At 45.8% G+C, this 144,179-nt stretch overlaps 1 protein-coding gene across 3 annotated transcripts; it reads left to right on the forward strand.

Annotated features, from left to right (window-relative positions):
* The first annotated feature begins 23,074 nt into the window (after positions 1-23,074).
* On the forward strand, positions 23,075-121,027 carry gabrg2 (gamma-aminobutyric acid type A receptor subunit gamma2). 3 transcript variants are annotated; one of them, XM_055643308.1, is made up of 11 exons: positions 23,075-23,291; positions 23,512-23,738; positions 29,338-29,486; positions 29,602-29,669; positions 44,097-44,317; positions 48,279-48,361; positions 50,804-50,941; positions 99,723-99,875; positions 107,868-108,073; positions 111,939-111,962; positions 119,618-121,027. In XM_055643308.1, exons 2-11 carry the CDS (start codon positions 23,632-23,634, stop codon positions 119,891-119,893), a joined length of 1,425 nt encoding a protein of 474 aa, XP_055499283.1. In that variant the 5' UTR covers positions 23,075-23,291; positions 23,512-23,631; the 3' UTR covers positions 119,894-121,027. The 3 variants fall into 3 exon arrangements, with proteins under 3 accessions (XP_055499283.1, XP_055499282.1, XP_055499284.1); XM_055643307.1 differs by lacking the exon at positions 23,075-23,291 and having other exon boundaries at positions 23,410-23,738; XM_055643309.1 differs by lacking the exons at positions 23,075-23,291; positions 111,939-111,962 and having other exon boundaries at positions 23,413-23,738.
* Positions 121,028-144,179: the final 23,152 nt, after the last annotated feature.

Consider the following 144,179-nt stretch of genomic DNA (forward strand, 5'->3'; position numbering starts at 1 on the left):
GGTCCCGACATCGCACGGGGCTCCGAAAAACTGACCGTGATCAAAAATTCCGCGTGGCAACGGCCTGCCGGCCCGCAGCCACATTGCGGCCATACGATCCACCTCGATGGGCGTGCACAGCGTCTCAAAGCCGTACGCAGCGTCTTGACGCCGTACGTCACGCGCAAACTTCCCGCGGACTTCGCCCGAACTTCACGTCACTCACTCGACCTCTGCGCGGCCCCCACTTCCGGTTTGGTTGCGCTTACCGCATGCAGGAGCATGCTCGTGGGACAGGCCCTTTAGCCTGCACAGCGTTCTATGGCAGAGAATTCCAGAGATTCACCACCCTCTGACTAAACACATTTCTCCTCATCTCCTTCCTAAAAGAGCGTCCTTTAATTCAGAGGCTGTGACCTCTAGTCCTAGACTCTCCCACTAGTGGAAACATCTTCTCCACATCCACTCTATCCAAGCCTTTTACTATTCTGCATGTTTCAACTAGGTCCCCCCTCATTCTTCTAAATTCCAGCGAGTACAGGCCCAGTGCCGACAAACGCTCCACATAGGTTAACCTAGTATGTCCTGACCTGAAATGTCGCCCTACAATGTTCTTGCATTTATTTGGAGAGGACTAAAATATAAATACAGGGATGTAATGCTCAGGCTCTATAAGGCACTGCTCAGACCATATTTGGAGTATTGTGAGCAGTTGTGGGCCCCATATCTGAGGATGGATGTACTGGCATTGGAGAGGGGCCAGAGGAGGGTTATAAGACTGATCCCAGGAATGAGTGGGTTAACATATTTTCCTGTCGATTCCAAAGCACCATAGTTATAGGACAATGTAATCGGCTCACAGGTGACACAGCTGGCTACCCATCAACCTAAATCTTCAAGTAATGTACTGCAAATCTTATCCTCCCACAGATAGCGTTTAAAAAGATGTTAAGAAGTGAATTATTCATAATTTTCTCTTCCGACACAATAAAGGATTATGATTCGTTTTAATGGGGCGGTGTGATGAAGGTCAATGATGCTATGGATCGCTGTGCAGAATTTACAACCCAAGTCTGCAGTTGTGGCAAATAGTTCCAAAGAACCTTATGATAGCTCAGTGTAAGGATATGCCACTCTGAATAAGGGTCACGACCCAACACGTCAGCTATTCCTTTTCTCCAGAGATGCTGACTGACCCTTTGAGTTACTCCAGCTTTTTGTGTCTATCTTCGGTTTAAACCAGCTTCCTCGTAGTTTCCTTTTGACACATTTTGGCCACTCATTTTATATCATCATCATCATATGGCCTCTGTAACAGATTCCACAGCCTTTGTTAATTCAATCAGACACCCTGTTCCATTTTGAAAGCTACAACTGCAGTTTCACCTAACATAATTTATGGAAAAACATTCCATGATGTAACAAATAAAGTCTTAAGATATTTGCCTGTATGTTAAATGTTATTTATGGATTCCTTTGCTTATATAACTTAGAAACATCAGAGAATGCAATAGCATTTAGATCTTTGAACTTAGAAAATAACGTAGCCAGTTCTCATTTAAATGAATAATATTTTATTGAACGTTAAATTAAGAATACTACTGGATCAACGTATAGTATAGTTACAGTTAGTTTAGTCTATTGTCATGTGTACCGAGGTACAGTGAAAAGCTTTTGTTGTGTGCTATCCAGTCAGTGGAAAGACAATACATGATTACAATCGAGCCATCCACAGTGTACAGATACATGATAAGGGAATAACGTTTAGTGCAAAGTAAAGCCAGCAAAGTCTGATCAAGGATAGTCCGAGGGTCACCAATGAGTTAGATAGCAGTTCACGTCTGCTCTCCGGTTGTGGTAGGATGATTCATTTGCCTGATAACAGCTGGGAAGAAACAGTCCCTGAATCTGGAGGTGTGCATTTTCACACTTCTATACCTTTTGCCTGATGGAAGGGGAGAGAAGAGGGAGAGGCCAGGGTGCGACTCGTCCTTGATTATGCTGCTGGCCTTGCCGGGGAAGCATGAGGTGTCAATGAAGTCGAAGGAAGGGCGGCAGGCACAAAAAGCTGGAGTAACTCAGCGGGACAGGCAGCATCTCTGGAGAGAAGGAATGGGTGACGTTTCGGGTCGACAGACTGGAAGGAAGGTTGGTTTGTGTGATGGTCTGGGCTGCGTCCACAATTCAATGCAATTTCTTGCGGGCACTGAGTATAATGTATACTCTGGAGAACACTGGAGTATATAGAGTAGAATTTGTTAAGTTATATATCTTGGCGCTGGTTTGGACACAACATTACAGAGACTGGAATATGCTTCCAAAAAAATACTTTGAAGTTGACTTTCCAATGATTGCCATGCGAAAATGCACTTGGTTATCTCTACAGTAGAAAGATATAGTATATAGATCATATATTCTATATATATATATAGTATACTCTGTATATAGATAGATATAGTATATATATATTACAATATATAATAGGTGCAGGATTAGGCCATCCGGCCCTTTAAGCCAGCACCGCCATTCGATGTGATCATGGCTGATCATTCACAATGTAAAATGCATGTACTATAACATAGGATAGTGTTATGTTAGAGTAATATAACATTGTAACATATAATATATTTTATTGGTCACATGCACCTAGGTGTAGTGAAATGCTTCTTGCCATGCAGCACAGAAAGAAAGAATACAAACATAACAGTAATAAAGAAATTTAAACATAAAAACATCCCCCCCACAATGGTTCCCATTATGAGGGAAGGCACAATGTCCAGTCCCCATCCCATGTCCACCCATAGTCGGGCCTATTGAGGCCTCCGCAGTTGCCTTGACGGAGGCCCGATGTTCCAGGCCGTTCTCGCCGGGTGATGGCGCTCCGGCGTCGGGAAAATCCTCTCAGCGGCTTGGGAACCCTGGAACGGCCACTTCCCTTACCGGAGACCGCGGCTTCCGAAGCCAACAAGGCCGCGCCGGATGGAGCTCCACCACTGGCGATCTCATCGAGAGATCCCAGGCTCCCGATGTTAAAGACAGACACACAAGAGACACACAGAGACACACTGACACACACACTTTGTACACTGGCTTTTTACCAGTATAAATTTTATTCACTAACCCTTTGATACTATTCTTTGCGGGTTTTTTTTAATGTATTAAGAAAGCTAACGACATTGTCTATTGTGTACAAAATCCAAGAAGCAGCAAAATGGAAATCTATCCCCATGGTTGAATGAAGGTTTAGGATAATCCAAAATCAGCTCAGAGAGACATACTGAAGCTCTGGGGTAAAAATAGAAACTCTAATCCTGTACGCTGCTCAATATAAACTGACAAGTGTCCACAATGCAAAGCTACATTTTATCAAGGAATATATTTTCTGGGAAAAAAATGTTAAATCCCTGCATTTGGGCATAATCTGTGGAGGCCAAGTCAATAGATATTTTTAAAAGCGGAGATTGACACATTTTTGATTAGTACGGGTGTCAGGGGTTATGGGGAAAAGGCAGGAGAATGGGGTTGGGAGGGAAAGATAGATCAGCCATGATTGAATGGCGGAGTATAAATGATGGGCTGAATGGCCTTATTCTGCTCCTCGAACCTATGAATGTATAAGATATTTCATATAACAGCCCTGTCCCATGGTACGAGTTCATTCAAGAGCCCTCCCGAGTTTTAAAAAAATCAAACACGTGGTAAGCACAGAGAATGAACGTAGCGGGTACATCGGAGCTCGGGGACGTCTCTTAGCGGCTCGTAACGTTAACGGCAGGTACTCGGGAAGACTCGCTAACGGCAGGTAAGCACGGGAAGACTCGTGAAGATTTTTCAACACGTTGAAAAATGTCCACGAGAGCCCCGAGTACCGACGAGTGGCCATTACCGTAAATCAGGGCAAACTCGGGAGAGCTCTTAGAATGAACTCATACCTTGGGACAGGGCTATATTGTATTGTATTGTATTGTATATCTTTATTGTCATTTCCTGAGTATTCGCATACCCAGAGGAAACAAAAAAACGTTGCTCAACCAGTGTCCATTCAGTGTGCATGAAAAATAAATAGAAATAAAAAAAAATACATGTATCATGAACAAATTTAACACTCTACTAAACATTCAACAGGCGTTCCGACCGGCAGCGGCACAACAGTGGCTCTGCTGCAGTGTGGGGGTTTGTGCGCGATACTTGGCAGGGGGCAAAGTCCATTTATCAGTCTTATAGCCTGTGGGAAGAAGCTGAGGAGCATCCTGCTGGTTTTGCAGCTAATGCTCCTGTACCTCTTCCCAGATGGCAGGATGGAGAAAATGTCATGCGATGGGTGGTAGGGGTCTTTGATGATGGAGATGGCTCTGCTGATACATCTCTTCCTGTATATGTCCAGCAGGAAGGGGAGTGGAGCACCAATAATCCTGCTGGCGGTCTTCACTATCCTGTCTAGTTGGTGCCGTTCGTACGCCTTGCAGCTCCCGAACCAGGAAGTGATGCCATAGGTCAATGTGCTCTCGACAGTCCCCCTATAAAAAGTCCGTAGGTGTGTAGTGGGGAGGCCTGCTTTACGTAGTCTTCGGAGAGGGTGAAGTCGCTGCTGGGCTCTCTTGACCAGAGCTGTGGTGTTGGCCGTGGACGTCAGGTCATCAGACAGATGTAGTCCTAGGAACTTCATGCTGCTGACCCTTTCCACATCAGCTCCGTCGATGTGCAGAGGTCTACATGCAACCTATAAAGGTTGCATGTAGACAGAAAAAAACATCTGAATGTATTTTAAGTTGTTGGTGGGAATTTGGTAAGCAGATGCAAAAATTGTAGCATTGATACATTTTCACCTTTAATAAAGCAAATATTTCATACAATTTAAAAAGACACAGAGTGTTGGAGTAACTCAGTGGGCTCGGCAGCATCTCTGGAGAACATGGCTAGACGATGTTTCGGGTCAAGACCCTTCTTCAGACTGTATGATCATTTAGTTACATTTATAGTTCTTTCCAGTTTTTGAATTTTTAATACATTTATTTTGTAAAATATTTTGTACATCAAACGTCCAAAACACTTAATTGTAAATTAAATTTATTTCTATTAAAGAAAAATAAATAATTGTGAATTCTAAGATTCTGATAACGTATCTTATTGAAGTCTTTTTAAGTGACATTTTGGATCGGGGACCCTTCTTCAGACATTACCCGCCTTGGTTTATCAACTCCAACACTCTTGACCTACTAGTCACACAGCGTGGAGACAGGCCCTTCGGCCCGACTTGCCCACACCCCGACCAACATGCCCCATCTATACTAGTCCCACCCAGGGTGGCACGGTGGCGCAGCGGTCGAGTTGCTGCCTTACAGTGCCAGAGACACGAGTCCTGGGTTCGATCCTGACTATGGGCGCTGGTCTCTACGGCGTTTGTGTGTAAGTTGTACGTTTTCTCTGAGACCTTTGGTTTCCCATCACACCCCAAAGGCGTTCAGGTTAATAGGCCTGGTAAAAATGTCAATTGTCCCCAGTGTGTATGTATGATAGTGTTATTGTGCAGGGATCGCTGGTCAGTGGGGACTCAGTGGGCCGAAGGGCCTGTTTCCATCCTCTATCTCTAAACTAAACTAAACTAATCTTAGGCCTATATCCCCCTAAGCCTCTCCGATCCATGTACCTGTCTAAATGTGTCCTGAACATTGTGATAGTACCTGCCTCAACTACCTCCTCTGGCAGCTCGTTCCATACATTCACCACACTTTGTGTAAAAAATGTGACCTCTAAAGTGCCTGTCCCACAAGCATGCGACTGCATGCGGCGAGCACGACCAAACCGGAAGCGGGGGCCGCGCGGGGTCGCTCGGAGGTCGAGTGACCCCCGTACAGGGCCGGTCCACTAGCATGCGACCGCATGCGGCGAGCGCGACCAAACAGGAAGCGCGGGCCGCGCGGAGGTCGAGTGAGTGACGTGAAGTTCGGGCGAAGTACGCGGGAAGTTCGCGCGTGACGTACGGCATCAAGACGCTGTGTCCGGCGTCGAGACGCTGCGCACGCCCGTCGAGGTGGTGCGTATGGCGTTGAGGCAGCTGCGGGCCGGCAGGCCGTTGTCGGTTTTTCGGAGCCCCGCGCGATGTCGGGACCAGCTCCGCACAACTGCATACGGCTCCGGCGAGTGAAGTGGGACCGGCCCACGTTAGGTCGCGCTTGCCGCATGCTCATGGGACAGGCCCTTTAGGTTCCGATTAAATCTTTCCCCCCCCCCACCTTAAACCCATGTCCCCGGGTTCTAGATTCCCCAACTCTTGGTAAGATATACATGCTTTGTAATTTATGCAATTGTGCTAACATAACATCCATTGACATTTAATGGTGGGATATCAATCCAGCAATAAACTGTAATTATACTGTTGGATTCTCAATAGCTGACAGCTGTGAGTGAAGTCACACTGTAGGAGGGGGAGCAATGACTCATAAGTTAAATTCATATGTGTTTCAAGGAGAATCTTCCACACATTAAAAAGGTGAGACTATATTTCGGTGCCATAAAGTATAGGAAGTTTGAAGTTTAGACAAAAATGCGGGAGAAACTCAGCGGGTGAGGCAGCATCTATGGAGAGAAGGAATCGGCGACGTTTTGTCGCCCCCGATTCCTTCACACCATAGATGCTGCCTCGCCCGCTGAGTTTCTCCAGCATTTTTGTCTACCTCCAATTTTTCCAGCATCTGCAGTTCTTTCTTAAACATCAGTAGTTCAGTTTATTTTAGTGTAGAGATACAGTGCGGAAACAGGCCCTTTGGCCCACCGAGCATGCACCGACCAGCGATCCCAGCACACTAACACTATCCTAACACTAGGGACAATTTACACATACACCAAGCCAATTCACCAACCCTACTAACCCGTGCGTCTTTGGTGTGTGGGAGGAAACCGAAGATCTCGGAGAAAACCCACGCAGGTCACGGGGAGAACATACGAACACCATACAGACAGCACCCCTCACCACCTCTGGAATTCTCTGCCACAGAAGGCAGTTGAGGCCAATTCATTGGCTATATTTAAGAGGGAGTTAGATGTGGCCCTTGTGGCTAAAGGGATCAGGGGGTATGGAGAGAAGGCAGGTACAGGAAAGTGAGTTGGATGATCAGCCATGATCATATTGAATGGCGGTGCAGGCTCGAAGGGCTGAATAGCCTACTCCTGCACCTATTTTCTATGTTTCTATGCAAGTCAAGGATTATTATGTTACAAGTAGAAAAAGTCAGAGTGTCTTCCCTTCCAGAACACGATCAGAATTAATTTACTTATTGTCAAACTGGAGGAGAAAAAATCGTCTTAAATACTTGGAGAAAAATATATTGCTTCTCTTTAATAATTGACATGCACGTTGATTGGGGACTTCTGCTATTTTAGTAATACATACCTTCGTTTTGGTTTGCAAATCTTGGTGGAAATTGTGGCATGAGATATCACACTGTATGTCTGTGACTCTTGTACCAATCTTGACACAACAATAGCAAAGTCGTTAACACATGTTCATTCCATCCAAGTTTGTGAGATCAGTGCATTTCTTCAATTTGCACTGGATTTGGTGTGGGGTTTCAAAAACCAAGCAGCCCGAAATTCATAACTCTGGGGGAAAGAAAATGGAAAAGAAACGACAGAACATGCTGGAGTAACTCAGCGAGTCAGGCAGCATCTCTGGAAGACATGGATAGGTGATGTTGTGGTCGGGGCCCTTCTTCAGTGGGGGTGGAGGGGGGGGGGGGGGGGTGAAATCTAGAGGAGAGGTGGGAGTGGGACAAGGCCTGACAAGTGATAGGTGGATACAGGTGAGGGGGAGGGGGTTTGTTGGTCAGCAGATGAGTAGACATGAAAAGACTGCAAGGTAAGGAAAGAGGATGAAATGTGAAGCCGGAGGAAAGGAATACGGGTGGATGGGGATGGAGGAAAGGGGAATAGCTGAATAGCTTTTGTTTGCTCATGTTCATAGGAGCAAATGACCCTTCCTTTCTTGTTGTCTGTGCGTGTTAAATGTATGTTTTAAGTGTTCTTTAGCTTGTTTTATGTGGGAGGTGGTGGGGGGGGGGGGGGAGTTGGAGGAAAAAACCTTTTTCTAATCTCTTACCTCGACGGAGATGCGATTTTTTTTCAGCATCGTATCTGCGTCCGGACCGCGGCCTAACATCGAGGAGTTGGCGGCCTTTGCCGGAGACCGACTTCGGGAGCTCCACCGCGGGAGCCTGCAGGACTTAGCTTCACGGAGCTCACGATCCCTGTCGGGGATCGACCTCTAAGCTTCAACCGCGGGAGCCTGCGGACTTTAACATCACGGAGCTTGCGTTCTCTGATTAGAGACCGACTTCGGGAACTCCAAGCCGCAGGAACTTCGACCGCCCCCCGACGCGGGTACTTCGACCACCGGCTGTAAGTGCTTTGTTGTGGGCCTGACTGCGGATGGTTCATTTGCCCGGAGAATAAAATAAAAAGATTGGCCTTCCATCACAGTGAGGAACATGGGGAATCCACTGTGGTGGATGTTTATGTTAACTTTTATGTAGTTGTATGACTTGTTGCTTTTCTTTTAGTATGGCTGTATGCTAATTCGAATTTCACTGTACATTAATTGGTACATGTGACAATATACTGACCTTGAATACTCTCAAAGTAACATTAGCAAATTTGCAGATGACACAAGCTGGGTGGCAGTGTGAACTGTGAGGAGGATGCTATGAGAATGCAGGGTGACTTGGACAGGTTGGGGGAATGGGCAGATGCATGGCAGATGAAGTTTAATGCGAATAAATGTGAGGTTATCCACTTTGGTAGCAAAAACAGGAAGGCAGATTACCATCTAAATGGCGTAGTTGGGAAAAGGGGAGCACTATGGGATCTGGGGGTCCTTGTACATCAGTCTATGAAAGTAAGCATGCAGGTACAGCAGGCAGTGAAGAAAGCGAATGGCATGTTGGCCTTTATAACAAGAGGAATCGAATATAGGAGCAAAGAGGTCCTTCTGCAGTTGTACAGAGCCCTAGTGAGACCACACCTGGAGTATTGTGTGCAGTTTTAGTCCCCTAATTTGAGGAAGGACATTCTTGCTATTGAGGGAGTGCAGCGTAGGTTTACAAGGTTAATTCACGGGATGGTGGGACTGTCATATGCTGAGAGAATGGAGTAGCTGGGCTTGTACACTCTGGAGTTTAGAAGTATGAGAGGGGATCTCATTGAAACATATAAGATTGTTAAAGGCTTGGAAACGCCAGAGGCAGGAAACATGTTCCTGATGTTGGGGGAGTCCAGAACCAGGGGCCACAGATTAAGAATAAGGAGTAAGACATTTAGAGGAAACACCATTACTCACAGAGAGTGGTGAGTCTGTGGAATTCTCTGCCTCAGAGGGCGGTGGAGGCCAGTTCTCTGGAAGCTTTCAAGAGAGAGCTAGATAGGGCTCTTAAAAATAGCAGTCAGGGGATATGGGGAGAAGGCAGGAACGGGGTACTGATTGGGGATGATCAGCCATGATCACATTGAATGGACGGTTCTGGCACGAAGGGCCGAATGGCCTACTCCTGCACCTATTGTCTATGGTCTATTGTCTATTGACCCATCAAATCTACTCCGCCATTCAATCATGGCTGATCTCTCTTTCCCTCTCAACCTCATTCTCATGCACTTCTCCCCATAACCTTTGCCGCCCGGTACTAATCAAGAACCAGTCAATCTCCGCTGTGAAAATACCCAAGGACTTGACCTCCACAGTCGTCTGTGGAAATTAATTCCACAGATTCACCCACCAACCAGCACCTGCAGTTCCTTGTGTCTAATGGGAAATAGAGGTCCGTTTCCTGTGGTTAATCGCATGTGAATAATGACTGTGCAGCATCTGAAAACTTTGAAAGACATGTTTACTTTGGATGTTAGTCATTTGACATGGGGGATAAAAATAGATACAGCATCAGAATGGCTTTTGAGATATTTATAGCGTCCGTAACAGCTGAAAGGCGAGAATAGCATGTCTGTTCACGTTTATCTCTTTGTTCCAACCCAGTTTCAAAGGAGCCACCGTCAAAAGGCATAAGGCCCCTTATTGACATGGCTGTACAGTAAATGCCTGCTAGGTGAAGTATTAGCACTTGGATATTGTTCAGCTCAACATGACGTCAATTCTTCTTTGTAACCTTTTGTGAAATTGCAGCAGTAAAAATAATAAACGGGGGTATTATCTTGTTTTATTTAAAAATAAGGGGTCGGCATAGAAATGTTGCTGCCTTAAGGGCCTGACCCACCTGTATGCGACTGCATGCGGCAAGCGCAACCCAACCGGAAGCGGGGGCCGCGCGGAGGTCGAGTGATCCCGTACGAGTTGACGTGAAGTTCGAGCGAAGTCCGCGGGAAGTTCGCGCTAGGCGTACGCCGTCAAGACGCTGCGTATGCCCATTGGGGCGGGCGCGTACGGCCTTAATGTGGCTTTGGGCCGGAAGACCGTTGCCACGCGGAATTTTTGAACAGTGTCAGTTTTTCGGAGCCCCGCGCGATGTCGGGACCAGCCCCGCACAACTCCATACGGCTCCGACGATCAAAGTGGGACCGGCCCCGCGAGGACGTATGGCTCAAACGACCACGTTAGGTCGCGCTTGCCCGCATGCAGGCCCATGCTCATGGGACAGGCCCTTTACAACGACAGAGATCCAGATTCAATCCTGACTACGGGCGCTGTCTGTAGAGTTTGTACGTTCTTCCCATGACTGCGTGGGTTTTCCCGGGTGCGCCGGTTTCCCACCATGCTCCAAAGACGGGCAGTTTTGTATCTTAATCGGCTCAGGTAAAATTGTAAATTGTCCCTAGTGTGTACAGGATAGTGCTAGTGTGCGGGGATCGCTGTCTGGCACAGACTCGCTGGGCCGAAGGGACTGTTTCCGCGCTGTATCTCTAAACTAAACTAAACAAAACTACCGTGAAAATAATGCATTAGTGGAGTTTCTCCCTAACTCAAAATATTCAGCAATGTAAAATGATTCCAGATGCCACTCTATCAAACTGAAGTGAATTACTTCTCATGTCATTCATAAACTATGTTGTAAACCTATTGTATGACACCTGAAATGATATTGATTTAAGGGTTTCCTCCACCAGGAGATGTTATAACGACAGACAGATTTTTAGCGGCTGATGCATTTTGACTAGATGTTCATAGATACATAGACAACAGGTGCAGGAGTCGGCCATTTGGCCCTTTGAGCCAGCAATCAGTAGCCCGTTCCTGCCTTCTCCCCAAACCCCTTGATTCCGCTAGCCCTAAGAGTATCTAACTCTCTTGTGAATGCATCCCGTGAATCGGCCTCCACTGCCTTCTGTGGCAGAGAATTCCACAGATTCACAACTCTCTGTGTGAAAAAGTTTGACCTCACCTCGGGTCTAAATGGCCTTATTCTGCAAATGCGATGACCATCTGCAAATCTGATGAGGTACAAGCTGTGTTTACATTGTATCTCGTGCACAGATTGTACTCCAGAAGGCATTTTAATGGGGATGCGTCACAGCAAGGAATTGCACAGAGTTGTGGACGCAGCCCAGACCATCCCACAAACTAACCTCCCTCCCATTGACTCCATCTATACTTCACGCTCTCAGCAAGGCCAGCAGCATCATAATCAAGGACCAGGCTCACTCCCTTGGGGGTGTGGGGGGGGGGGGGGGGGGGGGGGGGAGGTGGGAATGTTAGGCAGATGGTTGAATAAAGGCAATAGACAATAGGTGCAGAAATAGACCATTCGGCCCTTCGAGCCAGCACTACCATTCACTGTGATCATCCACAATCAGTACCCCGTTCCTGCCTTCTCCCCATATCCCTTAACTCCGCTGTCTTTAAGAGCTCTATCTAACTATCTCTTGAAAGCATCCAGAGAATTGGCCTCCACTGCCTTCTGAGCCAGAGAATTCCACAGACTCACCACTCTCTGGGTGAAAAAGTATTTCCTCGTCTCCGTTCTGAATGGCCTACCCCTTGTTCTTAAACTGTGGCCCCTGGCTCTGGACTCCCCCAACATCGGGAACATGTTTCCTGCCTCCAGCGTGTCCAATCCCTTAAATAATCAGATGTTTCAATAAGGTATCCTTTCATCCTTCTAAACTCCAGAGTGTACAAGCCCAGCCGCTCCATTCTTTCAACATATGACAGAATGGGCGATTGCAGGCCAGCGAGGATTTGGTGGGCCAAAGGGCTTGTTTCCAAACTAGATCTCAAAACTAAGCTGAACGAAACAATCTGAAAGTAGACATATCTTCACTGAACATCTTTGCTCACCCTGTCCGGATCTATCTGATCTCCCATTTGCCAAACACTTTAATTCTCCTTCCCATTCCCACACAGACCTTTCTGTTCTAGCTCTCCTCCATTGTCAGAGTGAGGCTAAACGCAAATTAGAGGAACAGCATCTCATATTTTGCTTGGGCAGCTTACAACTCAGTATGAATATTGATTTCTCTAAGTTCAAGTAACCCCTGCGTCCCCTCTCTCTCCATCCCTCCCCCACCCAAGTCGCACCAGCTTCTCGTTATCACCTAGCAAACAGCCTGATTCCTTTATCATTGTTACCTTTTTGCATTTTTTCTTCCATTCATTTGTTCTATATCTCTCTCCATCACACTCCGTGTCTCTCGTTTTTCCCTTTCCCCCAACTCACGGTCTGAAGAAAGGTCTCGACCCGAAACGTCGCCCTTCTTTCCATCCTTCTCTCCAGAGGTGCTGCCTGTCCCGCTGAGTTACGTCAGCATTTTGTGTCCGTGAACAGCCTGAAAGGACTGGGAACTGAAGCTGGAGACCATCTTGCTGTTGGCAGCCTGCACTGTGTGATTCACTAACATCCACGCTCAAGGCTTGTGTGAAATCCTGCCTGAATTCTTCACCACCTCTGCACCCAATGTCTCCCACGTCTCAGTAACTGGTTTGTCTCTCAAGCCTGATTGCTGCGTGCCTTGGGGGCCGCTTTTCCCCTCCGAGATTCATGCGATGCGTGAATCCTATTCATTACGGCAAGATTAAAGACTTAATCTTTCACGTGAGAAGTGTGGTTTTGAATCCGTATCATACTTTAAGTGTCTTTAATTGCCCATTAATTAACTCTCCAATTAAATTACCTAATTAGTCACACCACTCTCAGGTCAATGTATTCTGACTCTTTCCACATTGTCCCCGTTAAGGATCAACATCTGAACAGCTTTTGTTTTGATCCATATTGGACACAAAATCATTTAAAGTGCGACAACTTTGAACTTTAGGATGGCACTATAGCGCAGCGGTAGAGTTGCTGCCTTACAGCGCCAGAGGCCCGGGTTTGATCCTGACTACGGGTGCTGTCTGCACGTACGTTCTGATTCCTGGGATGTACAGGCTGATTCCTGGGATGTCAGGACTTTCACATGAAGAAAGGCTGGATAGACTCGGCTTGTACTCGCTAGAATTTAGAAGATTGAGGGGGGATCTTATGGAAACTTACAAAACTCTTAAGGGGGTTGGACAGGCTAGATGCAGGAAGATTATTCCCGATGTTGGGGAAGTCCAGAACAAGGGTCACAGTTTACAGGATAAGGGGGAAGTCTTTTAGGACCGAGATGAGAAAACCATTCTTCACACAGAGAGTGGTGAATCTCTGGAATTTTACTTCGGAGTCACGTGAGTGACTACGTGAAGAAGCCCGCCACGACGCATGCGTGTCATATCGCTTTCACGCTTGCGAAACGACAGGCGGGGTGGAGCGTTCCCCCGCAGCGGTAAGTTTGAAACCGCGACCTGCAGGTAAGTGATTTAGTCTGCGGTAGTTTTTGTCCCCGCGCTGTTTTACACAGGGGGGGGGAAGCTGGACAAAATAGTGCCCACAACTGCTACGAGTGAAGCTGGCTGGGGAGGACCGCAAAGTTGCGGGAGCCAGCAGCAGCTGAAGGCACAAGCCCCGTAAGGGATCAGCTGTGCCGAATTCTGATCCCGCGCCGGCCAGAACACCACGGCCGGGCGGGAGACTATTCAGAATGGGGCCGTCGACTTTTGACAAGTCGAAATCGGCAGGAGGCGGGGTGGAACGACGTTCCCCCGTAGCGACAATTTAAACCAGGACCTGCAGGTAAGAACTGCGGTCTTTTTGTGTTTTCCCATGCTGATTACAGGTGGAGAAACCAACGGGAAACAGAGAAGACAAGGTCTGCGACAAAGCTGGTGAGGGAGGACCACGGAGCAGCGGGCAGCCAGCAGCAGCCAGCGGCACTCGGATCACCGATAGTGGGATCAGCTGTGCCCGATGTCGCCTCCGCACCGGCCAGATACACGCGGCCGGGCGGTAAAGCTAGACACAAAAACAAACAAGTTCGTGGAATCAGAGGAGTCCGACTTTGAACAACCACGGGCGGCCAGCGACCGAGAGTGCTGGAGCCGGATGGAGCGGTGTGTGGAGCATTTGCTCCAACGTGACAGACTCTGGGAGATGGAGTCGGGTCACTGTGGGCCCTATGATAAACCCACAGCAGTACCTCTTGAAGGGCTGCACAGTGCTTCTACCTCATCAGAGGGGAGCACTGTGGGTCAGTTCTGGGCTGACCTGGAAGAGGGGTCCGCAGAAGGAAAGACAAGTGTGCAAGGGGTGCAGGAACGAGAGAACCTACTGGACTAATAAAAGGGACTCCAACAAAAACCCACTACAGCCAAAGACAGCACCCCTACGCACCCACCAGCAGAACTGGTGAAAGCTCGAAGGCCCGGTACTCAAAACATGAGTCTTTTTTAGGCCATGGCCCAGGCCGGCCTTCTTGGAAGATGCGGGGACCTCCAACGCCAACCAAACCGAAAATCCAGACACCAGCGCAACAACAGCAGCGAAGAACCTACAAAAAGAAGTAAACCTGCCACTGGTAACTATGGAGGTAGGTGGGTCTGGTTCCCTACAAAATACAGGGAGCATGGAGGTTGGGGGGAGATTACACTCTTTTCTGAATGCATGGAGCATGTTAACAACCGATACTTACATCTTAAGCAGTATCCAGGGATATACAATAGAGTTTATACACAAGTACAGCCCTCCAGTTCAACATATACCGAACCGAATGTTCGTGCTTTCTGATAAAGAAAAATCAAAAGCCCAAGCTGAGCTGGAGCGGCTTTACGTAAAAGGTGTAATTGAGAAAACTGAACACGAACAATTAGAATTTGTGTCCAATATATTTACCAAAAACAAAAAAGATGGTGGTTGTCGCATCATCATAGATCTGACAAAAATGAATACATTTGTACAATATATTCACTTCAAAATGGAAACCTTTGTTACTGCTAAACAATTAATTTCCAAAGGTTACTTCATGGCCAGCATCGATTTAAAAGATGCTTACTATTCAATGCCTATAAGAGGTGACCACAGATTTTACTTAAAATTCAACTGGATGGGACAACCATGGAAGTCTAAAGCACTGCCAAATGGGTTATCATCAGCCCCAGGCTGTTCACAAAAATTTTGAAACCAGCCCTAGCATTTCTACAGAAACATAAACACATGGTCATGGCATATTTAGATTACATACTCATTGTGGGCAAAACTTTGGAAGTGACCAAACAAACTGTAACAGCCACAAAACAGTTATTTGAAAAACTGGGATTTATTATCCATCCAGTTAAATCTAAACTAACGCCTTCCACTACTATGGGCTATTTGGGGTTCACCATTGACTCAGTTCACATGTCGGTGACTCTGCCTAAGGGAAAGGCTAGAGATTTAATAGAGGCTTGCAATAACCTAATTGACATCAGCAAACCATCTATCAGATTGGTAGCAAAAGTAATTGGCAAAATGGTGGCTGCCTTTCCAGCCACACAATTTGGACCTCCACATTACCAAAACGTACAGAGAGCAAAAATACAAGCACTCTAAATTAATGAAGGTCACTTTGACAGACCTATGAAACTACCAATCAAAGCTAAAATGGAACTAAAATGGTGGATAGATAACATCTGGCTTTGTTCCAATCCAATCATTGTCAGTAACCCTTCCATGGTACTACAAACTGATGCCAGTGCATTTGGGTGGGGAGCCATCAATACCAACACCAGCTGTGGAGGTAGATGGACTGCTCAGGAGGCATCATTATTACTCACACTGGGCATAAACTACCTGGAAATGTTGGGTGCATTCCATGGCCTAAAATCATATTGTACTGGATCATATCACCAGCATAGACTACAGATAGACTACAGACTACAGATAGACAATACCACAGTGGTAGCATACATTAACCACATGGGTGGAAACAAATCAACATCATGTGACAATCTGGCTAATACAATTTGGCAATGGTGTATCCAGAGAGATATTTGGATATCAGCCACTACCTACCAGCAAGACTAAATTTAGTGGCAGACACCAGGTCACGCAAATTTAATGAAAACACCGAATGGATGTTGAATAAAAAGGTATTTGCTGATATTACAGCAAAATATGGAACACCAGATATCGATCTATTCGCATCCAGACTTAACCACCAGTTATTAAATTATGTTTCATGGGAACCCAGACCCTGGGGCAGCGGCGACAGATGCATTTTCGTTTGGGGGAAATTGTTTATTTACGCATTCCCTCCTTTCTGCCTCATCAGTCGGGTATTAAGGAAAATACAACAAGACTCTGCATCTGGTATTTTGGTAGTACCCGATTGGCCTACTCAACCATGGTTCCCAGTGGTATTAAACATGGTATTAGAACCATGTATCACCATCCCACATAGACCAGATTTATTGCTACATCCCGTAACAAGGGTAGCCACCCATGCCATAAACATTTGAACTTATTAATTTGTAGAGTTTAAAAACACCTCTACTACAACTGGCAAATTGGCAAAATGGTGGCTGCCTTTCCAGCCACACAATTTGGACCTCCACATTACCAAAACTTACAGAGAGCAAAAATACAAGCACTCTAAATTAATCCTCAGTCTGAAGAAGGGTTTCGGCCCGAAACGTTGCCTATTTCCTTCGCTCCATAGATGCTGCTGCACCCGCTGAGTTTCTCCAGCTTTTCTGTGTAACCCTCTACTACAACTGGGACTGACGGACCGAACAGTGAACATGATCTCGGCGGCCCAAAGACAGTCAACCAAAAAATAAAACAAAAACAAAAAAACAAAAAAAAACAGTATCTGGCCTATATGAGGAAGTGGGAGATGTACTGCCATAAAAACAACATCACCTACAGAGACATGAACATCCCGTCTGTTCTGGAATATCTGGCAGGCCTCCAATATGATGAGGGGCTCAGTTACAATGCCATCAACTGCGCCAGAAGTGCCCTATCGACTTACCTATGGCAGGGGACAGAGCGTTACACTGTTGGGACTCACCCACTGGTAACAAAACTTATGAGGGGAATTTTTAATACTAATCCCCAAGAACCAGGTATTCCCAAATATGGGATGTAAGTGTTGTCCTGAAGATGCTCAGGAATTGGTCTCCAGCAACAGCTCTGTCCCTACACAGACTGACATTAAAAACAGTCATGCTAATGGCATTGGTCACGGCACAGAGGGTACAGTCACTGCATAAACTAAGACTGGACAACATGACTTCCTCAACAGAAAATATCACGTTTCATATCTATGAATTAGTAAAGCAGAACAGACAGGGATCAGCAGGCTTCAATATACAATTTAGGTCATGCCCAACAGATGACCGTCTGTGTATAGTAAGACATCTGTCGTTATACATGGAGAAAACAAAAATCCTAAGAGGCAATGAGAAGGCACTTTTTGGTCAGCCACTAGCAACCACACAAAAGAGTGACTGTCCAGACCATCTCAAGATGGCTGAAACAGGTGCTAACACAGGCTGAGGTGGATACTAATATTTTTAAATATCATTCCACAAGGGCTGCAGCTACATCGGCAGTGATACAGTTGGATGTACCAATGGACCAAATCCTCAAGGCAGCAGGATGGTCTGGGGAAAAAACATTCCAATTATTTTACAACAAACCAGTAATGAAACCTGGAACGTTTGCAGAAACAATTTTAAGTTCTGTTAATTAATTTAAACCCATAAAAAGGGGTTATAATTTTGTGTTAATACATTTTATGATTTCAATGTCGAATTCATGTCCAAATTATGTTAACACAATTCCTCCTACAGTCATCAAGGCAGACGTGATGCATGGAATCGTTTCCACGGAATGAAATCACAGAGCTTTAAAATCTTCACGTAGTCACTCACGAGAACTTACCAGTTTGAAGTTTGATCTGTATTTTATGAGGAGTTACGATGAGGGATTTTCGTGCCCTCTGCTCCCACCCTTGATCATATACTTAACTGGTATCTCTTCTCTAATCTTACTATGTTTAGTCATTACAGTTATCTGTGATTTCACACCGCTGCTTTGAAGAATGACACGCATGCGTCCTGGCGGGCTTCTTCACGTAATCCCTCATCGTAACTCCTCATAAAATACAGATCAAACTTCAAACTGGTAAGTTCTCGTTTAATCTTACTATTCTCTGCCACAGAAGGTAGTCGAGGCCAGTTCATTGGCTATATTTAAGAGGGAGTTAGATGTGGCCCTTGTGGCTAAAGGGATCAGGGGGGTATGGAGAGAAGGCAGGTACAGGATACTGAGTTGGATGATCAGCCATGATCATATTGAATGGTGGTGCAGGCTCGAAGGGCCGAATGGCCTACTCCTGCACGTATTTTCTATGTTTCTCCCTGTGACCTGCGTGGGTTTTCCCTGGGACCTCTGGTTTGCTCCCACACTCCAAAGACGTACAGATTTGTAGGCTAATTGGCTTGGATGAATTGTCCGTGGTGTGTGTAGGATAGTGTAAGTGTGCGGGGATTGCTGGTTGGCGCGGACCTGGGGGGCCAAGGGACCTGTTTCCGTGCTGTATCTCTGAACTAAACTAAACTAAACAGGAAATAGGAATGAATGGATGATAGACACAACATGCTGGAGTAACTTAGCGGGACAGGCAGCATCTCTGGGTAGAAGGAATGGGTGATGTTTCGGATCGAGACCCTTCTTCAGACTGAGAGTCAGGGGACAGGGAAACTCGAGGTATTGGAGGGTACAAAGAACATGTAAGGTGTGCAAAGGACAGATCAAAGCAGACGATGATCAGGAAATGTAGGATGAAATGTCTGAAGAAGGGTCTCGACCCAAAACGCCACCCATTCCTTCGCTCCATAGATGCTGCCTCACCCGCTGAGTTTCTCCAGCATTTTTGTCTACCTTCGATTATTCCAGCATCTGCAGTTCCTTCTTAAACAGAAAATGTAGGATAGTTCTTCTGCAGTTGTATAGGGTTTTTCTGCAGTTGTATAGGGCTCTGGTGAGACCACATCTGGAGTATTGTGTGCAGTTTTGGTCTCCTAATTTGAGGAAGGACATCCTCGTGATTGAAGCAGTGCAGCGTAGATTCACGAGATTGATCCCTGGGACTGTCATATGAGGAAAGATTGAAAAGACTAGGCTTGTATTCACTGGCGTTTAGAAGGATGAAGGTGGATCTTATAGAAACATATAAAATTATAAAAGGACTGGACAAGTTAGATGCAGGAAAAATGTTCCCAATGTTGGATGAGTCCAGAACCAGGGGACAGTCTTAGAATAAAAGGGAGGTAATTTAAGTCTGAGGTGAGAAAAAACTTTTTCAGCCAGAGAGTTGTGAATTTATGGAATTCCCTGCCACAGAGGGCAGTGGAGGCCAAGTCACTGGATGGATTTAAGAGAGAGTTAGATAGAGCTCTAGGGGCTAGTGGAGTCAAGGGATATGGGGAGAAGGCAGGCACGGGTTATTGATGAGGGACGATCAACCATGATCACAATGGAGCGGTGCTGGCTCGAAGGGCCGAATGGCCTCCTCCTGCACCTATTTTCTATGTTTCTAGTTCTTTGTTAGTTGAGGGGAAGGTGACAAACAGGCATACAAAGAGTGACATTCATCAGGAGAACAGTGACATTAGTGGAACTGAGGAGGTGGGACAGAGAGAGAGAGGGGGAAAGCAGGGGTTACTTGAAGTTAGAGAAATCAAAAAATCATACTGCTGGGTTGTAAGCTGCCCAAGCGAACTAGGAATAAATGGATCGGTTTCAGGTTGGCTTCCAGCGATCTCTGTGGTTTATAAGTGACTGCCAGTATCCTGTTTACTTCACAGTATTGCACTGCAGGTATCTATTATCTACTACATTGGCCATCATGACCGATAGAACATAGAATTGTATAGGACAGGAACAGGCCCTTCGGTCCACAATGTTTGTGCTGGCCAATTTAGTCAAGATGAACTGATCTTGGCTTCATGTTGTGAATCGAATGAACAATGATATAAATGATCTCATCTGTCTACACATGATCCATATCCCACTATACCCTGCACTTCAGACGTCTATCCAAAAGCCTCTTAAACGCCACTATCATTAAACAAGGAATAACTCTCAGTGAACTCTCAGGGGTGGGAGATTGCAACCTTCACGTGGTCCACCCTGTTTTGACAAATGCAATCAACCTGAACACAAACATAGAGATAAAATAGAACAAGTTGACCGACAACTTTAGGCTGTGCACGCCATACGCAAGAAGAAGTGAACTGAAATAACTCTTAGAAGATTGTGCAGTGTGGAATTCATTTGATTGCTTCAATAGGGAAGATAATCTTGGTCAGAAGGGGAAAGTTATTCAAAAATAGACGACATTCGGGTTAAAAAAAATGAGCATTTCCAGGATTTTTACTTACAGATGTGAATGTATGTTCAATGGTCGGCATGGACTCAGTGGGCCGAAGGGCCTTCTTCCAAACTGTATCTTTCAGTTCAAAAATAAACTCACTCATTCTGATCTTGCCTATCAATGTGAAATAGACCACGGTAATCGTTCTATTGGAATCAATGGCAATTGTCTTGAAGTATGTTCAATGGTTCTTTAGTACCACATGTATCATGGGGCAGTGATATTCTTTTTGTTTTTGCATACAGGTCAGTAAGATTTTAAGGATAGAATAGAATATGTTTATTGTCATTGCACAAAACTGAGCAACGAAATTCCATTTGCTTCTCCTCCGTTAAAAGAAATACAACACGACACCAATGCACATATGTACAGTTAATAGTAGAATATAAATACATTTTTAAAAGAGATTAAAAGAATTTAGCGGTATTCCTCGAAGTTACTTCTTGCTTCCCAGTGTTCACTGTTGGAGTTAAGCTCTTTTATCGCACAATGGTAGCCAATATTGAAAGCCAATATTAGGTTCTTAAAGGCTCTGTCCCACTTAGGCGAATTTTTGGGCGACTACAGGCGACTAGGCTGTTGCCACATGGTCGCGGGGTGACGCCTGTATGATCGTGAGTCGCCTCCTCAAGTCGGCTGAAGAGTTGTAACGTTTTTCTGGTCGCCGCTGGATTTTGAAATGTTCAAAACTTTTCTGCGACTGAAGGCTTGACGTAGCTTGTCTTGTCCTGTAGTAGGCGCTGTTGTAGGTTGTCGCCAGGTGACGTTGGTTGTCACCAGGTGCTGACTTCGGTGAATTCCATTGGCGACTACCTACGTCAACCGGCGACTGAATTGTCTTCAGTTGTCGCCGACAGGGTCGTAGCGTGTCGTAGCTTTTCGCGGGTGGATGTAAGTTGACTTTGGTGTGGTCGTAGGTGGATATCCTAATGGGACACCGGTTGTCGATAACTTGCCCTAGCTTGACGTCGACTAGGTGGTAGGATGTTGTAGCTTGTCGTAGACATTGTCGTGGGGGGGGGTCAAGTCGCCGCTTTTTCGGTGATCTGCCACTACTGTGACAGCTGCCGGCAGTCGCCAAAAAAATCGCCTAAGTGGGACAGGCCTTTAGACCACTCACACACACAATGCAACTTCTTGTAACCACAGAGGACGAATATCACGGTGACTATGTTTGGTAACTGCGAGTTTTACATGTGCCACCGCAACAAATTCCTTCTTACTGGCGCTCCGTCAGATGGGAATGAACCATTACATGCAAGCGAGCATCAGCAGTTACGGGGAGAAGGCAGGAGAATGGGGTTGGGAGGGAGAGATAGATCAGCCATGATTGAATGGCGGAGTAGACTTGATGGATGGAATGTCCTATCACTTACGACCTTGTGAGGGCGACACAGTGGCGCAGCGGTAGAGCTGTTGCCTTACAGCAGCAGAGACCCAGGTTCGATCCTGACTACGGGTTCCGTCTATACAGAGTTTGTACGTTCTCTGCTTGGGATTTCTCCGAGATCTTCCATTTCCTCCCACACTCCAGAGCCGAACAGGTTTGTAGGTTAATTGGCTTAATATAAATTTAACAAATTGTCCCTGATGTTTGTGGGATAGTGTTAGTGGGATCGCTGGTCGGTGCGGACTCGGTGGGCCAAAGGGCCTGTTTCCATGCTGTTTCTCTAAACCAAACTAAACTAAAATGGTTCCCAACCCAAGCCACTATTTGCATGCTAACCACAGAAGCAGATTTACAATCACATGTTACAATCACTCCTAAATCTCTACTCTTACAGCAACATATCTTGCCTTGCACTAAAGCTTATTCCATAAACAATACACAATAGACAATAGGTGCAGGAGTTGGCCATTCGGTCCTTCGAGCCAGCACCGCCATTCAATGTGATCATGGCTGATCATGCCCAATCAGTACCCCGTTCCTGCCTTCTCCCCATATCCCCTGACTCTGCTACCTTTAAGAGCTCTATCCAACTCTCTCTTGAAAGCATCCAGAGAATTGGGCCTCAGAGGCAGAGAATTTCACAGACTCACAACTCTCTGGGTGAAAAAGTTTTTCCTCATCTCCGTTCTAAATTGCTTACTCCTTATTTCTTAAACTGTGGCCCCTGGTTCGGGACTCCCCCAACATCGTGAACTTATAAAGGAATGATTCATTCATCATGTATCTCTACACTGTAAATGGCTCGAGTGTAATCATGTATTGCCTTTCCGCTGACCGGTTTGACAACAAAAGCTTTTCACTGTACCTCGGTACACCTGACAATAAACTGAACTGAATTGAATCTGAATCTGGTGAAGGTTTGACTCTGATCGTGTATTTAAACTTGGACGACAAGACGATGCTATGACATGATTCGCCCTCTAACCTGCTCGCTCTACCTCTCCCTTGCTCAGAGGCAGAAATACATCCATTCCCCATTGAGCAGCCCCGTGCAAAACCAAGCTGGAAAAAAAATACAGGCAAATCAGCAGAATCCCCAACCACACTGACTGTGGCGATAGATTTATCACAAGATCTATCTTGGGTTTTGCCGGAGAGCTGTATTTCACATCCAGAATATACCACCAGCTCGAACCAAATCGAATATAAGGTAATTGTAATCATGTCATAAGGACACACCATCCCCTAAAGCCCAATAAAAAAAATGCAGCACCTCCTCCAACGCCATGGAAAGATGCTGATGATATATTGTGTTCGTTTGCCCTTAAAGAATAAACTTCTGCATACACTTGCCCCTATTGCAACTGTGTCACTGTTTGCCTGCGAGACAGTGGGATTGCCTGATCTGACGTTTAAATTGTCTTCCTCAGAGTGCTGGTCGCAGGCTACAAGCGAGGAACAAATGCACTCGGCTTTGCGCTATGTATCTGGCTGAATCTTCGCCGTGAGAGGACGGGCCAGCAGCAGCGAGGGGGAGACAGACGAGAGAGATGGCTTCAAGCACAACATGGCTCAAAAGTCCCACCGCGTCCATTGCAGCCCCGTCGCCTCGGAAGGTAATCTTCTGGACGTTCCTCGTCGCCTGTTTCACACCCTGGTAAGTCCCTGCAGTTTGTTGCTTTGGCGTGTGTTCATATCTTGGCAAAAATATATAATCGGGAGTCTTTTACCCCCATTGTGACCGGTGAACGAGAGGCGAATCGTGGCTAGGTATTCAGAATCCCATCAGGTGCAGAGGAGACTCCCGTTATTATGGATAATAATCTGGCCTGTGTGCATTTAAACTTGGCTCACTGATATCTGTGCGTTTTATATATGTGTGTGTGTGTGTGTGCACAGATATATTTGTGCGTATATATTTATATATATGTGGGTATATATATATATATGTGTTTTTTTGTGTGTGTGTATATACATATATATATATATATATATGTGCGTATGTATACATGTGTGTATGTGCAGATGTATATAGTGTGCATGTGTGTTTATATAATATATATACATATATATATGTGTGTGTGTGTGTACATATATGTAATATCGTGCGTGTGTGTGTGTAGATATATATAGTGTATAATTGTGTGTGTGTATAATATATATATGTACATTTATATATGTTATTGTCTGTGTGTGTGTATATATATATATGTGTGTGTGTGTATATATAATAGATATATATTTATGTGCATATATATATATATATATTATTGTGCGTATATGTGTGTGTACATATATATATATATACACACATATACGCATAATACTATATATAGTGTATATATATATGTGTGTGTGTATGTGTGTATATATATATATACGTATGATCGAGCGTCGGATATATATTTATATATTTCATTATGTATTTATAAGTATATATCCGACCGTGGATTTTGCACGTCGCCCGCTTGGGTTACATTCTCGGATTCCTTTGTTCGTGTATTATTGGCGCTGGGAAACGGATCATAGGATTTAACTGCCTGCCTGCCTCCTCTCCTTGATTAAAAATCAGGAGCCACATGCCCGGGTGATGGTGTGGGGACAATAATATGCGCTCACGGCCGCCTCGCTTTACCTTCAAATGCTTTCTGATGTCAGTGTTCCTGCTTGTATCTCTTGTATCTCTTGCCTCCCCCCCCCCCCCCCCATCGCCGGTGGGTTTTCATACATGCTGTAGATCCTGGCCGTCCTACATACCTGCACACGCACCGTTGACAATTGCTCCGTTCATTTTTCACACGGTGCTTAGACGAGTAGCCAGGGCTGGGAGCAGGCGTGCACGCGTGTGTTTTTATTTTGTCATCTTTGCAACACATAAAACTTGCATTTGTAGTTTAGTCATTGACGTTAACGACGGGGCTGCAGATGCAGATAAATCTAGGTTAGATATCCAGCTTGGTGCAAATCGCTGCTGGCTCTTAAAGTGGTACAGAGTTAAAAAAAACATAACAACAGAAAATGGCCTAAAAAACGGATTGCAGGCCACACACAGTTCTATTGAGAATCCATCCGCCCTCGCGTTCGGGATTTCCAAGTTCTCTGATGACATAGGTTATATTTGCAAAGGGAATTGAAGCCCCCGAGATACCCAGGGCAGGGGGATAGAGCAGAGGGACACAGAATGCTGGAGACACATTGAATGGGCACAAAATGCTGGGGTAACTCAGCGGGACCGGCAGCATCTCTGGAGAGAAGGAATGGGTGACGTTTTGGGTCGAGACCCTTCTTTAGACTGTGAGTCGGGGGAGAGGGAAACTAGAGATGTGTGGACAAGGGTAAGGTGTGAAAACGGCAGATCAAAGCAGATGGTGACAATGGGAGTGTAGAATGGTTCTTGACTGGCTGAGGGGGAGATGACAAGGAGGGATCCAATCAGCACACGTAGAAGCATAGTAAAATAGGTGCAGGATTAGGCCATTTGGCCCTTCGAGCCAGCACCGCCATTCAATATGATCATGGCTGATCATCCAAAATCAGTACCCCGTTCCTGCTTTTCCCCCACATCCCTTGATTCCTTTAGCTCTAAGATTTAAATCTAACTCTCAATTGAAAAATGTGGCCCTCACTGCCTTCTGTGGTAGAGAATTCCACAGATTCACAACTCTCTGGGTGAAGCAGTTTTTCCTCATCGCAGTCATCAATGGCCTACCCCTTATTCTTAAACCGTGACCCCTGGTTCTGGACTCCCCCAAAATCGGGAACATTTTTCCTGCATCTAGCCTGTCCAATCCTTTAAGAATGTTATATGTTTCTACAAGAAACCCTCTCATCCTTCTAAATTCCAGCGAATGCAAGGCCAGTCGACCCATTCCTTCATCACAAAATTAATCAGGAGGACAGTGAGACTAGTCGGAGAACTAGGGTGGGGGAGGGAGGGAGAGAGAGGGAAGGGTAACTTGAGGTTGTACCACTGGAGCATAAGATGCCCAAGCGAAATATGAGGTGCTGTTCCTCCAATTTTGACTGGGCCTCACTCTGACAGTGGAAGAGGCCCAGGACAGAAGGGACCTGAGTGGATGCCTCATCTCACATAGGAAATGCATTGGGGTATTAATTGTACAGGGGTGGGCATTTCAACTTGCATTCATAAGGTCAGAAGTTAAAAGAGCAGAATTGGGCCATTCAGCCCATCAAGTCCACTCCGCCATTCAATCAAAGCTGATCAGTCTGAAGAAGGGTTTCGGCCCGAAACGTTGCCTATTTCCGTCGCTCCATAGATGCTGCTGCACCCGCTGAGTTTCTCCAGCACTTTTGTCTACCTTTGAATTTGCAGCATCTGCAGTCCTTTCTTAAACAAAAATCATAGCTGATATATCTCTCCCTCCTAACCCCATTCTCCTGCCTTCTCCCCATAACCCCTGACGCCCATACCAATCAAGAATCTATCTATCTCTGCCTAAAAACATTCACTGACTTGGCCTCCACAGCCATCTGTGGCAATGGATTCCACAGATTCGCCACATTCTGAAGAAATCCCTCCTCATCTCCTTTCTGAGGGTACATCCTTTTAGTCTGAGGCTGCGGTCTCTAGTCCTAGACTCTCCCACTAGTGGAAACATCCTCTCCATTCATTAAACCAATCTGATGCCACCTTTGTTGAAAGCAGGTTTAAGTTTAGAGATAACCATATAACCATATAACAATTACAGCACGGAAACAGGCCATCTCGGCCCTTCTAGTCCGTGCCGAACACATAATCTCCCCTAGTCCCATATACATGCGCTCAGACCATAACCCTCCATTCCCTTCCCATCCATATAACTATCCAATTTATTTTTAAATGATAAAAACGAACCTGCCTCCACCACCTTCACTGGAAGCTCATTCCACACAGCTACCTCTCTGAGTAAAGAAGTTCCCCCTCATGTTACCCCTAAACTTCAGTCCCTTAATTCTCAAGTCATGTCCCCTTGTTTGAATCTTCCCTACTCTCAGTGGGAAAAGCTTTTCCACGTCAACTCTGTCCCTCATCATTTTAAAAACCTCTATCAAGTCCCCCCTTAACCTTCTGCACTCCAAAGACTAAAGCCCTAACTTGTTCAACCTTTCTCTGTAACATACAGCGCTTTGCCCAGCCGAGTCCGCACCGACCAGCGATCCCTGCACATCAACACCATCCTACACAGACTAGGAACAATTTACAATTTTAGTGAAGCCAATTAGCGTACAACCCTGTATGTCTTTGGTGTGTGGGGTGAAACTAGTGCACCTGGAGAAGACTCACATGGTCATGGGTAGAACGTGCAAACTCCACATCATCTTTAAGTGTAGTTGGGCCATGTTGGTATGCATAGGCAAGTTTGGCTGAAGGCCTTGTTTCCACACTGTATGAATCTATGACTCTGTGTGGTGGGTGGTGGGAGATAGGGCTGGTGGTGGGGATGGTAGTAGAGTTACTGCCTTACAGTGCCAGTGACCCAGGTTCGATCCTGACTACAGTGCCCATGGAAGCACGTTCTAGGCACCCATGGCCTTTTGCGTGGTAAACATGCCCCGCACATCTCGTTTAAGCTTTTCCCTCTCAGCTTAACGGGCGGCCGGGTGGCACAGCGTATAGAGTTGCTGCCTTACAGCGCCAGAGACGCGGGTTCAATCCTGACCATGGGTACCGTCTGTACAGAGTTTGTACGTTCCCCCGTCACCTGCGTGGGTTTTCTCCAGGATCTTCGGTTTCCTCCCACACTCCAAAGACGTACAGGTTTGTAGGTTAACTGGCTTGGTATCAATGTAAATTGTCCCTAATGTGTCATAAGGTCACGAGATCATAAGTGATAGGACCAGAAGTAGGCCATTCGGCCCATCAAGTCTACTCTGCCATTCAATCATGGCTGATCTATCTCTCCCTCCTAACCCCATTCTCCTGCCTTCTCCGTAACCTCAGACATCCATATTAATAAATAATCTATCTATCTCTGCCTTAAAAATATCCACTGACTTGGCCTCAACAGCCTTCTGTGGCAATGAGTTCCACAGACTCACCACCCTTTGTGTAGGATAGTTTTAAAGTGCGGTGATCGCTGGCCGGCGTGGACTCGGTGGGCCGAAGGGCCTGTTTATGCGCTGTATCTTAAAACTAAACTTAACTGAAGCTTAAAGGAATGATTTACGTTTGGCCACCTTACATCATCAACCTTACTTCTCCTGTCATCATTATAAATATATTATTTTCTTGTTGCTATCTACATATTGCATGAAGTAATATTTCCTTCCCAACTGTGTTCTCACCAACTTCAATCTCTCTCCAATTTGGCACATTCCTATTTATACTCACGCTCACTGTAGCCTCGATACATGAAAGAGCAGATGCAATGAGAAAAGTGTGGGAGGAAAACTTTATTGCAACTGGATGCAGGAGGAAGTCGACTGAAAGTATATACTTTTAATATTCTTTCATATCACAATAGACAATAGGTGCAGGAGTAGGCCATTCAGCCCTTCGAGCCTGCACCGCTATTCAATGTAATCATGGCTGATCATCCACTATCAGTATCCCGTTCCTGCCTTCTCCCCATATCCCCTGCCTCCGCTATCTTTAAGAGCTCTATCCAACTCTCTCTTAAAAGTATCCAGAGACTAGGTGGCCTCCGCTGCCTTCTGAGGCAGAGAATTCCACAGATTCACAACTCTCTGGGTGAAAAAGTTTTTCCTCATCTCCGTTCTAAATTGCTTGCCCCTTATTTCTTAAACTGTGACCCCTGGTTCTGGACTCCCCCAACATCGGGACCTTATAAAGGAGTGTAAGAGCTTATTTATGTGTATAGAGAACTGAACTGTTCTGTATTTTTGTTTACAATATTCTGTTGTGCTGCAGCAAGCAAGAATGTCATTGTCCTATCTGGGACACATGACAATAAACTCTCTTGATTTAACTTGACGAGCTCTGTCTAACTCTCTCTTGAAAGCATCCAGAAAATCGGCCTCCATTGCCTTCTGAGGCAGAGAATTCCGCAGATCCACAACCCTCTGCGTGAAAAGGTTTTCCCCCCATCTCCGTTCTAAATGGCCGACCCCTTATTCTTAAACTGTGGCCCCTGGTTCTGGACTCCCCCAACATCGGGAACATGTTTCCTGCCTCTAGCGTGTCCAATCTCTTAATAATCTTATATGTTTCAATAAGATTCCCTCTCATCCTTCTAAATTCCAGCGTATACGAGCCCATCACTTCACTGATTGGCGACATTTACTCATTTTCCCAGCTCCAGCAAAAACGAAGATGAAGACTATGAAGACTTGACGCTTAATAAAACATGGGTCCTGACTCCGAAGATTTATGAAAGCGACGTCACTCTTATTTTGAACAATTTATTGAAAGGCTATGATAACAAACTCAGGCCCGATATAGGGGGTGAGTACACTTGTTCATTCCTTTCCTCTAAGTGTATCCAGCGAGAAATAAAGTATTTAAGTGTCTCAGAATAAGGCGGAGATGATCCTCAATAACTTGCCATGTTTTGTTGCAGTGAAGCCTACCATTATTGACACCGACATGTATATAAACAGCATTGGACCAGTGAATGCGATCAAAATGGTAAGTAATGCGAATATCAATCTTCTGTGCTTTGAGATCTTTAATGTTAAAATTCTCAATGACTATGAACTGACAGGAAGAAAATCATCACCAGTACAGAGGCACCTCTGTTTTTGGTTTAGTTTAGCGATACAGCGCGGGAACAGGTCCTCCCAGTCTGCACCGTCCAATGATCCCCGCACATTAACACTACCCTATACACACGAGGGACAATTTGCACTCTTACCAAACCAATTAACCTACAAACCTGTACGTCTTTGGAGTGTGGGAGGAAACCGAAGATCTCGGAGAAAATCCACGCAGGTCACGGGGAGAACGTACAAACTCCGCACAGACAGCACCGGTAGTCGGGATCCAACCCTGATTGAGCTGCTGCCTCCCAGCGCCAGAGACTTGGGTTCAATCCTGACGCCGTGTGTTGTCTATGGAGTTTGTGTTTCAGTTCAGTTTCTTATTGACACGTCTACAAGTTCACAGGTTATAGGAGTTGAATTAGGCCATTCGGCCCTTCGAGTCCACTCCGCCGTTCCACCAGTGGTGGATCTCTGCCTCCTACTCCCATTTTCCTGCCTTCTCCCCATAACCCTTGACACCCGTTCTAATCAAAAATCTGCCTTAAAAATATCCATTGACTTGGCCTCCACAGCCCTCTGTGGCAATGAGTAACTACCCTCCTCCTCTTCACCTCCTTTCTAAAAGAGCGCCCTTTAATTCTGAGGCTATGACTCTCCCACCAGTGGAAACATCCTTTCCACATCCACTCTATCTATGCCTTTCATTATTCTGTAAGTTTCAATGAGGTCCCCCCTCAATCTTCTAAACTCCAGTGCGTAGAAACCCAACGCTATCAAACGCTGTCATTGTACAGAGGTATAGTGAAAAGCTTTTTGGTATGCGCTATCCATCTCAAAAACCCAATGCCTTTGCCACCTCAGCCATCTTTGAAAACATTTGGATACTACATGGATTGGTAAGATTTAGAGGGATATGGGCCAAACACAAGCAAGTAGGAACAGTGTAGATGGGGCATCTTCATAACAAGAGGATTTCAGTACAGGAGTAGAGAGGTTCTTCTGCAGTTGTATAGGGCTCTGGTGAGACCACATCTGGACTATTGCGTACAGTTTTGGTCTCCTAATTTGAGGAAGGACATCCTTGCGATTGAGGCAGTGCAGTGTAGGTTCACGAGATTGATTCCTGGGATGGCTGGACTGTCATATGAGGAAAGATTGAAAAGACTAGGCTTGAATTCTCTGGAGTTTAGAGGGATGAGGGGAGATCTTATAGAAACATATAAAATTATAAAAGGATTGGACAAGCTAGATGCAGTAAAAATGTTCCCAATGTTGGGCGAGTCCAGAACCAGGGGCCACAGTTCCCGATGTTGGGGGAGTCCAGATCCAGGGGTCACTGTTTAAGAATAAGAGGTTGGCCATTTAGGACTGAGATGAAGAAAAACATTTTCACCCAGAGAGTTGTGAATCTGTGGAATTCTCTGCCACAGAAGGCAGTGGAGGCCGATTCATTGGATGTTTTCAAGAGAGAATTATGGGCCTGTCCCACTTAGGTGATTTTTTTAGGCAACTACAGGCGACTAGTTTGCCGCCACATGTTCGCCGGGAGTTAGTCTCCTCAGTCGCGCAAAAAGTCTTTATGATCGCAGCTAAATTTTCAACATGTTGAAAGATTTTCGACGACAGTGGGTTTGACGCCAATGAGCGTAGCTTAACTTCTCCTGACGTAGGTGTTGTCGCCAGGATGACGTAGGTTGTCGCCGGTTTTTCGGCGACCCGCTACGACTATGACAGTCACCGGCAGTTGCCTAAAAAGTCGCCAAGTGGGACAGGCCCGTTAGATTTAGCTCTTGGGGCTAAAGGAGTCAAGGGATTTAGGAAAAAAGCAGGAACGGGGTACTGATATTAGCTGATCAGCCATGATATATAGAATGACTGATCATCAAAAGCTGCACCTATTTTTCTATGTTTCTATGTTCATTGCTAGCTTTTAATATTCTTTTCATTGTACACAATTGGATTTGGATCATTGCTCATAATTTAAGCAGATAATTAAATGCAGTCGAACTGGATAGACTCGGCTTGTACTCGCTAGAATTTAGAAGATTGAGGGGGGATCTTATAGAAACTTACAACATTCTTAAGGGGTTGGACAGGCTAGATGCAGGAAGATTGTTCCCGTGGTGGGGAAGTCCAGAACAAGGGGTCACAGTTTAAGGATAAGGGAGGAAACCTTTTAGGACCGAGATGAGAAAAATATTTTTCACACAGAGAGTGGTGAATCTCTGGAATTCTCTGCCACAGAAGGTAGTTGAGGCCAGTTCATTGGCTATATTTAAGAGGGAGTTAGATGTGGCCCTTGTGGCTAAAGGGATCAGTGGGTATGGAGAGAAGGCAGGTACAGGATACTGAGTTGGATGATCAGCCATGATCATATTGAATGACGGTGCAGGCTCGAAGGGCCGAATGGCCTACTCCTGCACCTATTTTCTATTTTTCTATGTTTCTAATCTTCAATCAACACTCAAATTGGAAATGCAAAATGCTAACTTTGAAAAAAACAACTAAATTCATGTGTTAACTCATGTCCAGGACAAGGGGTCACAGCTTAAGGATAAGGGGGAAATCCTTTAAAACCGAGATGAGAAGAACTTTTTTCACACAGAGAGTGGTGAATCTCTGGAACTCTCTGCCACAGAGGGTAGTTGAGGCCAGTTCATTGGCTATATTTAAGAGGGAGTTAGATGTGGCCCTTGTGGCTAAGAGGGTATGAGAGGGTATGGAGAGAAGGCAGGTACGGGATACTGAGTTGGATGATCAGCCATGATCATATTGAATGGCGGTGCAGGCTCGAAGGGCCGAATGGCCTACTCCTGGACCTAATTTCTATGTTTCTATGTTTCTATGTTTCTATGTTTCGACAATGCATCGATTTCAATTTGCTAAAATATTTAACATGGAGCGACATGGTGGTGTAACGGTAGAGTTGCTGCCTTTACCCCATAACAAGTTCCCTGCTTTTCCTTTTTGTCAACATCATCATTGAACACTGGTTCAAGGACCCTGCTTCAGTCCTCTCATATAGGGTGGCACGGTGGCGCAGTGGTAGAGTTGCTGCCTTACAGGGCTTACAGCGCCAGAGACCCGGGTTTGACCCTGAATACGGGTGCTGTCTGTACAGAGTTTGTGTGGTCTCCCTGTGGATTTTCTCCGAGAATTTTGGTTTCTTCCCACACTCCAAAGACCGACAGGTTTGTAGGTTAATTGGCTTGGTGTAAATGTAAAAAAAAATGTCCCTAGTGTGTGTTAGGACAGTGTTAATGTGCTGGGATCAATGGTCGGTGCGGACTCGGTGGGCCGAAGGGCCTGTTTCCGTGCTGTATCTCTAAACTAAACTAAACTAAACTAAAATGTAAATGTCGTGGAAAATAAATATATAGCTTTGTCTATATATTCAAACATTTTGCATGCCGGTCTAAATTGGAGACATTTTGGAAAAGCAATGTCAGCATTAAAGGTCTAATGTTTGCAACTTTCAATTGGAAAGCTGTCAAATAGCCCGGAACGAAAACTGACTCAGGTTTATTAAAAAAAACACTGCCTTTTATCTAAGTAATTTATGTTGTTAATTTTGTATCATTGCCATTAAATTGCTGGAGTTATTCCCCCATTGCCAACTCATGTAAAGTCAGTGCTGGATAGTCACAGAAAATGAGGAAAATGTTACGCAGTGAGGCGGCATGTTTACTGCTCGACTCTGAACTGCACTTCCCTTCACTTTACTTGTTGGCACTGGCATTTGGCCCAAGAGTCTTGTAGAAACAAGCAACTGCAGACGCTGGGCTCCAAAGAAGGACACAAAGTGCTGGAGTAACTCAGCTGGTCAGGCAGCATCTCTGGATCACTGCGGGGGGACAGTGAGAGAGGGTCTCGCACAACTCCTGGCGGAGAGAGGAGGAGAACTTCTCCAAAGTAGGCATAACTTGAGGAGATTTCACAGTTGAGGGTGTGAAGACACGCCCCGACACGGTACGTGAGTTTGAAGTACAAAACTTACAAAATTCTTAAGGGGTTGGACAGGCTAGATGCAGGAAGATTGTTCCCGATGTTGGGGAAGTCCAGGACAAGGGGTTACAGCTTAAGGATAAGGGGGGAATCCTTTAAAACCGAGATGAGAAGAACTTTTTTCACACAGAGAGTGGTGAATCTCTGGAACTCTCTGCCACAGAGGGTAGTTGAGGCCACAGTTCATTGGCTATATTTAAGAGGGAGTTAGATGTGGCCCTTGTGGCTAAGGGGATCAGGGGGTATGGAGAGAAGGCAGGTACGGGATACTGAGTTGGATGATCAGCCATGATCATATTGAATGGCGGTGCAGGCTCGAAGGGCCGAATGGCCTACTCCTGCACCTAATTTCTATGTTTCTATGTTTCTATGTCTTGACCCGAAACGTCAACTATCCATATTCTGCAGAGATGCTGCCGGTCCCGTTGAGTTACTCCAGCACTTTTGTACCCTTTTGACTCAAAAGTATTGACTAGGTCACCCTTAGAATTATGATGTACTTGTAGATTGTTTATAGTAGATAGACACATAAACCTGGAGTAACTCAGCGGGACAGGCAGCATCTCTGGAGAAAGAGGAATGGGTGACGTTTCAGGTCGAGACCCTTCTTCAGACTGGGAGCCAGGGGAAAGGGAAACGAGAGATATCGAAGGCATTTAGATCAAAGGAATGAAAGATATGCAAAAAGCAACAATAAACGGGCGGTCACGGTGGCGCAACGGTAGAGTTGCTGCCTTACAACAAATGCAGCGCCGAAGACCAGGGTTCGAGCCCGACTACGGGCGCTGTCTGTACAGAGTTTGTACGTTCTCCCTGTGTCCTGCGTGGGTTTTCTCCGAGATCTTCAGTTTCCCCCCGCACTCCAAAGGCGTACAGGTTTGTAGGTTAATTGGCTTGGTGAATGAAAAAATTGTCCCTAGTGGGTATAGGATATTGTTAATATGCGGGGGCCGTTGGTTGGCGCGGACCCGGTGGGCCGAAGGGCCTGTTTCCGCGCTCTATGTCTAAACTCTAAACTTTAAAAATAGTAGTTTGGATGGTCTCTGAAAGATTTCTCGATGTATCACAGGCACAACCTTTATTATTATCTGAATGGTTTCAAGATTGGGAAAAGGGGAAGGTGCAACGAGACCTGGGTGACCTTGTACATCTGGCACTGAAAGTAAGCAGGCAGGTACAGCAGGCAGTGAAGAAAGCTAATGGCATGTTGGTCTTCAGAGCGAGAGGATTTGAGTTTAGGAGCAAGGAGGTCCTACTGCAGTTGTACGGGGCCCTGGTGAGACCGCTCCTGGAGTATTGTGCGCAGTTCAGGTCTTCTAATTTGAGGAAGGACATTATTGCTATTGAGGGAGTGCAGTCTATGACCATCAGGTTAGTTCCCGGGATGGTGGGACTGACATATGATGAAAGAATGAGTCGACTGGGCTTGTTTCTCTGGAAAAAGAAGGATTAGAGGGGATCTTATGGAAGCATGTAAAATTCATAAGGGATTGGACATGCTAGATGCAGGAAAAATGGTCCCCATGTTGGGGGAATCCAGAACCAGGGATCACAGTTTATGAATAAGGGGTAGGCATTTAGGACTGAGATGAGGAAAAAACACCCTCATGTGTCACCCAGAGAGTTGTGAATCTGTGGAATTCTTTGCCACAGAAGGCAGTGGAGGCCAATTCACTGGGTGTTTTCAAGAGGGAGTTACAGTAGATTTAGATCTTAGAGCTAAAAGGATCAAGGGATATGGGGAAAAGCAGGAACGGGGTACTGATTTTAGCTGATCATATTGAATGGCAGTACTGGCTCGAAGGGCCGAATGGCCTACTCCTGCACCTATTTTCTATGTTTCTATGCCATGTTCTGCCTCAACTACCTTCTCTGGCAATTCATTCCATTCACCCACCACCCTTCGTGTAAAATAGTTACCCCTCGGGTACCTATTAAATCTTTCCCCCCTCACTTTAAACCTATGTCCTCCACGTCTCGATTCTCAAACACAGGGCAAGACTGTGCGTTTGTTAAAATTTAGTTTAGTTTATTGTCATGCATACAGTAGAAAACGTTTGTTGTGTGCTAACCAGTCAGTGGAAGGACATTACATGATCACAATCGTGCCATTTACAGTGTATACATACCTCCATGTATTGTCACCTTGTCGTGGTGGAGAAGCTTGTGTGGTCCTGAGATCCTGAGAGCGATGCCGTCTGGAGCTATGCTCCTAGTAGGGCCACCCATGGCGGTATAGCGGTGAGGGGGAGGTCCCTGACAAAGAGCAATCCAACCAAGACCTCAACGGTGGAACAGGCGGAAGACGATGGCTGACCTTAGTGGAGCTAACGTCACAACGGCTGGGAAGGCGGATGAAGGCTGCGGCAGAAAAGGGTCTCCGGTCGTCTTGGACTCCACGCCACTGGATCCTGACCCAGATCTGTCAATGATCTATCAAATTTAGAAGATTGAGGGGGGATCTTATAGAAACTTACAAAATTCTTAAGGGGTTGGACAGGCTAGATGCAGGAAGATTGTTCCCGATGTTCGGGAAGTCCAGAACAAGGGGTCACAGTTTAAGGATAAGGGGGAAATCCTTCAGGACCGAGATGAGAAAAACATTTTTTACACAAAGAGTGGTGAATCTATGGAATTCTCTGTCACAGAATGTAGTTGAGGCCAGTTCATTGGCTATATTTAAAAGGGGGTTAGATGTGGCCCTTGTGGCTAAAGGGATCAGGGGGTATGGAGAGAAGGCAGGTACAGGATACTGAGTTGGATGATCAGCCATGATCATATTGAATGGCGGTGCAGGCTCAAAGGGCCGAATGGCCTACTCCTGCACCTATTTTCTATGTTTCTATGATTCTATGAGAGGACAGTCATACTTGTTTTGAATGGCCGCCGATGATGATGATACATACATGACAAGGGAATATTGTTTATTGTGAGTTAAACCCTGTAAATTCCGATCAAAGATAGTCCAAGGGTCTCCAATGAGCTAGACAGTTGTTCTGGACTGCCCTCTAGATGTTGGTACGATGATTCAGTTGCCTGATAACAGCTGGAAATCTGGAGGTGTGCGTTTTCACATTTCTAGACCTTTTGCCTGATGGGAGAGGGGAGAAGAGGTGGTGGCCGGGTCCTTGATGATGCTGCTGGCCTTGCTGAGGCAGCGTGAGACATACACGGAATGGAATGGAAGGGAGGTTGGTTTGTGTGGTAGTGGCAAGGTATTCACCCTATGTTTGCTTTCAATGGAGAGGCTGAAATTGGTCCTTACTTTCTGAGAAAATGTGATGTAAAATCAATGACCTGTAATCTGATTTATTGCATTATAGATGTGACAAGCTGCATCATCCATGTCCCTGAAGAACCAAATGTTAGTGTTCAATAAAACAGCCCTTTAAAAATTCCATTTAGCAGCAGCTGTGTAGGTTCAAGCCAGTAAATAACACTGCCATGTTTCCAATTTTAAGAAGCAGAATATATTAATTTTCATTGACTTGCGTAAAACCGACCACAGGTTTCCTGTTTAAGAAGGAACTGCAGATGCTGGAAAAAATCGAAGGTAGATAAAAATGCTGGAGAAACTCAGCGGGTGAGGCAGCATCTATGGAACGAAGGAATAGGTGACGTTTCGGATTGTTACCCTTCAGGGTCTCGACCTGAAACGTCACCTATTCCTTCCCTGAAGGGTCTCGACCAGAAACGTCACCTATTCCTTTCCTGAAAGGTCTCGACCTGAAACGTCACCTATTCCTTTCCTGAAGGGTCTCGACCAGAAACGTCACCTATTCCTTCCCTGAAGGGTCTCGACCAGAAACGTCACCTATTCCTTCGCTCCATAGATGGTGCCTCACCCGCTGAGCCTCTCCAGCATTTTTATCTGTCACATGTTCCCTGTTGATAGTATTTCTCGCCATTTTATTACTGATAGCATTATTGTGAGACCATGCATATTTTGGCAGATGGTTCGACAGCCCTGACCGCAGGAGAATAAAAGAGGAAGAGGCTTGGACTTTAATGCTTTCCATCACAGTGGGGAACGTGGGAAACCCGCTGTGGTGGATGTTTATGTTAACTTTTATGTAGTTGTATGCCTTGTTGCTTCTCGTTTAGTATGGCTGTATGCTAATTCTAATTTCACCGTAGCTTAATTGGTACATGCGACAATGAAGTAACCTTGAAATCTTGAAACCTTGACCTTGTTACTGAGATGCTGACTAATGCATGCGTGATGCCTTCTGAGGAACGATGTGCTGGCTCTGGAGAGGGTCCGGAGGAGGCTTACGAGAATGATCCCAGTATGAGAATGATCGTTTGACGGCACTGGGCCTGTAGTCGCTGGAGTTTAGAAGGATGAGGGGAGACCACATTGAAACTTACCTAAGCGGAAGGCTTGCATCGAGTGGATGTGGAGAGGTTGTTTCTAGTGGGAGAGTCTAGGACCAGAAGCTTGGACTCAGAATAAAAGGATGTACCTTTAGAAAGGAGATGAGAAGGAATTTCTTTAGTCAGAGGGCTGTGAATCTGTGGAATTCATTGCCACAGACGGCTGTGGAGGCCAAGTCAATGGATATTTTTATGGTGTACATTGACAGATTCTTGATTAGTACGGGTGTCGGGGGTTATAGGGAGAAGGCAGGAGAATGGGGTTGAGAGGGAAAGATAGATCAGCCATAGGAGTAGACTTGAAGGGCCGAATGGCCTAATTCATCTCCTAGAACGTATGAACTTACAGTCTGAACTTATGAACGTCTCTCAGTTCTAATGAATAAATTATCACCTTTATTTTTCAATGACTGGTTTTAATTAATTAAAAAAAAATGATATATATACATTTCTCCATGGGTAAACATCACGTGAATGAAGCCAATAAACTTTCACCCTCATCATTGATATATTTCACAATTAGACTTCCTTTCTTGCCCGTCTTTGTGAAGGCAGATGAAATGTACATTATGATCTGATAAGTTTCATGAAGGATACTACAGGTTTGGAGGGTAGTTAATTTGTTGCCTCATACTATTTTGAATGGACAGCAAGTTTTCAGCGGAGGCGTCTGGCAATCTATCTTTTGGAAATAGCTTATGCAGAAATGATTCCGTTCTCAGCCACGGCGCTGATATATTAGTCGCTATGTATATAAATCATAAACAAAGAAGTTCCCCATAAATCAATATGATGACATAAGGACATTTTCTATGGTAAGTCACCGCTGTTTGTTATATATATAAACTGGAAAGCCTTCCTGTTTCATTTCTCTTCAACAGGATAATCAAAGATAAGTTGGAGTAACTCAGCGGGCCAGGCAGCATCTCTGGATAAAAGGAATGGGTCAATACCCTTCTTCAGATTGGGAGTCAAGGGTGAGGAAAAAGAAAGATATGGAAGGGCAAGGTGTGAAAACGAGAGATCAAAGGGGATGGGGATCAAGGAAGGTGTAGAATAGACCATTGTTAGCTAGGGGGGAAGCTGACAACGAGGCATACCACGTAAAAGTTAATCAGGAGGACAGTCAGACTGGTCGGAGAACTAGGATGGGGGAGTGGGGGAGGTATGGAGAGAGAGGGAAAGCAAGGGCTACTTGAAGTTAGAGAAGTCAATATTAGAGAAGTCAATAATTAGTGAGGCCAATTCTGGAGTATGGTGTACAATTTTGGTCGCCTAATTATAGGAAGGATGTCAACAAAATAGAGAGAGTACAGAGGAGATTTACTAGAATGTTGCCTGGGTTTCAGCAACTAAGTTACAGAGAAAGGTTGAACAAGTTAGGGCTTTATTCTTTGGAGCGCAGAAGGTTAAGGGGGGACTTGATAGAGGTTTTTTAAATGATGAGAGGGATAGACAGAGTTGACGTGGAAAAGCTTTTCCCACTGAGAGTAGGGAAGATTCAAACAAGGGGACATGACATGAGAATTAAGCCGACTGAAGTTTAGGGGTAACATGAGGGGGAACTTCTTTACTCAGAGAGTGGTAGCTGTGTGGAATGAGCTTCCAGTGAAGGTGGTGGAGGCAGGTGCGTTTTTATCATTTAAAAATAAATTGGATAGTTATATGGATGGGGAGGGAATGGAGGGTTATGGTCTGAGCGCAGGTATATGGGACTAGGGGAGATTATGTGTTCGGCACGGACTAGAAGGGTCGAGATGGCTTGTTTCCGTGCTGTAATTGTTATATGGTTATATGGTTATTCAATATAAGAAGCCCAAGCGAAATATGAGGTGCTGTTCCTCCAATTTGCATAGGGCTTCACTCTGACAATGGAGGAGGCCCAAGACAGAAAGGTTCTTATGGGAATGGGAGGGGGAGTTTAAGTGTTTAGGAACCGGGAGATCGCATAGGCCAAGGCGGACTGAGTGGAGGTGTTCAGCGAAATGATCGCAGAGCCGGCGCTTGGTCTCGCAATATAGGAGTCCACACCTGGTTCACCATTTATTCTACTGGTGCCCCAGCCTCACAGATTGAATCACATCAGTGAAGAAATGCACCTAACACGTATCTCTTACTGGCTTGGACATTATTGGTTTAGTGAGACATATGTTAGAACTGAACTACAGATGGAAATACAAAACGTTGCATTCATATAATATTAACCTGCTTCAGAAGTATATTTTTTCCAATATTATTTAGTTATATTACATCCCAGCGGTATGAATATTGATCTCTAACTTACAGTAACCCTTGTATTCCCATCTCTCTCCATCCCTCCCCCACCCTAGTCGGCTGAGGAAGGGTCTCGACCCAAAACGTCACCTATTCCTTTTCTCCAGAGATGGTGTTTGACTCTCTGAGTTACTCCAGCTTTTTGTGTCTACGCTCATCTTCCTGCTAGTTTCACTGTCGTCCTGCTTAGTTTCACTTGTTATCACCCACCCCACAGCCAACAATGGACCATTGTGGGCTCCACCGTTCTTTGATCATCGTTGCTGGCCTTGATTTGTCCTTTTGCATACCTTTCATTCATTTGCACTTTGTATAGCAATGTTACAAAATTTTGAGATTTTAAAAATCAAGTCTGTAATTTATCCCATCAGATAAAGCATAAAAATAAGTTTAATTTGACACCTAATTCACTTTCATATCTCAAGTATTTAAAAAGTTATGGCCATTTTCATACACGGAAATTAGCATCTTGTTCCCTATTGATTTTCTTTGGACATATAAAAAAGCTGTGATCGAGGACAGTCAAAAGCCCATAATTTTCTTAAAAATTAAGAGAACTGAAAGAAAATATCAGTTATCATAGATTGAAGCATTCTGAAACAAATATAAACTAATCTTACTTGGATGACCTGAAATTAAAGCATATAATTAGTTAGTTACCCAATTGTAGCTAATTTCAGACTTCAATTACTAGATCTAAACATCTATCCATTTCTTAATAAATGATTAACATTTTTAAATAGCCTAAGTGTCCAAATAATATTCACAAATAATTCACAATAAAACATGATTTAATGTCTCATTTACATTCATTTATAGGCCAAATGGAAGGAATTTAGTGTTCAATTGCTGTAAATTAAAGTCCATTTAAATCAGCTTTCTAGTGGGATCCTGTGAACGGGCTGGTTTAGAACGTTCACATTGCGGTTGATTTGTGCCCCCAAATGCCCTGAAAAATACTGCGGGATATAATGGGCCCAAAATGAGCTACTCGCAACTTTAAACTTTGTATAAAGGGATCTTAAGAAAACCCTTTTTAACGTAAAAATAAACAGCCTGTCTTCCGTTTTCCCCTGTATGAGATCCGGCCGGCGGTCGGGGGTTTAGAGGTTAATTTTTAATCTACTATAACAAGTATAGAAAGCCCTTAAAACTAAAAATAGCTCCAGCTACGGAATCTTCCAGCGATTTTTCGTTAATGATTAACTAGGCTGAAAAACCTCGATTTGAACAGCCTAGTGAAAAATCGCGTTTTAAACCCGCCCCCCTCTAAATGGCGCCAAAATCGCGCACACGGGCTGGGACAGATTTTCAGCGACGCTTCAGGTAGGCTTTGCAACATACCTACTTTGTACCTCTTCATATCTCTTGTTTTCCTCCCCCAAGACTCTTAGTCTGAAGGAGGGTCTCGACCGGAAACGTCACCTATTCCCTTTTCTCCAGAGATGTTGCCTGACCCGCTGAGTTACTCCAGCACTTTGTGTCCATGTTACCACAAAGGTACACAAAAATGCTGGAGAAACTCAGCGGGTGCAGCAGCATCTACGGAGCGAAGGAGATAGGCAACGTTTCGGGCCGAAACCCTTCTGCAGTCTGGTTTCTTCAGAAACGTTGCCTATCTCCTTCGCTCCATAGATGCTGCTGCACCCGCTGAGTTTCTCCAGCATTTTTGTCTACCTTCGAATTTCCAGCATCTGCAGTTCCTTCTTAAACAACATGTTACCACAAATATTGACTGTAAAACTGGATTTGTATTTTGCTCTAATGCCAATAATTTTCCATGTAAATATCCGTATGCATTATAAATCATAAATGTCAAGCATGTTATTATGTCAACTGGCAGCAATATTAGCAAAACTGATTAGTCACCTTTTATAGAAAATGCTCAATATTAATTTCAATAGTTGGAAAAATAAAAAATGATGGCAACAGCATGTAATGGACAACTTTAGACCAGTGCATTAAGCATTGAGACTTGCCTCCAATTGTGTGATTGTAAGTGTCAGGAGAAGGCTCAAGAAGGCTGTAGAGGCCAGGGCAATGGACATTTTTAAGGTGGAGATTGAGGTTCCCGGAGGTTTTTGTCAGTCTCCCTACCTTCTTCCACTACCTGCAACCTCCGGCAACCACCTGCAACCTCCGGGAACCGCACGGAAACCTTGGGTGGGGCTCAAAGTCTCCAGAGGTCTCCGTTCAGGTTTACTAAATGGGACAGGGGCATTGGTGTGTCAGGAGTTATGGGGAGAAGGCAGGAGAATGGGCTTGAGAGGGAAAGTTAAATACTTGGAATAGTCTCAATGGGCCAAATGGCCAAATGGCCCAATTCAGCTCCTATTACTTATGAGTATTAAAATCAAAAGGTGTCCTTTTAGGCAACTCAAATCCCATGTGCACATACATGGATAGGCTATTCATTGTCACAGAGTCTTGTAGACCGGAGACATTCTTGTGTACAAACTGGGAACTGCAGATGCTGGTTTATGCCAAAGATAGACAAAAAGTGCTGGAGTAACTCAGCGGGTCAGGCAGTATCTCGGGGGGAAAAAGGATAGGTGACGTTTCGGGTCAGGACACTTCTTCAGACTGAGAATAGGGGGTGGGGGGAGGTGAAGAGCTGGAGGCGACAGGAACAAGCAAGGTCAGCTATAAATGAACTCTGGCAGGGCGGTGTGTGCAGGAAGGGACTGCAGATGCTGGTTTAGACCAAAGATAGACTCTAAATGCTGGAGTAACTCAGCAGGACAGGCAGCATCTCCGGAGAGAAGGAATGGGTGACGTTTCGGGTCGAGACCCTTCTTCAGACAGAACGTCACGGGAAAGGGAAACAAGAGATATAGACGATGTCGTAGAGAGATATAGGACAAAGGAATGAACGATATGCCAAAAAGTAACGATGACAAAGGAAACAGGCCATTGTAAGCTGTTTGCTAGGTGAGAACAAAAAGCTGGTGTGACTTGGGTGGGGGAGGGATGAAGAGAGAAGGAATGCAGGGGTTACTTGGAGTTAGAGATATCAATATTTTTACCCCTGGGCTGTAAGCTGCCCAAGCGAAATATGAGGCGCTGTTGGTGTTGCATGGTTGGCCCATTGTTGGCTAGGTAAGGAGGGAAACAATATGGAGACCTGTGGAACTGGTTCAACGACTAGGCTGGAGGAAGGGGGCAATGGGGGAGCGGGGAGACGAGGGGGCTGTAAGTCGAAGTTACTTAAAATTAGAAGAATTCAGTGCTCATACCGCTGGGCTGTAAGCTACCCAAGCAAAATATGAGATGCCGTTCCTCCAATTTGCGTGTGGCTTTAAGCTACCCAAGCAAAATATGAGATGCTGTTCCTCCAGCGGTAGAGTTGCTGCCTCACAGCGCCAGAGACCCGTGTTCCATCCTGACTACAGTTGCTGTCCGCACGTTCTCCCCGTGACCACGTGGGTTTCCTCCGGGTGCTCCGGTTTCCACCTACTCTCCAAAGATGTGTAGGTTTGCAGGTTAATTGGCTTCAGTAAAAATTGTAAAATGTCCCTACTCTGTGTGTAGGCTCGTGCTGATGTACGGGGATGATCGCTGGTCTGCGCGGATTCGGTGGGTCAAAGGACCTGTTTCCGCGCCGTATCTCTGAAGTCTAAACAATTCATGCATGCTATTGAAATTCTCTCTGTTAATAAGATTATTGATTGCATGATATCCTGGATCTATTCAACAGGAATATACCATTGACATCTTTTTCGCCCAAACGTGGTACGATCGGCGCCTGAAATTTAATGGCACGATGAAAGTTCTTGGCCTCAACAGCAACATGGTAGGGAAAATCTGGATACCTGACACATTCTTCAGAAATTCAAAGAAGGCAGATGCCCACTGGATCACTACCCCAAATCGAATGCTTAGGATTTGGAACGATGGGAGAATATTATACACACTAAGGTAACCCTAGTTTACATGGTATCATCTTGACAATATACGAGGACATTTTAACTCTAACTGTACCATAAATGAGTCCGCGGGTTGAAACGAGGAACTGTGTACATGTTGGCTAACACACAAAAGGACACAAAGTAGGTCAGGCAACATCTTTACATTTTAGAGATACAGCTATGGAAACAGGACCTATATGGGCGCCCACTCGTTTCATTCTACACACAATTTACAGAGGCCAATTAACCTACAAACCCGCACGTCTTTGGAATGTGGAAGGAAACTGGGTCTCTGGCGCTGGAAGGCAACAAATCTCCCACTGTGCTGCCCATTTTGGGTCAAAACCGTCACCGATCCCCCAGATCACCCAGAGATGCTGCCAGGCCTGCTGAGTTACTCCAGCACTTGTTTGTAGCTAAGTAACATAGTTAACTTTGTTATTGTTAAATGTCATTACATCTTCGAGTTATGAGTTCCGATTATCCAGACTGACAATGGGGAACTATTTGCTTGAACATTTCCTGTGAAATTGGGATTATTTCGCTGAGTGCACTTCTAACTACAGATCTGCTTGCTATTAAATGGCTCAGTAGGATTGTCAAGTGTGTGGCAGATACCTAAAGGTCAGAGATTTTGAAGATTGAATCAAGAGTCATTCAGGAACATAGTCCAAATGGCAATAGGTAGAACAGTAATTGGTCTTAGACATCCTGGGTTGGGGATAGGAAGACATCAACCAGGATAGACACAAAATGCTGGTCTGAAGAAGGGTCTTAACCCGAAACATCACCCATCCCTTCTCTCCAGAGATGCTGCCTGGCCCGCTGAGCTACTCCAGCACTTTGTGTCTATCTGTGGTGTAAATTGCCCTTAATGTGTAAGATAGAATTTGCAGCATCTGCAGGCAGTGAAGAAAGCAAATGGCATGTTGGCCCTCATAGCAAGAGGATTTGAGTATAGGAGCAAGGAGGTCCTACTGCAGTTCTACTGGGTCATGGTTAGACCACACCTGGAGTATTGTGGTAAGGTGGACTAAATTGATGGAAAAACTCAGCGGGTGAGGCAGCATCTATGGAGCGAAGGAATAGGTGACGTTTCAGGTCGAGACCCTTCTTCAGTCTGAAGAAGGGTCTCGACCCGAAATGCCACCTATTCCTTCGCTCCATAGATGCTGCCTCACCCGCTGAGTTTTTCCAGCATTTTTGTCTTCCTTCGATTTTTCCAGCATCTGCAGTTCTTTCTTAAACACCTGGAGTATTGTGTGCAGTTTTGGTCTCCTACTTTGAGGAAGGACATTCTCGCTATTGAGGGAGTGCAGCGTAGGTTCACCAGGTTAATTCCCGGGATGGCTGGACTGACATATGATGAAAGAATGGATAGACTGGGCTTATATTCACTGGAATTTAGATGGTTGAGAGGGGATCTTATAGAAACATATAAAATTCTTGAGGGACTCGACAGGTTGGATGCAAGAAAAATGTTCCCGATATTGGGGGAGTCCAGAACCAGGGGCTACATTTTAAGAATAAAGGGAACGCCATTTAGAACTGAGATAAGGAAATACTTTTTCACCCAGAGGGTTGTGAATCTGTGGAATTCTCTGCCACAGAAGGTAGTGGAGACCATTTCACTCGATGTTTTCAAGGGAGAGTTTGATGTACGTAGCTCTTAGGCCTAATGGAATCAAGGGATATGGGGAGAAAGCAGGAACGGGGTACTGATTTTGGATGATCAGCCATGATCATAGAACATTGAATGGCAGTGCTGGCTCAAAGGAGCGAATGGCCTACTCCTGCATCTATTTTCTATGTTTCTATGTTTCTATCTGAACAAGTGTCGCGGGTCGGCGCAAACTCATTGGGCTGTAGGCTGTTTCCATGCTGAATCTAAAAATTTAATAAAACGGATAAGGATCAGACTGAATTGATCAGTCTATGTACAGAAACGGGTCCTGGTTCAGGAAAGTAAGATTGCAATTAGAGACACAGAAAGGGAGTAAGAAGAGAAATAGCTTTACATTTTTGAAGCTCAAAATCTCTATGTTGAATCGCTGGCACTTAGTAGATGAAATAGTTCCCATTCTAGGCCAGAGAAGTTAATTGGGATTGCAATAAAAATAATCACATCATTAAAAGCATACTGATGTGGTTAAAGAGGCTTAATGAGATTAACTTAAGTTGAAGTTTCCAAATGCTGCAAATTCTTAAAAGCATATTGGAGCTTCAGGGAGAGCTGGTGTTTCTGCAAGGCTAAGAGTGATGTGCTTGCAATTTGTGGCATTTCACGATATGTGGAATATCTTGTCCTAGCCACAAGGTGCCTGATGGCTCACTAGAAAAAGGTGAGTATCATTCTACCCATGGTTATTATAGCAATGGAATCCGTTCTCTCTTACTTAGCGGCTCAAAGCACCACTCAATAATCATGTCATAATGGGTCACATTTTAGCTCCAATTTCCTCCCGCATTCATAGAAACATAGAAAATAGGTGCAGGAGTAGGCCATTCGGCCCTTCGAGCCTGCACCGCCATTCAATATGATCATGGCTGATCATCCAACTCTGTATCCCGTACCTGCCTTCTCTCCATACCCCCTGATCCCTTTAGCCACAAGGGCCACATCTAACTCCCTCTTAAATATACCCAATGAACTGGCCTCAACTACCTTCTGTGGCAGAGAATTCCAGAGATTCACCACACTCTCTGTGCAATGACAAAAAATCTTAAAATATTTTTCTCATCTCGGTCCTAAAGGACTTACCCTTTATCCTTAAACTGTGACCCCTTGTTCTGGACTTAAACTTCCCCAACATCGGGAACAATCTTCCTGCATCTAGCCTGTCCAACCCCTTAAGAATTTTGTAAGTTTCTATAAGATCCCCCCTCAGTCTTCTAAATTCTAGCGAGTACAAGCCGAGTCTATCCAGTCTTTCTTCATATGAAAGTCCTGACATCCCAGGAATCAGTCTGGTGAACCGTCTCTGTACTCCCTCTATGGCAAGAATGTCTTTCCTCAGATTTGGAGATCAAAACTGTACACAATACTCCAGGTGTGGTCTCACCAAGACCCTGTACAACTGCAGTAGAACCTCCCTGCTCCTATACTCAAATCCTTTTGCTATGAATGCTAACATACCATTCGCTTTCTTCACTGCCTGCTGCACCTGCATGCCTACTTTCAATGACTGGTGTACCATGACACCCAGGTCTCGTTGCATCTCCTTTTTCCAAAGACATGCGGGCTTTCTGGTTAATTAGCTTCTGTCAATTGTCCCTGGAGTGCAGGATAGGGCTAATGAACAGATGATTGCGGGTTGGTGCGGACTCGGTGGGCTGAATGGCCTGTTTTCACGCTGTATCTCCAAACTAGTGGGAAAGTCTAGGACCAGAGGTCACAGCCTCAGAATTAAAGGACATTCCTTTAGGAAGGAGATGAGGAGGAATTTATTTAGTCAGAGGGTGGAATTCATTGCCACAGATGGCTGTGGAGGCCAGGTCAAGTCAAGTCAATTTTATTCGTCACATACACATACGAGATATGCAGTGAAATGAAAAGTGGCAAATGCTCGTGGACTTTGTGCAAAAAGACAAACAAACAAACAACCAAACAAACTACCAACAGAATGGAACAGAACCACATTTTTGTCAATAGATATTTTTAAGGCAGAGATAGATAGATGCTGGATTAGTACGGGTGTCAAGGGTTATGGGGAGAAGGCAGGAGAACGGGGTTGAGAGGGAAAGATAGATCAGCCATGAGTGAATGGCGGAGTAGACTAGATGGGGCGAATTCCCCAATTCTGTCCTATAACTTATGATCTAAACTAAACTAAGCTAATAAAATAAAATAAACATGTAATTAATTCCAGTGCTTTTTCATATAAATGTACAGCTGCTATAATAAGAATATTCATGGCAAAAATAGAATTTCTCTCCCAAATGTTTCACTGTTGCCACTTCACTGTTATTAGGTTGACGATTGATGCAGAATGCCAGCTTCAACTGCATAACTTCCCAATGGATGAGCACTCCTGTTCACTGGCGTTCTCAAGCTGTAAGTATTAGTTCACGACCCGTACGTTTTTGTGAATGAATGCATTGATACTTTTTTATCACATGTGACATGTCACAGTGAGATTCTTTGTTTTGCACACCATACACAAGGTATACAAAGAGCCACCACGTAAAGGGCGATGACAAAATTTTAAAGCATTCCATTTAGTCCCCAATAGTCCCCCATTGTTCACAGTGGCCCCCCCCCCCCCCCCCCCTACACTGCCGGGTACCTCTTTGTTGTCACAAGGTCACAAGATCATAAGTGATAGGAGTAGAATTAGGCCATTCGACCTATCAAGTCTACTCCACCATTCAATCATGTCTGATCTATCTCTTCCTCCAAACTCCATCCCACTGCCTTCTCCCCATAACCCCTGACACCCGTACTAATCAAACATCTATCTCTGCCTTAAAAATATCCACCAACGTGGCTTCTACAGCCTTCTGTGGCAAAGAACTCCAGAGATTCACCACCCTCTGACTAAATAAGTTGTCTCCTCATTTCCTTCCTAAAAGATCGTCCTTTAATTCTGAGGCTGTGACCTCCAGTCATAGACTCTCCCACTAGTGGAAGCATCCTCTCCACATCCACTCTATCCAAGCCTTTCAATATTCTGTATGTTTCAGTGAGCCCCCCGCACCTCATTCTTCTAAACTCCAGCAAATATATTGACTAAAACTGAATTTGTAATTTGCCCTAAAGCCAATAATCTTCAATATAAAAATCCGTATGCATTAATTCATAAATGTCAAGCATGTAATTATGTCAACTGGCAGCAATATTAGCAAAACTGATTAGTCACCTTTTATAGAAAATGCTCAATATTAATTATTTCTATTGTTGGGAAAATAAAAAATGAGTGCATTTAGCAGTTGGACACCTCCTTTTGTGTGATTATAGGAAGGATCAGGGAGGCTGTGGAGGCCAAGGCAATGGATATTTTTTAGGCGGAGATTAATAGATTATTAATAAGGATAGATAGACACAAAAGGGTCGGAGTAACTCAGTGGGGCAGACAGCTTCTCTGGAGAGAAGGAATGGGTGACGTTTTGGGGTGGCAGGGAAGAAGGCAGGAGAATGGGGTTGAGAGGAAACAGATAGATCAGCCATGATTGAATGGTAGAGTAGACCTGATGGGCCGAATGGCCTAATTCTACTCCTCAAACTTACAAACTTGTGAATGCCAAATGCCTAATATCAAAATCAAAATGAGTCTTATAAGGCAACTCGTATTCCATCTTGCATGTAGGATACATGGATAGGCTATTATTTGTCACAGATCTTGAAGAGCAGAAACATTCAAACACGTTATACTATTACCAAAGCCAATTAACCTGCAAACCTGTGCTTTGTGGGAGGAAACCAGGGCACTCGGAGAAAACCCACGGGGTCACAGGGAGAATGTACAGGCAGCACCCAAAGTCAGGATTGAACCTGGGTCTCTGGCGCTGTAAGGCAGCAACTCGACCGCTGCGCCACAATGCTGCTCTGGGGGGAAACATTAAAAAAAAAAAATGTTTGTAGGATATATGGTACGAGCTGTCAGAGGAGGTAGTTGAGGCAGATACAATCACATTTAAAAATAAAATGGACAAGTACAAGGATAGGGAAGGTTTGGAGGGATATGGGCCAAATGCAGGCAGGTGAGACTAATGTTTAAGAAGGAACTGCAGATGCTGGAAAATCGAAGGTAGACAAATATGCTGGAGAAACTCAGTGGGTGCAGCAGCATCTATGGAGCGAAGGATTGGAATGGAGCGGACGTTGCCTATTTCCTTCGCTCCATAGATGCTGCCGCACCCGCTGAGTTTCTCCAGCAGTTGAGATTAATGCAGTGTTGGAAATTGGCAAGTATCACCCAGGCCGTATATACAATATGATACGATACTATACGATACGAAGGTTAAGGAGGGACTTGATAGAGGTCTTTAAAATGATGAGAGGGATAGACAGAGTTGACGTGGATAAGCTTTTCCCATTGAGAGTAGGGAAGATTCAAACAAGAGGACATGATTTGAGAATTAAGGGACAGAAGTTTAGGGGTAACATGAGGGGGGAACTTCTTTACTCAGAGATTGGTAGCGGTGTGGAATGAGCTTCCAGTGGAAGTGGTGGAGGCAGGTTCGATTTTATCATTTAACAATAAATTGGATAGGTATATGGACGGGAAAGGAATGGAGGGTTATGGCCTGAGTGCAGGTGGATGGGGCTAGGGGAGAATAAGTGTTCGGCACGGACTAGAAGGTCCGAGTTGGCCTGTTTCCGTGCCGTAATTGTTATATGGTTTTATGATAAAACTTTATTCATCCCTGGAAGGAAATTGGTCTGCCAACAGTCATAACACACAACAAGGTACACGAAAGGTTTAAATTAGCATTAAAGTTTTTGAAATGAACTTTAAAGACTAACATTGTGAACTTGTTTGCCTCTCCATTCCAGACGGCTATCCGAAAGATGAAATAATATACCAGTGGAAGCAAAGTTCAGTTGAGATTGGCGACACTCGCTCTTGGAGACTGTACCAGTTTACTTTCATTGGATTGAGAAACACCACAGAGTTTGTGAAGACCACTTCAGGTAAATCAGCTTTACTTAAAACATGCAGTGAACTTGCAAAATATTTTGTGTACCATCAAGGGAGAGCATCAATTGAGAAATGTGTAAGCAAGCGATTGTTTATATGGAAGGTAGACACAAAATGCTTGAGTAATGCCCCCGTCCCACTTAGGAAACCTGAACGGAAACCTCTGGAGACTTTGCGCCCCACCCAAGTTTTCCGTGCGGTTCCCGGAGGTTGCAGGTGGTTGCCGGAGGTTGCAGGTAGTGGAAGCAAGCAAGGAGACTGACAAAAACCTCCGGGAACCTCGCGGAAACCTTGGGTGGGGCGCAAAGTCGCCAGAGGTTTCTGTTCAGGTTTTCTAAGTGGGACAGGGGCATTACTCAGCGGGACAGGCACCGCCTCTGGAGAGAAGGAACGGGTGATGTTTCGGGTCGAGACCCTACTGTTTATATGGAACAGTTGCATCTTATAATTTTTAGAAAACTGCACTGGTCACAATGATTTAATGATCCTTAAAATTAAAATGGCAAGATTGTGGGCGGTACATTTTGTTAACTGGAAGCTTCAAGCCGATGATTTTGGTCTGTGTGCTGTTGATAAAACTGTGACATCAATATTTAGAGGAATTTTGTTTTGTGATTCATGATGGTGTGTTTTGTTCTGCCCAATCTCCCTGTCTCCTGACAATGGAAATAAGATGAATAGGTGCAGAGGTGATTATGGAGGAATTCATTGCTATGTGGAGGCCAAGACACTGGCTATTTTTAAGGCGGAGATTGACAGATTTCTGATTAGTAATGGCCCCTGTCCCACTTAGGAAACCTGAACGGAAACCTCTGGAGACTTTGTGCCCCACCCAAGGTTGCAGGTGGTTGCCGGAGGTTGCAGGGAGTGGAAGCAGGTCGGGAGACTGACAAAAACCTCAGGGAACCGCACGGAAACCTTGGGTGGAGCGCAAAGTCTCCAGAGTTTTCCGTTCAGGTTTCCTAAGTGGGACAGGGGCATTAGGGTGTCAGAGATAACAGGGTGAAGGCTGTTGTCAAGAGCCAAGTCAAGAGTGTTTAATTGTCATGTGTCCCAGATAGAACAATGAAATTCTTATTTGCAGCAGCACATAGTACACTGTAAACAATATAATAAACAAGAAAAAAAGTTAATTGTGTGCACATATACACATGCTCACACACACACATATATACATGCAAACATACATACAAAAAATGATAATATACAATAATAACAATGATAGTCCCCATTCTCCATTAAGGGCCTGTCCTACTTTCCAAAGTTACTCACAAACTCTCCCGAGTTTTCCTCTTGCTTCGAACTCGGGGAATGTCGGGTAATGTCGGTAGCGAGCCCGTAGGAGCCCGATGGAGTTCGTAGATGTTTCGTAGCGGCTCGTAATGCCAGCGTAGGAACTCGGTGCATCATGTAAGTCGGGACGTTTTTTCAACGTGTTGAAAAATGGCCACGAGTAAAAAAAATAGCCCCGTGTACCTACGAACGGCTATTACCGTAATTCTCCGAGTTCGAATCAAGTGGAAAACTCGGGAGAGTTCGTGAGTAACCCGGGAAAGTGGGACAGGGCCTTTATGGAGAATGGGGTGAGCGGGAGAGATAGATCCACCCATGATTGAATGGCAGAGTCGACTTGATGGGCTGAATGGCCTTATTCTGCTCCTAGAACATATAAATTTCCAAACTTATAATAATAATGGATGGGATTTATATAGCGCCTTTCTAGATACTCAAGGCACTTTACATTGCATTATTCATTCACTCCTCAGTCACACTCGGTGGCGGTGAGCTACTTCTGTAGCCACAGCTGCCCTGGGGCAGACTGACGGAAGCGTGGCTGCTAATCTGCGCCTACGGCCCCTCCGACCACCACCAATCACTCACACACATTCACACGCAGGCAAAGGTGGGTGAAGTGTCTTGCCCCAAGGACACAACGACAGTATGCACTCCAAGCGGGATTCGAACCGGCTACCTTCCGGTCGCCAGCCGAACACTTAGCCCATTGCGCCATCTGTCGTCCCATGACAGGTGCCTCTTTCTTCATTGGTTGCATTTGACCAACTCACTCAGATGCTTTACCGATAAACAGGCCCAAATCCCATTCATGAACGCCCCTTGTCTTAACTTTCCTCTGGGTATGTGAATACTCAGGAAATGACAATAAAGATTTACAATTACAATAAAAGGCCACAAAGTGCTGGAGTAACTCAGCAGGTCCTGCAACTTCCCTGGAGAATATGAACAGACTGTTACAAAAGTGGGTGGTTTTGCAGATAGTGAAGATGGTTGTGAAAAATTGCAGCAGGCTCTTGATCAATTGGCCAGGTGGGCTGAGGAATGGTTGATGGGATTTAATACAGAGAAATGTGATGTGTTGCATTTTGGGATGTCTAACAAAGGCAGGACCTACACAATGAATGGTAGAGATCTGGGGACTGTTGTCGAGCAGAGGGATCTAGGAGTGCAGGTGCATGGTTCCTTGAAGGTGGAGTCGCAAGCTTTTGGTGCATTGACCTTCATCACTCAACGTATTGAGTATAGAAGTTGGGAAGTCATGTTGCAGTTGTATAAGATGCTGGTGAGACCACATTTAGAGTATTGTGTTCAGTTCTGGGCACCATTTTCTGTTGTGTCAAGCTGGAAAGGGCACAGAGAAGATTTATGAGGATGTTGCCAGGACTAGAGGGTCTGAGCTATAGGGAGAGGTTGAGTAGGTTGGGACTCTATTACTTAGAGCACAGGAGGATGAGGGTTGATCTTATAGAGGTGTATAAAATCATGAGAGGAATACATCGGGTAGATCCATAGAGTCTCTTGCCCAGTGTAGGGGAATCGAGGACCAGAGGGCATAGGTTTAAGGTGAAGAGGAAAAGATTTAATGGGAATCTGAGGGGTAACTTTTTCATACAAGGGATGGTGGGTGTACGGAACAAGCTGCCAGAGGAGGTGGTTGAGGCTGGGACTATCCCGATATTTAAGAAAAAGTTAGACAGGTACATGGGTCGGAAGGTTTGGAGGGATATGGACCAAACGCAGGCAGGTGGGACCAGTGTAGTGGGACATGTTGGCCGGTGTGGGCAAGTCGGGCCGAAGGGCCTGTTTCCACGTTGTATCACTCTATGACTCAATGACTCTGACGACATCTCAGGTTGAAACTCTTCTTCAGACTTCTTAACTTTCATCTCCTGTTGGTCACTGTAGCTTTGACTTTGTTCGATCAAAGTTAGAAACCACGCCATGCCAAACACACAGACAAATGTCAACTAATCGTTGTTCATGTGGGAGCTGTGGGAAGAACTGAGTTGTATTTTAACACGGGCAGCGCTTCACTCTGTGGGAATCGAACTTTACTCCAGTGAATCGCTAAACAGGCCTGGTGCAGATGTGGCCCATTCCTTAATAGAGTCAAACATTCGCTTAATGAAAAGAAGAGCCTATGAACTCAAGGCTACACTGAGACTCCCAAATCTTCCCATATAGACAAAGAAGCCTGTTTCTCAGTGTAAAGTCACTGAATGCTGGATCGCGATAGTGTATGTGACTACCCTTGCTTCCATGCTATCAAAAATTATATAAAAATACTGCATGCTTAGTATCGTGAGGACAGTCTCTTATAACCATATAACCATATAACAATTACAGCACGGAAACAGGCCATCTCGGCCCTTCAAGTCCGTGCTGAACACTTATTTTCCCCTAGTCCCATCTACCTGCACTCAGACCATAACCCTCCATTCCTTTCCCATCCATATACCTATCCAATTCATTTTTAAATGATAAAATCGAACCTGCCTCCACCACTTCCACTGGAAGCTCATTCCACACAGCGACCACTCTCTGAGTAAAGAAGTTCCCCCTCATGTTACCCCTAAACTTCTGTCTCTTGCTTGTCTGTTCTCCTTGTCTAACAAGTTATTGCTAATAAAGCAGCTACAGTACAATAGTCACTGGCGTCTAATGTTAATTATTCCAACATTCACCATTCTTCCCTCTCTGTTTTAGTTTAGTTTGGCCTGTGCCAGTGCACCTAGGCCTTTTGCATTGTGCCCTGGAAGATATATTTGAGCTTATGTTGACCTGTACAATTGCCTTATCAACGAGAAGCCAAGCTACCTCCATGCGCATAGTTAGTTAGTTCTCAAAGTTTCTTCATGTTGAATATTTGTTGGGGGAAAGATGTCGCCAAGCTTAAAACGGCTCAGAGAAGATTTACCAGGACGTTGCCAGGACTCGAGGGACTGAGCTACAGGGAGAGGTTGAGCAGGCAAGGGCTTTATTCATTGGAGTGCAGGAGGATGAGGGGTGATCTGACAGAGGTGTCCAAAATCATGAGAGGAATAGATCAGGTAGATGCACAGTCTCTTGTCCAGAATAGGGGAATCAGAGAACATAGGTTTAAGATGAGGGTGGAGAAATGTAATGGGAACCTGAGGAGTAGCTTTTTTCACACAAAGGGTGGTGGGTGCAGTGAACATGCTGCCGGAGGTGGTAGTTGAGGCAGGTACCATCACGACATTTAAGAGGTATTTAGGCAAAACAAAGATGACAGGTTTAGACGAATATATGTGCTAATCAGGCAGGTTGGACTAGTGTAGATGGGACATGTTGGTCGCTGCGGGCAAGTTGGGCCGAAGGGCCTGTTTCCATGCTCTGTGACTCTATAATGGTTTAATTTGACTTGAACCTTACAATTGCCATATCAAAGAGAAGCCAAACTCTGTAGAATGGTTATTTGTCAATTCCTTAATGTTGTAACAATGGCCAATGGCATCATATTGTTGGACTGCATTGCAGCAAATATCAGTTTGACCAATCTTCCACGTATAGTTACTATTTTAATTGTTTTACTTTAAGGTTGAGTTTGTCTGAATTTTAACTTGAAAATGTATTTTTAATGAAAGTATCTATTGAGAGCCACTGTTTGGCGAAGGACACACACAGAGGAGGAATATAACTGTAATTTATAAGCAGCAGATGTTGGATCTTAACGAGATATCCATTTTAAGCCATTCAATGGCCACTGACGTTATCTTGATTCATTTTGAGACCTGGGTTCAATCTGAACCTTGGGTGCTGTCTGTGTGGAGTTTGCACGTTCTCCATGTAACTGCCAGGTTTCCTCTAGGTGCACCGGTTTCCTTCCACACTCCAAAGACTTATAGGTTAATTGGCTTCTGTAAATTGTCCCTAGTGTGTCAGAAAGATCCAGTGTATGGTGATCGTTGGTCGGCATGGACTCGGTGGGCCGAAGGGCCTGTTTCCAGTGTAACCTAAACTAACAGGACTAGTGCAGATGGCATGTGGACTGCAACAGCTGATCTGACGGTCTAAATTTAGGTGCAATTGGAAACACTGATTAATGCATCTTATAATTTTAGCGGACTGCACCATTCACAAATTCATTTAATGAGCCTTAAAATTAAAACTGAGAGATTGTGGGTGGTACATTTGTTAACCTTGAGAACGTGCAGAGAGGTCATAACACACGATTAACCTGATGCTATCGATGACAGGGTAGCTGGAACGCCAATCCCATGCTGGCTGCTTATTGAAGAAATTCACTGTTCATTACCTTCATTGTGTGTTAGCTCCGTACATCAGGATAAGATCCAACCTCATTAATTGCTAAAGACATCATGCACTCCTTACAGAGTGGACACAAGATGCTGGTGTACAAATAAAGGCACAAAAGAATGCTTGGTTTAGTTTAGTTTAGCTTTGAGATACGGTACGGAAACAGGTCCTTACGGCCCACCGAGTCCGTGCCGGCCAGCGATCTCCGCACATTAACACTATCCGACACAGACTAGGGACAAGTTACCTTTTTTTTTAACTCTTTTACTCCTTGGAGTGTGGGAGGAAACCGGAGCACCCGTAGAAAAGCCACACAGGTCACGGGGAGAACGTACAAACTCCGTACAGACAGCACCCGTAGTCAGGATCTGGAGCTGTAAAGGGCCTGTCACACGTGAGCGACCTGATCCACGAGTTCTGGCGAGTTTGGCCTCGACTCGTACTCGCAGCATGGTCGACACGAGGTCGTAGGAGGTCTTTGTAACTCTCCTTCATGCTCGAGAGTAGTCCCCGTGTACTCGAGGCCTCAGCTAGGTCGCGGCGTGTTTTTCAATGTTGAAAAATGCCCGTGAGTAAAAAAAGGTCGCCATGGAAAAAAATCGATACTTTTTTTACTCGTAGGTTTAATCAAAGTAGTACGTCGTAGTAGGTCGGCATGTTAGTCGTAGGTAGTCGAAGGTAGTCGAAGGTAGTCGTAGCTAGTCTTCATCATGGTCGAAGGAGATCGATGGAGGTCACCTTCACTCTCCACTATTCGGTGTCCAATTTTTCCAAAGTTAGTCGTAGCTAGTTGTAGCTGTTCTTCAACAGTGATACAACTGAAGGAGGTCTTCAACATGACATTTTTTCAAACTCTCCTAAACTCTTCTAAACTCGCCAATTAGGTCGCCCAAGTGGGACAGCCCCTTAAGGCAGGAACTCTACCGCTGCACCATCCTAAAAATTACACCTGTGTCAAGCGATCCACTCTCCAATGGATGGTTAGGATTACAGGAACGTAACTCTAGGGGGAATGAATTGGCTTCCACCGGTTAGGGTAATGGTATTTGTACTGCCAGCTCTCCTATGTTGCCGCTGCCTGAGCTGTTATAGTCATAGAGCACAGAAACAGACCCTTCAGCCCAACTGCTCCATGCCAACCAAGATGCCCCGTCTATGCTAGTCCCACCTGCCTGCGTTTGGTCCATATCCCTCTAAACCTTTTCTATCAAGTACCTGTTTAAATGTCATTTAAATGTTGTTCTCGTACCTGCCTCAACTACCTCATCTGGCAGTTCATTCTAAAAACCCACCACCCTCTATGCGAGAAAAGATCTCTCCTCGGGTTCCTACTTAAACCTTTCTCCTTTCACAAACATGCATTTGGTTGACGTTTGGACCCAGGCACGGCCTATTCTGCACTGACTACGGGCGCTGTCTGTACGGAGTTTGTCCGTTCTCCCCGTGACCTGCGTGTGTTTTCTACGAGATCTTTGGTTTCCTCCCACACTCCAAAGACGTGTAGGTTTGTAGGTTAATTGGCTTGGTATAAAAGTAAAGTAAATTGTCCCTCGTGTATGTAGGGTAGCGGACTCGGTGGGCCGAAAGGCCTGTTTCTGCGCTGTATCTCGAAATTAAACTGGACTAAGTTCAAGTGAATCTTCTGAATGTCTTTCCTTGTGGAAATGGGGTAATTTGATGCAATGATCACCAGATGCCAGTTGCATTGTATTTAATGCTGAACAAACATTTCTCTTCATCAGTATCTTCCCCTTAGTTACGCTCGGATATGACACTCATTCTTGTACAGATTATGAGTGTCCTTAAGTTCCCCATCCTCCTGGGGTGGCTGCAAGCCATTGCTATTCTCCTAATTGACACTTTCATTGAGCGCTGTCTGAAGTTTTAGTTAGCTGTTATCATGTTACATCCTCGGGCCTGGTGCCAGCACAGTGATGAATTCTACGAGTTACATGCCTTCTGGTGATGAGCAGTCTTTCAGTGAAAATTTAACACAGGGGCGGCACGGTGGCGCAGCGGTAGAGTTGCTGCCTTGCAGCACCAGAGACCGGGGTTCGATCCTGACTACGGGTGCTGTCTGTATGGAGTTTGTACGTTCTCCCCGTGACCGTGTGGGTTTTCCCCGGGTGCTCAGGTTTCCTCCCGCACCCCAAAGACGTACAAGTTTGTAGGTTACTTGGCTTCAGTGAAAATTGTAATGTCCCCTAGAGTGGAGGATAGTGTTATTGTACAGGGATCGCTGGTCGGCACAGACTCGATGGGCCGAAGGGCCTGTTTCCACGCTGTAGCTAAACTAAACCAGTCTGCTTATCCAAATCTATACAGGTTAAATTCTCTAGTTATAATCAATCTACACTTTCCGCTTGTTTGACCATCATTTCATAAGGTCATAAGAGATAGGAGAAGAATTAGGCCATTCAGCCCATCAAGTCTACTCCACCATTCAATCATGGCTGATCTATCTCTCCCTCCTAACCACATTCTCCTGCCTTCTCCCCATAACTGCAGTTGTACAGGATCTTGGTGAGACCACACCTGGAATATTGCGTACAGTTTTGGTCTCCTAATCTGAGGAAATACATTCTTGCCATAGAGGGAGCACAGAGAAGGTTCACCAGACTGATTCCTGGGATGTCAGGACTTTCATATGAAGAAAGACTGGATAGACTTGGCTTGTACTTGCTAGAATATAGAAGATTGAGGGGGGATCTTATAGAAACTCTATAGAAATTCTTACGGTGTTGGACAGGCTAGATGCAGGAAGATTGTTCCCGATGTTGGGGAAGTCCAGAACAAGGGGTCACAGTTTAAGGAAGAGGGGGAAATCTTTTAGGACCGAGATGAGAAAAACATTTTTCACACAGAGTGGTGAATCTGTGGAATTCTCTGCCACAGAAGGTAGTTGAGGCCAGTTCATTGGCTATATATAAGAGGGAGTTAGATGTGGCCCTTGTGGCTAAAGGTATCAGGGGGTATGGAGAGAAGGCAGGTACAGTTCAAGTTCAAGTGATTTTATTGTCATGTGTCCCTGTATAGGACAATGAAATTCTTGCTTTGCTTAAGCACATAGAACATAATAGGCATTTACTACAAAACAGATAAAAGTGTCCATATACCATAATATAAATATATATACACATGAATAAATAAACTGATAAAGTGCAAATAACAGAAAGTGGTTATTAATAATCAGAGTTTTGTCCGAGCCAGGTTTAATAGCCTGATGGCTGTGGGGAAGCAGCTATTCCTGAACCTGGTTGTTGCAGTTTTCAGACTCCTGTACCTTCTACCTGAAGGTAGCAGGGAGATGAGCGTGTGGCCAGGATGGTGTGGGTCTTTGATGATACTGCCAGCCTTTTTGAGGCAGCGACTGCGATAAATCCCCTCGATGGAAGGAAGGTCAGAGCCGATGATGGACTGGGCCGTGTTTACTACTTTTTGTAGTCTTTTCCTCTCCACGGCGCTCTCAAATTGCCGAACCAAGCCATGATGCAACCGGTCAGAATGCTCTCTACTGTGCACCTGTAGAAGTTAGAGAGAGTCTTCCTTGACAAACCAACTCTCCGTAATCTTCTCAGGAAGTAGAGGCGCTGATGTGCTTTCTTGTTAATTGCGTTAGTGTTCTCGGACCAGGAAAGATCTTCAGAGATGTGGACGCCCAGGAATTTGAAGTTCTTGACCCTTTCAACCATCGACCCGTTGATATAAATGGGGCTGTGGGTCCCCCTCCAACTCCTTCCAAAGTCCACAATCAGTTCCTTGGTTTTGCTGGTGTTGAGGGCCAGGTTATTGCGCTGGCACCATATGGACAGTTGCTCGATCTTCCTTCTATATTCTGACTCATCCCCATCAGTGATACGTCCCACAACAGTGGTGTCGTCAGCGAACTTGATGTTGGAGTTCGCACTGTGGTTGGCTACGCAGTCATGGGTATAGAATGAGTACAGTAGGGGGCTGAGCACGCAGCCTTGAGGTGCTCCCATGCTGATTGTTATCGAGGCTGACACATTTCCACCAATACGAACAGACTGTGGTCTGTGGATGAGGAAGTCGAGGATCCAATTGCAGAAGGATGCGCAGAGACCCAGTTATGCGAGTTTTGTAACCAGCTTGGAGCGGATGATTGTGTTAAATGCCGAGCTGTAATCGATGAATAGCAGCCTGACATATGAGTTTTTGTTGTCCAAGTGGTCCAGTGCGGAGTGGAGGGCCAGCGAGATCGCATCCACCGTTGATCTGTTGTGGCGGTAAGCGAACTGCAGTGGGTCCAGGTGTTTGTCGAGGTAGGAGTTGATTTGCTCCATGATCAGCCTCTCAAAGCACTTCATCACCAACGGCGTTAGTGCCACTGGTCGATAGTCATTGAGGCACGTCACCTTGCTCTTCTTGGGCACCGGTATAATTGATGCCCTTTTAAAGCAGGTGGGGACCTCAGACCTCAGACGTGAGAGGTTGAAAATGTCCGTAAAAACTCCCGCCAGTTGGTCCGCACAGGTTTTTAGAACACGACTGGGTATGCCATCAGGTCCAGGTGCTTTTCGGGGGTTCACCCCTCTGAAGGATTGCCTGACGTCGGCCTCTGTGACTGAGACTGAAATGCCATCACAGCGAATGGGGGCTCGGGAAGGCACATCAGTATTCTCCCTATCAAAGCGTGCGTAAAACGCATTGATCTCGTCAGGGAGTGATGGTTCGCTGACATTCGAGCTGCCTCCTGGTTTCGCCTTGTAGGAGGTGATTGCATTCAGGTCCCGCCACAGCTGCTGAACATCTGTCTCTTCCTCCAGTTTGGAGCAGAAGTCCCTTTTGGCTTTTTTGATACTGGAGTTGGATGATCAGCCATGATCATATTGAATGGTGGTGCAGGCTCGAAGGGCCGAATGGCCTACACCTGCACCTATTTTCTATGTTTCTATCTAACCTCTGACACCCGTACTAATCAGTCTGAAGAAGGGTTTCGGCCCGAAACGTCGCCTATTTCCTTCGCTCCATAGATGCTGCTGCACCCGCTGAGTTTCTCCAGCATTTTTGTGTACCTATGAATCTATCTATCTCTGCCTTAAATATATCCACTGACTTGGCCTCCACAGCCTTCTGTGGCAAAGACCATTTTTGCTTCTATGCATCGTGCCATTTACCAGTTGCTATCTGTGTGTCTGCATGAAATGACCTCAGCTTTGCATCCTTTTCTATTTTTGACTTCTGTGCATAAATTTGTGCTGCCGCTTTATGCCTCATTGTGCACCTTCTCATGCACAATAACTACTGTAAGCCTGTTCCTCCCCGCCTTCCCCTATAGACTTCACAATTGAGCCCACTTACTCCCCAGTCCTGCTTGCTGCCGTTTAACCATGTCAACAGAACGTCATGGTGAGAATCCCAGGTGCTGTAAGTTGAATTCATTCAATATGTTCTTTTTAATTTTTGTACATTTTATACAGAACAGTTATTAGGCCACGCGCTAATCGCTCCTGCTGCTCTGACAATTTACGCGTGGATTTTTTTTTTTTTTTTCCCCCGCTGATTTCATTCATTCGCATATTTTATTTTTCCATTTCACCTCAGAACCAAAAATAGAATCATTTTTTGCTTTCTTCCTCTCCTTCATTTTACAATCATGTTCCCCCTGAGTTTTATTCTACATTCAGTTTAAATTCGTTATGGCCGGCTTATCTATCCTTTCTGTTAAGGCGCGCGGCACAGTGGTTGCAGCTGCTAGCTGCTGCCTTACATCGCCAGTGACCCGGGTTCGATCCTGACTACGGGTGCCGTCTGTACGGAGTTTGCACGTTCTCCCCTGTGTCCGTGTGGGTTTTCTCCGGGTGCTCCAGTTTCCTCCCTCACTCCAAAGACGGGCAGGTTTGTAGGTTCATTGGCTTCTGGTATGTTGTAAAATTGTCCCACAAGTGTGATGGCTGGTGATCGCTGGTCGGCATGGACATGGGCTGAAGGGCCAGTTTCTACACTGTGCCTCTAACATCTAAAGTCCAAAATCTCTATTCATTGTTTTTCCCCCTTCACCGATGTCCTCTAGTTCTTGGTTCCCCTACTCTGGCTAAAAGACTTTGTGCATTTACACCATCTAACCCTCGTATGATCTTATACATGCGGGGGTGACACCTGTATGGTCGTGAGCAGTTGCCCAAATAGTCGTGCCTTTTTCTGGTCACCGCTTTATTTTCAACCTGGCGACCTGCTGCGACTATGACGGGTGCTGACAAGTCGCTGAAAAACATCGCGTACGTGGGGCAGGCCCTTTAAGCTACGAATTGAGTTTTGAATTGATGGACACTTCTCCCTGCTAAATTCTTTATTTCTTTTGGGATAAATTTATTCTTTGGGAATAATTGTTTGATCAGCAACATTCCAACTTTCTGGCTCATTATGACTGTAAATAAAAGTGAAATATTCTGCTTCGATAACGCGATGTCACCACAGTGGATTAATGTGCATTAAGAAAACAAGTTGTGCATCAGATAAGTTACTGTCCAGGGAAGCATTGGTGTTATATTTATGATATAAGGTGGGTGGATAATGGACCCAGTGTGATCACGGCTGCTAGCATTATGATGTAGGACCATGCAACTGCATGTAGCTGAAATTCTTACAAAAATAAAATTGTCAGTTCATCTGTTGGGTTTGGTTGCTTGAAAGATGTAGTGTGGAAATAGGCCCTTCGGCCCATCGAGTCCATGCTGACCATCAGTCACACATTCACACCAGTTCTGTTAAAAAGACACAAAGTGCTTGGTTTAGTTTTGTGTAGAGATACAGCGCGGAAACAGGCCCTCCGGCTCTCCACCGCACAGACCACATATCCTGCACACACTAGGGACAATTTACACTTATACCAAGCCAATTAACCTACAAACCTGATTGTCTTTGGAGTGTGGGAGGAAACCAAAGATCTCGGAGAAAACCCACGCAGGTCACGGGGAGAAGGTACAAACTTCATACGGACAGCACCCGTGGTCGGGATCGAACCTGGGTCTCTGGTATTGCAAACGCTGTAAGGTAACAACTCTACCGCTGCTCCACCGTGCTGCCCCAGTGCCGAAGTCACTCAGCGGGCCAGACAGCATCTCTGGAGAACATGGATAGGTGATGTTTCGGGTCGGGACCCTTCTTCAGACTATCCCGATCCCAACATGAAACATCACCTATCCATGTTCTCCAGAGACGCTGCCTGACCTGTTGAGTCACTCCAGCACTTTGAGTCTTTTTTTTGTAAATGAGCATCTGCAGTTCCTTTTTTTAGACACTCGTTCTATCTTATCCCATGTGTATCCACTCCCTACTCACTAGGGGCTATTTACAGAGGGCCAATGAACCTGCAAACCTACACGTCTTTGGGATGTGGGAGGAAACCCATGCGTTCACAGGGAGAACGTGCAAACTCCTCTCAGACAGCACCCAAGGTCATGATTGAACTTGGATCTCTTGCACTGTGAGGCAAGTATAGACACAAGGAACTGAAGATGCTGGTTTAACAAGAAAGCCCCAAAGTGGCTCTGTGGATCAAGACGCATCTCTGGAGAACATGGATAGGTGACATTCCCGACCCAAATCATAACCTATCCATCTTCTCCAGAGATCCTGCCTGACCTGCTAAGTTACTCCAGCTACTAGGAACTGCAGTTGCTGGTTTACACAACATGGCACAAAGCACTGGAGTTACTCAGCAGGTCGGGCAACATCACTGGATGACATGGGGAGGTGTCATTTCGGGTCGAGACCCTTTTGTACAAATCTCTTGTGAGGAATTCATGAATTGTCATTCCCAAATTCAAATCGGGAAATTAGGGATTGAGCAGCAGTTTGAGCATTCCAAACCCGATGAATTTTTGCAATTTTTTAAAAAAAGAAAGTGGAATATCTTGAGATTAACGCTGCACAAACTGAAATATTCCAAAAGATTGGGCTGCTGTAATATCAGAAATAGGATTGCTGGTTGTGCTCCTTAATCCTTGTCCACCTTTTAATTAGCTTGTAGCCGTCAGCTTGTCAGCCCGGTTTTGGCTTGTCTCTAATCCAGGGCATCCTGGTCAAATCAAATCTCTCAATGGCACCTTTCATTGAATCCGTATCGCAACATTTGTCACGCAAAATGAATCAATATTCTGCCTTCGTTCCCGATGGCCTGTCTCTATTTTTAAGATTATACCCTCTTGATCTCGATTGCATAGAGCTAATATGTCTTCGCCACTGCACTGCGATCTTTCATCAGTTTAATCACCTTAATTAGGTCAATTTCCTTTACTTAATTGAATTCTAAGGGCAACACAAGCACAATCTTTCCTCTATTCAAGCCTTTAACACCTAGAAATTTGTAAATCCCTCTCGAAGGATAGTATTATTAAGGTTTGAAGAACGTTTCTCCCTTTGCTATTCTACGCACAAGCGATAAAGGCGAACATCTATTAGTCTTTTGATTGCATTTCTGTTCCTCCGCTCGGGCTCCCAGTGATTTGTGTGCAAGGACATCTTAATCTTTCTGCTCCTACACACTTCCGAGCCTTTCACTGGTAAGAACATCCTCTGATGTGTCTTGCTGGGTCGAAAGTAAATGCACTCCTGATTGCATGCATGGCGGATGAGGGGTGATCTTATAGAGGTGTATAAAATCATAAGAGGAATAGATCGCGTAGACGCACAGAGTCTCTTGCCCAGAGTAGGGGAATCGAGAACCACCAGACATAGGTTTAAGGTGGGGGAGGAGGAGGGGGGAGATTTAATAGTAACTAGACCAAGTGGGACCCTTTGGGCCCCGTTCCCCCAACGCAAGAATCCACCACTCACCCATTCCCCCAACGCAACCCATTTCCACCACTCACCCGTTCCCCCAACGTAACCCGTTCCCCCAACGTAACCTGTTCCGCCAACGCAAGAATCCACCACTCACCCATTCCCCCAACGTAACCTATTCCCCCATTGCAATATTCCACCACTCACACATAGCCCAGACGGGAGGCCTGGTCCCCCATAAGAGGAATAGATCGGGTAGACACACAGAGTCTCTTGCCCAGAGTAGGGGAATCGAGAACCACCAGACATGGGTTTAAGGTAAGGGGGAAAGATTTGATACTAATAGAAACATGGAAACTAGGGGCAGGAGTAGGTCATTCGGCCCTTCGAGCCAGCACCGCCATTCAACATGATCATGGCTGATCATCATAAATCAATACCCCGTTCCTGCTTTCTCCCCATATCCCTTGATTCCCATTGGATATGTTGGCCATAAGAGCTATATCTAACACTCTCTTGAAAACATCCAGTAAGTTGGCCTCCACTGCCTTCTGTGGCAGAGAATTCCTCAGATACACAACTCTCTGGGTTAAAAGGTATTTCCTCATCTCATGCCTAAATGCCCTACCCCTTATTCTTAAACTGTGACCCCTGGTTCTGGACTCCCCTCCCAAGATCGGGAACGTTTTTCCTTCAGGAGTCAGGAAATCTGAGGGGCAACTTTTTAACTCAAAGGGCGGTGAATGCATGGAACGAGCTGCCAGAGGCGATAGTTGAGTCAGGGTCTACCGCAAACTTAAAGAAACATTTAGACAGGTACATAGATAGGACAGGTTTAGAGGGATAAGGGCCAAACTCTGGCAAGTGGGAATAGTGTAGATGGGGCATGATGGATGCTGTTTAGCCGAAGGGCCTGTTTCCACGCTGTATGGCTATGGCTCTCTAATTCCATTTTTAAATCATTCATTGAACCTGTCCACATATCTCTGCAGTTTTATTTCCCAGCCTACGCTGCACACTTCACCTCCCAAGTTGATATCATTTTACAAGCTTGTTTATGTGGGAGGAGAAAGGACCGAGAATAATAAATGTCATGAAGCAGATAAAGAAAATACAGCAAAGTTTAAAATAATAGGAAGTGTCAGATTACAAGATTCACCGAACTGTGGTTAAATGGAAGGCAGATCACAATGCTGGAGGAACTCAGCGGGTGAGGCAGCATCTATGGAGCGAAGGAATAGGTGACCTTTCGTGTCGAGACCCTTCTTCAGACTGATGTGGGGGTGGGTGGGGCGGGAAGAAGAAAGGAAGAGGCGGAGACCGTGGGCTGTGGGAGAGCTGGGAAGGGGAGGGGAAGGAGGGAGAAAGCAAGGACTACCTGAAATTGGAGAAGTCAATGTTCATACCGCTGGGGTGTAAACTACCCAAGCGGAATATGAGGTGCTGCTCCTCCAATTTGGGGTGGGACTCACTCTGGCCATGGAGGAGGCCCAGGACAGAAAGGTCGGATTCGGAATGGGAGGGGGAGTTGAAGTGCTGAGCCACCGGGAGGTCAGGTTGGTTATTGCGGACTGAACGGAGGTGTTGGGCGAAGCGATCGCCAAGCCTACACTTGGTCTCACCGATGTAGAGCAGCTGACACCTAGAGCAGCGGATGCAATAGATGAGGTTGGAGGAGGTGCAGGTGATCCTCTGCCGCATGTAAATGTAAAGCCACAGCAAATTCTTTCAGCAACACAGAAGAAAAAATTGAATACAAAGAAAGGTATATGTTAATAAAACGGATAATCAAGGAACTGCAGATGCCGGTTTACAAAAAAAAAAGATACAAAGTGCTGGAGTAACTTAGCTGGTCAGGCAGCATCTCTGGAGATCATGGATTTGTGACATTTTGGGTGGGGTCCCTTCTGACTGATTGTGGTGGAGGGGGCAGTGAGTGATAGGTAGACAGGTTGAGTGATGAGGAAACAGGTTGTCTATAGAAAACATTGGATCGTGCCGCATCACAGCATGGTTTGGGAACAGCTCCATCCAAGACCGCGAGAAATTGCATAGAATAATGGACACGGCCCAGACCATCGCACAAACCAACCTCCCTTCCATTGACTTCCATTTATACCTCACACTGCCTCAGCAAGGCCACCAGCATAATCAAGGACCAGTCTCACCCTGGTCACTCCCTCTTCTCCCTTCTCCCATCAGGCAGGAGATACAGAAGTTAGTAAAAACATACCTCCAGATTCAGGGACAGTATTTTCCAGGCTATTACCAGACAACTGAACTGTCCTCTCACAGGCTAGAGAGCAGTACCGACCTCCCATCTACCTCATTGGAGACCTTTGGACTATCTTTAATCAGACTTCGGACTCCAATGTTATATCCTGTACTGAATGTTGTGCCCTACATTAGAGCTGGATAGGGCTCTTAAAAATAGCAGAGTCAGGGGATATGGGGAGAAGGCAGGAACGGGGTACTGATTGGGGATGATCAGCCATGATTGCATTGAATGGCGGTGCTGGCTCGAAGGGCCAAATGGCCTACTCCTGCACCTATTGTCTAATGTCTATTGTTTTTAACCGTTACCTGTGCACTATAGATGGCTTGATTGGATTCATGTACAGTATTTGACTGGACCAGGCACACACATAGAAACATAGTAACATAGAAATTAGGTGCAGGAGTAGGCCATTCGGCCCTTCGAGCCTGCACCGCCATTCAATATGATCATGGCTGATCATCCAACTCAGTATCCCGTACCTGCCTCTCTCTCCATACCCCCTGATCCCTTTAGCCACAAGGGCCACATCTAACTCCCTCTTAAATATAGCCAATGAACTGGCCTCAACTACCCTCTGTGGCAGAGAGTTCCAGAGATTCACCACTCTCTGTGTGAAAAAAGTTCTTCTCATCTCGGTTTTAAAGGATTTCCCCCTTATCCTTAAGCTGTGACCCCTTGTCCTGGACTTCCCCAACATCGGGAACAATCTTTTTACACAAAGCTCTTTACTGTACCTCGGTACATGTGATGATAATAAACTAGTCTAAACAGGTGAGGGGGGGGGGGGGGGGGGGGGGGGGGGTTCGGGGGGCAGAAAGGCAGAACATGGTCGTAGTTCAGGAGAGCAGCAGGGACCACAGATGCGGCACGGTGGCGCAGCGGTAGAGTTGCTGCCTTACAGCGCCAGAGACCCGGGTTCAATCCTGACTGTGGGTGCTGTCTGCACGGAGTTTGTACGTTCTCCCCGTGACCTGCGCGGGTTTTCTCCGGAATCGGAATGTCTGGTTTCCTCCCACACTCCAAAGACGTGCATGTTTGTAGGATAATTGGATCGGTATAATTGTAAATTACCCCAAGTGTGTATAGTAAGTAAGTTTTATAGTAAGTAAGTTTATTGACCAAGTATTCACATACAAGGAATTTGCCTTGGTGCTCTGCCCACAAGTAACAACATGACATACAGTGACAGTTACGAATGACTCAGAAAACACTAAACATTAATAATAATAGTAAAACATTAATAATAAAACATTAATGATAAAATATAGGTTAGCATTAGTGTGCGGGGATCGCTGGCCGGCGCGGACTCAGTGGGCCGAAGGGCCTGTTTCCGCACTGTATCTCTAAACTAAACTAAACTAAACTAAACGGCGTGGGGTTGAGTAAGGGTCTCACAGACCCCTCGTCGTAAGTTCCTGGAAATAAATCAAGAACCTGCAGGCTTATGAGTTTTACACAGAGCACTTTATATTATCCGAACGCCCAAGTAGAAATAATATGGACATTGTAATGCTTTTAATAATGATTCAAGATTCAAGATTCAAGAGAGTTTATTGTCATGTGTCCCAGATAGGACAATTAAATTCTTGCTTTGCTTCAGCACAACACAATATAGTAGGCATCTATAAATACAGAACAGTACAGAATGGGAAATTTTATCACAAAGATATTACATTTCAATTAAGTGGAAGACTGATTCAATTTAGATTCAAACATCTGATTTCACGGAGAATGACGCTAATGAGTTTATAAAATTATTGACTATCAAGGTAAAAGTTCATATAGATTATTAAAGCAAATGAGAATCTTGACGCTGGGAAATAACTGGCTGCTAACTCTATCTGATTTTTAATTACTTGGAGCATGTAAAACAATGTACATTTTACAGGAGGAGGGGGGAATAAGTCGCTAAAGCTGGTAAAATGATGGCACTAAAACGATACATCAGGGAAATGTTTATCTGTTCATTAAACTGAGCGGGAGGATGATTGGACTTCGGGAAGCAGCAGAACTCCATTTATTGTGGTAGATATACTAGGTCTGAAGACGTGTCTCGACCCGAAACGTCACTAATTCCTTCTTTCCAGAGATGCTGCCTGGCCCGCTGGGAGTACTCCAGCATTTTGTGTCTATCTTCGTTTTAAACCAGCATCTGCAGTTCCTTCTGGAGTAAAGGGCCGGTCCCACTTTCACGACCTAATTCACAAACCTATTTTACTCGTGGACATTTTTCGTCATGTTGAAAAAATGCCCCGACCTACTTGATGCCACAAGTACCTACGACGAGCATCGCGGCCTGCTACGACCTCGTGACGACCATGCTGCGAGTATGAGTCAAGGGCAAAGTCGGCAGAGGTCGTGAATTAGGTCGTGAAAGTGGGGAAAGCCCTTTACTCAGCGGGTCAGGCAACATCTCTGGAGGAAAGGAAAAGGTGACGTTTCAGGTCTTGACCCTTTCTTCAGACACCAGGGTCAGTACAAGGGTTTCGACCCGAAATGTCACCTTTTCCTTTCCTCCAGAGATGCTGCCTGTCCCGTTGAGTTACTCCAGCACTTTGTCTCTATCTTCGGTGTAAACCTTTTCCTTTCCTCCAGAGATGCTGCCTGTCCCGCTGAGTTACTCCAGCACTTCGTCTCTATCTTCGGTGTAAACCAGCATCTGCAGTTCCTTCCTACAGAATACAATTAGAGTTTGTTTTCATTAATGAAGAGGTGCTATTAGACCAACGTCAGTTGCTCATCTCTGTCTGGCTTAGAATTGATAGAAGATAGAATATGGACCAGTGCAGCACAGGAACAGACCCTTCAGCCCACAATGTCCATGCTGAACATGCTGTAAACAGTCTGCTTCTTCTTGCGTATGGCATGCACAGGCTAAAGTTGTAAGGCAACTTGTTCTGTTTGATCTTCTGTTTGTGCACGCCTGGGTTGATTGCATTCGTCGAAACAGGGTGGACCACGTGAAGGTTGCAATCTCCCACCCCATATAAATAGTTGAAACAAGGAACTGCAGTTGGTGACTTGCAAACAAAAAAGGACACAAAGTGTTGGAGTAACTCAAGGGGTCATGCAGCATCTCCAGAGAACATGGATAGATGTTGTTTCGGGTCGGGACCCTTCTTTGGAGTGATCACTACTACATGTCTGTTGCGTAAGGTGGTTCTTAAAAAATAAAATACGACTTTTCATAAAATGCATCTTTAAAAAGTCGGCAGTCAAGCTAAGCATAGTATTGAACTTTCAATATTAACAATGCTGGAAATACTCAGCTGGTCGGTCAACATCTGTGAAGAGAGAAAGAAAGTATCAACCTGCTGTAAATAGAGTCATAGAGTGATACAGCATGGAAACAGGCCCTTCGGCCCAACTTGCCCACACCGGCCAACATGTCCCAGCTACCACTAGTTTGGCCCATATCCCTCCAAACTTGTCCTATCCATGTACCTGTCTAACTGTTTCTTAAATGTTGAGCCTCAACTACCTCCCCTGGCAGCTTGTTCCATACACCCACCACCCTTTGTGTGTGAAAAAGTTACCCCTCATATTCCTATTAAATCTTTTCCCCTTCACCTTGAACCTATGTCCTCTGGTCCTCGATTCCCCTAACTCTGGGCAAGAGATTCTTTGCATCTACCTGATCTATTCCTCTCATGATTTTATACACCTCTATAAGATCACCCCCTCATCCTCCTGCACTCCAAGGAATAGAGACCCAGCCTACTCACCCTCTCCCCATAGCTCACACCCTCTAGTCCTGGCAACATCCTCGTAAATCTTCTCTGAACCCGTTCAAGCTTGACAATATCTTTCCTGTAACTTGGTGCCCAGAACTGAACACAATACTCCAAATGAGGTCTCACCAACGCCTTACGCAATTGCAACATGACCTCCCAACTTCTACACTCAATACTCTGACTGGTGGATGTTAACTCTGTTTCTCTCTGTTCAGGCGCTGGGTGAATCGTTGGCTATTTATTTAAGAAAGAACTGCAGATGCTGGAAAAATCGAAGGTAGACAAAAATGCTGGAGAAACTCTGGATGCTGCCTCACCCGCTGAGTTTCTCCAGCATTTTTGTCTATGTTGGATATTTATGGCATTCTTGTTTTTTTTTAAATTCTGATTTTGAAACAGCCCGCAGTTCTTTGCTTTCTGAGTACATTTGCGTAACTGAGTGTTTCATCTGACAGCTTTGATGCAGACTCTAGTGTGGGGTTATAATGGATGTATGCAAAGAGGCCGTAAGCGTGGACGACGGTGGCAACTTATAGCAGCGAGTTAAAGTTTGTAAGTCATGCTATTACCACAGCTTGTTTCTGGAGAGTACTTTGAAATCCGTCAAACTTCATGACAAGTTTATTTTTGACAGGCAATGCCTTATAATTGTATAAAGAAGGCAATTTTCCTAAAATTATCAAACAGTTCTAGCTCTGAGTCACAAAAGAAAAACAAGCAGAGATTTATTTCCATAAGAGAAAATTATTTGGCAGTGTTTCTTGAATCCAGATTTATCACTCCAAAACAGAGATATTGATTGAAGATTTTTATCATTCACTGTCACCAACAAGTGCGGTTTGAGTAGGTGTTGACTGATATGCTTTACTGCAGAGATATTTTACTTGATACGATACAGAAGGATATCGTTCAGTCTCGTGTCTCTGCACAACAGAACAATGCTAAAGGGCCTGTCCCACGAGCACGCGACTCCGTGCGGCAAGCGCGACCTAACGTGGTCGCTTAAGCCGTACGGCCTTGCGGGGCCGGTCCCACTTCGATCGCCGGAGCCGTATGGAGTTGTGCGGAGTTGGTCCCGACATCGCGCGGGGCTCCGAAAAACTGACACTGTCCAAAAATTCCGCGCGGCAACGGCCTGTCGGCCCGCAGCCGCATTGAAGCCGTACGCACCGCCTCGACGTGCGTGCGCAGCGTCTCGATGCCATACGCAGCATCTTGACGCCTAGCGCGAACTTCCCACGGACTTTGCTCGAACTTCATGTCAACTCGTACGGGATCACTCGACTTCCGCACGGTCCCCGCTTCCGGGACACCTGGGACAATTTATAATTTCACTGAAGCCAATTTACCATCAAGCCTGTATGCCTTTGGAGTTTGGGAGGAAACCGGAGCTCCCGGAGAAAACCTACGCGGTCACGGGGAGAAGGACCAAACAGCATCTGTAGTCGGTAACGAACCCGGGTCTCTGGTGCTGTAAGCACTGTAAGGCGGCAGCTCTACCGCTGCACCACTGTGCCGCCCCAAGAGAGCATTTCTCCGGAGATACGGGTTGACCCTTTGAGTTACTCCAGCACTTTGTGTCTATCTTGGCTATAACAGCATCTGCAGTCCTAGATAGAGAGATAGAGTCATAGAGTGATACAGTGTGTATACAGGCCCTTCGGCCCAACTTGCCCACACCAGCCAACATGTCCCAGTTACACAAGTCTCACCTGCCTGCATTTGGTCGATGTCCTTCCAAACCTGTCCTATTCATGTACCTGTCTAACTGTTTCTTAAACGTTGGGATAGTCCCGGCCGCAACTACCTCCTCTGGCAGCTTGTTCCATACACCCACCACCCTCTGTGTGAAAAAGTTACCCCTCAGATTCCTATTAAATCTCTTCCCCTTCACCTTGAACCTACGTCCTCTGGTCCTCGATTCCCCGAAAAAGACCCTGCCCTGCACACTCCTTTGAGCTTTGCCCCCCTCACCTTTGATTTTTCCACCCTGGAAAAATAAGGTACATCTGTCTTGTCTATCAATGCCTCTCATAGTTTTATGAACTTCTAGTAGGTCCCCCCCGCAAACCTCTGACGGACAGAGAAAACCTCTCCCTGTCGCTAATACTCCAATCCAGGCAACGTTATTCTAACCCTTGTTTAAGAAAGAACTGCAAATGCTGGAAAAATCGAAGGTAGACAAAAATGCTGGAGAAACTCAGCGGGTGAGGCAGCATCTATGGAGCGAAGGAATAGGTGACGTTTTGGGTTGAGACCCTTCTTCAGAAGTCGTCCTTCTTCTAACCCTCCTTCTTCTAACCCTATCACTGAGTTGTCATGCATGACATCTCTCACTGTGATATAAGAGGTCGGGTCACCAATGGACACCTTGCTCTCTTGCGCGATTTATATAGATGATGAATATTTTTATCGAGTGTCCTTGATTATTCTTGTGGGGCACCGTGGTAAATTACACCTTCAGACACTCTCCAAGTCTTTAATTCTCAATTATAAATTCAGCAGAGTATAATCAGACTCAAATTGCAGTGATGATTAGAATACTGGCTAAATTATCAGTGATTATTTTTATTAATTGTCCGTGCATGCTGATTTTTGCAGATGCTGCTCAGACACGGCTGTTTGCTCCCATTTTTGTTAAATATTTTTTCTGCTGGTTTTTCATCCACATATTCTCTCTCGTTGGCCCCATCTCCAAAGGTCACCCAAGCACTGAAGTGGAATTTGCGGAAAGCACAGATTGGTACTTTTGATGGAGACTCCAGATTCCCTCCCTGTAAATAATTCATCAAATTTACTGGCAATCGATATACTAATAACACACGTCAGAATTAATTGTTTCCTCAGAATACCAATTCAGGTCAAAACTCATTGACAATAGACAGTAGACAATAGGTGCAGGAGTAGGCCATTCGGCCCTTCGAGCCAGCACCGCCATTCAATGTGATCATGGCTGATCATCCTCAATCGGTACCCCGTTCCTGTCTTCTCCCCATATCCCCTGACTTCACTATTTTTAAGAGCCCTATCTAGCTCTCTCTTGAAAGCATCCAGAGAACCTGCCTCCACCACCCTCTGAGACAGAGAATTCTACAGACTCACCACCCTCTGTGAGAAAAAGTATTTCCTCGTCTCCGTTCTAAATGGCCTCATTCTTAAACTGTGGCCCCTGGTTCTGGACTCCCCCAACATTGGGAACATGTTTCCTGCCTCTAGAGTGTCCAAACCCATAACAATCTTATATGTCTCAATGAGATATCCTCTCATCCTTCTAAACTCCAGAGTGTACAAGCCCAGCTGCTCCATTCTCTCAGCATATGACAGTCCCGCCATCCCGGGAATTAACCTTGTAAACCTACACTGCACTCCCTCAATAACAAGAATGTCCTGTCTCATTGGTCATCATAACTCTGCAGGATTCACATCACGATCGGGAAATGCGGAACTCGTCGTTGCTATCGATGGGTGGTACGGTAGCGCAGCGGTAGAGTTACTGCTTTATAGCGCCAGGGACCCGGGTTCGATCCTGACTACGGGTGTTGTCTATACAGAGTTTGTACGTTCTCCCCGTGACCCACCTGGGTTTTCCCCGTGATCTTCCGTTTCCTCCCACACTCCAAAGACGTGCGGGTTTGTAGGTTAATTGGCTTGGTATGAATGTGAAACAGTCCCCAGTGTGTAGGCTGGTGTGGGGATCGCTGGTCAGTGCAGACTCGGTGGGCCGAAGGGCCTGTTTCCACTCTGTATCTCTTAACTAAACTAAATTTTACAGGCACACAAAAATGCTGGAGAAACTCAGCGGGTGAGGCAGCATCTATGGAGCGAAGGAATAGGTGACGTTTCGGGTCGAGACCCGAAACGTCACCTATTCCTTCGCTCCATAGATGCTGCCTCACCCGCTGAGTTTCTCCAGCATTTTTGTCTACCTTTGCTTCAATGACCTCCTCTGGCAGCTTGTTCTATATACATACCACCCTCATGGGAAAAAGTTGTCCCTCAAGATCCTATTAAATCATTCTCCTCGCTGGTTCTTCTTAAATATTTAGAACATAGAACAGGAACAGATTTCAGAGGACAGTTTAGTTTACAATACAATACAGTTTTATTCATCACATTTCACGTAAAGTGCAGTGAAATTAATTTGCCAGCAGCGATACAATGGTATAGAACACACAAAAACACAATAAAAATTTAACACAAACATCCACCACAGCATTCATCACTGTGGCGGAAGGCACAAAGTTTGGCCAGTCCTCCTCCATTTTCCCCCGTGGTCGGGACCTCAACCTTCTGCAGCCATCGCTGCGGGCGTCCAGATGTGCAGACTGGTAAAAGTCCAGGTAAGTCCAGAGTCGGCTCTTCCCCACCGGAGACCGCGGCTTTGGTTGGTGTGGGCCGCAGGCGGGCGGTCGAAGATTTAAAGTCGCCGCCGCGCCGCAGCCAGTTTAGAGATACAGCGCGGAAACAGGCCCTTCGGCCCACCGGATCCGTGCCGACCAGCGATCCCCGCACATTCACACTACCCTACACCCACTAGGGACGATTTTCACATTTACCAAAGCCAATTAACCTACAAACCTGTACGTCTTTGGAATCACCTGTGTCTGCAGAAACAAGGAACTGCAAACGCTGGTTTATACCAGCATCTGTGGAGAAGCGTGATGAATGATTACGGGTTGGGACTCTGCTTCAGGCTGTTGTTACTTGTGGATCACACTGTGCATGGATGGCAGATTTTCTTTCTCAAAGGCCATTAGTAGACAAGACGGCCTTTTACAATAATCAGTCATTTCATTGTTAACGTTACTGACACTAGCTATTTATTGCAAATTGTTTCAATTTATTTTAATTGCTTGCTGGGATTGAAATTTGTATCTCTGTGTTAATAGATCAGGTCTCTGTGCAGAGAATTAACCATTAATGTATCTGACTGAATACAACCACAAACAAAACACAAAGTGCTGGAGTAACTTGAGTATGTCAGCAGGTGAAGCTGCATCTTTAGGTTAGAGATTCAGCGCTGAAACAGGCCCTTCGGCCCACCGACTCTGCGCTGACCAGCAGCGATCCCCGCACATTAACACAATCCAACGCTAGGGACAATTATTACATTTTTTTAATGAACCAAACCAATTAACCTAAAAAACCTGTACATCTTTGGAATGTGGGAGAAAACAGAAGTTCTCGGACGCAGGTCACGGGGAGAACGTACAAACTCCATCCAGACAACACCCGTAGTAAGGATCGAACCCGGGTCTCTCGCACTGTAATGGGTCTGTCCCACTTAGGCTATTTTTACGTGACTGTCGTCGGAGCATGTCGCTGAAAAACCGGCGACTGGATCCCCCCCTATGACATAAAATTTGAAATAGAATCATTATAGCCCTGTCCCACGATGCAAGTTCATTCCAAGAGCTCTCTCCCGAGTTTGCCCTGATTCGAACTCGGAGATTTACGGTAATGGCCGCTCGTCGGTACTCGGGGCTCTCGTGGACATTTTTCAACCTGTTGAAAAATCTTCACCAGTCTTCCCGTGCTTACCTGCCGTTAGCGAGTCTTCCCGAGTACCTGCCGTTAGCGTTACGAGCAGATAAGAGACGTCCCCAGAGCTCCGACGTACCCGCTACGTTCATTCTCCGTGCTTACCACGAGTTTGATTTCTTTTAAACTCAGGAGAGCTCTTGGAATGAACTCGCACCTGTGGGACAGGGCTATTACTTTAACAACAACAAAAATGAAGTCAGCTCCGGCGACAACCTACGTTAACCTGGCGACAACTATGACAGCACCTACTTCAGGAGAAGTCACGCTACGCTCATGGGCGTCAAGCCAACTGTCGTCGAAAAGTTTTGAAATTTTCAAAATCCAGCGGCGACCAGAACAGATCCCAATAATACCACAGTTGATTACATTATACTCAAAACGGACTTCGAGATGAAGTACATGGAAACATTTACCCTGATTACAATTATCAACTTAGCAAACGGACTACACAAAAAAGCTGGAGAAACTCAGCGGGTGCAGCAGCACATGGAGCGAAGGATTTCCTTCGCTCCACAATGGCTCACCCGCTGAGTTTCTCCAGCTTTTTTGTGTAACCTTCCAATCCAGCATCTGCAGTTCCCTCTTAAACACTTAGCAAAGCCAGACTCTGCAACTTTATCTACAAGCTATTTACAAGGTGTATGTCTGGTTTGCAGCCATCCAATCCATTCTATGCATTTAGCACCAGATTGACAGGGTTTGCAAGGCTTCCCATTCTTTGCTTGCAAATTGTATCTAAGCTCCAGACTCTCTGGCATCTCTTCGCAACCTGTCCCAGCTCTTCAGAGAGTAATTCCAATTTGACCAAATCTCCCAGCAAACCATGAAACCTAACCCCATTTCGAAGTCCTAGCTGGTCCAATTTAGCCAGGATTAACAATGATAACAGTAATAATCTATCTAATTCAGAGGTTATTTTGAGGTTTTAGTGTGTAATAGCCTGATGGCTGCAGGGATGAAGCTGGATGTGACAGTTTTCAGGCTCCTGTAGCTTCTTCCCGATGGCAGGGGTGAAATGAGTGTGTGGCCAGGGTGGTGTGGGTCTCTGATGATGCTGGCTGATTTTTTGGGGCAGCGACTGGTAAATCTCTTCGATGGTGGGGAGGTCGGAGTGGGTGATGGACTGGGCAGTGTTCACGACTTTTTGCAGTCTTCTTCTCTCCTGAGCGTTCAAGTTGCCGAACCAGGCCGTAATGCAACCAGTCAATGTGCTCTCCGACTGTACACCTGTAGACGTTCAAGAGAATCCTCTCTGACATACCGAATCTCCGTAATCTTCTTAGGAAGTAGAGGCGTTGATGTGCTTTCTTTAATATTGCATCAGTGTGCTGGGTCCAGGAAAAGATCTTCAGAATTATGCATGCCCAGGAATTGGAAGCTTTTGACTCTCTCCACCATTGTCCCATTGACATAGACGGGTTTGTGGGTCCTCATCCTTCCTCTCCCATAGTCCACAATCAGTTCCTTGGTCTTACTGACATTGAGAGCCAGGTTGTTCTTGCCATTCTTGCCATAGAGGGAGTACAGAGAAGGTTCACCAGACTGATTTCTGGGATGGTCAGGACTTTTATATGAAGAAAGACTGGATAGACTCGGTTTGTGCTCGCTAGAATTTAGAAGATTGAGGAGGGATCTTATAGAAACTTACAAAATTCTTAAGGGGTTGGACAGGCTAGATGCAGGAAGATTGTTCCCGATGTTGGGGAAGTCCAGAACTAGGGGTCACAGTTTAAGGATAAGAGGGAAGTCTTTTAGGACCGAGATGAGAAGATCATTTTTTACACAGAGAGTGGTGAATCTGTGGAATTCTCTGCCACAGAAGGTAGTTGAGGCCAGTTCATTGGCTATATTTAAGAGGGAGTTAGATGTGGTCCTTGTGGCTAAAGGGATCAGGGGGTATGGAGAGAAGGCAGGTACAGGATACTGAGTTGGATGATCAGCCATGATCATATTGAATGACGGTGCAGGCTCGAAGGGCCGAATGGCCTACTCCTGCACCTATTTTCTATGTTTCCATGTTTCTATGTTGTGCTGGCACCATTTGGTCAGCCAATCGATCTCACTTCTATGCTCTGACCACCTCTAATTCGTCCAACAACCGTGGTGTGGTCGGCAAACATGAAGATGGAGTTTGCACTGTGTCCGGCTACACAGTCATGAGCATAGAGTGCGTGAGCTGAGCACGCAGCATCGAGGTGCTCCCGTACCAATTGTTATTGAAGAAGGGTCTCAACGCCGAAACGCCACCTATTCCTTCGCTCCATAGATGCTGCCTCACCCGCTGAGTTTCTCCAGCATTTTTGTCTACCTTCGATTTTTCCAGCATCTGCAGTTCCTTCTTGAACGCTATTGAGGAAGAAGTGTTCTTGGCAATTCGAACAGAGTGTGGTCTGTTGATGAGGAAGAATAGAAGCATTAATTTGAATGTTCAGCTTCTTTCGCAGATCATCTTAAAAGTAAACTTGCCACCATTCATGTTGCCACCAGCGATTGCATCAACCACTTGTTCTCCGTGAGTGTACTTGATTGGTTTGCGCTGGATATTTTCCACAATCTAAAGGATTTATTTCTAGTCCTTTTGGCAACAAGATGAAGTTCTGTCTCCTGTCCTGGGCACTGCCGTCTCGAGTGCTGCCAAGGCAAATCATTTCGGCGACACCAACTGGGCTAATAAACAGCTTGAAAGGGAACAATTTATGAGTACAAACCATTTGGAAGTGCATCTTAAAGGCTGTATTCTTTCCTGCCCCATGTCTCTGGAGGTCAGAAAGTGCTTGTCTTGACTGGGAACTTTTGAGTAGATTTTTTTTCTCTTGATTGCTTTGCTTTAGAGTTTTGAGATACAGCGCGGAAGCGGGCCCCTAGAGGCCACCGAGTCCGTGCCGGCCAGCGATCACCTCTACGCCAGCACTAATCTGCACATTAGGCCAAATTTACAATTTCTACCGAAGCCAATTAACCTACAAACCAGCACGTCTTTGGAGTGTGGGAGGAAACCGGAGCACCTGGAGAAAACCCACGCAGGTCTCAGGGATAACGCACAAACTCCGTACGGACAGCACCCGTAGTCAGGATGGAATCTGGGCCACTGGCGCTGTGAGGCAGCAACACTACCGCTGCACCACCGTGCCGACCCACTTGTTCAACACTTGTTGCAGGCTGATTGTGAAACACCTTCAGAGCAGCACGGCTGTGCAGCGGTCGAGTTGCTGCCTTACAAAGCCAGAGATGCGGCTTCCATCCTGATTACGGGTGCTGCCTGTGGGGAGTTTGCACGTTCTCCCCATGACCACGCGGGTGCTCCGGTTTCCTCCCATACTCCGAAGACGTGCAGGTTTGCAGGTGAATTGGTTTCTGTAAATTGTCCCTAGTGTGCAGGATAGAACTACTGTGCGGGTGATTCTAAGAGGTGGTCTTGGTATTGTGATCAGCACAGATATTGTGGGCCAAAGTGCCCCAAATTATGCTGTTTGGTCTATGTTCCATCAGGAGAGAAGAGGAGAAATAAATTGTGAAGCCCAAGGGAGAGATAGAGTCTTATGCCCCTGTCCCACTTAGGAAACCTGAACGGAAACCTCTGGAGACTTTGCGCCCCACCCAAGGTTTCCGTGCGGTTCCCGGAGGTTTTTGTCAGTCTCCCTACCCGCTTCCACTACCTGCAACCTCCGGCAACCACCTGCAACCTCCGGGGACCGCACGGAAACCTTGGGTGGGGCGCAAAGTCTCCAGAGGTTTCCGTTCAGGTTTCCTAAGTGGGACAGGGGCATCTGAGTCATAAATATAGGCCATAGAGTCATACAGCGTGGAAACAGCCCCTTCACCCCAACTTGTCCACACAAACCAACGTGTCCCATCTACAGTGGTCCCACCTGCCTGCGTTTGCCCTGTATCCCATTAAACCTGTCCTATCCATATACCAGTCCAAATGTTTCTTAAACATTGCGATGCTACCTGCCTCCACTACCACCTCCGGCAGCCCGTTCCATACACCCACCACCCTCTGTATAAAAAAGTTACCCCTCAGGTTCCTATTAAATAGGAATAGGATATATCTTTTCATAACTTCATCAGTTCTAGGAGATAGAATTAGGCCATTCGGCCCATCAAGTCTGCTCTGCGATTCAATCATGGCGGATCAATCTAACCCCATTCTCCTGCCTTCTCCCCATAACCCCTGACACCCGCACTAATCAACAATCTATCTATCTCTGCCTTAAAAATATCCATTGACATGGCCACCACAGCCCTCTGTGGCAATGAGTTCCACGCAAAGTACCTAATGGGTGAATGCGACAATATTGTTGGGAGTTTCCTTGGAGCCCTTTGCAGGAATGGCTGGAGAATTGGCTACATTTCCAAACATGGGAAGCTTGCTGGTAATTTTCAAGCAAATAAAAAGGATCATTGATTTTCTGTCAGCGTTGTGTCCCAATTCTCCTTTGGCTTTTCACATTCGCTGATGCCCTGCGGTTTCCCTGACCGTTTGATGTCGCAGAAGAAGCAAATGATTTCTTACCGGCAACTTAGCACAGCAGGGAGCTGAGCTCCAGCAGTGACAGAGGGGGCCCCATCTCGAGTGTTGATGTGCAGGAGGGAACTGCAGATGCTGGTTTACACCGAAGATAGACACACAACATGATGGAGTAATTCAGCGGGACGGGCAGCATCTCTGGAGAGAAGGAATGGGTGATTTTTCGGATCGAGACCCTTCTTCAGACTGAGACAATAGGCAATAGGTGCAGGATTAGGCCATTCGGCCCTTCGAGCCAGCACCGCCATTCGATGTGATCATGGCTGATCATCCACAATCAATACCCCGTTCCTGCCTTCTCTCCATATCCCTTGTATCTTTAAGAGCCCTACCTAGCTCTCTCTTGATAGTATCCAGAGAACCGGCCTCCACCACCCTCTGAGGCAGAGAATTCCACAGACTCACCACTCTCTGTGAGAAAAAGTGTTCCCTTGTCTCCGTTCTAAATGGCTTACTCCTTATTCTTAAACTGTGGCCTCTAGTTCTGGACTCCCCCAACATCAGGAACATGTTTCCTGCCTCTAACGCATCCAAACCCTTAATAATCTTATATGTTTCAATACGATCACCTCTCATACTTCTAAATTCCAGAGTATACAAGCCCAGCTGCTCCATTGTCTCAGCATATGACATTCCCGCCATCCTGGGAATTAACCTTGTGAACCTACGCTGCACTCCCTCAATAGCAAGTCAGGGGAGAGAGGGAGACGCAGAGAAATGGTAAATGGTAAGGTGTGAAAACGAGAGGTCAAAGGGGACTAAGATCAAGGAAAATGTATCATTGTTAGTCTATCATGGATTTAAACTGCCGACTGTAGTTCCTTCCTATAAATTTTGTCTGCTCCACTGCAAAATCTCTTCAACGTTTGTCTACTTTGAAGATGTTCTCCTCCTCTCTCCGACGAGGGTTCTGCAACACCCTCTGTCTCTGTGATTCTTCCTGCTCTGCAAGCACGTTTTACCCCAGCCTCGCCTTCCCCATGCTAACAATGACAGATTCTACATTTTCACACAAGTTCACCATTTTTTGGAGTAGAATTAGGCCATTCGGCCCATCGAGTCTGCTACACCATTCAATCATGGCTGATCTCTGCCTCCTAATCCCATTTTCCCTCCTTCCCGCCTCGACACTCGTTTTAATCAAGAACGTGTCCATCTCTGCCTTAGAAATATCCTCCGACTTGACCTCCCCAGCCCTCTGTGGCAATGAGTGTGATGTTTGCCGTATGTCCCTGTTGTGGCTAGCACAATGAAGACACGTCCGACACCAACGACATCTTGTAAGAAGAGTTTATTTCCAACACCAACAGAAACTTCTAGAAGGTCACTTGACCTCAATCACAAGGCACTGGCCAGCTCGCCTCTTGTACTGCTGGCTTCAAGGGGGCGCTGGCATTTACATTGCATTACATCTCCCCCTTCAACTCTGGGGGGTCACCATTTTTTCAATACTAATAAAATTAACCTTGAATCAATTTATTGTGGATAACAAACTATTTTCAATATTAATATTGATGACAAATACAAACGTTACATCCCCCCCCTCCCCCCCCCATCCCCCCCCTTCAACTTTGGGCTTTAATTTACATGGACATCCACGGCATATAAATGACAATACAGTATTATTAAAGCCATTTAGAGTTGGCTTCATTTATTCAGCAGAACATTTGTACATTTCCCATATATTTTCCTTCAATACTCTTTTGCATTTGATTTAAAGTCTGCTTATGGACTTAAATCCACATAAATCTTTACATTAGAATCAATAAAGTACGCTGCTGTTTAATTCTGCTTATGATCTTTAATATACACATAAAGTTTTACATTAGAATCAATAAAGACTGCTGCTGGTTTACACTTTAACCTCAAAACCTAGAAACTCAAGCGTTCTGTTTTGTTGCCTCTCGCTGTGTCTGGGAGACTGGCTCCTCCATCTAGGTTTCTCGCCATGTCTGGCTACAGGTGGCATATCCCCGGCTACAAGGGGACTATCCTGGGCTACAGGGCTCTATTTGGGCTAAAGGCTCTATCCTGGGCCACAGGGGGCTATCCTGGGCTGTCTCTCTCTGCCTCGGCTCGAGAGACTTGCTCCATCTGGGAGGTGGACTCCCCCTTCAAAATAAACTTTTGTTGCTCTTTTGATTTCTGTTGCTGGCACGTATTTCATCCAACTTAACTTTCAAAGCAATGCTTTTACTCTTTTGTTTCCTGCATAATAACTCAGCTCCTGCAGAAACTTCGGCAAATGATCTGTACTTCTTGGCTTCTTAACTTTCACTTCTTAGCGTTTTTAAAACTGCTGCTCAGGCCGTGCTGCGCGCTCCGCTTGGCTCCTTGAAGTTCTCGAACATGGCGGCAGCGGCAGTCGTTATCTGCACGTGGGCGCGGGTGATGGTTCGGGGCAGTGTGGTGGGAAGGTGGCCATGGCGGCCATTACTCCCTCCGGGAGAGGCCGTCTATGGAAACCTGCGATTCCTCCGTCGATCGCGGGGATTCGGGGAATCGTGACGTCTTTTCCTCGCCGGTGATCCCGATCCCACCTGGCGATCTCTGGCTGTAACGGGGGGGGCGACCTCCTCGCCGTCTCCCCCGCCCGATCGTCTGTCATGCGGGAGGGTGGGCTTCCCCTTGTGGAAGCCACGATCGGCTGGCCCTCCGCTGGTTTTGACCGACCGGCCTCAGATCACTCCGAACTTTCTTCTTCTTTTTAGTCTTTTTCGGCCCTCAGTCACTCATACTTCTTCTTCTTGGATGGAGAGTGGTCCTGGTGGCTTGAGTCCCTCCATTTTATACTCTGACACCATGTTATGTTTGCCGTATGTCCCTGTTGTGGCTAGCACAATGAAACGCCCGACACCAACGACATCTTGTAAGAAGCGTTTATTTCCAACACTAACAGAAACTTCTAGAAGGTCACGACCTCAATCACGAGGCACTGGCCAACTCGCCAGCTTGTACACCTGGCCTCAAGGGGCGCTGACATTTACATTGCATTACAATGACTTCCACAGAATAACTACCCTCTGACTAAAGAAGAATCCTTTCCTTGAACTTCGGCCCCTTTGATCTTTCGTTTTCACACCTCAACCCCCCATATCTCTGTGTCTCCCTCTCCCCTGACCCTCGGTCGGAAGAAGGGTCTCGACCCAAAACGTCACCCATTCCTTCTCTCCAGAGATGCTGCCTGTCCCGTTGAGTTACTCCGGCATTTTGTGTCTACCGTGAGTATTGATCATTGCTTGCAAGTTCCTGCAAAAAAAAGCTCGTCAAATTACGGCCCTTTCCCTGATTCAGGAAACTACGATGGGACTGTTTTCTGTTTGCGAAAGTTGATATTGGACTGTCAAACCTCATTGAAGAATGAATAGATTAAGACATAAATGATAGGTGACTTGCCAGAAGGAAACTGCTTCATTCATTTATTTTGCTTCATGCTAAGAATTACGCACGTTCCCAACCAAGTTGGTATATTGAGTGGACACTGGTAAACCTCAGTGTGGTTTAGCTCATTCACGACTGAACGGATTTCTGAGTAGATTTTTCAGCGACGCAGTTCAAATTAAAACTACTTTCAGAGAGAAGGTGTGTTATAGACGAGGTTTTGAGGAAGATGATGACGGGACTGATCATTTTCAGAAATAGCATGCCCCGAATAGCAATCTGAGGGGTAACCTTTTCACACAAAGGGTGGTGGGTGTATGGAACAAGCTGCCAGAGGAGGTTCAGTAGTTGAGGCTGGGACTATCCCAACGTTTAAGAAACAGTTAGACAGGTACATGGATAGGACAGGTCTGGAGGGATATGAGCCAAAGGGGAGGTGGGACTAGCATAGCTGGGACAAGCTGGCCAGTGTGACCATGATGACTTTATGAGTTTTTAGTTTAGTTTAATTTTGAGATCCAGCACGGAAACAGGCCCTTCGGCCCACCAGGTCCGCACCGACCAGCGATCCCCGCACATGAGCGCTAACCTACACACACTAGGGAAAATGTACATTCTTTACCGTAGCCTACAAACCTACAAACCTACGTCTTTGGAGTGTGGGAGGAAACAGGAGATCCCGGAGAAAGCCCGCATGGTCACGGGGAGAACGTATAAACGCTGTACAGGCAGCACCCGTAGTCAGGATCGAGCCCGGGTCTCTGGCGTCGAGAGGCAGCAACTCTGGGATGTCAGGACTTTCTTAGGATGAAAGACTGGATAGTCTCGGCTTGTACTCGCTCGAATTTAGGAGATTGAGGGGGAATCTCCATATAACCATATAACCATATAACAATTACAGCACGGAAACAGGCCATCTCGGCCCTACAAGTCCATGCCGAACAAATTTTTTTCCCCTTAGTCCCACCTGCCTGCACTCGTACCATAACCCTCCATTCCCTTCTCATCCATATGCCTATCCAATTTATTTTTAAATGATACCAATGAACCTGCCTCCACCACTTCCACTGGGAGCTCATTCCACACCGCCACCACTCTCTGAGTAAAGAAGTTCCCCCTCATGTTACCCCTAAACTTCTGTCCCTTAATTCTGAAGTCATGTCCTCTTGTTTGAATCTTCCCTATTCTCAAAGGGAAAAGCTTGTCCACATCAACTCTGTCTATCCCTCTCATCATTTTAAAGACCTCTATCAGGTCCCCCCTTAACCTTCTGCGCTCCAGAGAATAAAGACCTAACTTATTCAACCTATCTCTGTAACTTAATTGTTGAAACCCAGGCAACATTCTAGTAAATCTCCTCTGTACTCTCTCTATTTCTATCTCATAGAAACTTACAAAATTCTTAAGGGATTGGACAGGCTAGATGCAGGAAGATTGTTCCCGATGTTGGGGAAGACCAGGACAAGGGGTCACAGTTTAAGGATGAAGGGGAAATCCTTTAGAACCGAGATGAGAAGAACATTTTTCATTTAGTTTAGTTTAGATTAGTTTAGTTGAGAGATACGGCCCAGAAACAGGCCTTTTCGGCCCACCAGGTCCGCGCCGACCAGCGATCCCCGCACATTAATAATATCCTACACCCACTGGGGACAATTTTTACATTTACACCAAGACAATTAACCTACAAACCTGTACGTCTTTGGAGTGTGGGAGGAAACCGAAGATATCTTTTAGGACCGAGATGAGAAAATCATTTTTTACACAGAGAGTGGTGAATCTGTGGAATTCTCTGCCACAGAAGGTAGTTGCGGCCAGTTCATTGGCTAGATTTAAGAGGGTTAGATGTGGCCCTTGTGTCTAAAGGGATCAGGGGGTATGGAGAGAAGGCAGGTACAGGATACTGAGTTAGATGATCACCCATGATCATATTGAATGGAAGTGCAGGCTCAAAGGGCCGAATGGCCTCTACTCCTGCACCTATTTTCTATGTTTCTATATCGGAGAAAACCCACACAGGTCACGGGAAGAATGTACAAACTCCGTACAGACAGCACCCGTAGTCAGGATCGAACCCGGATATCCAGTGCTGCGTTCGCTGTAAGGCAGCAACTCTACCGCTGTGCCACCGTGACTGCCCCTATACACTTGTACTGTATCTGAGATGCTTATCTAAGATGTATCTAAGTGCTTATGTATAGTGATACATGCTGAACTTGTGTACAAAAATGAATTTCACTATACCTCGGCGCATGCAAGAAATAAAATACCACCATAAGGAGATAGGAACCATTCTATAACCCAAGATCAACATTTTTTTAAAGCTATCTTTATCTGCAAAAACCTGGCTCAATGTCTATGCCTCTCCTAGCACACTGTCATTGATGCTCTGCCTTCAGCGATGACGTGTGTCCCTCGAGAACTTCCGTCTCCCAGACAGCTCTGTGACGGTGAAGCTTTTCACCAAGTTGCATCTCCACGCTCCCGGATCCTTGCAGCCTACCCCAGCTGACGTTTGTCAGTTCGAGCTGTCTCCTAGGCAATGATGTGCCAAGCACCTTCTCTGCCAGATGAAAACATTTTGTTCCAGATCCCTCAGGGATGATGCCAGCAGTTGGTATCATGACAGGTGTTTCAAAGATTGTAGAATCTTGTTGGTAGGTCGTACAAGGGCCACTACCACTGCTCACAGTTGGATTTTGGCCGGAAATTAGAGAAAGTACAACAGAAGAGAGAGATAGTGATAGAGATAAAGAGAAGGGTAAGAGGGAGAGAGGGGGAAGAGAGAGAGAGAGGGAGAGGGGGAAGAGAGAGAGAGAGTGTGAGTAGGAAGGAACTGCAGATGCTGGTATACACCGATGATAGACACAAAATGCTGGAGTAACTCAGCGGGACAGGTCGCACTTGGATAGAGTGGATGTGGAGAGGATGTTTCCACTTGTGAGAGAGTCTAGGACCAGAGGTCATAGCCTCAGAATTAAAGGACGTTCTTTTATGAAGGAGATGAGGAGGAATTTCTTTCGTCAGAGGGTGGTGAATCTGTGGGATTGATTGCCACAGAAGACTGTGGAGGCCAAGTCAGTGGATATTTTTAAGGCAGAGATGGATAGATTCTTGATTAGTACGGGTGTCAGGGGTTATGGGGAGAAGGCAGGAGAATGGGGTTTGGAGGGAGAGATAGATCAGCCTTGATTGAATGGCGGAGTTGACTTGATGGGCCGAATGGCCTAATTCTGCTCCTTTGACTTATGACCATCTCTGGAGAGAAAGAATAGGTGACTTTTCGTGTCGAGACCCTTTATCAGACAGATTCAGGGGAGAGGAAATCTAGAGATAAGGAAGGGTGAGGTGTGAAAGCGACAGATCAATGCAGATGGCGATAAGGAAATGTAGAAGGGTTCATAGTCAGCTGAGGGGAAGGTGACAACGAGGCAAACAATTAGTAATATTTAATCAGGAGGACAGTGAAACGAGTGACTTCATCTATCCACGTGCTGGCAAGAGTAGCATAAAACCCATGTCCCATGGTACGAGTTCATTCCAAGATCTCTCCCGAGTTTGCCCTGATTCGAACTCGGAGATTTACGGTAATGGCCACTCGTCGGTACTCGGGGCTCTCGTGGACATTTTTCATCGTGTTGAAAACTCTTCACGAGTCTTCCCGTGCTTACCTGCCGTTAGCGAGTCTCCCCGAGTACCTGCCGTTAGCGTTACGAGCCGCTGAGTGATGTCCCCGAGCTCCAACGTACCCGCTACGTTCATTCTCCGTGCTTACCACGAGTTTGATTTTTTTTTAAACTCGGGGGCGAGCCCTTGGAATGAACTCGCAACGTGGGACAGGGCCATTAGGTTGAGGTGCCAAGTTCAAGAAGGTGGCACAGTGGCACAAGTGGCGGTAGAGTTGCTGCCTCACAGCGCCGGAGTCCCGGGTTCGATCCTGACTACGGCTGCTGCCTGCACGTTCTTCCCGTGAGCGCGTGGGTTTTCTCCGGGCGCTGCTAGTGTGTGGGGAGTGGAGGTGAAAGTGGGATAACATGGAACTAGTGTGAACAGATGGATGATGGGCCGAAGGACCTGTTTCCATGCTGCCTCTTCCCATCAATCATATATAATTCCCTTGAAAAGGAAATCAGGAGGAGATAATTAACATTGGACAGCTTGCAACATGGCATGATCTCGGTGAAATCATTCAGATCACACTGTGAGCCAATGGTATTTGCAAGTACAGAGTAATTAGATTTCATCAACAGTTTTTTTTGTGGGAATACAGTATGCAAAACTGTGAATTAAAGTATGTTTTCCAGATAAACGACAATGAGTTTGTGTCTGTCCCACTTCTCAATTTGAAGTATTTCTATTGAGATTTTAATGGATTAAACTGCAGAAAAAAAAGCCGTTATTTTATAGTCGAAATATGCAGCAGTTTCCTTCAAATTACTGTATTGGCAGACTTTGGCCTCTCATTAAGTCGCTGTTTGTAAATGATCCACGACAACACACATAGTGAAAGATTCATCTCTGTTCCATAAGTAATCCGGAACATTTAAACTACCGGCCATTCATATCCAGCTGGGCGCGACTTGTGAGAGCCGGTTGACCATGTTAGTGTGAAGATGTGTAGTACTGCAATACCATGTAATGGGGGGCTTGCATATATGTGTAGTGGAGATTATAAATGGCATGGATTCATCTACAGTCGCCAAGTCTGGGGTCGTTTACTTGCATCGATGGTTGAACTTTGCCATTCACATGCAGAACAAAATGTGACTTTGAAAGAAAGATCAGGTCGGGGGGAGTTCCCACCGCCACGGGTACCATGTCATACCGTGCTCCATGGTCGGATAGTCGGCTACTATACCGTCTCCCCCGCCTGGTTTGCCAGGTGAAACCCCTGTCCCACGGTACTAGTTCATTCCAGGAGTTCTCCTGAGTTTGCCCTGATTCGAACTCGGAGATTTACGGTAATGGCCACTCGTCGGTACTCGGAGCTCTCGTGGACATTTTTCAACGTGTTCAAAAATCTTCACGAGTCTTCCCGTGCTTACCTGCCGTTAGCGAGTCTTCCCGAGTACCTGCCGTTAGCGCTAAGAGACGTCCCCGAGCTCCGACGTACCCGCTACGTTCATTCTCCGTGCTTACCACGAGTTTGATTTTTTTTTAAACTCGGAGGAGCTCTTGGAATGAACTCGCACCGTGGGACAGGGCTATTAGGAGGGGGCTGTGGACCCCCAGCAGGACCAAGAACAAGACCTGTCAAAGGGCGGATGAGCTCCTCGCGAGCCAATGGCCATCCACACTTCAGTTGCGACCATTGTCGTACACAGCATTCTAAGGCACCGTGCCCGTTGATGTTTTCCACAAAGATGATTGAAAGAAATATATCTGCATATATTCATCTTAAAAATTCCGAACTTTCTTGCAAACTTTCATGACTTCAGAAAAATTTCCAGCATGTGAACTTACAAGAGCGCACTTGAAATCCCTTCCCAGAGGTTCACCCCCCACTTCGAAAATGTCCCTCATCGGGACCTCTATGGCCTGGGCTCTGGAACTGGCAGATGGAGCTGGCAGATCCGTTCCCACAGCCGACTTCCGAGGCCGACTTTGCCGGTTGGTATCATTCCGGTACTGCTGGACTCCTCTCGAAGATAGACTTGAGTCTGAAGAAGAGTCTCGACCCATTCCTTCTCCACCAGAGATGCTGCCTGTCCCGCTGAGTTACTCCAGCATGCTTTGTCTATCTTCGATTTAAACCAGCATCCGCAGTTCTTTCCTACACAGTTGGACTCCTCTCGGAACCCGTGACCTCTGTTTGTCCGGCAAAACGGAGAATCCACAGAAAAGCTCTGGAACCAAGGGCGCTAGAAAATCGGTGGTGGATCTGTATTTGTAGCCATGGTTAGTAGTGCCCTCATTTTAAGATGCTGCAAACCTTCACTGTCCTCAACAATATCTTATTCCCCACCTAAGTTTAGAAACATAGAAAATAGGTGCAGGAGTAGAGGCCATTCAGCCCTTCGAGCCTGTACCACCATTCAATATGATCATGGCTGATCATCCAACTCAGTATCCCATCCCTGCCTTCTCTCCATAACCCCTGATCCCTTTAGCCACAAGGGCCACATCTAACTCCCTCTTAAATATTGAAACATAGACATAGAAACATAGAAATTAGGTGCAGGAGTAGGCCATTCGGCCCTTCGAGCCTGCACCACCATTCAATATGATCATGGCTGATCCAACTCAGTATCCCGTACCTGCCTTCTCTCCATACCCCCTGATCCGCTTAGCCACAAGGGCCACATCTAACTCCCTCTTAAATATAGCCAATGAACTGGCCTCAACTACCTTCTGTGGCAGAGAATTCCACAGATTCACCACTCTCTGTAGTAAAAAATGATTTTCTCATCTCGGCCCTAAAAGACTTCCCTCTTATCCTTAAACTGTGACCCCTAATTCTGGATTTCCCCAACATCGGGAATAATTTTCCTGCATCTAGCCTGTCCAACCCCTTACGAATTTTATAAGTTTCTATAAGATCCCCCCTCAATCTTCTAAATTCTAGCGAGTACAAGCCGAGTCTATCCAGTCTTTCTTCATATGAAAGACCTGACATCCCAGGAATCAGTCTGGTGAACCTTCTCTGTGCTCCCTCTATGGCAAGAATGTCTTTCCTCAGATTAGGAGACCAAAACTGTACGCAATACTCCAGGTGTGGTCTCACCAAGACCCTGTACAACTGCAGTATGTTTCTAAGGACAGGTCAAATGGCTGGATTGTCAATTTCCAATAATGAGGTTGAATCCGGATTCAACTATTTGACCCCGTGAACGTCTGAAACAATCGTTGTCAAATGCAGGCGGGAAAAATGACCATATGTTGATGTTTAGGTTCAGATTCAGATTCAATTTTAATTGTCATTGTCAGTGTACAGTACAGAGACAACGAAAAGCATTTCGTTTAGTTTGTTTTAGAGGTACGGAGGGTGGGGGAAACAGGCCCTTCGGCCCATCGAGTCAATGCCGACCATCGATCACCTGCACACTAGTTCTAGCCTACACACTAGGGGCAATTTACAGAAGCCAATTGAACCTACAAACCTGTACGTCTTTGGAATATGGGAGGAAACCGGAGAACCCGGAGAAAACCCACGCGGAGTCACACGGAGAACGTGCAAACTCTGTACAGACAGCACCCGTGGTCAGGATCGAACCCGGGTCTCTGGAATTGTGACGCAGCAACTCTACCACACCACCACCGTGGCGCCCCATTGCTGCGGGTAAACAAAGTACCTTGCTGCGTTTGGGCTTATTCCCTGAAACCTCTTCTCACTTTATGATGATGATGATTTCTGCGGCTGAATCATCCTCATCTAATGAATGTAGCGATGGGTCTGTGTACAACAAGCAATGGGAGGACAGATGGTGGATAAGTTGCTGTTCAAAGTCTAGTTCATCCCAAATTACCCAGATTATGATCTAAATATTTAGAAAATTGGCATCGTTGCCAGAAAAAGGTTGTAATTCGATATCGCTGCTGAATCTTAACCATTAGCGTATGGACCTATTTCAATTCTTTGAGTGGGAGGCCATTTAATGTTATAGATTAAGGTACACTGAGACCTTATTGCCCCTATACATGTGGGACTGAGAGGATACTGTTTGTTGATGTACTGATCAGATGGGAGAACATGGGGGTGAAGAGATGATTTTCCCCCCCATTTTTTTTAGTTTAGAGATACAGCGCGGAAACAGGCCATTCGGCCCACCATGGCCCCGTCGACCTGCGATTTCCACGCATTAACACTATCCCACACACGCAAGGGACATTTTTACATTTTATACCAAGCCAATTAACCTACAAACCTGCACGTCTTTGGAGTGTGGGAGGAAACCGAAGGTCTCGGAGAAAACCCACGCGGGTCACGGGGAGAAGGTACAAACTCCATACAGGCAGCGCCCGTAGTCCGCATCGAACCCGGGTCTGTAAGGCAGGAGCTCTACCACTGCGCCACTGTTCTGCCCTTGATCTTCAGACGGTGGAATGTCCGTAGTGGAGAATTGAGAGAGATGATCATGAAAGGGTTGGGGATCGGGAAGGAAAGGTCAACGGGAAAACCAAGAGCCCATGACGTTATTAGTAGGATGGAGACTAGGTGAGGAAAAGGATAATCTATCTTAGTTTAGAGATACAGCGTGAGTCCCCACCAACCAACAATCGCCCTACACTAGTTCTATCTAACACACTAAGGCCACATTACAGAAGCCAATTAACCTATAAACCTGCATGACTTTGGAATTTGGCAGGAAACCAGTGCACCCGGTGAAAACCCATGCGGAGAAAACCCGCAGGGAGAACGTGCAAACTCCAGCCAGATAGCACATCAGGATTGAAAGCGGGAATCTGGTGCTGTAAAGGCAGCAACTCCTCCCACTACTCCACTGCGCCACTCAATCTTAATGTCGGACTTTGGGAGTCTCCCAGAGAGGGCTTCCAAGGCGAAGAGTTCAGGCCCGGGAGGTATTGCAGAGCAGAGGATTCTAGGTGTACAAGTACGTCGTTCCATGAGAGTGGCATCACAGGTAGATAGGGTGGTGAGGAAGGAAGGCACTTGGCATGTTGGCCATCATCAGTGATGAGTATAGAAGTCAGGACATGACGTTAAAGCTGTATAATCCGTTAGTGAAGCTACACATGGAAAATCATGTCCCCAATGTTGGGCGAGTCCAGACCCAGGGGCCACAGTCTTAGAATAAAGGGGAGGCCATTTAAGACAGAAGTGAGAAAACACCTTTTCACCCAGAGAGTTGTGAATTTGTGGAATTCCCTGCCGCAGAGGGCAGTGGAGGCCAAATCACTGGATGAATTTAAGAGAGAGTTTAGGGGTAATATGAGGGGGAACTTCTTTACTCAGAGAGTGGTAGCGGTTGGAATGAGCTTCCAGTGGAAGTGGTGGAGGCAGGTTCATTGGTATCATTTAAAAATAAATTGGATAGGCATATGGATGAGAAGGGAATGGAGGGTTATGGTATGAGTGCAGGCAGGTGGGACTAAGGGAAAAAAAGTTGTTCGGCACGAACTTGTAGGGCCGAGATGGCCTGTTTCCGTGCTGTAATTGTTATATGGTTATATGGTTAGTTTAGATAGAGCTCTAGGGGCTAGTGGAATCAAGGGATGTGGGGAGAAGGCAGGCGCGGGTTATTGATTAGGGACGATCAGCCATGATCGCAATGAATGGCGGTGCTGGCTCGAAGGGCCGAATGGCCTCCTCCTGCACCTTTTTTGTATGTTTCTATGTTTCTATGTTTTTGGGCACCCTGCCTCAAGCAGAGAAGAAATACGAGGACTTATCCAATTTGGTTTATGGAATTATATAACAAGAATTTGTGTGGCTGTGAAATATTACATTTGAACACTTCATCATTGTAGTTTCATATCAGTTGAGATGAATAGAAAAGGCAAGCTGTTTCAGATTCCACGTTTCCAATACTAAATACAGCATTTTCCTAAATTAGTTGTTAAATCATTATATTTTGTAATAAAGTATACCTTTGACTGATTCATCATTTAATATCCAAGATAGAGAAATAAATGTATGAAAGGCAGATGGAGTAGGTGCATGCAAAACCATCAGTTTAGCCACTCCACTACTGCACTGCCATTACCATCTGATACTGGCTATAATTGGAAACTTGTCCACATCGAGAAATCCAGCACATCTACAAAAATAACTCGGATGTTCTGTCAGAAGGTTCAGATCCAGAGCCAGCAACATTATGGGGGACCCCTACCACCCCAGCAACGGACTGCTCCAGCTGCAACGGTCAGGCAAACGCCTCCGCTGTCATGCTGTGAAAACAGAGAGGATGAGATGGTGTTTCTTCCCACGGGCCATGGGAAGCTCTTGTCTCACCAGGGACTCATTTACTGTTTGTGCGGTGTCTTTTTAAAATTGCTGTTTTTTTTCCCTAATATGTAAATACTGATTCTGTTCTGTAGTTTGTTGCACAATCCGCAGGCCTTGCCTCTTTCGTTTCACTGCACATCTTGTATGTGAATGTGACAAATAAACTTGACTTGACTTGATGGAGATGGATGAACATTAATTCTTAAGTTGAGAGATGCAGCGTGGAAACGGGTACTTCGACCCACTGTCCTCCCCGACCTGCAATCACCCCGTACACTAGCACTATCCTACACACACTAGGGACAATTCACACTCTTTACCGAAGCCAATTAACCTGTATGCCCTTGCAGTGTGGGATGAAACTGAAGGTCTCGGAGAAATCCCATGTGGTCACGGGGAGAACGTACAAACTCCGTACAGACAGCACCCGTAGTCAGGATCGAACCTGGGTCTCTGGCGCTGTAAGGCAGCAACTCTACCGCTGCGCCACAGTGCCCGCCCCGGGAATTTGTGCCATATTTTGTATGGTGGATATATATTTTTTTTTACCCTTTCAATTTGGCCAAGCATTTAAATAAATATTTAATTGTGTAACAATCTGAAACCTTTCTATACAGGCTCCAGTTCTCCAATGATTCCACTGTTGGCGGCCGGATCGACAGCAATTTAGTTTAGTTTAGAGATATAGCGCGGTAACAGGCACTTTGGCCCACTGAGTCCGCGCCGACCAGTGATCCCAGCACACTAACACAATCCTACACACACTAGGGACAATTTTACATTTATGCCAAGCCAATTAACCTGCAAACCTGCACGTCTTTGGAGTGTGGGAAGAAACCGAAGATCTCGAAGGAAACCCATGCAGGTCGAGGGGAGAACGTACAAACTCCGTACAGACAGCTCCCGTAGTCAGGATCGAACCTGGGTCTCTGGCGCTGTGAGGCAGCAACTCTACCGCTGCGCCACCGTGCTGCCCGTGATGGTGATGAGACAAAGTGCAGGAAAGTGATCAAGAACCTCGAGTCACGGAGTGAGGCCAATAACCTGGCCCTTAATGTCCCCGCGGTGAAAGAGTTGGTTGGCTGGGTTTGGTTTATGGGAAAGGGGGAGGTTAGGGGAGGGTGGTGAAAGCACGACAAGCGTGAGGGTTGCGGGTCAGAGGGGGACGGGAGAACGGACGGAGGTTTAGTCGAGTTACTGTAGGGGAGATGATCAAAACGGTTATTGCACACGGAATCAAAGACAGAGCTTGCCAGAGTAAATTTCTGGAGGAACTCAGCGGGTCAGGCAGCATCCATGGAGGGAATGGACAGATTACCTTACGGGCTAGGACCCTTCTTCAGACTGATTGGGTGACCCGTTGAGTTCCTCCAGCACTTTGTGTTCAGTTCAAGATTCTATTTTCAGCTTCAACAGATAATAGACAATAGGTGCAGGAGTAGGTCATTTGGCCCTTCGAGCCAGCACCGCCATTCAATGTGATCATGGCTGATCATCCCCCATCAGTACCCCGTTCCTGCCTTCTCCCCATATCCCGTGACTCCGCTATCTTTAAGAGCCCTATCTAGCTCTCTCTTGAAAGCATCCAGAGAACCCGCCTCCACCGCCCTCTGAGGCAGAGAATTCCACAGACTCACCACTCTCTGTGAGAAAAAGCGTTTCCTCGTCTCCGTTCTAAATGGCTTACTCCTTATTCTTAAACTGTGGCCTCTGGTTCTGGACTCCCCCAACATCGGGAACATGTTTCCTACCTCTAGCTTGTCCAAGCCCTTAACAACCAAGCTTCGTTCCACTTCTAGCTTGGCATAAAACACAGAGTGCTGGAGTAACTCAGCGGGTCAGGCAGCATCTCTGGAGGACATGGATAGGTGACGTTTCAGATTGTGACCTTTCTTCAGACTCTGAAGGGATTCAGCCTGAATTTGCGCCTATCCATGTCCTCAGCCTGACCCAGTGAATTACTCCAGCATTTAGTGTTTTGCTCAAATTTCCAGCTTCTTCACATTAAGTTTAAGAATAAGGGGCAAGCCATTTAGAACAGAGACGAGGAAAAACTTTTTCACACAGAGAGTTCCGAGTCTGTGGAATTCTCTGCCTCAGAAGGCAGTTCTCTGGATGCTTTCAAGAGAGAGTTAGATAGAGCTCGTTTGCCCCCGTCCCACTTAGGAAACCTGAACGGAAACCTCTGGAGACTTTGCGCCCCATCCAAGGTTCCCGTGCGGTTCCCGGAGGTTCCCGGAGGTTTTTGTCAGTCTCCCTACCTGCTTCCACTACCTGCAACCTCCGCAACCACCTGCAACCTCCGTGAACCGCACGGAAACCTTGGGTGGGGCACAAAGTCTCCAGAGGTTTCCGTTCAGGTTTCCTAAGTGGGACAGGGGTATAAAGATAGCGGAGTCAGGGGACATGGGGAGAAGGCAGGAACGGGGTACTGATTGTGGATGATCAGCCATGATCACAGTGAATGGCGGTGCTGGCTCGAAGGGCCGAATGGCCTCCTCCTGCACCTATTGTCTATTGTTTATTGCCTATTATTATGACTTCAGTGTGCACAAGAGGTACACTCGAGAAACAATGCAGAAAAGATCAACAGAGGTTGGTTTATTTTGGAGTAAGTGAGTAATTAATGGTCTTAATTACCACTATACCATCCCTTTGACATTGATAAATTGTTTTTTATGTGTGTGTGTGGAATTTCATTCCTTGAGATTTTAATTGCTAATAGAGGTATATAAAATATATTATTTTAATTTTTTGTCTTCTGCATCTCCTATTTCCCATTCCCCGCTCTATTCATTCAACTTGTTTTACGAGTGTAAACATTGGGTTGAATACTTGCACTTCCTGGTTTAGGTGTATATTTCAGTAAAGTTTGACTGGTTTTAGAGATACAATATTTGAATGATACTTTACTTCACTGTCACAAGTGACAAGTCAAGGGGGGCTGTCCCACTGTACGAGCTAATTCAAGAGTTCTCCCGAGTTTCCCCTGATTCGAACTCAGAGAATTACGGTAATAGCCGCTCATAGGTATTCGGGGCTCTGGTGGACTATTTTCAACATGCTGAGTTTCTCCAGCTTTTTTTGTGTACCTACCTCCTCTGGCAGCTTGTTCCATACACTCACCTTGTTCCATACACCCAACATCTTGAAAAATCCTCACGAGTCTTCACGAGATTACCGCGTTTCCCGAGTACCTGCCGTTAGCGTCACAAGCCGCTAAGAGACGTCCCGAGCTCCGACGTACCCGCTACGTACATTCTACATGCCTACCACGAGTTTGATTTTTTTTTAAAACTCGGGAGAGCTCTTGAATTACCTCGTACAGTGGGACAGGGCCTTCAAAGTGATATTCTTTGTTTTGTACAACCAATGTATGCAGAGTCACCACATAAAGGGCGCCGACAGAGTCTGAAGAAGGTGTAGGAGCCATTGAGCTTAAGTCAGTATATTATAGCCATGCCTAACATTTTTTATATTTTAGTCTTTATCTCTCTGTATTTTTGTAGGTGGGATTTGATACGTAGTAGCGGTGTGTTCTTTTGTTAGAGGAGTCTCGCACAGAATCGCAGATTAGAAGCTTTTAGTTTCGTGTCGGAGCATGAGGGGAAATAGTTTTCTACCATGATCACGACACGCATGTTACGAGACGACATAACTCCATAAGCAGAAGCCTTTATCTGATTTATATGAAGTGAATGGAACAGCGATTAAAAGCGGAAAGTTATGAGTTATTTCTTTGTTTTGTATTACTTTCATAAACGACTAATTAATCAAGAAACGACGTCTGGAAGATTCATCTTTGCTGCCTTATGTGTGTTGTGAGTGCGCTAGGCTATACCTTCAAATCATCTCCGATTATTAATGGCCATCGAAATTGGATTTTGAGAAAGTCGTAAAAAACACAATTATAGAAGGGCCTCAAACCGAAACTTCAGTGGAATTCTCTGTGGAATTCTCTGCCTCAGAGGGCGGTGGAGGCCCATTCTCTGGATGCTTTCGAGAGAGAGCTAGATAGGGCTCTTAAAGATAGCGGAGTCAGGGGATATGGGGAGAAGGCAGGAACGGGGTGCTGATTGGGGATGATCAGCCATGATCACATTGAATGCTGGTGCTGGCTCGAAGGGCCGAATGGCCTACTCCTGCACCCATTGTCTATTGTCTATTGTCTCACTTATTCCTTCTCTCCAGAGATGCTGCCTGTCCCGCTGAGTTACTCCAGCATTTTGTGTCTACCTTAAGTTGCAGAAGCATTCCATTTCACACAAACCGGGAGGGCTCCGGAATTCACAGAGTGGTTTGTTTTTAATTGCCGTAAACTGCCATTGAAAAGCCCTGTAATATAAGTGGTGGTGGTGGTGGGTGTATGGAACAAGCTGCCAGAGGAGGTAGGTACACAAAAAAGCTGTAGAAACTCAGCGGGTGCAGCAGCATCTATGAAGCGAAGGAAATATGCAGGGTGCAGACTCCCCAAGCAGAATATGAGGTGCTGTTCCTCCAATTTCTGGTGTTGCTCACTCTGGCCATGGAGTAGACCCAGGACAGCGAGGTCGGATGGGGAATGGGAGGGGAAGTTGAAGTGCTGAGCCACCGGGAGGTCAGGTTTGGTTATTGCGGACCCAGTGGAGGTGTTCGGCGAAACGATCGACCAGCCTCCGCTTGATCTCACCGATGTAGATCAGCTGACATCCGGAGCAGCGGATGCAATAGATGAGGTTGGAGGAGATGCAGGTGAAACTCTGTCGCACCTGGAATAACTGCATGGGTCCTTGAATGGAGTTGAGGGGGGAGGTAAAGGGACAAGTGTTGGCAGAGGAGGTAGTTGAGGCTGGGACTATCCCATCGTTTAAGACATAGTTAGACAGGTCGGGTTTGGAGGGATATGGACCAAGCACAGGCAAGTGGGACTAGTGTTGCTGGGACAGTGTTGGCGAGTAGGGCCGAAGGGCCTGTTTCCACACTGTTATCACTCTATGACTCTGTGGACAGCTGCAAGCACCTTAAATATGTTACTGTCTGCTTTGATTTAGTTTTCTTCATAAGTGAAGGACTAATTTGATGTTTTCATTTTTTTCCTCTACAGGAGATTACGTTGTAATGGCAGTGTATTTCGACCTGAGCAGAAGAATGGGGTACTTCACCATTCAGACCTATATCCCTTGCACATTGACCGTGGTTTTATCCTGGGTCTCATTCTGGATCAATAAGGATGCAGTACCTGCAAGAACGTCTTTAGGTAACAAATTGCTGGCACCAATAACTATTAGTTTTATGTGCCGAACATACGTATCTAAATTATCCTCTCACGAAAAGACATTGTAATTCTTATAACAACACATTGTAATTCAATTGCTGGCTTCCCCAGTCTATTTGATCTTCTGTTGTTGCCCAGAAAAGACTATGAGATTATTAAATCTCTCACGCCTTTCACAAGCGATAGGAGAACAATTAGGCCATTCGGCCCGTCTAGTCCACTCTGCCATTCAATCATGGCTGATCTTTCCCTCGCAACCCCATTCTCCTGCCTCCCCCCCATAACCCCTGACACCCACACTAATCAAGAATCTATCTCTCTCTGCCTTAAAAATATCCATTGGCTTGGCCTCCACAGCCTTCTGTGGCAATGAATTCCACAGATTCGCCACCCTCTGTCTAAAGAAATTCCTCCCCATCACCTTCCTAAAGGAATGTCTGTTAATTCCTTGGATATCTTTAATTTCCTTGGACACTTTTCAATATGGGAGTAAAAACTCTGCTTTTAAAAAAAATATATGTATATAAAAGATTGAATTGAAATATCGCAGATATAGGTTTAGTTTAGTTTAGTTTATTGTCATATGTACTGTGAAAGTCTTTGTTGTGTGCTAACCAGTCAGCAGAAAGCCCCCACAGTGTACATGTATGATAAAGGGAATAACGTTTAGTGCAAGGTTAAGTCTAGCATAGTCTGATTAAAGATAGTCTGATAGTCTCCACTTAAGTAGCTGGTAGCTCATGAGTGCTCTCTAATACTGGGTGATACTTCTAGATGCAGTTCCTAAATACTGTTAGATGCAGGAAGATTGTTCCCGATGTTGGGGAAGTCCAGAACAAGGGGTCACAGTTTAAGGATGAGGGGGAAATCTTTTAGGACCGAGATGAGAAAAACATTTTTCACACAGAGAGTGGTGAATCTCTGGAATTCTCTGCCACAGAAGGTAGTTGATTGGCTATATTTAAGAGGGAGTTGGATGTGGTCCTTGTGGCTAAAGGTATCGGGGGGTATGGAGAGAAGGCAGGTACAGGATACTGAGTTGGATGATGAGCCATGATCATATTGAATGGCGTTGCAGGCTCGAAGGGCTGAATGGCCTACTCCTGCACCTATTTTCTATATTTCTATGTTTCTATGATGGGTATATGGAACAAGCTGCCAGAGGAGGTAGTTGAGGCAGGAACTATTGTAATGTTTAAGAAACATTTAGATGGGTACATGGATAGGACGGGTTTAGAGGGATATGGCTAAACGCAGGCAGGTGGGAATAGTGTAGATGGGACATGTTGGTTAGTGCGTGCAAGTTGGGCCGAAGGGCCTGTTTCCACGCTGTGAGACTCTATGACATGGTGTGAAATAAGTAGTCAGCAAGTAATTGGCGTGAAACAGTCTCAATGTTAGATTCAACAATGGTAAGAACTTCAGTCAGAAGTTTAATATTCAGTTTTGTCAGTCGTGGCAATAGAGTTTAGACAAGATATTATGCCTTCAAGATATAGCTTGGTGCTTTAGTCGTCTAAGCAGTAGCCTATATGAACTACTTTCAAACAACAAGAAATAACCTGAAAATACCTTCAACTTGAAATTATAAATTGGATATCATAAAAGAAAATACATTTTTCAACATTAAATTCAATAGTAAAATTTAAGAATGCTGCAATTAAAAATATGTAATAGTTGGGTTAATTTGCTTGGGTTCTTGAAACTGTGCCGTCAAATCAGTTTAATACAAACCATAATTGAACCTCAGGCATAAATTAGACTGCTGGAAGTACCCAGTGAAGTGAGCAGCATCTGTAGAGGTGAAGAGATGGTCGATGTTTTGGGCTGAGAGCCTGTTTCCAGGGAGAGTGCTTACAATAGACAATAGGTGCAGGATTAGGCCATTCAATGTGATCATGGCTGATCATACCCAATCAGTACCCCGTTCCTGCCTTCTCCCCATATCCCCTGACTCTGCTATTTTTAAGAGCCCTATCTAGCTCTCTCTTGAAAGCATCCAGAGAACCTGCCTCCACCGCCCCCTGAGGCAGAGAATTCCACACTCACCACTCTCTGTGAGAAAAAGTGTTTCCTCGTCTCCGTTCTAAATGGCTTACTCCTTATTCATAAACTGTGGCCCCTGGTTCTGGACTCCCCCAACATCGGGAACATGTTTCCTGCCGCTAGCGTGTCCAAGCCCTTAACAATCTTATATGCTGCGGAGGGGAGAGAGCTGGTGTAAAGGGGGGAGAGGGAGGGGTGAGACCAGGGCAGGTTGGTGATGGGAGGAGCCAGGTGAGGTGGGGTTGATGAGCAGATAGGGCTAGGTGGGAGAGGAGGGGGAGGGGGGGGGGGGGGGGGGGGGGGGGTGTGGACATCTAAGGTACAGGCTGATGAGCTATGGCTGGAATGGAATAAGGATAACAGGAGCAATGAAGACAGGTAAAAATTGCCATCAATTCTGCTTTAGAAAATCATAGGAAACGTAACACGAGAATTATTTATTTCAAGAGGACTAGAATACAAAAACAGCGATGTAATGCTGAGGTTCTATCAGGAGCTGGTCAGGCTGCAGTTGGAATATTGCGAGGTGTTTTAGGCCCAATATCTAAGGAAGGATGCGGTGGCTCTGGAGAGGGTCCAGTGGAGGTTTACAAGAATGATCCCAGGAATGAGTGGGTTAACATGCGATGAGCTTTCGCTGGCACTGGGCCTGTAGTCACTGCAGTTCAGTAGGATGAAGGGGACCTGCTTGAAACTTACTGACTAGTGAAAGGCTCAGATAGAGTGGATGTGGAGAGGATGTTTCCACTAGTGGGAGAGTCTTGGACCAGAGGCCACAGCCTCAGAATTAAAGGGCGTTCTTTTAGGAAGGAGATGAGGAGGAATTTATATAGTCAGAGGGTGGTGAATCTGTGGAATTTAGTGGATTAGCAAAGTCAGTGGACTAATTTAAGGCGGAGATAGATAGAATCTTGATTAGTACGGGGGCCAGGGGTCATGGGGAGAAGGCAGGAGAATGGGGTTTGGCGGGAGAGATACAGTAGATCAGCTATGATTGAATGGTGGAGTAGACTTGATCAGCTGAAGGGCCTGATTCTGCTCCTATCACTGATGAACGCATGAATCCACAAAGCACGGGCTCGGTGGGCTGAAGGGCCTGTGTCCGTGCTGTATCTCTAAACTAAACTAAACTAAACTAACCAGAGTTCATGAGATTAAGATCAGTTCCAAGCCACCCTCCAGTAGTTTCATTTTTAGTTTAGTTTAGAGACACAGCGCGGAAACAGGCCCTTCGGCCCACCAAGTCCGTGCCGACCAGCGATCCCTGCACATTAACACTATCCTACACCCACTAGGAACAATGTTTACATTTACCCAGCTAAATAACCTACAAACCTGCATGTCTTTGGACAATAGACAATAGACAATATGTGCAGGAGTAGGCCATTTGGCCCTTCGAGCCAGCACTGCCATTCAATGTGATCACGGCTGATCATCCCCAATCTGTACCCCGCTCCTGCCTTCTCCCCATATCCCCTGACTCCACTATTTTTAAGAGCCCTATCTAGCTCTCTCTTGAAAGCATCCAGAGAACCTGCCTCCACCACCCTCTGAGGCAGCGTGGGAGGAAACTGGAGCACCCAGAGAAAACCCACGCGGGTCACGGGGAGAACGCACAAACTCCGTACAGACAGCGCCCGTAGTCGGGATCGAACCCGAGTCTCCGGCGCTGCATTCGCCATGAGGCAGTAACTCTACCGCTGCACCACAGTGACCAACGCGACAGTACACATCCTTTATCTAAAAGCTTTGAGGACATTGTTGTCAGTGATGAACCGTGAGCAAGTACATCCCAAAATGAGATCAGTTTCATCCTGTGGGATCTTTTACAGATGGATTTTTAGCTTTCACAGTGAGGTCCAAATGGGTAGTTACATTTCCCTGTGCTGCTAAAACATTGACAGATATTTAAGCTCATTGATTGCGTTTGAACATGCAGCCAAAAAGCAACACACTTTACACAAGTCAATCAAAGAATATGCATGTCATCATTGCAAGATGCAACTTCAAATTCCAGTCTGCACTCTTCTTGTGTTTAGTTTAGTCTGGAGATACAGCGCGGAAACAGGCCTTTCGGCACACCGAGTCCTCACAGACTAGCAATCCCCGCACATTGACACTATCCTACACACACGAGGGTCAATTTGCATTTATACCAAGCCAATTAATATCCAAACCTGTACGTATTTGGAGTGTGGGAGGAAAGCGAAGATCTCAGAGAAAATCCACGTGGTCACGTGGAGAACGTACAAACTCCGTACAGACGGCACCCGCAGTCGGGATCGATTCCAGATCTCTGGCGCTGTGAGGCAGCAAATCCACCGCTCTGCCACCATGCCGCCATGTGAATTGACAGCAATAATCTGTAAAATACTAGGAAAAATCCTTAGCAGCCAAACAAATAATATTAAAAATAATAGGTACAGTATATAATGCATCATCTGTTGTTCATCTGTAGTTGAAATAATTTGACAATAATATTTAAGATGAGAAATCAGTTCTTTTATGGGAAGGCTTTCTACAGTCTGATAGGAACTAAGGGAGGTCTGCACCTGGACTAAAACCACGCAGTCACAGGGAAAACATGCAAACTCTGTTCGGACATAGAAAAATAGACATAGAAACATAGACAATAGGTGCAGGAGTAGGCCATTCGGCCCTTCGAGCCATTCAATATGATGATGGCATCATGACCATGGCATCAAGAAGCACCCTTAAGGCCCTGTCCCACTTTCACGACCTAATTCATGACCTCTGCCGAGTTTGCCCTTGGCTCATACTCGCAGCATGGTCGTCACGATGTCGTAGGTAGGTCGTAGGTAGGTCGTAGGTACTCGTAGCATCAAGTAGGTCGGGCCCTTTTTTCTAGCATGATGAAAAATGTCCACGAGTAAAAAAGGTTGTGAATTAGGTGGTGAAAGTGGGACGGGCCCTTAACTCAGAATCGAACCTGGGTCTCTGGCGCTGTAAGGCAGCAACTCTACCGCTGCGCCAACTGTGCCACCAGAGTTCTATGTTCTTCCACTTTTTCATCCACTCCCTATACACTGTGGGCAATTTACATAGGGCCAATTAGCCTGCAAACCCACACGTGTTCAGGATGGGGGAGAAAACTGGAACACCCAGAAGAAACGCACACGTACAAACTATCCCCACGCAGATGGCATCTGAGGTTCGGATGTAAACTGGGTCTCCCCCACTGTGAGGTGGCAGCTCTAGTTTAGTTTAGTGAAGTTTACAGCACCAAAGCAGATCCTTTGGCACACCGAGTCCGCACCAAACAACAGACCCCCCACACTAACACTATCCAACACACCCCAGGGACAATTTACAATTTTGCCTCAGTCAATGAAACTACAAACCTGTACGTCTTTGTAAGAAAGCGAATGGTATGTTGGCTTTCATAGCAAAAGGATTTGAGTATAGGAGCAGGGAGGTTCTACTGCAGTTGTACAGGGTATTGGTGAGACCACACCTGGAGTATTGCGTACAGTTTTGGTCTCCAAATCTGAGGAAGGACATTATTGCCATAGAGGGAGTGCAGAGAAGGTTCACTAGACTGATTCCTGGGATGTCAGGACTGTCTTATGAAGAAAGACTGGATAGACTTGGATTATAGGACACCTAGAATTTAGGAGATTGAGAGGGGATCTTATAGAAACTTACAAAATTCTTAAGGGGTTGGACAGGCTAGATGCAGGAAGATTGCTCCCGATGTTGGGGAAGTCCAGGACAAGGGGTCACAGCTTAAGGATAAGGGGGAAATCCTTTAAAACCGAGATGAGAAGAACTTTTTTCACACAGAGAGTGGTGAATCTCTGGAGCTCTCTGCCACAGAGGGTAGTCGAGGCCACAGTTCATTGGCTATATTTAAGAGGGAGTTAGATGTGGCCCTTGTGGCTAAGGGGATCAGAGGGTATGGGGAGAAGGCAGGTACGGGATACTGAGTTGGATGATCAGCCATGATCATATTGAATGGCGGTGCAGGCTCGAAGGGCCGAATGGCCTACTCCTGCACCTAATTTCTATGTTTCTATGTTTCTATGTTTCTGTGTAATGTGGGAGGAAAGCAGAGCACCTGGTAAAAACCCACGCAGGTCACGGGGCGAACGTACAAACTCTGTACAGACAGCACCCGTGGTCAGGTTCAAACCTGGGTCTCTGGCGCTGTAAGGCAGCAACTCTACTGCTGCGCCACCGTGCCGCCCCGTATAGTTGCAGAAACCAGTTTGCCCTAAATATCAGTCTGTGGAATTCTCTGCCTCACAGGGCAGTGGAGGCAGGTTCACTGGATGCTTTCAAGAGAGAGCTAGATAGGGCTCTTAAAAATAGCGGACTCAAGGGATATGGGGAGAAGGCAGGAACGGGGTACTGATTGGGGATGATCAGCCATGATCACATTGAATGGCGGTTCAGGCTCGAAGGGCCAAATGGCCTACTCCTACACCTATTGTCTATTGTCTATAAAATAAATATTTGTGTGTAATTCTTTCACATATTTTAACACCTAAAGCTCTTAAAGGATCTCATTTGTTGTTACAAGTTAAGGAAACACCATTCTTGTACACAACAGCTGATTCTCTATTTGAGGTGTTTCATGAGAGGGGAAATATTTCCTTGCAATGTTCCTTCCTGAAGTATAAAATACCATGGTGTATTCCTGCACTAAAGTGTTATTTGTTTAGAATCATTCTAACTTTCAGTTTAAGGCAAAGTGAGAAAATGTGTGAAAACTTTATTTTCGAATCTTCTGTAGCAAATTAGAGTTTCAAGTCGTGGATAAGAATAGGAATCTGAGGGGTAACATTTTCACCAAGGGTGGTGGTGGGTGTATTGAACGAGCTGCCAGAGGAGGTGGTTGAGGCAGGGACTATTGCAACATTTGAGACACATTTGGACAGGTGCATGGATAGGACAGGTATGGAGGGACATGGGCCAAACGCAGGTAGGTGGGACTGGCGTATATTTTAGTTTAGCTTAGTCAGTGATACAACAGGGACACAGACCCTTTGGCCCACACCGACCAGCGCTCCCCGCACATTAACCCACGTGGTGACTAAGAGAACGTGCAAAATCCGTACAGACAGCACCCGTAGTCGGGATCGAACCCGGGTCTCTGGCGCTGTAATGCCCCTGTCCCACTTAGGAAAACTGAACGGAAACCTCTGGAGATTTTGCGCCCCACACAAGGTTTCCATGCGGGTCCCGGAGGTTGCAGGTGGTTGCCGGAGGTTGCAGGTAGTGGAAGCAGGTAGGGAGACTGACAAAAACCTCCGGGAACCGCAGGGAAACCTTGGGTGGGGCGCAAAGTCTCCAGAGGTTTCCGTTCAGGTTTCCTAAGTGGGACAGGGGGATAAGGCAGCAACTCTAACGATGCGCCAGTTCTAAGATACAGTTAGACAGGTACATGGATAGGACAGGTCTGGAGGGATCACAGGGGTCACAGTTTAAGGGTCCAGAACAAGGGGTCACAGTTTAAGGATAAGGGGGAAATCTTTTAGGACCGAGATGAGGAAAACATTTTTCACACAGCGAGTGGTGAATCTGTGGAATTCTCTGCCACAGAAGGTAGTTGAGGCCACAGTTCATTGGCTATATTTAAGAGGGAGTTAGATGTGGCCCTTGTGGCTAAAGGGATCAGGGGGTATGGAGAGAAGGCAGGGATGGGATACTGAGTTGGATGATCAGCCATGATCATATTGAATGGCGGTGCAGGCTCGAAGGGCCGAATGGCCTACTCCTGCGCCTATTTTCTATGTTACTATGATATGGACCAAAAGCAGGCAGGTGGTCACTGGTGTAGCCGTGACATGTTGGCCGGAGTGGGCAGGTTGGGCCGTGGGGCCCGTTACCACGCTGTGTCACTCTATGACTGTGTAATAAGACTGATCACATCCATCTTTGTTCACGGTTTCTATCTCGTTGCAGGCATCACAACCGTCCTGACCATGACCACGCTCAGCACCATCGCTCGCAAGTCCCTCCCCAAGGTCTCCTACGTGACTGCCATTGATCTCTTTGTGTCCGTGTGTTTCATCTTCGTGTTTGCCGCTTTGATCGAATACGGGACCTTGCACTATTTCGTCAGCAACAGAAAGCCCAGCAAAGACAAAGGCAAGAAGAAACGGAACAGAGTACGTACCTTCCCATGGTCATATACAAACATATACTCCCTGATTCACCTGAGGCTAAAGTTCTAAACTTCAAGGGTTAAATTAGAAACGCCCAGAGTACTTCCGTGCATGTGTAAATTTGGTGACGGCCAATTCATGGCACGTTATAGTCGGGCACTTAGCAGTATTACACAGTGGAACAGCGTTAGAGTTGCTGCCTAATGCCCCTGTCCCACTTAGGAAACCTGAACGGAAACCTCTGGAGACTTTGCGCCCCACCCAAGGTTTCCGTGCGGTTCCTGGAGGTTTTTGTCAGTCTCCCTACCTGCTTCCACTACCTGCAACCTCCGGCAACCACCTTCAACCTCCGGGAACTGCACGGAAACCTTGGGGGGGGGCGCAAAGTCTCCAGAGGTTTCCGTTCAGGTTTCCTAAGTGGGACGGGGGCATTACAGCGCCAGAGACCCAGGTTCGATCCCGACTACGGGTGCTGTCTGTACGGAGGTTGTACGTTCTCCCCGTGAACTGCGTGGGTTTTCGCTGGGTGCTCTGGTTTCCTCCCACACTCCAAAGATGGACAGGTTTGTAGGTTCATTGGCTTTGTTAAAGACTGTGTAGGATAGTGCTGGTGTACAGGGGGATCGATGGTGGGCGTGGACTCGATGGGCCAAAGTGCCTATTTCCACGCTGTATCTCAACCTCCATCTCATTCTCTAAACATTCTTTCTAAAGCTGAGCCATTGCCTCATTTGTTAGCACGGGTTCTTTGAAAGACCCTGGTACTATTTTGCATTTTCATTCTTTCTTCAAAATTGTTGGTTGTGCAAAAACCTGTCAGTATATCTTCTCAGGTAGAACATTTTTTGCTTCTTGATATGAAATGAAATGAGCATTGCCATTTTCTAGAAACACTGAATGAATTGGTTCATCCCATTAGCCCGTGTGCATTGTCCATACGTTCCCCGCTATATTCCATTTTTGCTTCATATTTAAGGGCCTGTCCCCATTGGTGATTTTTTTTCAGCGACTGCCGGCATCATTCAGATTCAGATTCAGATTCAATTTTAATTGTCATTGTCAGTGTACAGTACAGAGACAACAAAGTGCATTTAGCATCTCCCTGGAAGAGCGACATAGCAAATGATTTGAATAAATAATAATAAGTGTCCGGGGGTGGGGGGTGATTGGCAGTCATCGAGGTACGTTGTTGAGTAGAGTGACAGCCGCCGGGAAGAAGCTGTTCCTCGACCTGCTGGTTCGGCAACGGAGAGACCTGTAGCGCCTCCCGGATGGTAGGAGGGTAAACAGTCCATGGTTGGGGTGAGAGCAGTCCTTGGCGATGCTGAGCGCCTTCCGCAGACAGCGCTTGCTTTGGACAGACTCAATGGAGGGGAGCGTGGAACCGGTGATGCGTTGGGCAATTTTCACCACCCTCTGCAATGCCTTCCGGTCGGAGACAGAGCAGTTGCCATACCATACTGTGATGCAGTTGGCAAGGATGCTCTCGATGGTGCAGCGGTAGAAGTTCACCAGGATCTGAGGAGACAGATGGACCTTCTTCATTGACTAACGTATCAGGGTCGCCGATAGATTTTGAACGTTTCAAAATCCAGCGGCGACAAAAAAAAATGTCGCGACATTTGAGGAAACACCGTGAATACGTGAATACGTCATCAGGCTGCGTCACGCCACGTCACGCCGTGACTTCTTCAGTGACCTGATACGTCAGTCAATGATGCCGGCAGTCTCCAAAAAAAATCGCCAAGTGGGACAAGCCCTTTATACCTCTACCAAACCCTTTATAAATGGCCTTTATAATCAGAGCATTGAGTATAGAAGTTGGGATGTAATGTTAAAATTGTACAAGGCATTGGTGAGGCCAATTCTGGAGTATGGTGTACAATTTTGGTCGCCTAATTATAGGAAGGATGTCAACAAAATAGAGAGAGTACAGAGGAGATTTACTAGAATGTTGCCTGGGTTTCAACAACTAAGTTACAGAGAAAGGTTGAACAAGTTAGGGCTTTATTCTTTGGAGCGCAGAAGGTTAAGGGGGGACTTGATAGAGGTTTTTAAAATGATGAGAGGGATAGACAGTGTTGACGTGGAAAAGCTTTTCCCACTGAGAGTAGGGAAGATTCAAACAAGGGGACATGACTTGAGAATTAAGGGACTGAAGTTTAGGGGTAACACGAGGGGGAACTTCTTTACTCAGAGAGTGGTAGCTGTGTGGAATGAGCTTCCAGTGAAGGTGGTGGAGGCAGGTTCGTTTTTATCATTTAAAAATAAATTGGATAGTTATATGGATGGGAAGGGAATGGAGGGTTATGGTCTGAGCGCAGGTATATGGGACTAGGGGAGATTATGTGTTCAGCACGGACTAGAAGGGTCGAGATGGCCTGTTTCCGTGCTGTAATTGTTATATGGTTATATGTTATATGGTTAAACCCACAGCTGAGCTTAACTGTCATTACAGTCGTCAATGTGTGAATCAACACATGTATCTGTCAATTGACCAGAGTAACTAGATAATGCTGAGTAAATCATGCCATCCTACCGTTTAGTTTAGTTTAGTTTAGTTTAGAGATACAGCGCGGAAACTGGCCCTTCAGCCCAACGAGTCCGCCCAAACCAGCGATCCCCGCACACTAACGCTATCCTACACAACGGACAATTGTTACATTTCAATTCACCTACAAACCTGTACATCTATGGAGTGTGGGTGGAAACCCAAGTTCTTGGAGAAAAACCCACGCAGGTCACAGTGAGAAGGTATAAACTCCGTACAGACAGCACCCGTAGTCAGGATCGAACCTGGGTCTCTGGCGCTGGTGTTGGGTCTCTACCGCTGTGCCACCGTGCAGCCAAGCGGTAGTGTTGCATTCCAAGTATATTTATGTGCATGTGTTATATCCATATAACAAAGAAACATTGGGCAGCACAGTGGTGCAGCTGCTGCCTTGCATAGTCTGAGACCCGGGTTCGATCCTGACCTCGGGTGCTGTCTGTGTGGAGTTTGCACGTTCTCCCTGTGGCTGCGTGCGTTTCTGTCGTGTATTCAATTTTCATCATACGTCCCAAAGATGTGCGAATTTGTAGGTTAATTGGCCCTCTGTATATTGCCCATTGTGTGTAGAGAGTGGATGAGAAAGTGGGATAACATAGAACGAGTGTGAACAACATGGACTCGATGGGCTGAAGGGCCCGTTTCCATGCTGTTTCTTTCAATTCAATCAATCAATCAGTTATTTATGCACAGTATAAACAAGATACATTTAAATTTTCTACTCATAACCATTTCCTAATGGCTTTAATGCAATCTATAAATAAAATTTCTGAGTTTTTAAATTAGTTTTTTAAATCTTAATTTAATTTAGTTAAGAGATACCGTGCAGAAACAGGCCCTTCGGCCCACCGAGTCTGCGCCGACCAGTGATCCCTGCACGCTAACACTATCCTACACACACTGGGGACGATTTTTTACATTATAGCAAGCCAATTAACCTGCAAACCTGTACGTCTTTGGAGTGTGGGAGGAAACCAAAGTTCTTTGAGAAAACCCACGCAGGTCACGGGGAGAACATACAAACTCCGTACGGGCAGCGGCCTTAGTCGGGATCGAACCTGGGTCTCTGGTTGCTGTGAGGCAGCGATTCTGCCGCTGCACCACCATGGCCACCCTTGCCTGTCCCTTTAATTTGTGTCTGTACTTTCTGCTGCTCTGTTTGCCCTGATTGTGGATGATCAGCCATGATCACGGTGAATGGCGGTGCTGGCTCGAAGGGCTGAATGGCCTACTCCTGCACCTATTGTCTATGATCTATTGTCTGTATTCACAATATGTTCCTTTAAACATTTTTCTATTGTGTTCTTTTTTTTACAAAAGCTGCTACGGATGTTTTCATCAAAGGTACTTCATATTGATCATTTATAACAAAAAATACTTTTACAATGGATGATGATATTTCTGTAAAAACTGGTTATCTTTGAACGCGTGTCTCCTGATCTCAATTGTATGGTTAATTTGTTTTCGAGCAGTCACCATGAGCTCATAGTGTCATACAGTTTGGAAACAGGCCCTTCGGCCCAGCCTGCTCATGCTTACCAACATATCCCATCTACACTAGTCCCACCTGCCTGCGTTTGGCCCATGTCCCTCTAAACCTGTCCTATCCATGTACCTGTCTAAATGTTTCTTAAATGTTGTGATAGTACCTGCCTCAACTACTACCTCCAGCATCTCGTTCCATACACCCACCAAGTTGTTCTTCAGGTTCGTATGAAATCTTTGCCCCCTCACCTTAAACCTATGTCCTCTGGTTCACGATTTCTCTACTCTGGGTAACGGCTCTGTGCATTTACTGTATCTATTCCTCTCATGATCTTGTACACCTCTATGAGACCACCCCTCATCCTCCTGTGCTCCAAGGAATAATGTCCCAGCCTGCTCAACCTCTCTCTGTAGCTCAGACCCTCGAGTCTTGGCAACATCTTCAGAAATCTTTTCTGGTGGGTCAGATAAACTGTTCTTATTTTCCAATTTTATTCCAAAATCATAGCCCTTGTTGAAGAATTCTAAATTATTAGTAATTAAATCATACGACTGCTACTGCCCCAGTTAGTTAAAGGAAGGATGCAAGGAACTGCAGATGCTGGTTTACATAAAAAAGACAAAACATGCTGGAGTAACTCAGCAGCTGAGGCAGCATCTCTGGAGAACATGGATAGGGGACGTTTCAACAGGTAATGTTAAATTCACTTGAATTTAGAAGGATGAGAGGGCATCTCATAGAAACATATAAAATTCTTAAGGGATTGGACAGGCTAGATGCAGGAAACATTTTCCTGATGTTGGGGGAGCCCAGAACCAGGGGTCGCAGTTTAAGAATAAAGGGGAGACCATTTAGGACTGAGATGAGGAAAAGCTTTTTCACCCAGACAGTTGTGAATCTGTGGAATTCAGTGGAGGCCAATTCACTGGATGTTTTCAAGAGAGAGTTAGATATAGCTCTTAGTGCTAATGGAATCAAGGGATATGGGAGAAAGCAGGAACGGGGTACTAATTTTCGATGATCATATTGAATGGTGGTGCTGGCTTGTAGGGCTGAATGGCCTACTCCTGCACCTACTTTCTACGCTTCTATGTTTCTAATATAACCAGTCCATGTTCGGAGTGATGATAGGAGTAATGTCATAATATTCTACTCCACTATTTTATATTCCCACTGGGCCATTCCTCCTGAGCATCAAGTAATTTCTTAATCCCCCAGGGATTGTTACCCCAGTCCGAATGTTAAATCCTAATCACTTCTGGTCACCTTATCTTGCAATTCCGTTCTAAAAATCCATATTCCGCAAACTGTCACGATTATGGTACATAGAACGGTACAGCACAAGAACGTGCGGTTCCCAGAGGTTCCTGGAGGTTTTTATCAGTCTCCCTACCTGCTTCCACTACCTGCAACCTCCGGCAACCACCTGCAACCTCCGGGAACCGCACGGAAACCTTGGGTGGGGCGCAAAGTCTCCAGAGGTTTCCGTTCAGGTTTCCTAAGTGGGACAGGGGCATTAGAGACACTCACCACCCTCTGTGTAAAAAATACGTGCCCTGCACATCTCCTTGAGAGATTTGTGTAAAAGACACATAGGGTGGTTGGTGTATGAAATATAGCTGCCAGAGGAGGTGGCTGAGGCATAGTGTATAACAACATTTAAATGGTTGAGGCAAATACTATGACAACATGTTTGATGTGTAATCACTGTAAAGCAGGCAGGTAAATGACTAAGACCCAAATATTCGAAGTTTCCATCTTGAGTGGAGAATATGAATTGTTTGTGCTGTATAAAGAGTTTATTCTGCACACTTTATGTAAGAAATGGTGTCCAAAATAGAAATTAATCTATTTCATAACATCAATCATTTCTGAGTAAAGGCACCACAAAGGCATAAGAATAGGATATGAAATTTATCGTGAGATATTCCCATTTGAAAGTGTTCACACAGAGTGTGGTGGGTATACGGAAAGGCTTTTGGACGGGTACACAGGTTTAGATGATGTTTCAGGTTGAGACCCTTCTTCAGACTGAGAGTCAGGAGAAAGGGAAATGAGAGATATAGACAGTGATATAGAGAGATGTGGCACAAACTCGATGAAAGATATGTAAAAAAGTAGCAATGATAAAGAAAATAGGCCATTGTTAGCCTTGGGTTAGTTGAAAACAATTTACAGACAATGAGACTGAACAGGACAACATTGAATCTAGTATGGCTTGAGTATATCTCTATATCACAGTCTATGTCTCTCGTTTCCCTTTCCCTCGACTCTCAGTCTGAAGGTGGGTCTCGACCCGAAATGTCACCGTTTCCTTTTCTCCAGAGATGCTGCCTGTCCCGCTGAGTTACTCCAGCTTTTAATGTCTATCTTCAGTTGAAACCAGCACAATCGGCACAATAGGAAAGCTTTAGAGGGATATGGGCCAGACACACGGGCAGGTGCGACTAGTATCGGGAGGTTTCACGGCAGTCGGGTCACGACCCATGACCCGTACTGTTGCTACGCTACTCTAAATGGATTACATGCGATGAACTGCAGGTAGGCACTTACCATTGTTTCCAGCGTAGCGGGCCCATTAAAACCTGCAGAAATTGTCCATTTTTGCGCTGTAAATAATTATGGAATTCAGGATAAGCGTGCGAGACATTTAGCCCACTTCAGAATTCCAAAAGTGAGGAGAAATGACGGTAGATAGAACCGAGAGCTGAAGGGACAACAACAGCCAGATTGCTTGGCAAACATTGGCCGTTTGCTCACTGCATTTCATCAACTAAGGTAATATTTGTGTTTTTTCTTGATACCTTTAGCATCTAAAAAGTTTCAGAAGTGATAAATCTGGCTGTAAATTTTTTAAATCGCCCATGGTTCTCAAGTGGGTTTTTACATACAAAATGAAAACGCATCTGAAGAAAAATTTACAGCCAGATTTATCACTTCTGAGACTTTTTAGATACCAAAGGAATCAAGAAAAAACACAAATAATGCCTTACTTGATGAAATGCAGTGAGCAAACGCGATAATTCCCAATATTTTCAATTCCGATATCTGCACGGCCAATGTTTACCAAGCACTTTAGCTGCTGTAGTCCCTTCAGTTCTCGCTTCTCTTTACCTTCATTTCGCTTCACGTTTGGAATTCTGAAGTTGGGTACATGTCTCTCACACTTACCCCGACCTCCACAAATTTTTTCAGCGCACAAATTCAACATTTTGGCGGTTTTTAACAGGTAGGAAAGTACGAGTTTCTTGCATTAATAACATATACCGGAAGTGACGGATGTTCTCCAGATGGATTGAGCGGCTCCGTGCATCAAGCCCTATGACCCAGTGACCTTACGTGCAACCCCCCCCCGTATAGATGGGTAGCATGGGAAAGTTGGGCCGAAGGGCCTGTCTCCTTGTTGTATGACTCTACGACATAAGCATGTATGGATGGCATCTCAATGGGGGGAAAAAATTAACTTGCGTTCAAAGGTGTACATTGGGCATACAATGAATGCCTCATGTTGCATGGGATCATTCTCGTGTACAGTATAAACTCTAGAATGGACCCGTCGGGTCAGATTCTGTGCTGTAAGTACCTTATAATATATGGACTTGTAAAACCAACAACAAGATTCATAGTGGGAATGAATAACTGGTACACAAAGTCAGGATTTGCAACAAAGTGAGTGCCGTTTTTGACCTCAGGGCATCTGGGAGTGGTTTACAAATCAATGAATTGCTTTTTGAGATGTAGTCACTGTTTGAATGCAATAATGGCTTTGAACATCAGGAACTGCAAACAGAACAGTTACGTATACATCCTCCAATTAGACTATGACCCCGTACATCCAGAGATAATGGCTTCATTAAAGTCTATGGGTTATTGGCACGGCATATCTCGAGTGGAAAGAGAGATTAATACGTTTACAAAATATATCTGTATGGAGTCTCTTCCAATAAAGACAAACTAAGTAGATATTACAGAGGAAAATCCCATTTCAAATCCAAATAATCCGTGCCAAGGACCTGGGTTCGATCCCGACTACGGGTGCTGTCTGTACGGAGTTTGTGCGTTCTCCCTGTGACCATGTGGGTTTTCCCCAGGTGCTCCGGTTTCCTCCCACTCTCCAGAGACGTACAGGTTTGTACTGTAGGTTCATTGGCATCGGTAAAGATTGTAAATTGTATTTAGTGCGTGTGTCGGACAGTGCTAGTGCATGGGGATCACTGGTCAGTGCGGACTCGATGGGCCAAAGGGCCTGTTTCTTCGCTGGATGACTAAACTAAATTAAACATTTAAATAACACTAGTTGCGTATCAATGGGATGATCAGCCATGATCACATTGAATGGCCGTGCTGGCTCGAAGGGCCGAATGGCCTATTCCTGCACCTATTGTCTATTGTCTATAATGCCACAACAATCTTAATTTTATCTACTAGGCTAAGTCAATCCTACAACTTTCACATTATTAAAGCGTGGCCCATTTCAGTTAAATTATAAAACATTTACATGGTACGACAATTGTTTTAAACTCCTTCACGAACATTCCACTACACTTTGGAATATTCTCTGTAAATTGTTCAGAAAATAACTGCACTTTGGTTTTATTCTCTGACCAAGTAACCCGTTGGGTATTCAGTTCCGGGGGGGGGGGGGGAGGGAAGCGGCCTGTCACGCAAGTACTAATACCCCCCCCCCCCCTTAAATTATAATAAATTAGATTCGTCACCCCATCCCCCCCCGTCATCAGAGTCCCGAAACGGAACAATTAAATTCTTATAGCCCTGTTCATTCCAAGAGCTCTTCCGAGTTTGCCCTGATTCAAACTCGGAGATTTACGGTAATGGCCACTCGTCGGTACTCGGGGCTCTCGTGGACATTTTTCAACGTGTGGGTCCACGATCTTCCCCTTAACTGCCGTTAGCGAGTCTTCCCGAGTACCTGCCGTCAGGTACGAGCCGCTAAGAGGGAGCTCCGATGTACCCGCTACGATTCTCCGTGCTTACCACGAGTTTGGGGGAGGAATGAACTCGTTGGGACATGGATTTTACTTGCAGCAGCCCGACAGATATGTAACCATAGCACTCTGTAAAAAAATCAGCATAAACAAAAATACAAACCGACATATAATTAGACAATAATAGTGCAAACTCAAAAATAATGCCCCCAAGTCTATATAGTTCGGAGCCTATTTGGAGGTTGTGATGTTTAATAGCCTCAAGGACCTGTCCCACTTACATGATTTTTTTTGGCGACTGCCGGCACCCGTCATAGCCGCAGCAGGTCTCCGAAAATTTTCAACACGCCGAAAATCCAGCGGCGACCAGAACAAGGTACCACTCTTTGGGCGACTACTCACGACCATACAGGCATCACCCCGCGACATGTCACCTGTATGGTCGCGAGTAGTCGCCCAAAGAGTCGTACCTTATTCTGGTCGCCACTGGATTTTCAACATGTTGAAAATATTCGGTGCCCTGCTGCAACTAATGCCGAAATTATTGCGTAAGTGGGACAGGCCCTTGATGGATGAAGGGAAGAAGCTGTTCCTGAACCTGGACGTTACAGTTTGTACCTTCTTCCCTATGGCAGGGGTGAAATGAGAGCGTGGTCAGGGTGGGGCGAGTCTCTGATGATGCCGGCTGCCTTTTTGAGGCAGCAACTCCTATAGAGTCCCTTCGATGGTGGGGAAGTCTAATGAATATACTTCCATTTGACGTGTCCCCATGATGAATTTACCCTTTCCAACCGATTTGAAAAATATCAGGCTACAAATATCCATTAGGTCAGATCGAAGAGAAACTGCAAAAACAGCTTCTTGAATCTTGCTGATTGATTTGGTGAATTAATACCATTTCTCATCCCAGTTGTTTTTGTGTTACCGTCATCAGTCAATAGTTGCTTTTAGATAGAATTAATCCGGTATTTGCAATCCCTGTGTCAATAGCATCAGAAATAGCAATACCTTTTTTAAGTCACTTTCATAAATTTATTTATTAGCCTGAAAAGGACATTTCACGGTTTCTGTGATATTATATAGAAGCATATATTATAAAGCAGCATGGAAATAGGCCCTTCGGCCCGTCATGTCCTTGCCAGACATGTTGGCATATTGGGCTAGTTCCATTTGCCTGCATTTGGCCCCGAGTCCTCTAAACCCTATGGGCCTGTCCCACTTACGTGACTTTTTCGGCGACTGCCGGCACCCGTCATAGGTCGTTGCAGGTCGCCGAGAATTTTCAACATGTTGATAATCCAGCGGCGACCAGAAAGACTCTACGACTCTTTGGGCGGCTGAGGAGACGACTCACGACCGTACAGGCGACACCTGGGGACATGTGGCGGGGTGAAGCCTGTACGGTCGCGAGCAGTTGCCCAAAGAGACGTACCTTCTTCTGATCGCCGCTGGATTTTCAACGTTGAACATTTTCGTCGACCTGTAACAACCTATGACGGGTGCCGGCAGTCGCTGAAAAATGTCGCGTAAGTGGGACAGGCCCATTGCACCAATATCTATCCAAATGTCTTTGGAAAGTCACGGTGGCGAATGGTAGAGTTGCTGCAATACAGCGCTAGAAACGTGGGTTCGATCCTGACTACAGGTGCTGCCTGTATGCAAGTTTGTATGTGACCTGCGTGCATTTTCTCCGGGTGCTTCAGTCTCCTCCTACGTTGCAAAGATAATCCATTCAAGTTTTGGTATCAGCTTTCAAAAATTTCAGTCCAAAAGTTTTGAATTTTTACACAAAAAACAAATGAGTGCGCTATGGTTTTTGTAGGTTAATTGATAAAATTGTAAATTGTCCATAGTGTGTGTAGAATAGTGTGAGTGTGCGGGAATCGCTGGTTGGTGCGGACTCGGTGGGCCGAAGGGCCTGTTTCCTCTTTATGCCTCTTTATAATATCACAGAACTCAAGTGAAATGCCCTTTGCATGCACGGAAACAGGCCGCTTGGCCAACCCAGCCCACATCGACCAGTGATCCCCGCACACTAACACTGTCCGACACACACTGGAGACAATTTACGCTTATACCAAGCCAATCAACCTATAAGCCTGTACTTCTTTGGAGTTTTCCGTCCCCTCCGAGGAGGATATTCTCTAACCTAATGGATTGAAGAAGGGTCTCGACCCGAAACTTCACCTATTCCTTTTCTCCGGAGATGCTGCCTGACCCATTGAGTTACTCCACCTTTTTGTGTCTACCTTAGGCTGGTGCTCTGAATAGCCTTGTGAGTCTGTGGAATTCTCTGCCTCAGGGGGGGCGGTGGAGGCAGGTTCTCTGGATACTTTCTAGATAGGGCTCTTAAAGATAGCGGAGTCAGGGGATATGGGGAGAAGGCAGGAATGGGGTACTGATTGGGGATGATCAGCCATGATCATATTGAATGGCAGTGATGGCTAGAAGGGCCGAATGGCCTACTCCTGTGCACCTATTGTCTAATTGTCTATTCAATTATTTTATTTTGTTTTTTTCTCTCTCACAATGCCTAACGAAAGATTATTTCTTGAATTGCTTTGTAGGCACCCACAGTTGAAATCCGCCCTCGTTCGTCAGCTGTCCAGATGAATAATTCCCTGCATCAGCAGGAGCGCGATGAGGAGTATGGGTATGAGTGCCTGGACGGCAAGGACTGCACCAGTTTCTTCTGCTGCTTCGACGACTGCCGCTCCGGAGCGTGGAGGCAGGGAAGGCTACACATCCGCATCACCAAGATCGACTCGTACGCCCGTATCTTCTTCCCCACCGCCTTTGGTCTGTTCAACCTGGTCTACTGGGTAGGCTACCTTTACCTGTAAACCTGGACGAGCAGACAGTAACATAGGCCTTACCTGCTGCTGACACACTAAGACCCACTTGTAAAAACACTAAACAGCAAAAACGTGTACACTTTTAAGTATGTCTGACAGAGATCGGTGATTGAAAAAGCCGTGCATGTTTTTATTTCTGCGGCAAAATTGCTATGAATTACTTTTTCTTTCGACAAAGAAATTTTATTTTGCGTCTCTGGAGGACTATTATGAATGGAAACGGTGCGGCAACGGAAACTCGCTGACTCGACTCTTTTCTTGCCGATTCTACTTACTAATTTGTCTTCTCGGCACTTAAAGCGCCAGTACAGCACTTTGGAGATAGTTTTGCACGGGATTCATGTGTCGGGTACCCAAGGCTGGATCATTGCCCAGGGCCACATCCTCCTGCTGAACGAACAAGAAGGGAGATAACACAAGCCTCAGCCACCCAATCTAGTCACAATTTCAAATATATGCGTGTTGTCATGATCAGCACAGCCATTGCAATAAAGAATATTGAACAAGCTGGAAAGGGTGCTGTTGGATAATGATCAGACTCACACAAAGTGATTAGCAACATTGCACAGGTAACTCAAAGAGCTTTCATCTCAGCATGCATACTACTAGTCTAACAGGGCGAGAGAGAGAGATAGAGAGCTCTCTGATAAGCCTGTGTGCGGAGCCACAGTATGAGTGATACTAATCTACAGGTACAGACAGAGAAGATTTACGAGGATGTTACCAAGACTGAGCTATAGGGAGAGGTTGAGTAGGCTGGGACTCTGAGTCCTTGGAGCGCAGGAGGATGAGGGGTGATCTTACAGAGGTGTTGAGATAAAATCATGAGAGGAATAGATCGGGTAGATCGAGGACCAGAGGGCATAGGTTTAAGGTGAAGGGGGGGCAAGATTTAATAGGAATCTAAGGGGTAACTTTTTCACACAAAGGGTGGTGGGTGTTTGGAACGAGCTGCCAGAGGAAGTAGTTGAGGCAGGGACTTTCCCAACGTTTAAGAAGCAGTTATGCAGGTTCATGGATGGGACAGGTCTGGAGGGATATGGACCAGGTGGGATTAGTGTAGCTGGGACATGTTGGCCGGTGTGGGCAAGTGGGGCCCTGTTCGCACGCTGTATCACTCTATGACTGTGGGGTGTAGTAATCTCTTTCTGTGACCGGGTGTACTCGTGGACAAGTGCCTGACCCATTTGATGCCACGAGTACCTACGACTAGCATCACGAACGACCTATGACCTCGTGCCGACCATGCTGCGAGTATGAGTCAAGGGCAAACTCGGCAGAGGTCGTGAACTATGTCCTTATGCCACGGATTTAAAATTACATCGTGAATCACTAAACAGCACATTGGATTCTCAAGAAAATGATTAAATTAATAGGGGACCCTTCATCAGCATTGACAGCATTGGCAATAGTTAGAGCTCAAAGTCTGATAGACCTGCACGCTATTCACAATTTCATTTTTATTTCCTTGTCATGAGATCTTCTGTCAATGTGCCCACAGGGATCAAGGATATTTGCTTGTTGGATCATGCCTCAATACGAATTCCTCAGAAACTCACGTTATAGGAGCAGAATTAGGCCATTCAGCCCATCAAGGGCCTACTCTGCCATTCAATCATGGCTGATCTATCTTTCCCTCTCAACCCCATTCTCCTGACTTCTCCCCGTAACCCCTGACACCCGTACTAATCAAGATTATATGGCAATCTCCGGATTAAAAATATCCACAGACTTGGCCTCCACAGCCGTCTGTGGCAATGAATTCCACACATTCACCACCCTCTGACTAAAGAAATTCCTCCTAATTTCCTTTCTAAAGGCACACTTTTTTTTTCTGAGGCTATGACTTCTGGTCCTAGAGTCTCCCACTAGTGGAAACATCCTCTCCACTCTATCCTGGCCTTTCGCCATTCGGTAAGTTTCAATGAGGTGCCCCTTCATCCTTCTAAACTCCAGTGTGGAGTGGCCTAGTGCCGTCAAACGCTCCTCATCATATGTTAACCCAATCATTCCTGGGATCATTCTCGCAAACCTCCTCTGGACCCTCTGCAGAGCCAGCACATCCTTCCTCAGAAGTAGCTGTGGTTGATAGGGAGACTGCTTGATTGACAATGAGTTTGCGATGACCATATTTCACTTAAGACTTTGCCTTTATTAATTTGATGTTTCCCCACTCAATTGGATCTCCTGCGCTTAATGGACCGTTGCCCATCTAATGGGAACAAGCAGGTACCTTGTTCCCAGGCTTCCACTGTCTGTCCTGCACTAAGACCCAGGTGCATAGGTGGGCAAGAAACGTTTGGACCTAATCTGGTCAAAACAGAGAATGTGGAAGAAATCAGCGAGTCAAGCAGCATCTGTGGAAGAAGACTCCAAAGCTGGCTGTTCCTCACCCAGTCAGTACTTAGTATTCCCATCCATGTCCCATAGAAAATAGGTGCAGTAGGCCATTCGGCCCTTTGAGCCAGCACCGCCATTCAATATGATCATGGGGTCATCCAAAATCAGTGCCCCGTTCCCGCTTTCTCCCCATATCCCTTGATTCCGTTAAGCCCTGAGATCTAAATCTAACTCTCTCTTGAAAACTCCCAGTGAATTGGCCTCCACTGCCTTCCGTGGCAGAGAATTCCACAGATTCACAGCTCCCTGAGTGAAAAGGTTTTCCCTCAAGCTTCGTAGCTTGAAATTGAAATAGTTCACGACACAGCTAACGACACAGCTAACACATATTGACACTTGGTTTGTGTCAACAGAGGTTCCAAGTATCTGTCTTAGCACCAATATTGTACACATCACTATTGGTATCAGAGCGCTAATGAGAGTAACACAAATGTACTTCCTGTTTTGAGACTACACGAGACATAGACTCAAGAATTCTTTGCACACATGAAACTTGCGCGTTGCACTGTAACGATATTGATGCACACCTTAATGGTTTAATGTAAAGTTTTATACAATATCTGTAATTCAACAACTGTAGCTGCCTCTTATGGTGATATTAATAATATTAAAGGAATAGACTAATCCAGTCTTGACTGTCTACTTTATCTGTGTCTCTCGTAATTTTACTTACTTCAGTCAGGTCTCCCCCGCAACCTCCGACGATCCAGAGAAAACTGTCCAAGTTTGTCCGAACTCTCCTTAGAGCTACTATGCCTCTAATAGGGGCATCATTCTTGTAACCCTCCTCTCTCTGCATCATCTCAAAGCCTCCCCATCTTTTACGCTGTTTCCCCTTCTGCCTTTAATCAGTTTGTTTCGCAAAGAACACCAGGCACATTACCAAGACAACAGACAATGGACAATAGGTGCAGGAATAGGTCATTCGGCCCTTTGAGCCAGCACCGCCATTCATGGCTGATCATCCACAATCAGTATCCCGTTCCTGCCTTCTCCCCGTATCCCCTGACTCAGCCATCTTTAAGAGCCCTATCTAGTTCTCTCTTGAAAGTATCCAGAGAACCGGCCTCCACCACACTCTGAGGCAGAGAATTCCACAGGCTCACAACTCTCTGTGTGAAAAAGTGGTTCCTCATCTCCGTTCTAAATGGCTTACCCCTTATTCTTAAACTGTGGCCCCCTGGTTCTGGACTCCCCCAACATCGGGAACATGTTTCCTGCCTCTAGCCCCTAGCGTGTCCAAATCCTTAATAATCTTATATGTTTCAATAAGATATCCTCTCATCCTTCTAAACTACAGAGTATACCAGCCCAGCCGCTCCATTCTCTCAGCATATGACCGTCCCGCCATCCTGGGAATTAACCTTGTAAACCATGCTGCACTCCCTCAATGTTCTTCCTCTCAAATTAGGGGACCAAAACTGCACACGATACTCCAGGTGTGGTCTCACTAGGACCCTGTACAGACACAATAAGGCACTGAAATCCACAGACTCAATCCATACTTCTCATAAATAGTCATTTAGTTTAGTTTAGCTCAGTTTAGTTTAGAGATATTGCGCGGACCAGCGTACCCCGCATATTAACACTATCCTACACACACTAGGGGCAATTTTGTTTTACATTTACCAAGCTAATTAACCTACAAACCTGTACATCTGGAGTGTGGGAGGAAACCAAAGATCTCAGAGAAACCCCACGCAGGTCACGGGGAGAACGTACAAACTCCCTACAGACAGCACCCGTAGTTGGGATCGAACCCGGGTCTCCAGCGCTGCAAGCGCTGTAAGGCAGCAACTCTACCGCTGCGCCACCCCGTTCTAATAAAGAAACATTTCCATTCATAATTATAATAACGTTGTAGATAGTTTAGCACCTGCTATGCCAGTATAACACCAGTAAGAGATATGTTACGCATTACATTGGGGATCAATCAATCAATCAGATTTATTCATCACATACACAATGAAGTGCAGTGAAATGAATTTGCCAGCAGCGGTACAATCAAAAAGAACACACAATACACCATAAAAATTTAACACAGACATCCACCATTCTTCACTGTGGTGGAAGGCACAAAGTACAGTCAGTCCTCCTCCATTGTTCCCCCGTGGTCAAGGCCATAGAACTCCGCAGTCGCCGTTGCGGGCGGCCAGATGTACAGCCCTCTCGTCAGGACGGTAAGTCCCGAATTGGTGCTTCCCTACCGTAGACCATGGCTTCAGGATGATGTAGGCCACAGGCCGGTGGGTTGGAGCTCTTCTCCACGGATCCCGCTCCGGTTAGTAAGTCCACGCCGGCGCCCGTGGCTAGAAGCTCCGCAGACAGCGGCTTCAAGATGTTGTGGGCCGCGGTCTGGCGGTCGGAGTTCTTCTTCTACGGGGATCCCCAACGATGGATCCCAGGCTCCGGACGCCGCGCCGCGCCGATTTAATAATTGTAATCAAAACATTCCTCGGTCCTGTAAAATTCATGACATATTTCTCACCATATCAGCCCCATTGTGAACCTCCATGGTTCCATGTTTCACCATTTGCAAACTTTATCATCTATATGTGTGTTAGCCTGAAGTGCTGATCTGTGCTCTAAACCCAAATCTACCCTCCTAACAAAATTCATGGATAGAGATATGCTTTAAAAGTCTTTAAATCTATTTGTACCTAAGAAATATGTCTAGCTGTTTCTAACTAGACTTTCAGTTTGATCCTGGTCTGTATTTGTCAAGATGGGAGTGAATGATCTGTTGAATGGATCTGACACGTCGAGCTCTTCTTAAGGCATCTCATAAAGATCTATTTTCTCTTCAAGACAGTGATTGTTACAGAGACAGCTTAAAACAATCCCTGGATCTCTCCTGCTTCTGTCAAGGCTCCATTTTCCTTCTAGATTTTCTGTGTATTTCCTGGACTATCGGTGCAGCAAGGTGGAGCAGCGGTAGAGTTGCTGCCTCACAGCGCCAGAGACCCGGGTATGATCCTGACTACTGGTGCTGTCTGTATGGAGTTTGTACATTCTCCCTGTGACCACGTGGGTTTTTCCAGGTGCTTCGGTTTCCTCCCACACTCCAAAGACGTTCAGGTTTGTAGGTTATTTGGCTTTGGTAAATTGCCCCAAGTGTGTAGAATGCGTTAATGAATATAGCATAGATCTAGTGCACGGGTTGGCTTGGATTCAGTGGGCTGAAGAGCCTGCTCCCATGCTGTATCTCTATACACTCAACTTACTTAAACTAAACTAAAACCTTATTCACATGGAAGGTACACAAAAATGCTGGAGAAACTCAGCGGGGTGCAACAGCATCTATGGAGCGAAGGAAATAGGCGACGTTTCGGGCCGAAACCCTTCTTCAGACTGAACGACATTTCGGGCCAAAACCCTTCTTCAGACAGACTTATTAACATGGAACTCAGTTTCCTGTAATGATGATAGGCACAAAAGACTGGAGTAACTCATCGGGACAGACGGCATCTCCAGAAAGAAGGAATGGGTGACGTTTCGGGCCGAGACCTTTCTTCTTGATTCGAAACATCACCCATTCCTTCTCTCCAGAGATGCTGCTTGTCCCGCTGAGTTACTCCAGCCTTTTATGTCTATCTTTGGTTCAAATCAGCATCTGCACATTCCCGTAGTGATAAATATGTTGCGAAGGACCTGAATGAATCAACAATGCTGAAAGTGTAGCAATGATCTATTTGACATTCAATGTGGAGATGGTGCAACACAGACTCAGAATGAACGAGATTAGAAATGTCCACCATACCTCTACTCACAGGAACAAGGACCACGGCTGCTGCCATCACATCCTCAGGTACGTTTTGCCAGCTAAGTGTTACAAAGGTTCAGATGAATTGGCAAACCAAAGATGTCGCCAGGTTCATAATCTGCTGGCATTTCCAAGTCGCCACCAGGGCAAGTTAATCAGTGGTTGCCCAATGGAGTTTATTATTGACTCGTGTACCGAGCTACAGTGAAAAGCTTTTGTTGCGCGCCATCCAGTCAGCGGAAACACCATACATGATTACAATCGCGGCATCCACAGTGTCCAGATACAGGAGAAAGGCAATAATGTTTAGTGTCAGCTAAAGTCCAGTAAAGTCTGATTAAAGATAGTCCCAGGGTCTTCAATGAGGTAGATAGTAGCTCAGGATTGCTCTCTAGTTGTGGGTAGGATGGTTCAGATGCCTGATAACAGCTGGGAAGAAACAGTTCCTGAACCTGGAGGTGTGCGTTTTCACAATTCTACATCTCTTGGCTAATGGAAGAGGGGAGAAGAGGGAGTGGCCAGGGGTGCAACTCGTTATTGATTAAAGGAATAGGAATACTTTATTGTCACATGTGATTGGGCTCAGCGAGACTATTTGCTTGCATACCCAATGTGTACAAATAGCAGCCACTTATGGCGCTGACAAGATTACAAAGCACGAAGGCTCCCCCTTTTATCCCCCTCCCACAGCGGTTTCCCCACGCCGGGTCCCTATTGTCCTTTGTCTCCCCCCCCCCCACCTCCTTGTATTGTCCATTGTCCCCTATTCCCGATGTTGGGTGAGTCCAAAACCAGGGGCCACAGTTTAAGAATAAGGGGTAAGCCATTTAGAACGGAGACGAGGAAACACTTTTTCACACAGAGAGTTGTGAGTCTATGGAATTCTCTGCCTCAGAGGGCGGTGGAGGCCGGTTCTCTGGATACTTTCAAGAGAGAGCTCGGCAGAGCTCCTAAAGATAGCGGAGTCAGGGGATACGGGGAGAATGAACGGGGTACTGATTGGGGATGATAAGCAATGATCACATTGAATGGCGGTGCTGTGCTATTCCTGCACCTATTGTCCATTGTCTATTGTTGGTAGTTCTCCACCCTCTCATCGACTGTCGACCGTGGGTCGACCCACGAGGCATCCCCATCGTCGCGAGGTTCGCTGCTGGCCTTGCCGAGGCAGCAGGAGGTGTAGATGGAATCAACGTGAGGCAGAAATAAATACAAGTTGTGTTAGAAATATGGTGGGCTTCACCACTCCAATTACCCTTGTGTTAGTTGAATTGTTACTATTCCACTTCAACTGATTATATCACCTTTAGTTTAAAAGTAATGGCCCTGTCCCACGGTACGAGTTCATTCCAAGATCTCTCCCGAGTTTGCCCTGATTCGAACTTGGAGGATTTACGGTAATGGCCACTCGTCGGTACTCGGGGCTCTCGTGGACATTTTTCAACCTGTTGAAAAATCTTCACGAGTCTTCCCGAGCTTACCTGCCATTAGCGAGTCTTCCCGAGTGCCTGCCGTCAGCGTTACGAGCCTCTAAGAGACGTCCCCGAACTACGCCGTACCCGCTACGTTCATTCTCCGTGCTTACCACGAGTTTGATTTTTTTTTAAACTCAGGAGAGCTCTTGGAATTAACTCGTACCGTGGGACAGGCCCTCACAGTGTTGAGGTGAATGGAGTTTATAATTTTATAAGTGTTAGGAGCAGAATTAGGCCATTCGGTCCATGAAGTCTACTCCGCCATTCAACCATGGCTGATCTATCTCTCCCTCTCACCGGCATTCTCCTGCCCTTTCCCCATAACCCCTGACACCTGTACTAATCAAGAATCTTTCTAAGGTACACAAAATTGCTGGAGAAACTCAGCGGATGCAGCAGCATCTATGGAGCGAAGGAAATAGGCGACGTTTCGGGCCGAAACCCTTCTTCAGACTGATGGGGGGGGGGGGGGGGGGAGAAGGGAGGAAAAGTGGAGGAGGAGGAGCTCGAGGGCGGGCGGATAGGAGGGTGGGAGGAGGCAGCTAGAGGGTTAATGTAGGGGAGGAGACAGCAAGGGCTAGCAAAATTTGATTCCCTTCTCCCCCCCAACCCCCCATCAGTCTGAAGAAGGGTTTCGGCCTGAAACGTCGCCTATTTCCTTCGCTCCATAGATGCTGCTGCACCCGCTGAGTTTCTCCAGCAATTTTGTGTACCTTCGATCTTCCAGCATCTGCAGTTCCTTCTTGAACAAGAATCTTTCTATCTCTGCCTTAAACAAATCCATTGACTTGGTCCCCACTGCTTTCTTCACACTCGAAGGGTCGAAGTCTGACTTTCCATGCTGTATCTTTCAATTAATTTTAATAATTCAAGTATCTGTTGGATTGCCATCTACACATCACCTTCAATGCCAGGGACAATAGGTTTAATACTGTACAGCGTTGAACTCATTCACTTTGAAAGGTATAAAGTTCATGTAAATAAAAATTACAATGCTCTTCAAATAACATTGTCCCACTTATTCCCTGTAATCAAATGACTCTTTTCAAAGCATTTTTTGATATAATAGTTTTATAGTTGTGGAATTCTTTACAGTGTAATTGCCTTCAGAAATCTCACATATGCCTTTCATGACAAAGGCTTTACAGAATAACAATAAAGCCATCCATCCATAATTAGAGAGAACAAATTTTGATATTTACTATCCAAATTAGCATATTTAAATGGCAATAATTATCTCTGTAATCATAGTAATTAAAGCTTTTCTTTGCTTCATTGATGAAACACATTCAAGATTTGTCTTATTTTAAAGTTGCACACACTCTTTGAGTATAGGAGCAGGGAGGTTCTACTGCAGTTGTACAGGGTCTTGGTGAGACCACACCTGGAGTATTGCGTACAGTTTTAGTCTCCAAATCTGAGGAAGGACATTATTGCCATAGAGGGAGTGCAGAGAAGGTTCACCAGACTGATTCCTGGGATGTCAGGACTGTCTTATGAAGAAAGACTGGATAGACTTGGTTTATACTCTCTAGAATTTAGGAGATTGAGGGGGGATCTTATAGAAACTTACAAAATTCTTAAGGGGTTGGACAGGCTAGATGCAGGAAGATTGCTCCCGATGTTGGGGAAGTCCAGGACAAGGGGTCACAGCTTAAGGATAAGGGGGAAATCCTTTAAAACCGAGATGAGAAGAACTTTTTTCACAGAGAGAGTGGTGAATCTCTGGAACTCTCTGCCACAGAGGGTAGTCGAGGCCAGTTCATTGGCTATATTGAAGAGGGAGTTAGATGTGGCCCTTGTGGCTAAGGGGATCAGAGGGTATGGAGAGAAGGCAGGTACGGGATACTGAGTTGGATGATCAGCCATGATCATATTGAATGGCGGTGCAGGCTCAAAGGGCCGAATGGCGTACTCCTGCACCTAATTTCTATGTTTCTATGTTTCTTTGTTGGTGTTGTAAATATTGTGAACATTAAAGTTATGTCAGAGCGCTCTAATGGAGAATACTTCATACAAATGCCATTGTTAAAAATGCCATTGCAGAACAAACAGCAAGTGAAGATGTGTTCTATGTGATGGGTCTTTGACCAGAGCCCATTGTGAAAATGAAGATGCAAGCCTCTGCAGGATTGGAAACAGACACTAAAAGAGCTACGCTAAGTGCCTGCCTCATTATAAATCAATGTTATGTTTAATACTCTGCCCTGACCTAATGTGTTTCATATTGTATTCAAATTTTAACAAAGACCTCTCCGTTGATTGCTAACCTTCTCACATTAGTTTAGTTTAGAGATGCAGCGTGGAAACAAGCCCTTCGGCCAACTGAGTCCCCACAGACCAGCGATCTCCGCGCACTGGCCCTCTCCTACACATCATGTATCTTTACACTGTAAAGGGGCCACAGTTTAAGAATAAGGAGTAAGCCATTTAGAAGCCATTTAGACGAGGAAACACTTTTTCTCACAGAGAGTGGTGAGTCTGTGGAATTCTCTGCCTCAGAGGGTGGTGGAGGCAGGTTCTCTGGATGCTTTCAAGAGAGAGCTAGATAGGGCCCTTAAAGATAGTGGAGTCAGGGGATATGGGGAGAAGACAGGAACGTGGTACTGATTGGGGATGATCAGCCATGATCACATTGAATGGCGGTGCTGGCTCAAAGGGCCGAATGGCCTACTCCTGCACCTATTGTCTATTGTCTAAATGGCTCGATTGTAATCATGTAATGGCTCGATTGCAACCTTCACGTGGTCCGCCCCGATTCAACAAATGCGATCAACCTGGCGTGCACAATCAAATAAGATCAAATAGAACAAGTTGTCCTACAACTTTAGGCTGTGCACGTCCTACAGATGAAGAAGATGTATTGACTTCCCACTGACTGGATAGCGCGCAACAAAAGCTTTTCGCTGTACCTCGGTACACGTGACAACAAACCGCGCTGAAACTGAAGTACCAGGGAGAATGTTTACATTTACACCAAGCCGATTAACCTGCAAACCTGTACGTCTGCGGAGAGTGGAAGGACGCCCGAGATCCCGGAGAAAACCCGTGATGGTCACACGGAGAACTCCGTACAGACCCATAGTCGAACCCAGGACCCTGGCGCTGGAAGGCCGCAACTCTACCGCTGCGCCACCATGCCGCCCCGTATAGTAGTACACGTCAGTGCCAAATGCTTGTCCTCTCCTTGTCAAGCCTTGGAATCCCAACCATCAAATTGGCAAGGCGATCACAGTAAATAAATTATTTATACAATGTTTTTTTTTATGTATCCAGATTATCGTATTTCCAAAGCAGCAAACTTCTAATTCCTGACGGATTATATTATCCAAAGGGATAATATATAATAGGAATGTGGAGGACAACTTTTTTACACAAAGGGTGATAGATAGAAAACATAGAAACATAGAAATTAGGTGCAGGAGTAGGCCATTCGGCCCTTCGAGCCTGCACCGCCATTCAATATGATCATGGCTGATCATCCAACTCAGTATCCCGTACCTGCCTTCTCTCCATACCCCCTGATCCCCTTAGCCACAAGGGCCACATCTAACTCCCTCTTAAATATAGCCAATGAACTGGCCTCAACTACCCTCTGTGGCAGAGAATTCCACAGATTCACCACTCTCTGCGTTGAAAAAAGTTCTTCTCATCTCGGTTTTTAAAGGATTTCCCCCCTTATCCTTAAGCTGTGACCCCTTGTCCTTGACTTCCCCAACATCGGGAACAATCTTCCTGCATCTAGCCTGTCCAACCCCTTAAGAATTTTGTAAGTTTCTATAAGATCCCCTCTCAATCTCCTAAATTCTAGAGAGTATAAACCAAGTCTATCCAGTCTTTCTTCATAAGACAGTCCTGACATCCCAGGAATCAGTCTAGTGAACCGTCTCTGCACTCCCTCTATGGCAATAATGTCCTTCCTCAGATTTGGAGACCAAAACTGTACGCAATACTCCAGGTGTGGTCTCACCAAGACCCTGTACAACTGCAGTAGAACCTCCCTGCTCCTATACTCAAATCCTTTTGCAATGAAAGCTAACATACCATTCGCTTCTTTACTGCCTGCTGCACCTGCATGCCTACTTTCAATGACTGGTGTACCATGACACCCAGGTCTCGCTGCATCTCCCCCTTTCCCAATCGGCCACCATATATATGGATATATTGAATGAGCTGCTAGAGGAGGTAGTTGAGGCAGTGACTATCGCAACGGTTCGGAAACATTTGGGCAAGTACATGAACACGTTTAGAGGGATATGGGCCAAATGCAGGCAGGTGGGACTAGTGTGGATTGTGCCACATTGTGGGCAGGGAGGGTCGAAGGGCCTGTTTCCACACTGTATGACTCTAAATGCTGTTACCTGCAATTAGTCCCTATTAAGAGAAGTTATAGAGCTCTACACAAGACCTCAACGGTGGAACAGGCGGAGGACGATGGCTGACCTTAGTGGAGCTAACGTCACAACGGCTGGGAAGGCGGATGGATGGAGCTGCGGCAGAAAAGGGTCTCCGGTCGTCTTGGACTCCACGCCACTGGATCCTGACCCAGATCTGTCAAGGACCGTGGGATGGCTGTCTGTGCACCAGTCTCCCCACGTTAAACAAAGTCACGCACTGGCCTCCTCCAACCCTGGAGACACCCGTGGTCAGCCATGACCGAAGGGGGCCTAGGAATAGAGCTACACAGCACAGAAATGGGCCCTTCAGCCTAACTTGTCCACGATGACCAAGTTGACTTATCAAGCTTGTCCCAATTACAGTCATAGAGTCATATCATACACAAAGCCCAGTAACCTAGACTGTTAAGACGGGATGGATTACTTGGTTTATACTCTCTAGAATTTAGGAGATTGAGGGGGGATCATAGAAACGTACAAAATTCTTAAGAAGTTGGACAGGCTAGATGCAGGAAGATTGCTCCCCGATGTTGGGGAAGTCCAGGACAAAGGGGTCACAGCTTAAGGATAAGAGGGAAATCCTTTAAAACCGAGATGAGAAGAACTTTTTTCACACAGAGAGTGGTGAATCTCTGGAACTCTCTGCCACAGAGGGTAGTTGAGGCCAGTTCATTGGCTATATTTAAGAGGGAGTTAGATGTGGCCCTTGTGGCTAAAGGGAATCAGAGGGTATGGAGAGAAGGCAGGTACAGGATACTGAGTTGGATGATCAGCCATGATCATATTGAATGGCGGTGCAGGCTCAAAGGGCCGAATGGCCTGCTCCTGCACCTAATTTCTATGTTTCTATGTTTCTTTGTTGGTGTTGTAAATATTGTGAAAATTAAAGTTATGTCAGAGCGCTCTAATGGAGAATACTTCATACAAATGCCATTGTTAAAAATGCCATTGCAGAACAAACAGCAAGTGAAGATGTGTTTTCTATGTGATGAGCCCATTGTGAAAATGAAGATGCAAGCCTCTGCAGAATTGGAAACAGACACTAAAAGAGCTACGCTAAGTGCCTGCCTCATTATAAATCAATGTTATGTTTAATACTCTGCCCTGACCTAATGTGTTTCATATTGTATTCAAATTTTAACAAAGACCTCTCCGTTGATTGCTAACCTTCTCACATTAGTTTAGTTTAGAGATGCAGCGTGGAAACAAGCCCTTCGGCCAACTGAGTCCCCACAGACCAGCGATCTCCGCGCACTGGCCCTCTCCTACACATCATGTATCTTTACACTGTAAAGGGGCCACAGTTTAAGAATAAGGAGTAAGCCATTTAGAAGCCATTTAGACGAGGAAACACTTTTTCTCACAGAGAGTGGTGAGTCTGTGGAATTCTCTGCCTCAGAGGGTGGTGGAGGCAGGTTCTCTGGATACTTTCAAGAGAGAGCTAAATAGGGACTCTTAAAGATAGTGGAGTCAGGGGATATGGGGAGAAGACAGGAACGTGGTACTGATTGGGGATGATCAGCCATGATCACATTGAATGGCGGTGCTGGCTCAAAGGGCCGAATGGCCTACTCCTGCACCTATTGTCTATTGTCTAAATGGCTCGATTGTAATCATGTAATGGCTCGATTACAACCTTCACGTGGTCCGCCCCGATTCAACAAATGCGATCAACCTGGCGTGCACAATCAAATAAGATCAAATAGAACAAGTTGTCCTACAACTTTAGGCTGTGCACGTCCTACAGATGAAGAAGATGTATTGACTTCCCACTGACTGGATAGCGCGCAACAAAAGCTTTTCGCTGTACCTCGGTACACGTGACAACAAACCACGCTGAAACTGAAGTACCAGGGAGAATGTTTACATTTACACCAAGCCGATTAACCTGCAAACCTGTACGGCTGCGGAGTGTGGAAGGAAGCCAGAGATCCCGGAGAAAACCCGTGATGGTCACACGGAGAACTCCGTACAGACCCATAGTCGAACCCAGGACCCTGGCGCTGGAAGGCAGCAACTCTACCGCTGTGCCACCATGCCGCCCTGTATAGTACTACACGTCAGTGCCAAATACTTGTCCTCTCCTTGTCAAGCCTTGGAATCCCAACCATCAAGTTGGCAAGGGGATCATAGTGAATAAATTATTTATACAATGTTTTTTTTTAAGTATCTAGATTATCGTATTTCCAAAGCAGCAAACTTCTAATTCCTGACAGCTTATATTATCCAAAGGGATAATATATAATAGGAATGTGGAGGACAACTTTTTTACACAAAGGGTGATAGATAGAAACATAGAAACATAGAAATTAGGTGCAGGAGTAGGCCATTCGGCCCTTCGAGCCTGCACCGCCATTCAATATGATCATGGCTGATCATCCAACTCAGTATCCCGTACCTGCCTTCTCTCCATACCCCCTGATCCCCTTAGCCACAAGGGCCACATCTAACTCCCTCTTAAATATAGCCAATGAACTGGCCTCAACTACCCTCTGTGGCAGAGAATTCCACAGATTCACCACTCTCTGCGTGAAAAAAAAGTTCTTCTCATCTCGGTTTTAAAGGATTTCCCCCTTATCCTTAAGCTGTGACCCCTTGTCCTGGACTTCCCTAACATCGGGAACAATCTTCCTGCATCTAGCCTGTCCAACCCCTTAAGAATTTTGTAAGTTTCTATAAGATCCCCTCTCAATCTTCTAAATTCTAGAGAGTATAAACCAAGTCTATCCAGTCTTTCTTCATAAGACAGTCCTGACATCCCAGGAATCAGTCTAGTGAACCGTCTCTGCACTCCATCTATGGCAATAATGTCCTTCCTCAGATTTGGAGACCAAAACTGTACGCAATACTCCAGGTGTGGTCTCACCAAGACCCTGTACAACTGCAGTAGAACCTCCCTGCTCCTATACTCAAATCCTTTTGCAATGAATGCTAACATACCACTGGCTTTCTTCACTGCCTGCTGCACCTGCATGCCTACCTTCAATGACTGGTGTACCATGACACCCAGGTCTCGCTGCATCTCCCCCTTTCCCAATCGGCCACACATATATATGGATATATTGAATGAGCTGCTAGAGGAGGTAGTTGAGGCAGTGACTATCGCAACGGTTCGGAAACATTTGGGCAAGTACATGAACACCTTTAGAGGGATATGGGCCTAATGCAGGCAGGTGGGACTAGTGTGGATTGTGCCACATTGTGGGCAGGGAGGGTCGAAGGGCCTGTTTCCACACTGTATGACTCTAAATGCTGTTACCTGCAATTAGTCCCTATTAAGAGAAGTTATAGAGCTCTACACAGGACCTCAACGGTGGAACAGGCGGAGGACGATGGCTGACCTTAGTGGAGCGTCACAACGGCTGGGAAGGCGGATGGATGGAGCTACAGCAGAAAAGGGTCTCGAGTCGTCTTGGACTCCACGCCACTGGATCCTGACCCAGATCTGTCAAGGACCGTGGGATGGCTGTCTGTGCACCAGTCTCCCCACGTTAAACAAAGTCACGCACTGGCCTCCTCCAACCCTGGAGACACCCGTGGTCAGCCATGACCGAAGGGGGCCTAAGAATAGAGCTACACAGCACAGAAACGGGCCCTTCAGCCTAACTTGTCCACGATGACCAAGTTGACTTATCAAGCTTGTCCCAATTACAGTCATACAGTCATAGAGTCATACACAAAGCCCAGTAAAGTACATTTACAGATAGTCCGAGGGTCTCCAATGAGGTAGATGGTAGCTCAGGACCGCTCTCTAGTTGGTGAGAAGACTGTTCAGTTGCCTGATAACAGCCGGGAACATAGAATTAGAAGGGAAATGAGAAGGAATTTCTTTAGTCAGAGGGTGGTGAATCTGTTGAATTCATTGCCACAGAAGGCTGTGATCGTCAAGTCAATGGATATTTTTAAGGCAAAGATTGACAGTTCATTGATTAGTACATGTGTCATAGACATAGAAACATAGAAATTAGGTGCAGGAGTAGGCCATTCGGCCCTTCGAGCCTGCACCGCCATTCAATATGATCATGGCTGATCATCCAACTCAGTATCTTGTACCTGATCCCTTTAGCCACAAGGGCGACATCTAACTCCCTCTTAAATATAGCCAATGAACTGGCCTCAACTACCCTCTGTGGCAGAGAATTCCACAGATTCACCACTCTCTGTGTGAAAAATGTTTTTCTCATCTCGGTCCTAAAAGATATCCCCCTTATCCTTAAACTGTGACCCCTTGTTCTGGATTTCCCCAACATCGGGAACAATCTTCCTGCATCTAGCCTGTCCAACACCTTTAAGAAGTGTCAGGGGTTATGGGGAGAAGGCAGGAGAATGGGGTTGAGAGGGAAGGATAGATCAGCCTTGATTAAATGGCGGAGTAGTCGTGATGGGCTGAATGGCCTAATTATGCTCCCTTATAATATCTCACCCAACTGACATGGTATTATATAGCTTATATAAAATATATTGTGTGTACTGGAAAGAGCAGTTCCCTAAGGATAACTCGAATAATGCAAGTCACAGTGCCTCAAGGAACTACAGCAAAGACATACATCAGAGAAGGCGCTTTGGGACTGAATCTATAAGCCTGAGCCAACAAGACAACTGTGATGAATCCCCACTGCGCGGATCAGAATGAACCACGGGGAAAATTAAAGGAAAGCTGTAAAATAGCTGATTTAATATAATGTTTAGATTTTTTATTAAACATTGCAAGTGGTGCAGAGGTGGAGCTGCTATCTTATAGTGTTTACAGGGCCAGGGACCTGGGTTAGACCCTGGATGCGTCTGTTTGCATACGCAGTGTTTGTACGTTCTCCCCGTACAAACTGCGTGGGTTTTCTCTTGAGAACTTCAGCTTCCGCCCACACTACAAAGACACAGAAACATGGAAAATTGGTGCAGGAGTAGGCCATTTGGCCCTTCGAGCCTGCACCGCCATTCAATAGAGAGAGTACAGAGGAGATTTACTAGAATGTTGCCTGGGTTTCAGCAACTAAGTTACAGAGAAAGGTTGAACAAGTTAGGGCTTTATTCTTTGGAGCGCAGAAGGTTAAGGGGGGACTTGATAGAGGTCTTTAAAATTATGAGAGGGATAGACAGAGTTGACGTGGATAAGCTTTTCCCACTGAGAGTAGGGAAGATTCAAACAAGGGGACATGACTTGAGAATTAAGGGACAGAAGTTTAGGGGTAACATGAGGGGGAACTTCTTTACTCAGAGAGTGGTGGCTGTGTGGAATGAGCTTCCAGTGAAGGTGGTGGAGGCAGGTTCGTTTTTATCATTTAAAAATAAATTGGATAGTTATATGGATGGGAAAGGAATGGAGGGTTATGGTCTGAGCGCAGGTATATGGGACTAGGGGAGAATACGTGTTCGGCACGGACTAGAAGGGCCGAGATGGCCTGTTTCCGTGCTGTAATTGTTATATGGTTATATGGTTATAAACTCAAAAGCAAGCGGAGTTAATGGGGGATAGTGTTTCTACTACAGGTAGATGTCCAGGTTTGTAGGTTAATTGGCTTGGTGTAGATGTAAACATTGTCCCGAGTGTGTGTAGGATAGTGTTAGTGAGTGGGGATCGCTGGTCGGTGCGGACATGGTGGGCTGAAGGGCCTGCTTCCACGCTGTATCTCTAAACTAATCTAAACTAAAATAAAAGTCTTTGGTTGACTGGTGAATAATAGCAATAATGAAACTCACAGGATTGTCCATGTTGTGAATTGTCTGTAATCGCAATGAATCTTTAAAAAATAGTCTGTATGCCATCACATAGAAACATAGAAAATAGGTGCAGGAGGAGGCCATTCGGCCCTTCGAGCCAGCACAGCCATTCATTGTGATCATGGCTGATCGTCCCCTATCAATAACCCATGCCTGCCATCTCCCCATATCCTTTGACTCCACTAGCCCCTAGAGCTCTATCTAACTCATTCTTAAATCCATCCAGTGACTTGGCCTCCACTGCCCTCTGTGGCAGGGAATTCCATAAATTCACAACTCTCTGGGTGAAAAAGTTTTTTCTCACCTCAGTCTTAAATGACCTCCCCTTTATTCTAAGACCGCGGCCCCTGGATGCTGGACTCGCCCAACATTGGGACCATTTTTTCTGCATCTATCTTGTCCAGTCCTTTTATAATGTTATATGTTTCTATAAGATAACCCCTCATCCTTCTAAACTCCCGTGAATACAAGCCTAATCGCCCTGTAACCTGACAGTGTTCAGTTTATTGTTCAAGAAGGAACTGCAGATGCTGGAAAATCGAAGGTACACAAAAATGCTGGAGAAACTCAGCGGGTGCAGCAGCATCTATGGAGCGAAGGAAATTCCTTCTCTCCATAGATACTGCTGCACCTGCTGAGTTTCTCCAGCATTTTTGTGTGTTCAGTTTATTGTTGGGGATATGTAACAACCAAATTCTCATAACTGTAAAACAGAAAACTACCGATCCGTTATATACAAGCACACTCGATCTTGGTTAATCCATTAAAAAGACAGGTGTCTTTATTCCAACTCAATTTACATGCAATTTATTTATTTTCATTTACAGAGAGTGGGTGTTGGGAACAAGGCCAATATGTATGTTAAACCTCAGTTGACCATGGGAAGCTGTTGAGAAAAAGGCCAAATGTTGGCATTCCCAAGCGGACAGCAACAGAAATTGGTCCTAACTGGAGGTTTGTTCAAGAGACAAGACTTGAAGCAAAATATAAAGCAACAAGGCAATTCTAGGAAGAGACAAGAATGGTTAGCTTTCATTGCAAAAGGATTTGAGTATAGGAGCAGGGAGGTTCTACTGCAGTTGTACAGGGTCTTGGTGAGACCACACCTGGAGTATTGCGTACAGTTTTGGTCTCCAAATCTGAGGAAGAACATTATTGCCATAGAGGGAGTGCAGAGATGGTTCACCAGACTGATTCCTGGGATGTCAGGACTGTCTTATGAAGAAAGGCTGCATAGACTTGGTTTATACTCTCTAGAATTTAGGAGATTGAGAGGGGATCTTATAGAAACTTACAAAATTCTTAAGGGGTTGGACAGGCTAGATGCAGGAAGATTGTTCCCGATGTTGGGGAAGTCCAGGACAAGGGGTCACAGCTTAAGGATAAGGGGGAAATCCTTTAAAACCGAGATGAGAAGAACTTTTTTCACACAGAGAGTGGTGAATCTCTGGAACTCTCTGGAACACAGAGGGTAGTTGAGGCCAGTTCATTGGCTATATTTAAGAGGGAGTTAGATGTGGCCCTTGTGGCTAAGGGGATCAGGGGGTATGGAGAGAAGGCAGGTACGGGATACTGAGTTGGATGATCAGCCATGATCATATTGAATGGCGGTGCAGGCTCGAAGGGCCGAATGGCCTACTCCTGCACCTAATTTCTATGTTTCTATGTTTCTATGTATCTCATCCAGAACTACTCCAATGTCTGCTCCAAATTCTTTCCAAAACGTTCAACAAAAGAGCGGAAGAAGGGTCTCAACCCGAAACATCGGCTATCCATTTTCTTCAGAGATGCTGCCTGACCCGCTGAGTTACACCAACACTTAGTGTTGCTTTATGGTAAACCAGCCTCTGCAGTTTGAAGAAGGATCCCGACCCGAAACATCATTTCTCCTTCTTCTCTAGATCCACTGAGCTTCTCCAGAACATTGTGCCTGCCTGCAGTTTCTTGTGCTTACACTTTGCGTATCGGTACGCTGTGGCACGGTGGCGCAGCGGTAGAGTTGCTGCCTCACAGCGCCAGAGACCCCGGTTCGATCCTGACTAAGGGTGCTGCCTGTAAGGAGTTTGTACGTTCGCCCCGTGACTTGCGTGGGTTTTCTCCGATATCTTCGGTTTCCTCCCACCCTCCAAAATCGTGCAGGTTTGTAGGTTAAGTGGTTTGGTTTCAATGTAACATTGTCCCCTAGTGTGTGTAGGGTAGTGTTAATGTGTGGAGATCGCTGGTCGGCATGGACTCGGTGGGCCGAATGGCCTGTTTCCACGCTGTGTCTCTAAATAAATGAAACAAAATCATTGCATTTGCTGGTTAATAATATTGCTGATAATGTGTCTATACTGGTTAGAGCTGACATTGATTTAAGTGAGGAGATCACAGAGAACTCAAGCTGGTTCTTGGTATCCGTTACTTGACAGGGAATATTGATCGATCTCATAGATTTTGAGGGTTCGGCGTAACGAGCTTGTTAATTTAATCATTTTATTGATGCTTCAAGTTATTGAAATTCCATGGTTATGTGGAAGGATTGCAGGCGGGTTGTGGCAGAGTGCCCAGAGGCAGTGCCGCCAGTCAGAGGTGAGGTCCAAGATTGTACAATTAATTTTAGTTTAGAGATACAGCACGGAAACAGGCCCTTCAGCCCACCAAGTCCGCACCGACCAGCGATCCCCGCACATTAACACTATCCCACGCACACACTAGGGGGCAATTTACATTATACCCCGCTAATTAACCTACAAACATGCACGTCTTTGGAGTGTGGGAGAAAACCGAAGAGTGTGGGAGTAAAGCACACACAGGTCATGGGGAGAACGTACAAACTCCGTACAGACAGCATCCGTAGTCGGGATCGAACCAGGGTCTCTGACGCTGTCAGTGCTGGCCCCTGTCCCACTTGGGAAACCTGAACGCAAACCTCTGGAGACTTTGCGCCCCACCCAAGGTTTCCGTGCGGTTCCCGGAGGTTTTTGTCAGTCTCCCTACCTGCTTCCACTACCTGCAACCTCCGGCAACCACCTGCAACCTCCGGGAACCGCACGGAAACCTTAGGTGGGGCGCAAAGTCTCCAGAGGTTTCCGTTCAAGTTTCCTAAGTGGGACAGGGGCAAAGGCAGCAACTCTACCGCTGCGCCACCGTGCCACCATACTTGAGACAACTTACGCAGGAACCTTGAACAAGTGTTCAATGATGATGTTGACAAAAAGGAACATTATGGGATAAAGTACATTGGCAACTTGCCTAATACAGCATGAAAGGAGAAAACCGGCAGAAAACCGCAGAGATGGACACCAAATGCCGGAGTAACTCAGTGGGACAGGCAGCATCTCTGAAGAGAAGCAACGAGAGGAAAGATCCCATTCCTTCTCACCACAGATGCTTCCTGTCCCGCTGAGTTACTCCAGCATTTTATGTCTATCTTAGAATTAAAGCAGCACCTGCAGTTCTTTCCTACAAAAACTGCAGAGATCTGGTTTTACGAGCGGCAAGGTGGCGCAGCGGTAGAGTCGCAGCCTCACAGCGCCAGGGACCCGGGTTCGATCCTGACTATGGGTGCTGTCTGCGCAGAACCTGTACGTTCTCCCCGTGACCGAGTGGGTTTTCTCTGGGTGCTCCGGTTTCCTCCCACACTCCGAAGACGTGCAGGTTTATAGGTTAAATGATCGTTAAATTTGTAAATGGTCCCTAGTGTGTGTGTGGGATAGTGCCCGTGTACGGGGTGATCGCTGATCAGCCTGGGCTCGGTGGGCCGAAGGGCCTGTTTCTGCACTGTATCTCTAAAGTGATGGGGTTATGGGAATGATGGGTTATGGGGAGAAGGCAGGAGAATGGGATTAGAAGGGAAAGATAGATCAGCCATTATTGAATGGCGGAGTAGACTTAATGGGCCAAATGGTTTAATTCTGTTACATTCACTTATAAATTTATAAACTTATAAAGTCCAAAGTCTGAAAGATTGTCTGCAGCAATCTGCTTTGCCCTTGATCTCAAATGGCAAAGCAGGTGGGAGCTCGCCTTCTGCCCACAGATGGTCACTCTAACAGCTGCCTTCATCATCCTTAATGCCTATAGACATTACTCTTCAGAGATGACAAAACAGGAGCTTACCTCCCTCAGGTCTCTCTTGGGAACATGGTCTGCACATGTGAACAATCCTGTGCCTCTTCCCAAGAGGTCTCCAGCCTTCAGTGGGAAAAGATGTCTGAGGTCTTCAGATGCCAGCTTATCTCAGTGGACATCTTTGTGATCAACGGGAACGTATTTCAAGGACCAAGAGTCGAGAGTAGAGGGAAGAAGAATGAGATCAATGAAATTCTTCCTTGTTGCAGCTTTTCCAAGCACATTAACACAGCAGTTACATACACAACGAATAATAATACTTACAATTGTCAGTCGCAGTTTAGTTTAGTTTAGAGATACAGTGTGGAAACAGGCCCTTTGGCCCACGGAGTCCGCGCCTACCCGCAATCCCTGCATGCTAACACTATCCTACACACATGGGATAATTTACATTTATTCCAAGCCAAATAGCCTACATTCCTGCACGTCTTTGGAGTGTGGGAGGAAACCGAAGATCTCGGAGAAATCCCACGCAGGTCACGGGGAGAACGTACAAACTCTGTAAAACGGCAATGGCAGTCAGGATGGAACCCTGGTCTCTGGCGCCGCAAGGCAGCAACTCTACCGCTGCGCCACCATGCTGCCCGCTTAGGTTATCAGATCATAATAGAGCAACGCAAAGCCATGCTGGATATGACGGAGGTTTAGGGAGGTACAGGATACTGAGTTGGATGATCAGCCATGATCATATTGAATGGCGGTGCAGGCTCGAAGGGCCGAATGGCCTACTCCTGCACCTATTTTCTATGTTTCTATGTTTCTATAAGTGGCATTGGATAAAAGACGTTTGGATTGGTATATGAATATACAGGGAATGGAGGAATATGGATTGTATGTGCAGGCATATACATGATGGTCTTGGCATCGTGCTTGGCACAGACATTGTGGGCCGAAGGGCCTGGTCTTGTGCTGTACTGTTCTATGTTCTATGATGGTGGAATCAGATTCAGAAATGGCATTTAAATAAGAATTAACGTCGACTTGTGAAGGAAATCTTGTTGGACTATGAACATAGAGCAGGTTTGTAAACTAATTGGCTTGGTAGGAGTGGAAAAAATTGTCCCTTGTGTGTATAGGGTAGTGTTAATGTGCGGGAGATTGCTGGTCGGGGCGGACTCGATGGGCTGAAGGGCCTGGCTCCACACTGTATCTCTAAACTCATCTAAACTGAACTAAATGAGAATAATTCGATAGCCCTTGCAATGGGCTAGCATGATCTCAATGGGCTGAATGTTCTTCCCATGTGATTTATTATCTCTGCTCTATTTCATTCTGAAAAAAATTGCGGAATAGCAACATGCTTTTACAAAGGGCACCACTAAATGCTGCATATATATTGGAATTAAGTTTTTAGTCAGGGTCACAAAATGCAATAAGCAATTTTAATTTGTCATTTGCCATAATCATTATGGAAGGATCTTTCCTAAACCTACAATGTATCTTTGTGTTAGTTTGAATCATGTGTTGTGTCTTCCCTTGGCTAAATAGTCTTTAAGTTGCATGAAAAGTAACATAAAATACAACAAGGTTTAATTCAGACCATTTGCTTTCTTCAGGTGATTTCTTTTCTCTGTTTTGGTTACCATCTTCTCCCAAATCCCCGCAAATCTCTTTTTTTTTTTTTTGAAGATTTATTTGTTTAATCAATATTTGTTACTGCAGGAATTGCTTTGGTCTTAATACCTTCTCAAGAGGTTTAAGAATTCTTTTGTAAGAGATGATCTGCCTCCTGCAGGAATGTGTCTTGCATACCAAGCAGGGTGGCACGGTGGCGCAGTGGTGGAGTTGCTGTCTAACAGCGCCAGAGGCCCGGGTTCGATCCTGACTGCGGGTGCTGTCTGTACGGACAAAATGGGCACGCTGAAATTCTGAACAAGTTTAGTTCAGCTTAGTTTAGAGATACAGCGTGGAAACAGGCCCAACGTGTCTGCACCGACCAGCGATCCCCGCACATTAGCACCATCCTACATACACGAGGGACAATTTACAATGGTACCAAGCCAAATAACCTACAAACCTGCACGTCTTTGGAGTGTGGGAGGAAACCGAAGATCTCCGAGAAAACCCACACAGGTCACAGGGAGAATGTACAAACTCCGTATAGACAGCACCCGTAGTCAGGATCGAACCCGGGTCTCTGGCGCTGTAAGGCAGCAACTCTACCGCTGCGCCACCGTGCCGCCCACACTAAAATCAGGAAATTCTGGAATTATTCAGCAGTGTTTGTGGAGAGAGAAATCAAATGAATAATTCGTCAATTTCATTATCACCCCTCACATTCCCCCGTCTTCTCAGTCCCATCAAGTAGAAGGTACAGAAGCTTGAAAGCGTGCACCACCAGACGAAGGAACAGTTTCTTCCCCTCTGTTATCAGGCCTTGGAATGGTCCTCTCAAAAACGATGGTGTT

The sequence above is a fragment of the Leucoraja erinacea genome, chromosome 11 (assembly GCF_028641065.1).
Source record: "Leucoraja erinacea ecotype New England chromosome 11, Leri_hhj_1, whole genome shotgun sequence".
NCBI classification, from domain to species: domain Eukaryota; kingdom Metazoa; phylum Chordata; class Chondrichthyes; order Rajiformes; family Rajidae; genus Leucoraja; species Leucoraja erinaceus.

Bases quoted from the DNA above. Each gene is read 5' to 3' on its own strand.
- gabrg2 (XM_055643308.1), top strand. From the start codon at position 23,632: ATGGCTTCAAGCACAACATGGCTCAAAAGTCCCACCGCGTCCATTGCA. The intron at 23,739-29,337 runs GTAAGTCCCTGC...TCATTTTCCCAG, and splicing joins GTCGCCTGTTTCACACCCTG to CTCCAGCAAAAACGAAGATG. The intron at 29,487-29,601 runs GTGAGTACACTT...GTTTTGTTGCAG, and splicing joins ACTCAGGCCCGATATAGGGG to TGAAGCCTACCATTATTGAC.